The 120,747-nt window shown below is 37.2% G+C and overlaps 2 protein-coding genes across 2 annotated transcripts; one reads left to right on the top strand and one right to left on the bottom strand.

Moving 5' to 3' along the window:
- Positions 1-8,402: 8,402 nt before the first annotated feature.
- Positions 8,403-23,747, bottom strand: TCTN3 (tectonic family member 3). Its single transcript, XM_026115904.2, has 13 exons — positions 23,538-23,747; positions 22,787-22,908; positions 18,520-18,650; positions 18,080-18,188; positions 17,886-18,004; positions 17,000-17,035; positions 16,513-16,587; positions 16,288-16,413; positions 15,192-15,287; positions 14,852-14,949; positions 14,054-14,219; positions 13,127-13,264; positions 8,403-9,244 (listed from the first exon to the last, which is right to left on the bottom strand). Exons 1-13 carry the CDS (start codon positions 23,657-23,659, stop codon positions 9,023-9,025), a joined length of 1,560 nt encoding a protein of 519 aa, XP_025971689.2. The 5' UTR covers positions 23,660-23,747; the 3' UTR covers positions 8,403-9,022.
- A 3,984-nt stretch (positions 23,748-27,731) lies between these two features.
- Positions 27,732-109,459, top strand: CFAP46 (cilia and flagella associated protein 46). Its single transcript, XM_064514466.1, has 61 exons — positions 27,732-27,958; positions 28,496-28,620; positions 29,631-29,762; positions 32,339-32,403; positions 32,924-33,088; positions 36,544-36,667; positions 38,382-38,476; positions 39,348-39,455; positions 40,483-40,582; positions 42,839-42,937; positions 44,279-44,469; positions 46,413-46,641; positions 47,885-48,005; positions 50,630-50,753; positions 51,752-51,882; positions 54,077-54,219; positions 54,777-54,910; positions 56,374-56,586; positions 57,906-58,113; positions 58,438-58,587; positions 59,325-59,432; positions 60,677-60,858; positions 63,044-63,175; positions 64,959-65,124; positions 66,734-66,818; positions 66,942-67,080; positions 67,659-67,842; positions 69,520-69,679; positions 71,546-71,769; positions 72,358-72,483; positions 72,730-72,783; positions 72,861-73,028; positions 73,378-73,526; positions 74,799-74,897; positions 75,104-75,233; positions 76,109-76,255; positions 77,722-77,922; positions 79,553-79,659; positions 80,469-80,651; positions 81,044-81,292; positions 81,409-81,544; positions 82,410-82,598; positions 84,067-84,255; positions 84,952-85,086; positions 86,075-86,254; positions 87,238-87,405; positions 89,443-89,540; positions 90,233-90,312; positions 90,742-90,893; positions 91,906-92,027; positions 92,439-92,521; positions 93,579-93,743; positions 95,863-95,939; positions 96,579-96,639; positions 96,739-96,774; positions 98,384-98,486; positions 99,685-99,797; positions 103,385-103,466; positions 105,338-105,474; positions 106,040-106,126; positions 107,466-109,459. The coding sequence occupies exons 1-61, from the start codon at positions 27,910-27,912 to the stop codon at positions 107,600-107,602; spliced, it is 8,229 nt and encodes a 2,742-aa protein (XP_064370536.1). The 5' UTR covers positions 27,732-27,909; the 3' UTR covers positions 107,603-109,459.
- Positions 109,460-120,747: the final 11,288 nt, after the last annotated feature.

Raw genomic sequence — 120,747 nt, 5'->3', positions numbered from 1 at the left:
CTATAAACCTATGGAGTTAAGCAGTGATTAAAGTGGCACAAACAAATAAAGCGGTGGCTCATTTACTTTGTCACTGAAGAAAACAGAAGCACACTCCAGCAGCTTTTAGAAATCTTTAAGATGTCTCCTTTAGCTTTCCCTTGGCATTTAATGTGTTTTCTTACGTAGCAGAAGGGGAGAGCGATCTCAGGATATTATTTTGCATTCTCAGTATGTCTGTTCACCAGAAACAAAAATATAGATCTGTGATGAAAGCAAGAGATGGTACTCCAGGGATTCTTTCAGAATGCAAGGATAAAAACACTCACTGGTATTCATTCCCAGCATACAACAGCCTGACAGCCCCACAGAGAAATCTTAATTAAGAGCTAGGAGTGCAGCCTAATTCACATAGCTACTGACAATGCACTTTATTAACTTTTTGTAACTCTGCTCCTGTTTTGTAGTGCAAAATTGCATCTTTCATTTTGACAGCATAAAAATAGACTTACTGCCTCAAAACAGGATGCATTAGACAGAGGGTGCAGATAGGATGCTGACAGCAGAGGAATAGCACAACTTTGTCTCAGCTCTTTGACATGGATTATATACAGAATGCCAGTCAATGCCTATGGAGAGAAAGACCATCCTAATACGCCTTTCCAGCACTCCAGCAGATCAGTTTCTGCGGAGTTTCAGCTGGGGCTTCACCAAAAACAGACCAGACAAAATACCCCCTTTTGTATATCTGACATACAAATCTCCTAATTACTGTATCTAACAATGAGTTTTGCCTTGTTTGTGGTAGCCTCATATTGTTGCCTGATGCACAGTTTATAATATCATGGAGCCCCCACATCTTTTCTTGTAGCACTGCAATAGGCAGCTATGACCCAAAGTTTATATTTGTACATTTGATTTTGATTTCCCAATTACCGTATTTTGCACTTCTTTAATTAAATAGCGATCTTGTTGAATTTGGACCATCACATTATGATAGCTTAGTAAGGATAATTTTCCAAACTTGCTTATGAAACTGTCACGTGAGATAGTAAGAGAAGCTCTGCTGAAGTGACAAATTGCTATATTGCTTAACCTCTGTGAATCTATTGCGTATCTTTAGGTGAGGCATCGACAGGTGGAGGAGAGGCTTGTGGGATTCCTGTTATGGTAGGTGGACTAAAAAGGCTTTGGAAGTCTGTACAGAACTTTGGAGAAATGGGAGGATTTTAACTGGGAAGTTTGAACACCGTCACTAAAATTTGCTTAATGAGACATCTAAAATTCTAAATTTAGAAATTCTGTAAGACACAATGACATACACAAAAGTAAGCCTCTTTTACACAAGGTAAGTTGTTGGTGTGGTTAATTCAGACTCTGGACATAACTGCTAAGCACTACAGGGATTTCCACTCTAAACAGGAGACAAGCTTGCAGCAAGGGAAGGCATCCTTATGCTAGTTTCATCTCAGCCAGTTTAGTTTATCATAGCAGCTAGATATGATAGTACAGACTTCAGCTAATGTAGCTACCCCGGAGAGTCTCCAGGATTCTCGATGGGTTTTTGCACTCTCAGACCGCATGCCACATCTACTGCTGTTACCAAAGCCAGGGTGACAGCTAGTTGGGAACAGGAAGGCGTACTTCCCACGTTCGCACCTACCGATGCGTCCACATTTGCTTCAGCTTTATTAGAGTTACTGCCCTTGCTGCACCACTGGCAGCTGTGCTGCCGGTCAGATCGACATCGGTGTGACAGTAACGTGGATTTGGAACAGGTGATCCCCAGATCCATCCACTGGTGATGAGTACAGAAACCTAGCCAGGATGACTGAATCAGCTCTTAGCTACACCTTGCCTTGTAATCCTGCTGTTTTAATACTTTCTACAGTTACGTATTTTTGTAATGACTTTACCAGAAACGGTGAAAGTTTGACTGAATAGAGCATGTCGATCACAGCTGTACCAACCCCATGAGATTTCACAAACTCCATGCATTTTCCCAGTGAGGACAGCAAAATCTTTTTTATTGCCTTTTAGTGGGCTGCATCTCAAATCATTCTTGTGATCCAGACAAGCTACTTTAGCATCTGTCCCAATCTCACCCTCTGTTTTTATTTCCTATGGCAAAGAGACAAGAAGAAAGATTCAGCTGATTCTAGAGTGAATGTGCTACAGCAGAAATACTGGGTCAACTACCTTTTGCCTTTCATGCTGGTTCATTTTGTTAGACACCAAGGTAGGTTTCAAGGAGTTATGACCTTATGAGCCTTATGTGACGCTGGGCAGAAGAGCTAGGCCATATCGTTATATCATTCTGACTTGTTGACAGACTCATTTCATATCATACTGCAAACAATTGTGAAGCTGTAAATCTCCCACCCCTGATTTGGACTTTGAGACTCATTCTGTAGTGACCCTCCTGTTGTGGGTTTGTCTCATTAAACATGCTTGGTGCTGTGCCTCCTGCCCCAAGATGAGGAGTTATTCTGAAGCCAGGGTGGCAGGGCCATAACAGCTGCTGAGACACTTGAGGTGAAAACGTCACGCTGGAAAATCTTTGTTAAGTGAAGAGGTTTATAAAAGGAGATGGAGGCAGGTGAAGTTCTGGTGCAGGTGTGGCAGTGATGGGGCAGGGCGCGATGAGGCCATTGCCTGGTATGCGACATGGCACATGCTGTGCTGGAGGCTGCTGTGGTCAAGGCCTCAGTGCCCTGACACCTGCCTCTTGCTAGGAAAGCCATCCACATTGACAGACCTCGCCAGGTACGTGGGAGGACTTACCTACCCTGCCCTCAGGGGTCTGGAGAACTTGCTGCAGTCTGCCGACTGTGCTCAGCACAGATGTATCCCCGTGTGCACAGGGCGATCACAACGATGGCTGACTGTTTTTAAAGCATTTCTTGAATCTGTCCTGAATGCAGTGTTCCCCATATGCAAGTGAAAAGCAACCGAAGGCTTTGCTCTGGCCTCCATGGGGCAAATTACAGTGACACACTACCTCTTGCTGCCATGAATGTGGTTGTCTTGAAATTTGGCGTGCCTTCGTAAGATAGTGGGTGGTGCAAGTTGCTCAACTTTGGTGTTAACAGGGCAGTTTCAAGGTTATGCCCCCCTGACATAGCAGCATGTTGTGAAATGCACAGGTTCTTAGGACCCAGGGATCATACTACTATCTCAACTCTACCACAGCTTTATCTGTTGTCATTGAGCACTCTTGCCCCTTTGGGAAAGAAATAGTGAAAAGGGTATTGGAAAAAGTGTTTTAGAAAATAGGATGTGCCAAATATGTATGTGTTAAAGCTACTGAAATATGCAAGTGCAAGAGAAAGAAGTGAGAATATTTGCAGCCACAGCATATGCACTGCAGCTGATACGCGTTGGTCTGTGAGCCACCACACGCTACGCCACGCATGGCACAAGCGGATCTTGGTAGCAGAAACTTCTGAGAATGTTCTGCTGATGTATTGATTCTACATACTCTGAGATAAACATACTTGTTTTACATTTGGGGAAATGACTGCAGAAAAGGCTCTGGCTTGTGAAATATATTTCAGGTGCTTCCAAGTGTTTATGACTGATAAGAGATGTTATTTCTCTTCTGGCAGGAGATTATTATAGCAGACTCCTGGCAGTGATCAGTAAAATAGCAGTGATTAACTAGAGAGAAGATAAATAGCAATTAGAAAGACAATCACATTTTATGAATGTGAACCAAAGTTTAAGATCAAGGCATTCCTCATACATAACCTCCAACCATTGACGGCTTGTGACTGTTCCGTTCTTACCTCCCTTTGGTGCAAAGTGACACCATGTGGGTTCAGAGTGGTGAGAAGAATATGGGACTCAGTGATTTTCACTGCCAAGTTATGCCAGCTGTGAGCGTGCAAGGATGGTGGAAAAAACAGCAGCAGAGTAGTGGGAATTAAAAATGAGAGGTTTCCCTTAAGCAAAAAGAGCAGACATTAATCTGGAGAAAAGGGCAGAGAGGAACCTCATGAGGTTCAACAGAGGGAGGTGCAAAGCCCTGCCCCTGGGGAGGATTAACCCCTTGCACCAGCACAGGCTGGAGGACAACCAGCTCAAGAGCAGCTTTGCCAGAAACGACTTGGGGGTGCTGGCGGACAAGCTGAACGTGCACCAGCAACGCGCCTTCATGGCAAAGGTAACCGCAGTATCCTGGGCTGCGTTAGAAAGAGCGTTGCAGGCAGGTCGAGGGAGGTGATCATTTGCCTCTACTCAGCACTGGCGAGGGCGGATCTGGAGTGCTGGTTCCAGTGCCGGGCTCCCCAGCATGGGAGAGACATGGACCTACTGGAGTTAGTCCAGGGAAGGACCACAAAGATGGTTAGGGGAGTGCAGCATCTCTCGTACGAGGAGACCTGGGACTGTTCAGCCTGAAGAAGAGAAGGGAACTTATCAATGCTTATTAATACCTGATGGGAGGGTGTAATGAGGACAGGGCCAGACTCTCCTCAGCCGTGCTCAGTGACATGCTGAGAGGCAATGGGCACAAACTGAAGCACAGGAAATTCCACTTGAATACAAGAAGACATTTCTTTACTGTGAGGGTGGTTGTACACTGGAACAGGTTGCCCAGAGAGGTTGTGGAGTCTCCATCCTTGGAGATATTCAAAACCCGAGTGGACACGGTCCTGGGCAACGTTTTAGCTGACCCTGCCTGAGGAGGGGGGCTGGACCAGGTGATTGCCAGAGGTCCCTTCCAGCCTCAACTCTTCTGTGAGTCTGTGATCGGAGGGGAGGAGGAATGGGAGAGGGGAGGCATTTGTAGAGTGGCAGGGCAGATGGGAGGTAGAAAAGGGGACAGAATTAAGAGTTTATAGAACCGGGGAGAGAAGGGACAAGTCTTTGTCACGTACTCACGTTTGTAACTCCACTCTCCGGTTCCTTCGTTTTCTAGTTGGTAACTATACCCCACATAGCTCCCTTCTCCTACCATTATCTCCCCAGGGCAGCTAAAAGAAAGAGCGAGCTGTGGAGGGGGATCACAGCAGCAGCAATATATGTATCAGTAATGCATATGGAAGAGTGATCAAGGAGATGAGTAGCTGTCAGAAATGCAGCTAAACAAAGACTTTGATCTGCCAGGAAAACAGACCTTCTAAATAAGGACGAAGCAGCAGATGTTATATACCTTGACTTTATATCATTCCTGGCACACTCTTGCTACCATCCTCCTAAGTCCAGGGAAAGACAGCCTATAAGGTGTACAGAAAACTGTTCTGAGGTAACAACTGTCAGTGGTTCTCTGTAGCAATTTGTTTGAAAATATTCCACGTTTTCACCGATGTGTAGATAATTGAATAGTGAATGAAAGCAGATAACTGCAGCCTGGAAGCAGCATGCAGCTGTGGAAGGATATGTTTAGAATTTAAAGTGATCTTAAACTGGAGAAATGTTTTCATAAGAATAGGAAGCAAAATGTAGAGATGCAAAGCGTTGCTCTTGGGTAGGAATAGCGAGCTGTACAAACAGCAGGGAGAGGGAATAGCTAGTTAACTGTGAAGTGGATTATAAACTGAGAACTGGAGAGCATCCAGCCCAACCCCCTCGCTCCAGCAGGGTCACCTAGAGCAGGTTGCTCAGCACCATGTCCAGACCACTTTTAAATACCTCCAAGGACGGAGACTCCACGACCTCTCTGCAGAGCCTGTTCCAGCGCTCCGTCACCCTCACAGGAAAGAGGTTTTTCCCTCATGTTCAGACGGTTCCTGTGTTTCAGTTTGTGCCCGTTGCCGCTCGTCCTATCACTGGGCACCACTGAGAAGAGTCTGGCCCCGTCCTCTTTACACCCTACCCTTCAGATATCTCTATGCGTTGATAAGATTCCCCCCCTCAGTCTTCTCTTCTCCAGGCTGCGGAGTCCCAGCTCTACCAGCCTTTCCCCATATGAGATGCTCCAGTCCTTTGACGCACTATCGTACTGCTGCAGAAGAGCAAACTCGATATTGGGGTGTGAGACTAGGACTGGCATACGTAAGACAGGAACAGCGCTCTGCTGTGCTTGGCCTACACAGGATCTCTGCTGAAGTATGAAGTCCAGTCCAGCCACTGCACTTTAAGCTCCAACAGGAGCAGGGATGGCAGAAGGTATAGAAGAAAATAGGATGACTGAGGAAAGACAGAAGGAAAGGTTTTTTTTTAAGCTTAAATATATACTCCTGTAAAACTAAATATAAAGATTAATCAACATATATATTTATAAATCTAACTATATATGTGTATATAAACACACTGAAGTGAGAGACACAGCAGTTTTTACATATCTAAAAACTTCTGCAAAGAGTAAGGGAATGAAATGTTGTTTACATCCAATGGATACAGCATAGGAAATAACCATCTTCTATTGCAACGAAGGACATTTAAGTTCAGACACTGGGGAAAAACATAAACAACATGACAGAGTAGACATGGACATAAATTGCCATGGGGAATTGTGGCAGACAGAACTTTTGCCTTAAACATTTCTTGGTACGTACGTAAGACGCGAACCTTGCTGAGACCATAACCCCAAACGAGCCATCTGTTCCCGGTGGAAACAGGACGGAGCTGCTGCGACCCCGAAATGGTCTCCCTGCGACCGCCCGGGACACAGTGAGCCTGCGCTGAACCAGACCACGATGGGGCAGAGACTTTGGGACCTTGACTGTAAATTATTGCCGCTTAGCACAACTTCCATAAAACTTGCTTAGCATGAGTAGCTAAATCTGCTGGAGCCTTAGGCTGCACTCCCAGTTCAGTGAGAAAGGGCCGCAGAGCTGGTGCAGGCTGCAGAGATAAGGGAGTTACCAGCAGTCTGCATTCCTGTGCCTCAGACTCCGAAAGGGAGGATGCCAAGGCTTTGAAGTGAGGCCTGCTTGGGCGCCGGGACCCTGGGAAACAGCCTCCTCTCGCTGCCGAAACAGGTCGGGCTCCCTCTTCAGAGGCACCCAGCTCAAGCTGTAATTACTGCACGCGCGTCATTACAATTTATTTCTTTATTTAATTTGCTTTGATTTGGCTCCGAACTTTTCCAAGACATCCAGGGTGAAGAGGACGCTGCTGGATCCATGGGTGGTGATATCTCTCTCTCTTCCCCCCCCACCTTTGATGAATGTTTATAAGATCTGTTCAAAACGTGCGGCACGGGACTTGTTTATCCAGTTAAAGTAATCGCCATCGAGTTATCATATTTAGCCACATGCTTTGTCTTTTGTATTAATAAATCATAAAACTAGTTGGCTGGTGTTGTTTCACCTTAATTCACTCCAAGAGCATCACGAACTTGGTCGTCGGTCCCAAGGGGAGCGAGGTCGTCCTAAATGACTCCTTTCGGGCCGTGACAGGAATTGTTTTGCTAAAATATTTGCAAAGGCACTACAGGTAGAATGAGAAGCCACTTATAACCAAAATAAAAACCTGTTGCTGTACTGGTACCACCAGCCGTATCTAACACCAGCACGCAGATGGGTCCGGCTTTGATGTGCTGCCCCAGAACCAGAAGCAACAGAATCAGCAACAGACACACTTGCACAGAATTCTGTCCAAGCTAAACCATATGCAGAATCAGAATTAATTTTCCAAAATTAAATATATGAAGTTACTCCCTGATTTGCATGCTTTATACTGTCCATGTTTCTGTTTTATCCAGGTTATTTCCTTTGATATCCTGATTAATTACAAGTTTTTCAGTTTATTTTTGCACAGTGCTGTTTAAGTTTGTAATGATGAAAGGCAACGGAGTTGTGCAAAGCACAGCGTAATTACAAAAGGAACCAAAACATTTTGTCAAAGGTAGGCCAGATTTCTCTGTTTTTCTAGCCTGCTACCAATTCTGCTGGAGCACTTGACATTAGCTGGGCAGATTTTTCCCTATTTGAAGAATTTAAAATCAGTAATAAATCCTTTTCTAAAAAGCATACTATAGTTCAGCCATTGCTTGCAGGAATGATTGAGCAAACTTCCCAGCCTATGGGATTCAGCAGGTCAGACCAGACAGTCAGAGTGATCACCTTCAACTTTAAAACAAATAAAATTACATTGTGGTCTCCGAAACTGAGTCACAGGTGAGTAAGGTATTGCAGTAAATTTTAGTCTCATAATACACCTATAAACTCCTTCTAAAATAACCGATTTTGCTCTTTAAGAGTGTTCACAACGCTCTCCAGTGTACCACCTAGAATTTCAATGACTATCAGTATCAGTTCAGTTCCAACCTAGAGCCATGGCAGAATGTTTCCTGGCTTGCAGAATACTAACCTAATTTGACTATATTCGGGCCTGCTTCCACAAGGAAAGATTAGAAAGGAAATTACCTTGACAAGGAACTGTAAAATTCAGTTATAATTCAGAGGATGGAGCACTTGCAAATTACTTAGCTTCATATAACACTATTGCTAATACAGTGATGAAAACAAGACAAGTTCAATTGAATATCTGTATTTGAAAAGGCATACAAAAGTAAGAGTCAAAAACTGACACAGACACATGGTTGCCATGTAACAAGGACAGTTCAGAGGTGACTGGCAAACATGTCTACTCACAAAATAACAATTCAGGCCCCCGGGAGACTTCACTAGAGAAATTATTCCATATTTTAAATGTTCACTTAGTTCCATATAGAAAAATGAGGTGCTTCTCTGATGGGAAGCTGAATAAACACAGCTCCAAAATCCTTGGATTGAACTTTGCTCCTCTCTCCATACTCCTTGGTTTAGAAAGCACTGTTAGTTTCCGGGAACACGGAATGATCGTTTTCACTTCCTCCTTCCTCTGTTCTTCATACATAAAACATTTGACAGACCCCAGCCCTCAAGAGTTTCACTGCAATGAGGTTTGCAGATTGTACACAAGGAGAATTAGGGGTGTGAGAGGCCGCATGACAGAAGCTAGTCATGTGGCTTAATCCAAGAACAGAAGGCACATAGATATCATAGGCACAGTATAAGAACCTGAGGAGAAAAGTCCATGATCTGGGTCATATTCTCAACATATTATTACACTTACAGACCTTTAAGTACATGCCCCATCTAACTGAATCTCTTCAGAAGCAGAAAATACTAGACAGTATTAGAATCAGCAAAAAACAGCCAACCAGATCACTTCTGTAACTTCTTTCTTCAGTCAGTGCTACCTTGAATGGAAAAAAGAAGTCAAATGGGAGTTTCCAATATGTCCTGGGCTGGCCACGTGGAGCTTCTGGCCATTCTGTCATGTCAGTGAAGGTAACAACAGTTGTCAAAGGCACCACGCTCATGCTTGGGAACTGTGATAAAAAGGAAAGCACAGAGAGTTTAGCATGCCTAACACAAAAGACACATCTTCTAGCTTAGCTCTCTAATGGCCACCCAAAATACCTAGTGTGTTCCATCAGCAGATGCTCATATCCTCTTCTGCATGTGGTTTTCATAAATCATTAATGGTACGGTGCAACATTTTAGTGGGGAAAAGGGAAACCCGATACCTTCATGGTACTGCCCTTCCCCATTTTTAAGAAGGAACACTGTGACACCTTTTACTAAAAGGCAACACAAGAGACTAAGGACTGTTTTTTGACCCTGTAGTGAGCATGGGTCTTCACAATATTCAAGTCAGGAAGATCAGGATGTGGATGGCTTTAGGTGTAGAAATGAATTGCTCCTCCCACCGTATTTCAAAACCTGTAAGAGCTGTGGACTCTATATCGCCGGGTAAAATGCAAATGGTGAGGACACCTTGAGGAATGCATTTTTTATAGGATAGGTAAACATCTCTCCCCTTCAAACATTTGCCAGTGGAGACCCGCTGTGGATGACCAGGAGGCAAGATGTGGGAGTTAACCATTCCAGCTACAACTTTTACTGGAATAGCTCCTCTTTCCCAAAATTGATACTTAGCAGGTACGGCCACGGCACAGGGCTCAGGAAAGATCAGCAGTTACTCTGCATTATGTCTTTCAGACCTCCAAAATGGAAATAGTCACTCAAGCTCTGCTGGAGTAAGCCTTCTAGTCAGGGGAATGGCATATCAGCCATTTGATTACACAAGCAGAAGCAATGCAAGCTTTATTTTTTATAACATTTGAGATGAGATCACCTGGCCCTTTCAATATGCAATTGCTGCCAGAAACAGACAGGACTGCCACAATGGTTTGATCAATAAAATAAAGCAGGGACCCAATGCATCTACAAATTTCTTTCGCACAGTTCAGGATATTGTTTCAGAAAGGAGACAAAGATTGGTAGATCATTTGGTAAAGAACAGGGGACTGGAATTCTGTTGAGGTCTCAGTACTTTTCTGCTTTAACAGAACGCTGTAAGGCACAGTTAACACATGCTCCTTGAATTCTGTGCAGTTTCGCAGCTGGCTTGGGCTGATCTAAAATCATGCTACTGCTGAAGGAGCAGCTCACTCCTGCTCCTTCTCTGCTTTGCATTGCTAACCTCACAAGAGGGAATCTACTTGCAGGATGCCTTCTTTTGCACCTCCACTGGCGTAAGGCAATATAAATCACCACCTCATTCACTTTCCTGAAAATGTGACAGCAATCAGGAAGATTGCCTTGGAGTAAAGTGGTGCAGGAAGCATTTGAAAAATCTCAAAGACAAAATTCATGAGTCTCAGGAGAAAAACACTGAGATTCCTGATGAATACAAGTTCTCTAATCAATGAGTAAATACATAGTAGACAGAATTGCCTTTGCCAGCAAGAAGCCTTAAAATGATTCTGGCTTTGTGTCTGGACCTTCAAACTCAGACTTAAAATCAGAGAAAGTAGGGGGAAAAAAACATCCCATACCGCAATCCCTCTTCCACAGCTGGGAGAAGGCATCAACGAGTAACTTCCAGCATCCTCCTGTGTAGCTCTACATCATTTAGGACTGTCTTGTATTTTCAGTAAGTCCGAATACAACTGTGATCAGATGTTGTGAATGAGTTAAAAAGAAAAAAAAATCTCTTTCCTGGGTTCTATGTATTCTAGTCAGTCACTAAGGCAACTCTCCAGTGATGTGGTACTAGCAATTTTTTCCTCTCTAAAGGAAAAGGTTTTCTCTAAAGAACAGAGTTTTCTGTGATAGAAAATCTGTAGGCAAAAATTAGCAAGTGACCTCATTTAAAAGTACAGCAAGATAAAAACAAGCATTGGTGACCTCACTGGTATGTTTACAAATGGCTGCAAATTCGACTGCTGAGTCTAGTACTCACTAGTACCTTTCTTCATAAAAGTATCCTGAAACTGACGTTATGTAAGTATTCGATTATGTCCTTAGATTAGAAATTATAGAAGCCTTTCCCCCTGTATTTTTGAGGAAGTTGTTCTTCAGTGTCTAGATGAAGAAAAGAAGCCAGTCTTCTTGTAAGCCCTTTCCCCTCTTTTTTCTTGGGGAGCAATTTTTAACATGGATCATTTCTGTGACATGGTTTACAGAGCAACTGCACAGATGCTTTCATCCGCATAAGCAAGGGGGAAGCAAACTGCACCATGAGGTTAGAAACAACAGGCCAGAACTTAATCTGCCTTTCACTACCAAAGATTTTGTGCGAGTTTCCTTGCACTTTTGTATCCAAGGTCCCTGTCATGTGTATCAGGAGATCCTAGCTGGCCCTGAAATCAGTCACAGCTAGAAACAAGTTCTCATCCATTGCTAGAGACACTTATGACAGATTTATATTCCAGCTCTCTGACTTTGGTATCTGCAGTTGAGATAGCACCTATAACAGTGAAGTTTCTTTTCCTGCTTTGTGTCTGTTTGAACTTGGATCCGGCCTCTGCTTCAGCCTCCTCTCACTTTCACACATCAGCGTTTGACACTGGCACTACTGCTGGCTTATAGTGACAAAAATCGTGTTCCCAAGATTGATACAAAAGTCATTTCTAAGACAGTTGATGCCATTGCCAAAAATGTCTTTACTGAAAACCGAAATTTATGGATTTCCACTAATGAAGTCAGTACTGATTTTAACGGTGTTTTCTTTTTCTTGCTGCCAGAAACTTGCTTTCTTATCATTTGCTTTGCAACATTCCTTCCAGCCCTAAAGTAATTAGCATCAGTTGCTCAAGCGGATGAAATCTGTCTCTCATGGTTCTTGCCTGGCTAATCCTTACCGAGGGATATGCACCCTGTGCTCTTGTGAGGAATGCAAGTCTCCCCTCAGACAGAAGCTATGTCGATGGAGCCATATAACAGCTCAGATTTAGAAGCTATCCTGGGGATAAGTTTGCTTCTGGGCAACACATGGTTTACAAGGGGAACATTTTACTATGTTCTTTTCACACACGTTGCAAGGAGGGAGGAAGAAGAGGTACCATGAGACATCCAACCAAGGAATACAAAATCTTGTTTGGACTGAGTCTGAAGTTCAAAGAGTAGCAGCAGATCAGATATGTCATATCTCACTGCCATGAGAGCACCACAGGAAGGTGTCAGCAGCTCCCTGTTGAAGCCCTTGAACAGAAGTAAGCTTGAAATACTTGTGCAGCCCAACAGATACTGCCATCTCAGAAATCCAGCCTCACATCAAAAACGGGATCCACTGACACTTGAAGAAGAGCACTCATTCTCCTTCACAGTCATCTTAGCTCCACCTTCCTGCTGACATCCTGTAAACTTTTCTTAGAAACCTGTTTTCGGGCTCACAGTCTTTCCCCCCAGTCCGTGAGCTCTACTGCCGTCAGCACTAGACTCTTCCCCAACTACCCACTGGTGATTTCAGAACCACTAGAGGAATAGTAATATCTTCTTGCACAGATTAGCAGCAGGCTATGGAGCCTGCAAAATATAAATGAAGTCAAATGCTGTTTCAAGGCTGTCAGAGACAAGAAGATAAACGTGCAGTTATTGAACTTTTGTAACTACGACTTCATATGGAGCATAATTAGGTGTTTAAAGTTTGAGCCCTTAAGCGGCAGAAGGTGTTCTGGGTTTGGAAAGAAGGTACCTTTTCCAGTTGTACAGCTGATTGAGGACAGTATTGGTAATACCATAAAACCACCTTCCTCTATGGAGCCATTAAATACAAACCCTTGCCACTGCAGCTAAACCTCTGGTAGAATTCAATATACCTCAACCCAATAATATCATGACCATTTGATCCCTTGCTTCTTAAATAACTTGTGAATCCCATTTAGCAGGCTCTGTGTATGAGAGAGGGGTTTTTAATTCCATACCTTTAGTGGCTGACACTGATAAAAGTACCGTGCACCCAGCATTTGAGCTTGTGGGTTGGACAGGAGGCCCTCCTTAGTCCACAATATCTGGATCTCCAGGGTCACAGGAACCATGCAACAGGAAGTGCAATTCACAGCCTGAAAACAAAATGGACCCCAAACATTTTAATATAATCTTTTAAAGGTGAAAAAGGACCCCTAAGGTCGTAAAGTGTAATGTTTTCAGTAGCACAGGTCACAGAATCTCAACCAGTCACTTCAGCACCAGCGCCATAACTTCTGGTCAGGTCTTTGTCTAGTTTTAGAGCTATATCCATCTTATCGTCATCTTATTTCTGAACAGAACTTGTCTTAGATCTCTCTCTTAGATTTTGTGTTTTGTTAAGCCTTCTCCGGATAGATTAATAATTATTAAAACAGAAATCTCATCCCTCACAAGCACCTGAATTGCAAGCTCTTAGGTAATATATAAATAACTGCAAAACATAGAAAATCACAAAGGATGATTCATTCAGGTAAGTCAACGGTTAAACAGATTCAAAGTAACATAATAATATAAGCATCAAAATAATGACAAGGAGAAAAGTAGCATTAGTTCCAAAACACTGTCAGAAAATTGGTAGTACAACGCTGAATTCAGTATTAAACTCTTTTTGCCCATTTAAATGCCTGGGACATGACTCAAGAAATATTAAATTTGTCAGTTCCTTGTTTATTTAGTAAAGGTGAACATCCTAATAATGTGAACCACAATAAGGCAGACTGTTTATGGGTATTAAGACTACTGAAAGTCATTGGGGATCATTACACAAAGAAAGTATGCCCAGATGAAGAAGCTGGTTCTTCTTCCTTGCCCACTCTCTCCAAAGTAATACAAGATAGGAAAAGGAAAAATATTCTCCATTGGTTTCTTTGCATCCATATTACCTGTACACTACAGTTCTGAATCAGAATGGTGGTCCACTCTTCCGCCCGACTTGAATGAGCACTGCCGACTATAGCAAGGTCCCCTGCTCTGTTCATCCCCTGAAGTGCCTTATATAACTTCTCCTGGATAGAATTACAGTCACTTTCTTCCAATATTTGGGATAGGCTGGAAATGAGACAATAACAGCTTTGACAAAGTGATTTCCAGGAGAGAGGAGACCAATCTCAAGAGAAAACTTCCCTTCTCAGTAACGACCATTTCAAGGTGTTTTCTGCTCTTGTAATGAGTCAACAGAATAATTATGGAAGTATTAGTACGGAATGGACTAAGTTCCAATCCTTTGCAATGAGAAGGGAGAAGATGAATGTGGCAGGATAGCAAAAAATGAGGAAAACTAACAGCTCCTTAACCATCTTATCACCCTGAGGGAGGGATAACTGTCCTGTCACCAACAAAAGAATGATCCAAATCATCAAAACCAAAAAAAATCACTTTTAAACATTCCATTATAATTCACTCCTCAAAATACAAACTTTAATCTTGCTCTGAAATGTCGCCAGACTGGAGCCTCAAAATTTCCCAGATCTTCACTATGTTCAAATTGTTCCACAGGTCTCCCATCCCTCTGATACTCAAGTCTTTTAAAAAGTATGTGAAAGATCTGTAGAATCCCACTGGTTACCTTGAGGAAGGACCTAGGCTCCACAGCAGTGAGTGAGATGCTATGGGAAAAAGTGGCGAGCGAGTCCACGCCTTCCAGATGTGTTAGGGAGGGTGAGTGCAGAGAGTGTTCTTACTTGAGCTTGCATCCTGTCCTCATATTTCTTCCAAACCGTACTTTATGCCTGAGGAACTGTGAGCAACTTCCATCACCCTGGCTCTGTAAAATGGTCATCTGACAGACTGCATGTCAAGAAGCCAAACAAAAGCATAAACAGACACCACAACTTGTATTTAACATTCCTCCTACTCCACACATTTCTCCTTAACCCTATCAGAGGACTACGATTCAGTCCTGACCAAAAGGCCTGCCAAATGCTGCAGTGTAATACTGATGTGCTCTCAATAGTCCAGAAAGTACAGTACCAGAAGTCAGTAAACCCAGTGACTAATAAAACCTGAAAGCAGAAAGGATACATGCTGCATGGCACCACCGTTTGCAATCAACAGTGGTGCTCCAACGATATAGCCAGGGTTTCCACTTCGAGGCAAGGTATGAGAAAGAGTCCTTGTCTACAGAGAGGCGAACAGGAGAACCAAGGCAGGAGAGAATGTTACAAGGAAAGAGGAAAACATTATCGCCAATCAGATCCATTCATCCTGTAAGAACAAATTCACATTCTCAGACAATGTAAACGTAACTCATTTTTGGAACAACTGAATATTATGCACTACCAAAGCCTCCATTATTTGTTTCCAAATCCTCCTGACTCAGCAAGTTCATCTTCAGTCCAGGAACCAGCAAACTAAATGCCACTGCCCTGAAATGTGGACACTACCAGAACAATTCTTGAGACATCAAATTCATACTGCTCAGCATTTCTCTCAAAGGAAGCGAACATGTCAGCCTGGGCAGTTCCACAGTCAGGGCAATGATCTGCAGAACAAACCCTGCCTTGACCCTGATTCTGGGTGGCAGATTCCACTGCTGAACTGTTCTCTGAAGAGAACCTCTGGGGATAACTTCATCCACAGTTCAGTTATCAGCCCCTTTATCCCACCCTGCATCTACGGGAGAAGGTTTGTATGAACTTCAACATACATTAGTATTTCCCAGATTTCCACCCTTACAAAGTAATTCTTATTCCCACTACAAGGGCAAAGTTAAATAAATATCTGGAATAACTATAGCAAATTTGTTCACAAACACTGAATATCTCGGGTATAGCACTTAGCTCCAACCTCGTCCTTCAGAAGACCATGCTGGTGACCCTGATCTTCTCATCCTCCCCACTGCCCCCACCCCCCCCCCCAAAAAATCAGGGCAGAACAGAATAGCCAGTTCCAAATTTCACAGTGCAAGCTTGCAATAAGCCTGAATCCCTCTACTTACATGGTTTACTTGAGACCAAAACAGTGCTCCCTCTTCCTTCCACTGCCAGTCCTGTTTCCCACGGTTCTGGTACTACCATACTACCGTGACGCTGCCCTAATCTTACCACATAGGATCTGTGTAGAACTAGGCCACAGATTACAAACTTGGTACAAGCCCAAGGAATATAGGGGCACTGACCCAGAAGTGCAAAGTGAAATGCTGCTGCAGAGAAGATCCTGAGTCCCCAGTGATGCTGGTGACTTTGAACTGGACAGACACGCTCTGAATCCCATGGGTGCTGTTGAATTCTATCTCATAGACCACCTGAAAGTCCAATACAAAGGGGAATCGGAGACAGTCAGGTAATAGGGCAATGACCTTAAGGTAGACCTGAGCTGCCCTAAAGAAAGAAGGAGCAGATACCTCAGAAACAACATTGTTACATGTGTTGTCTTTCATGTAGGGAGCTCCAGGGGGTGCGACTGGGGTGATCTTTACCTGGAGAAAGTAAAGCATACTAACAATTAGCAATTGTTTAAGAGGAGTGTGACTTTCTTACTCTTTTCCAATGTTTTTCCATCCAAATCAGATTTCACCTTCCCATTGTAGATGTGATCTGGGGACATATCACCCTGCCACAGACGCCCAATTTTTTCTGAAAGAGAACAACCTGCCCGTCTGACTCCAACCCTATCTATGCCCATTCATTTTAAAATACATCTTGCCTTATATCCCTAGGCTTTTTTTTCTAAAACCAACGTCACACTTTCTTCCAAAAATCTTGCTTCGGACACAGATCATTTCCATTCTCCCAAGTTCCCAACCCATAGACATTACTACAAATGCCTAAGATTCCAGATACACTTTATCTCAGAAGCAGAAATTATTTTCATTGGCAAAAGTAACTGACCTGCATGGACTGCACAATGGTGCCATTAATTGGAACCTGGTGAAAACAAACAAACAACAAGAAAAAAACAACAGATTTTCTGGGTTTGCATGTGCTCAAAGTCATAAAGCTATCATTAAGCAGAGCCTACAAATTATGTTGACAAAAATTACTTTGTTTATTCCGAATGTATGGAACTTGTAATCAATTTGTGATCTAGAACTCACAAACATACTTCAGAGAAAGCATCTGTAGAACTAGAGAAGACAACTTTTATTCTTGGCCCTGCTAATGACCTACTGTATGCAGATACTTCGAAATATCAGCATCTTTGGTCTGTTCCTGGAGCTCCCCCTTCTGGAATCAGGTAATTTCTTCAGCTTCCATTAAAGAAAAAGTAAGGCTTTTGCTTCAGTGTCAAAGCAAGCCCCGAAAACGAGAGTTAAATTCTATCACTGCATACTAATATGATAATGGACATTCAGAATGATTTTACAAAGAGCATATTGTGTCGGACAAACTCTTCTTCTTTCTCTAAGAACACCTATTGCTTGGCTGACAAAATAGAACAGATAAAAATACACTTAAACTTTGATAAACACTGTTTAAAATGTGAGAGTTCCATTTAAATTATTCAAATTATAAAATATCAATAAAGTACCTGTTAAATGCATTAAGAACTTGCTAATAACTGACATTTACTGGAAAGCATTTTGAAATGCAGGATTATCACCAAGCGCGGACATTTTTAACAGGATTGTCCGTAGGAAGTCCATAATAATCAGGAGATCAGGGGCACTTCGTAACAGACACCTTTAGCTTACAAATTAGCTGAAGTTGCAATGGAAAGCAATGCAAAGTCAAGCAAATGAGATGTCGAGCAAAAGGAAGAAAAAATGACATTCACCTTTAGCACTGTGAAGTCACGGTAGTAAGAGGCAGCATCCAGGGCAGGGTCAGTGATGCAGCTCTTGCTCAAGTTGACAAAAATCCGAGTACAGCTTGTGCTTTTACTGTCCAGGAAACCTGAGTTAAAAGATGACAACAGATATGAGAAAACAGGAGCAAACCACCCTAAGAAATTCTTCCTTCTTTACTAACCAGCAGGATTTCCATCAACACAAAGTCCACTGGCTCCCATCCTGACTGGCTGTCTAAGAGTGCTCAGTACAGATGACGAATCAAAGTAGGTCAGGATCGGATCACCGGCCTGAAAAAATAATTTGGAGAAATTACAGACAAAGTGACTCTGGAAAACTAAGGCTAAATGTAAGGTGAGGCATCAGGGCAGAGAGACAAATTTATACATCTCTTTTGTACAGAGCCAGTTTTGTCTTGAGGGCTGTCCAAAGTTTAAAATAAAATACAACTAATCAGAAACGTTTTTTGTGCAGCAAGGAAGGAAAAGAACAAAGTAACACTACGGACTACAAGGTAGAAAACTTACACATGAAGAATCTTTCAATACGTTCTCATGAGGCTTCACTACAAATAGCTGTAGCAAAGGTGCATTTTAAGGTTGCTATTGTATTTCAACTCACCCGGTAAAAAGCAGAGAGGGATGGCTGTGCTTGTGATAGCGTTAAGAATGAGTGTCTGCCATACTTTTCTGAGAACTTCAAAAAGTCAGATTCTTTGATATGCTGCGGCTGTTGGAAATAGTTCAGGTTTGCTGAAAAGAGAAAAAAATATCCACCAACATCAAGTTATTAGAAAAGATGCATCTAAGAAAAAGGAAATACTGTGCCAATATTTTTAAATGGGGCAACTTTGGCAATTATAAGCTCCGTAGTGCCTTATATTAATTAATCCTTAGTAACGCTGCTAAAAGACTAATATGAGCAATAAACAGGATGATCATGAGCACTAGCCTATACTGTTTCATGGGAAACGGATGTTAAACAAATGCAACCTTCTAAAAGCACTAAAACTGCTGAAGGCACCTATCTTAATGTATGATCTAATTTCTGTAAGACACTTGAGTTAGACTCCTATGACATTTTAATGACAAAACATTACCAGCATGTGAATTCAGTAAAAGCAACGTTAAGTGGATTCAAAATAATTAGGGTTGATAAACCTTAAAGTTAGTGTGAATAGCAAAAAGGCATACTAAAAAAACAGGGTTTCTATTGGTATCCCACAGTGATCGCTGCCTGGTCCAGTGGTACTTAATACTGTTATTAATGTTAAAAACTATTAAATTATTACTGCTAAAACACAAAATCATAAAATGGCAGATGATTAAGGACATACTATATAGACTCATCCTGATAAACTCCTTCGAACAATAAACATTTTAATATATCCAAATGCAACATCTTACACCTGCATTCAAGGATTACAGGTCGTACTGACAACAGGAGCAAGTAGCAATATCCTCAGCTATAGTAGTACCAGAAGGAATTTATGTATTCCAGTAGATTTAAAGAGAGAAGCAGAGCGAAGCAGAAAAGAAGAATTTAAGATGAAATACATCTCAACGTAATTCTGCTGTTAGGAAGGCAAAGCAGATCCTTGGAGGTACTTGCATAGAGTAGCAAGCAGAAGTAATAGCTTTCTTGTATCTTAATAAAGCATTAGTCAAACGGTCAACTAAATCTTTTAGGAAGCTAAAGTCCTAAGGACTATTAAATTCCTACAAGTTTCACAATAATAGACGTGTAGAAGAGTTTTCTTATTTTACACTTAGGGGTATAATCATTAGATGTAAGCAGATACAAAATTGAATACTGCTAGTTCTGCTACTCACAGAACCACTTGTTTTCTGTGGAATACAGTTCTTTATGCATCCTTCAATTATTAAAGCCTAACATTTGACAACACAGATCAACAATACTACAGCTAAACACTTTTTCAAACACTTCCATAATGCCAAATATACTTGAGAACTGAAGAAAAAAGCCTTACCCAGCAAAACTTATGATACTCAAACTGCTTAACTTCTAAGAGAAAAGACCGAAATTCGACCTTTTCACAGTGTAAAGTTGGCTCAAGAAGGCACACTAGCTACTGCAAGGCTATTTAAATTAGTAGAAAAAGGAAAAAAAAAAAACTGACAGCTGGTATTGAAGCCAGGCAAACATTAAAAAAGGCAGAGAAAAAATGGTCAGGCTAGTGGATAATGGTTCCTGTGACTTTAAAATGCACTCATATTAGTTCCTCCACTGATGTAGAAACAGAAGTAGCAGCAGTATTCTCTTAACACTTGCAAAGACTAAAGATAAAGTTGTTACCCTGAAGAGCTAGCATATAAAACAGGAAAGCCTTTAAAAGTACTTTATATATTTTGAAAATATCCAGTATTTCCAACTGTCACTGGGAAACGATCTCTTCCCTTGGTGAATTGTTAGTTGGATCAGCAAGACAGCCTTATTCAGCCAGCCACATAATCATCAGAGCTGACAGCAGGGACAGGGTGGGAGTGAACTGTTAGGGATGTGCTGAGCAGTCAAACTGTCCCTTTTGGTGTCAATACAGCCTAAAATCATCTTAAGATAAATGTGAAACTCCACCCTTAGCATAAGAGTGTGAAAAGGCAGTACTTGGAAAAATGGCAAAATGAAGAAATGGGCCACAGATGGCACAAAGGAAAGAGAAGATTCGATGTGATGAGCTAGCAAGGTTGGAGGAACAGCAGAGTTGTGAATAGCTGCCAGACAGAGAACAACAGCATGTGAAAGCAGAAAAATAAAGCAAATGAAGGATGATAAGGGTCACAAAATGGGCAAGGCAGATGACTGGATGGAGCAAAGGATGTTTTACACTTCAGGAGAGACAGCTGAAGTAGAGAGCTGTTGCCAAGAGAGAATGAGGATAGTCATGGAGAGAGCCATCAGTGACAACAGAAAAAGAAAAGACTTCATCTTAAAAGTATCAAAGAGAGGAATTACTAAGACTTGAACATTAGCCTGGTATCTGCTCGCAATGGTTTCAACGAGGTGCAGTGAATTTGGGCACTACCATCTATTTGTTATCCACTAAGATAACTGTAGTGATCCTAACTGGAAGACCATTGTACATCGAGGAGTTAGTGACCCCCACGACAGTTAAACCTAAGTAGGTGCAGGCCTGTGCTGTGCTGTGCTGTACGTATGGCTTGGCCTTCAGGCCTGTGCCATGCTGCATATATCTCTTGGCTGCAGGATAAACTTAGCCAGCTAATTGTAATGAAGGCACCTGTAGGCAGCTCCCACTTGGCACTGGTGATTACATGGCATGTCCTTGTCTTTATCTAAAAACACAGCACTAAATTCTCCTCTTTGCTTGACAGTAGAAACGATGAACAGAATAGTTTTCTTTTAATAAAATCCTATGAGAGCTCAAGAGACCAAAATACTTGGTAGTCTTTCCGTGGACAGGATCTACATGATGTGCTGCATCCTGATCAGAGGCCCATTTGATGCTGCACAACTTGGGGCTTCCAGGATCTGAAGGGATATAAGATTATCTATACTGATCCTCTTTTTCCTGATAGTGTTAAATCCAAGAAATGGCATTTTAAGTGATGCTTTACGGAGACTGAGAGCCTTTCTTACTGGCATCACAATGAACCAGCACCTCCTGGTGCAAAACAATAATTCTTTAGTTTCAGAGTCTGGTCCCATTTGCCGTCTTCTGGGAGGTCCTCTGGAGCAAGCTTGATCATATTTCTGGCAATGGCAGCTCATGTCACCATCCATGTCAGAAAGGCTTCTCCCACAGTCAACTGATGGGAGCATATCTGTATGCTTCCTTGGGGGAGGACCAAAGAGGAGCAGGCTGCTTCTGCCAGAAAACTTAATCATCCCTCAGCTGATCCCAGGCAGAATCATTCCCAGACATTCTTCTGACAAGCAGCACGGGAAAGAAAAGGCTGAGAACAGTGAATTCAGTTGTTCCTGGATGTACTACACCTGATGTACATGTGCAATCAAATGTTTAGGGCTTGTTTGGTAGGCCTAATCATGTGACAGGTAAAGGCCCAAATATTAAAAAAGTGCATGTCCAAATGGCCAGAAGAATCTGGTGCCCTTGATCTGGACAGACGATCCTTCCTTTGGGAAGAGGAGTGGAAGAGATTACAGATCCAGAATCCTTCTAATCCCATTTTTAATGATACTGAGTGGCATGAGAAAGGGATAAAATTTAGCTACTTGCAAGATACACACTGGAACAGCACTGATGGCACTGTCAGCAGCCATATGGCCCTCATCAAAACTCTTTGAGACCTACTGAAAATTGGAACGGGGAAAATTCTATCACTATTGCCTGTCATACTACACACCTCTTGTTTCTTTGTTTTTCCCTGTATGCAACACATTCAGGTAACACCTGTGAAGGGCTGAGAGTAGTACCAGACAATAGGAAATTAAACCTGCTTTGAGCAGGAGCTGGACCAGATGACCTCCCAACCTAAATTATTCTATGATTTTATGATACGGTTTGGGAGTAGACGGGACTGTGAGTCAAAACTCCTAGACAAAAGATGCAGAAAACAAAACAGTAAGTGTTTAAACATGAGACCCCGATGAATCCCAATGAATGCCACAAAGTGGGTTGCTACTCTATGTGTAGTAAAATAAGTAAGGTATCTCAGATACAGAAGCAGTTGATAAAGGCTGATTTTTGTTTAGCCAGAGAGCTTAAACTGAGTGCAAAGATCTTTTTTTTTTGTTGGTCTTTGGTGGCAGGATCCTGATTCACTATGGTCTCTCAGGGACCACAGCAGCCCAAATAGTTAGTAAGTTATAACCTATACTTGTAAAAATAGATTCCCTAAGCAGAGGTGATCTATGAATTCAGTGCATGGAAAGCAAGGTAACTTACAGTCATCTGGCTGCACACAGAACAGCAGATCACGTCCACCCGGGGCAGTGATGATATCAGTAGGATAAGGGGTGTTAGCTCTGAATATGATCGATTTTTCCACACACACTTGACCGGCAGACCTGCATCCCCCCCGTCCCAAGAAGACTATTAAAGAGGCTGTTCTTGCATAATTTAATATTACCACAAACATGTGGTTTTATATTACCAAATGCCCGCAAAAGATTACAGTATTCCTTTTCATCTGCTAACATAAGTTACTGTACAATTGCATTGATAATCAATTACAGAAAGCCACTCTCTCCACTGCAGTCATTTTGTGGATACTATCTGTTTGTATATTTAGAAATCACTCTTAATTTCCTGGAACAAAAAGTAGGAAGGAAATTCAGTGCCTACATAGGACATCTCCTCTTGGTCCTCCCCACCTCGGCAATCCGCAAGGAGAGAGCTGCAAGTTTCACTCTCCACATAGCTGAGACTGCCTCCTCCCTGACAGCATCTCTCAGGCCACGGTCGCTTTACCGTCTCCCAGTCATATACTGAAGTTGTGTTTTATTTTCAAAACAGGGCTGCCTAGTTCCCACCCCCCAAAGCCCCACCCCAGACTAACCAAGCCCAGTTTCACCTAAGCCTTTAAAATATTCTGGCCCTCAGGAGCAAGCAGCCCCCGGGCTGAGAGGCCTCACAAGCGGCAGCGCCCGCCTCAGCCCCGCCGCCCCCCCCCGCGGCAACCCGCCCGCCCGCCCACCTGCTGCCGCCGGCGAGGCGGGCCGAGGCGGCGGCTCCGGGGTCGCGCAGGCGGGCGGGGCTGCCGGCGGCCACCCGCGCCAGGAGCAGGGCCAGCAGCAGCCGCCCCCGCGCCCCGCTCATGGCGTCGCCTTGTCGCTAAGGAACGCGGCCGCCGCCCCTCGGGCCCGGCCGGGCGGCGCATGCGCGGCAGCCCCGGCGCGGCGCGGCGCATGCGCAGCTGGAGCGGCCGTGCCGTGCGGCGCAGTGCGGCAGAGGCGCGCGGCTGTGAGGGTCCCGTCGCGCAGTTAAGGCGTGCGTCGTGTCGTACGGACGTCTCGTGGGAGGATTTTCTGTGTCATTGTGTATGTGCTGAGAATGACAGATGCCCTTCTGCTTGCCTTTGCGCTACAGAAGTTGAGTAAGTTACTTAGTTCGCTCTGTTTTACGATGCCTAGCAGTGCATCACCTGGCCAGCGGGCTGCGTCGAGAGAAACGTGCTTCATTTGTGCTAGACGTTTTATTACAAGCATTTCCATATAGCACTGTTAATTTTGATATCATGACAGTTCTTCTCACGCAAATGCCAGGATTTAATTAACATAATTACATAAGGCTAATGCCTGGCTGGGTTTAGCTTGTAAAATTACTTTTTTTTTAAATTGAAGATGTTTTTGGAGGTACTTTTAGGAGGTTCTTTTTCCTGTAATGTTTAGTTAAACTTTGAAACTCATTGCCACAGAATATCATAAATACCAAAAAATCTACATAGATTCAAGGACTGTTTAGACAAATTCATGGCAGAAAACCTATCAAAGATTTTTAAACACACAGGTAGTATAACTGGATCGGACGTTCAAGGTTGCTGGTCATGAGCTGTTGGAAGCCATGGGAGCATCCCAAGGAAATACCACAGCACGCTTTCCCTGTTCTAAACTCTCCACCTTCTGCTATTCATCTCTGTCAAAGGAAGGGTAACCGGCTGCAACTTTGGTCTGATCTGGTACGTTCTTAAAACGTTCAATAAATATTACATCTTCATCGGAAGCGGAGAGGGAGAAGAAATAGGGTAAGCCATCATTTGATTGGCAAGAAATAATGACAGCAGAGACAACAGATGCCCTGAGTCATCTAGTATCTCTTCATCATGTCCTGACTCCTCCTCTCCCTAAAATTTGTCCTGCCACTCCACAGTAGATATACTATTTCGGTGATTTGGTTAAGAGTGCTGTGTAGGAACCTACCATAAAAGTTTAAATCCAAACAGACTGATTTAAACTCTTCATCGGACAACTAAGAATGGAAATTAAATTAATGCAAGTTATCTGTTTGTGGTCAATTTGTAAACAAAAAGAATAAGATGCAATATATACTGCCTATAGATGATACTTCCACTTGGTCTAAGTAAGTCTCTCTGCTGCTTAGAAATGTTGTTTCTCCCCTTTGTTGCTCTTCCTTATATGCATTCATATCTTCATGTTAGTGTGCAGCCCAGGAATAAATAGAATTATGTGCATGTAGTGTCCGGGGAACCATACGTGAATTCTAGGATACTTCATGAGATGGAACTGCATTTGCAGCACAGATAGTGCAGTCGGCCTTAAGCTCCCTTGAGATACTTACTGTAGGGCAGAAAGAAAGAAGCAACAGGTGGGAAAATGCTATAGAAGACTCTTTACACATTAGGCTGTTATCTCTTATATGATGCAAAAATAAAAAATAGCCACTACAGAAAAACCCTGTGGAGAAAGGTTGTCTTGCAATGTATGAAATGAGATGTTTGAATGTGCAAACCAAAGAACAAAAGAGTCAGGGAGAAATTATAATGAGAAATTACAGCATATGGATGAAGCCAGTGGTTTGTTTGAAGTCTGTTCTCTGCCAATGTCAAGACTCCCATTGACTGTAGGAGGACTGGAGATGGGTGCATCATCCAGTACCTCGTCTCTTCAAAGAATGTCAAGGAATTTCTATAACAGGCACCCAGAATGTGAAATATTCTATCCTTTGATGAAGTTTCTTTTGACCTTCTATGGCTTTATGCAGGAGCCATTTTAATTGTGCCTGCTGGGTGCCCGGACACTGTCAGCCCTCAACAGCCCAGTTTTAATTGTGTTGGTTAGAACAACTACTGTAATCTTCTTGTTTGCGTAGGGATGACTAAAACATCGGTAAGGGCACATCAAGATCCTTTAGCAAGAGCTATCAACAGCCAAAAAGCAAAAGTAATCAGGAATTCTTTTTTTCTATCCATAACTTGTCTGGAGGTTCAAACTGTTCTTGGATAACAACTAGGAGGATAAATACCTTCATTTTCAGCTTTGATTACCAGTCGCTCTATATTGGCTTACACTTAAAAAAACCTCAGAAAGGTAAGCTAAGGTAAAATGTGGCCATCCTCCAGCTCTGTACTCCTTTTTATTTAACAGTTCTTTGATTTAATTCCCTTTCAGCTCATTTCCAAGTGAATTCAAGTAGCTGACTTTAACTTGCTCTTTTTTGTTATTTTAAGTTAGTGGTTGATCAGGTAGTTAAAGTGCATGTCCCTCCCTTTATAAATGGGGTGTGACGACCCTCCCCTCTGCTTTGAGAAAGCCTGAATGTGTTAACTTTTGCAAAGTACACCAATTACCTTGTGCTTTAGAAGAGTACAGGGCACTTGTGTTAGGTGGGAATTTTTCAGAAGGATGTCTTTATTTTACTTGATAGAATGTCAAATTAAATTTATCCTTCAATATGTTTTTTTACTACGCATAAGCCTAGACCTTTTGCTAGATGTGCACTTTCATAGGTAAAATAAACCAAAATGAATGTGTATTCTCTAATTTGGAACTGTATTATATTTCAGTTGCGTAGCCCTTTCAGTGTTAATGTAAGACATTAAATAAGGCAAACTTTCTTGACTCGGGAAAGCTAGGTATTAAAAGTACCAATCCTTCTTGCTGAATATGTATAGATTTGTGGAAGATTATTTAATGTATTTGCTTACTAAAGGCCTCAAGTTTTGCACTGTCCTTTCTTCAGCTATGTTAGTAATTTAGATTTCCTGAGCCATGTTAAATTACATAAACAAAATACATTTTTTCGGCAGATGTGTGCAGTTTGTACACTTGTATTCCATAAAACTAACTTGAAAGCAGACCTACGGGTTTGCTACAAATTTATTATTTTGATTTTTTAGCCTTAACAGGGAAGAAAAAACAGCTTTTTCACAGACCTAAAACTCCATTTGGATAGAAACCCCACTCCCATTATTCTTTATCAAGGTTTTCTGACACACAATGATATTCCCTGTGGTCCTGACTAATCACGGGAACAGGTGGAAAGGAAACCAGGATGATTATGCCTAGAAACTTGTGTGCTTTTTGTTGACGTTTTAGGAAAATGTACATACTTCTTAGAAGAATCTTTCTCTGATAAACTTGTTTTCAGCTCTATTCTATTTAAAACCTGGAATCCTAACACATTTGTTACTTTCCTTTCTGTATTTTCTTGGGCATTTTACTATTACGGAATTTATTAATAGATTTTATATTCACTGCATCACAACCCGTGTGACCATGTGGTACAGCTTGGATTACGTAGCAATCAGTAATTTTTAATTAAATTTTGGGATAATACAACCAGACTCCTGTCACAGATATTTCATGAGGATGAATACATGAAATTCTGAGACATTCATGCTCCAAAGGGGCCATTTTGGCTATTAGCTGTGTTTCAGAAACATTTGTTTTATTCCTATTAACATTCATACAAAGAAGACAATTTATTCATTTTGATGGGCTCTGTGGACAGGAGTAGCTGGGAGAACAGGTAGGGAATAGGAAGGAGCCTGCAGCCAAATTCTTTGCAGGTCCTCAAATAGATAGTGCGTATGGCTGTAACGTTTCCGAAGCTTCACACAGCGAAGGATCTCCTACTGCTCTAGCATGGACTGGATATGTGATTTATTTTGTAGCTGGGCCTCCTGCCTTGTACATTAGGACTGGTTGTACTTACCGCTTTTATCAGTTTTCACCCTCGTGGCCTCTCCCAATACCCCTCTTCCTTGCAGCTAAGATGGCCGCAGGGAACCCGCGACCACTCGTCAGCGGCGGGGCGCTCGCACCGCGCGCGCTGCCTCAGGACGCTGCAGCCCCCTCTGGGGGGGCCGGGGCCGCCGACGGGCGCGGGGCGGGGCAGGAGCGCGCCCGGGAGACGTGCGCGTTGTGCCGGCGTTGCCGGGAGACGCGCGGAGGCGCCCGAGCGCGGCCGCTCCCGGCCGGTCCCATCCGGTGCCGTCCGCTCCCTGCCGCCCCGGGCCGCCGGGGCAGGCGCGTCCCCGTCCCGGCCCGCTCTCTCGGCCGTTGGGGAAGCCTCTCCCGCAGCCGCTCCGCGGGCGCGGTGGGAGCGGCATGGACCTGGCGATCGGGGAGCGGCTGTTCGCAGCGGCGGCTCACCGAGGTAACGGGATGCCAGAGCCCCCCCCCCCCACAGCTGCTCTCTAAAAAAATCCAACTGCCTGAGCGTAATCCGCCTTGTTTCTAAATATGTACAAAAACGTTTTTTCTCTGAATCTTCAGGTGCGCTTCTTAGGTGCAAAAATATATAACTGCCGTACTAAAGTGTTTTTAACTTCGTCTGTTCTTTTTTCCAGTTGAGTTTATTGCAAATCACAGCCTTAAGGATCTACTCACGACTTGTACCAGTGTCAAGAGTCCTTTTGACTTGACTCTGAATCAGGCCTGAGAAATAATTAACGTTCTTGTTTGCTTACATTGGTGATTTAAAACTGCAAGAGACTCATTAATGCATCGTCTTACAGATATGATTAACTTTAAACAACATTTGTTTGGCTATTTTTTCCTGAATGTTCAATTCCTTTCCTTGAAAGAGAAAGAGCGTACCATATCGCTGATTGAAAATAATGCGATCAAACATCTTTCAGTCTACCTTGAAGCATGAATTACTTGTTACATTCTTTAGTCTTTTCTATTTCAGATGTTCAAGCTTTGGAGAATGCTTACGAGTTGATTAAATCAGCCAGTGTAGGAAAATCTGCGCTCAGTCCATCAGAGAACTTCAGCCCTGACTTGTATGTTTTATGTGCTGAACAGGCATTCCAGGTAGCTTTACTTTGTAATTTAGGCAGTTTAGTTGTAATAAAGACATTTATGTGACTTACAGTGAAATTACGGTGGTATAAGTCATTACTTAAGGATATTGCCAGAAGTACCTGGGAAAAATGTTACACTTCAGTTTTCTGTCTTTGCAGAGAAATTGTTTAAATGTGCTGCATTTTCAGTTAAATCTTCCCAAAGTCATCACTTCTTTAAAATCAGTCAGCAAACTGTGGCTTGTGAAGTTTGTAATTGGTACAAAATATGCAAGGAATACTATTGCAGCATTGAATAGCTTGCCGTGCCTTGTTTTCTTGTTAGGAAAAACTAGCATCAGCAATTTAGTTACGATAGATGAAATTTTTTTCATGAATGGTCCCTACTGTGCAAAAGCAAGGAAAGCTAACATTCTAATTATGCAAGTGTGTTGCTAATTGAGCTGACTTCTGTACAGTGTAATAGTGGTTTTTAATTTTAAAATATTTATTAACCTTCAATCCATGGATACAAGAGATTGGAATTCAAGCAGACTGAGCTTGAATAGCTTCAACTAATAACAGAACTTTTTATTTCCTAGCTGCAAGATACCCAAATTCTATCTGTTGTCTGGAAATTGAGGTGCAGAACTGACATCCGCACAAAATCTTGCAGGCTAATATCTGTTCTTGAAAAGAATTCTACTGAGAACTTTGCCTATATATTAACAATTCTGTTAACAGTTATAAAAAAGGGAAAGCTTTTTCTGTACTTTAAGGGATTCTATGACTGAATAACTCAGGAGTTAAATAAGCCATTTTGCTATATGTTTTGAATGAAAAAAGTCTAACTTTAGATTTTAATAAATGGTAATGGTTTTGTAGCAGATCTGGTATGCAGCTTTATGCTATACTGTCTGCATATGGATATGCTGTTATGTGTTATACTGTTTGAGCAGGCATGCATTTTTAAAAACTTACAGTTCCTGCCCAGTTATTTGCTGCATTTTTAAAATATTAAAATGCTTTTTTTGGTCTTAGCTGGGGTGTCTGGAAATGAGCAGTGACTGTCTACAGATGTATTTTAAAGGAAGATTTCCTGTAAACCAGTTTATTGGCAGAGCATACTTGTGCCAAGGCCAGTTGCACACTCCGCTTTCTACTGATAACTTGGTGAGGAATTATGAAGTTTACATTATATTAAAGTCCATTTTAAAAAATATTTCTTCTTGGGTATTTATGTATTGATTTCAGTCCTTTAAAATATACGAGTAGGAAAAGTCAAATGAAAGTATGTTAACGGGTACTTGGGAATAAACAAAACTATCAGTCCAGTCGGACTATGTTGCAAATACTTTGGGAAAAAATACATGGAAAATTTTTCAGAAGGCTGATTGTTTCAAAGTCAACCTTTTAACTTTTTATGTCAGTCTATTTTCAGACCGAATTTAGCTTTTTGACTAGAAAAACAACTACAGAATCTTTTATTTTAGATCACAGTAAATGTTTCACAGACTCAAAGGAAATGAAGGGCTAAAGCCCTCGGAGGCTTGAGACCTGAGTGAGGTTGTCCAGTCCATCTCTCTCTTCTGTGGCAGATTTCAGAGTGCCTCCAGCACTGACTAGTAGCCTTTCACTGTAGTACTTTGGTTTGTCTTTTGCTTTTTGAAATTAGAGATTAAGCTTTCTGGTGGGAACTCAGCAGATACTTCTGGTTCTCAAAGTTTCTGTGTGCTGATTTTCAGTGATACGATGTCCCTGTGTGAGGTAGTGGTTCTTACCTCCTCCTGGGGTTCAAATGTAGGGGGACCTGTTTTCTCTTGTCAGCAGTTCACTATTCCTGGTACAGTGGTCACTATGCTTGACAATTTGTTATTGATACCTGACCTAAAATGGCCTTACCAGATGCTTCTGTTGTTTGTATTTACAAATTTCCCTGACAGATATTCCTGTAGTTTCCTTGAATAATGTTTTAATTATCTTTTAAGTTAGAAACTTTTCCTTAATATCTTATCTGTACCTGTATTCACTTCTGTCTTCTGTGAATGCACGTGAAAAACAGCTGATCACTGGCCCCTGTATAACTTTGTACATATTTGAAAACTGTTGTCTTATCCCCAGGTAGCCTTTTATTTTTCTAAATGAAAAAGTCAAAACATGTTCTGTTCTTTCATGTTTTCTAATTCTCACCCAATTTGCTTTTTCCTTCTTGACTCTCGCTAAAATTTCTTAGGTGTTAAGAACCATGCCTGCATGTGCAATCCTGGCTTGGCTTTCTTGTGCTGTGTGTTGTAATGGGCTTGCAGGATACACTTTGTGTTGTAACTTCTCATCATGTGACACTAGAAACGTTCATTCTTTAGAGAACAAATAAATTTGCCTTTCCTTTTGTTTTCCATTCTGTGGGAATCCTTGTTAGTTGGCTAGCAGTCTTCTGTTCTTAGAGCCTAAGTCTGACTCTTCTGCTTTTACCTAATACCTCAAGCCTCCCAGTTTTCTCTTTGTCTAGCCAGGCCCCACTCACTGCTCTGTGGTCTTCTTATGCCAGTCCCTGAGTCCAGTAATTAGTTACTCTGTTTGGTCACACTATATAGAGCCCTTTGGCATCAGCCCCTTCTTGCCCATCCAGTTCCCCCTCTCTTTTTCCATTTCTACTGCATCTTTCTCTCAAACATTCACAAATCCCTTCCTTATGTTTCCAGATTCTAGTGTCTCCCAATCTCGTTCTTCCTCACCAAGTATTTTCATTCTCCAGCTCCTTTCTCATTAGCTGTCTGGGTATTTCTAGTGCTCCTCTTGTTACCTTCTCTTTTCGCCGTAGGCTTTTTTTACACCCCTTTATCTTCTTTGGTTCTCAGCCACCGTCTCTCTCAGTTACAGTCTTCTGTAATGCCCATGCTCCTTCCTGTCATCATTTCTGCTGTTAATATCCAATTCATTTTGCAGGTATCCCATCCTATTATCCAGCCTTTCAGGTGCTTCATTTCTGCTTTCTCCGCTTTCCCCCTGTCCTGCCTGATCACCTTCACACATGCCAAGTCTTTCTCTTGATGCTGACTGGCTGTGAGAGAGAAATCGTAGAGGAGGACCTCTTATCTCAGTAGAAAAAGGTTCAGTACAGCCTCTGCAATTACAACAGGGAAAGGCTTGGTCAGTCCAAGCATTAACCTGCTTACTGTGTATAGAAACATCAAGGAATTTGATAGCTAGAATCCAAGATGTCATTGAGAACATAGATGAATTGCAGAAGGCTTACAGCTCACCAAATCTGAGTGCTTTTTTCAGGGAAATGACAAAAGGAAAATGCCTGACACACCGTTCTCTTGCCAAATTCTTGTGAGCATGAGATGTTGGAACTTGTACAGAGAAAATAATACCTGAAGTTTTTTAACATGACAAACCAATTTTTTTTACTGGCTTTGCTCTTAGAAATATTTGAACTTTCTTTGCTGACCCTGCCCCCCCCCCCCAAAAAAAAAAAGTAGCTTTGCATTGTTGGACAATTTCAGTCCTAATGATTAAATTTTGGCAGAAATGAAAGAAACTGAAAGTATAGTCTTAAGCATTGAAATCAGGCAAACATAGTAGTAGGCAATGTTACCAGCCCTGATTAAGACCACAAGTTTTATTTGAGAATGGCTTGAAAATAAAAAACATGAGATATGAACATACTGAAATATAAAAATAATATAGTGGTGATTTATGAAGGTGATATAAAAATTGCCTAAACAATTTTTGTTCTACTTTAGGAAGAATTTGAGAAGTTTGTGATGTTTTTTTTGAAAGCAATAGACTTTGCAATGCATGATCCAAGGTAGGCCCTATTGATTGGATTTACTCTTTAAATCTGAGGAAATGTTACTGAGTTAAGTTTTCATAGTTGATTATGTCTCAGATTTTAACTGGGTAGTTTGGTGTGGGGGGGATTCTCTGTCCATTTTGTTACTGCACCTCTAACTGCTGTGCTGCAACAGTGTAAGAAGAATACTGGAATAGTATTGAAGAGACAGAATGAATCATCATGTTTAAGCCTGGCAGACATCTATATCTGAGCATTTCTTCTAATTTTCTACTTATGCTCTAGAGGAGGAGAGCACTGTGTTAGCTTATTTAAGTAGTTAGTTAATTACTGGATAAAGCGTAATCTTAAGAATGATACTGTTCTTTATTTTAGTACTTGTACTTGCAGTTCTGAGTCAGGGTTAGTTTTTATCTAAACACATGGGAGAAGTTCCAACTTTTGTTTCTTAGAAGTGTCTTAAAATAATTTTGTAGTTTTATTTTATGTTTATCAAAATTAATGAAATCCTAAATTCTTGAATTTTGTTTTTCAGATATTATTTTTTGATTTATAATGCCTCAGTCCTTTACTGGGAAGCTGTGAGACCATATCTTAAGCCTGGATTCCGTTATTGCCTTATTCCCAGCCTATCGCAGATTGTTAAAGCGTTAAACCAAACTGAAGAGCAAGACAGCGAATGGAGAGCAGAACTCATGATGTAAGTCTAATTGTATTTTTCTGTGGGTATTCTGCAGTCCTTTTGTGCATGTGGCTGCCACCTGAGGTAGTTTTCAATAATGTATTTTTCATTGCTAGCATTTTAAATAGACATTTATAGATTTTTTAATTCATAACTTTTAAAAGATATATAAATGTGCACATAGTATAAAAGGTTCTTCATTTTAATATTTACTTTGAGATTAAAACGTTAATGGCAGGGGCATTTAGGCTTCAAGTCCTATCTGAAGTATATTTTTTTCAATATTAAATTAAAGGCTGTTCCTACAAGTTTGAATAACCACTTGGCCTGATGTCTCAAAGCACATATGAAATAAGTCGTCTTTTAACTAGCCTTATTAAAAACAAGAGTCCAAAAGTTATGAGAAGGAGGAGTAACTTGCATAAACAAGGCTATTAAGATTTAAACCGACAGATTTTTGTTATTCAAGATTTAAGCTTCCAAATAAGGGTGGATTCAGAAAATATCTTTTTAGTATGATGCAAAAAACTTAAATTTGGAAGACTAATAATCCTTAGTCATGTAGTACTAGGGAAAAGATTAGCAACCTAGAGTCTAATAAAAATGCCTTATTTCCACATTTCCATCTATGTCATAGCTGAAATTTATGTCAGCCAATTTCATGTCATACATAAGAAATATCTAGGTTTTTCTGCATACCTCTTCTGTTCAGAAGCAAGTGCAATATAATTTACACTGGATTAAATAATTAATTCTAGTCATCACCTTTAGCAATTGATATTTAATGAAGAAAATTAATGAGTGAAGAGGTATATTGTAGTTATTTTCCTCGTTTCAAGGATGTTCTTCTTAAGCATGACTAAAAAGTCCTTACTGCTTGTGGAAGGAAATGGAAAATGGAACCTGATTAAATACTGTTTTAAAAGATGGATACAATTACAGAGTTTTTCAATAGACATGTTTTTTGTTACTTTCTACTATACATGCCGTATCTAAAGTGACTGCAGAAATTAATACCTTTTTGGTATATTACATTTAAATAAATTTTTCCATAGTGAGAATAGCATGTTAACATACTATACAGGACTGGTTTGGTTAAATAATTGTCAGTTTCTATTCCAAATATCCTTTTTTTTTTTGTTTGAGCTATGAATGTTCTCAATCTGGCTTCCCTTTGTGCATGGAACAGTGTGTATACGAAGACACCCACGCACTTACGTTTCAGGCAGCATCGGTAGAGTACATAGTAGAATTTAAATATTTTTATGTGTTAACTTGGTCACTTCAGCTAAAAAAAATGCGTGTTAAGATGTTATCTTTGAACTGAATGGAGGGTTTTAGCAAATAGGTTTGGAAACGATTTTCCTAAGAAGTGTAGGATCCTGGTTAAGAGACTACTTAACATTTGACTCTTGAAAATGTGAGAGCCTTTGGGAATGGAGGTTGATGGAACTGCTTGAGTTGCCAGTTCTGGGTTATAACAAAGCATATATGTGTCCTCAATGAAAGGTCTTTGATCGTTCTCCCATTTCAGTACAATATAGTCGATAGCTGTTCAGGGCAGTGTGTCATTTTTTTATAGAGTGGTTTACGTATTTTTAAGGCTGTTACTGATTTTATTTTTTGAGGGTGACTTGTATAAGTCATGTTTATGTCCAGATTATTTTATTAACTCATTTTAATAAATATAAATAAATTACTTAAGTGATTGATTTCTTGACTTAGCTTAGAAGGGAAGCTTACAGTGAAGCTACGCTAGGGAAATCCAGATCAATGATAAGTAAGATGTTTAATGATATATACTAGTATAATCTGCTCAATATCTATGACAGCTGTTCACTAAGAAGTATTGTATTATTATAAATTCAGACAAAAAGAACATGCTAAAGTGTTAAATTTGTTTAAATATAGCGGAAAGTTTACAAATCTGATATCTGCAGTCAGACCTTCTGGCAAGGTTTTACTTATTTTTGTACATTAAACTTTTCAAATGCAAATTTAAAGAGCAAATTTTAAAGTACCTAAACTAATATTACCTTCCTTGATTGCAATACATATTTCACTGAGATATACATTATAAGAACAAGAGCTATCTGTTAGATAATCTGAACTACTTGCTAATAAGGACAGGTGGTTCTGGGTTGAGCAGCACATGTAGGCTGAGATATTGACAGGTCTGTGGTCACTAAGAAAAAGCAATATCAGAAAGAAATCTGGTCAAAATGCAAACAGATTTATTGCATTTGCAGTATCTAATTTCAGTGAAAGAAATGACAAATCATATCCAAAACCTCAAAAAAAGGCAAGAAAAGCACTAGGAGCAAAAAAATGTTGGTTGAATAGAAAATCATTGGTAATTTGAATATTCTGAGACCTGGAATGCACGACAAAGTTTAAACAAGGGCAGTGATGTCTGTTTTCACAAGCTTTCCCAAAAATATGAGAAATGTTCAGTACCTAGGTGCTAGGTTGCTTCCAAAAGAACCTGACAGATGCTTTTTACTATAGATAAATGGTTTATATCTTAGGATCATAGGACAATTCCGGTGGCAACGGACCTCAGAAGATTGCTAATCTGACCTCCTGCTCAAAGCTGGGTGGGGCTCAGCTGTGGGGTCAGGTTCAGGACTTTATCCAGTCAGGTCCCAAAGCCACCAAGGATGGAGTCTGCACAGCCTTTTTGAGCTCCACTGCTTGACTGTCCTCACGGGGAAAAAGTTTTTACTTATATCCAGGCTGAACCTTTCCTGTTTCAATTTATGCCTGTTTCGTACTGCCATGCACCGCAGTAAAGAACCTGGTTACATCTCCTTTAGCTCCCTATAGGTACTGGGGGACTGCTATCGGGTCGGCCCAAAGGCCACCTCTTCCCGGGATGAACCAGCCCCGTTCCCGCAGCGCCTCCCCACAGGGCAAGTGCTCCAGCCCCTGGCACGTCTTGGTGGCCCTCCGCTGAGCTCGCTGCCATTTGTCCATGTCTTGCCTGCGCTGGGGGGCCCAGAACTGGGTGCAGGAGCCTGGATGTGGTCTAACAAGTGCTGAGGAGAGGGAGGTAATTGTTCCCCTTGATCTGCTGCCTGTGCCCCAGTTAGTGCTGCCCAGGATGCTGTTGGTCTTGGAGTGCAGCTCACTGAAATGTCTTTCTCTTATGACTTGAAATCATTAATTATTTTAATTCTAGGGGGCCTATTGCGAAGAGTGTTCACAAAAATCTCCTTTTCCAAGATGTTTTTTGTAATAAGTGGACACTAGCAGCCATATAGTCTTCTGGAATAAACAAAAGCATAGAAATTAGAGGATATCTCTGTTTTGAGAGTCAGTGCATCATAATAGTAATCACTTGTATAGCATTGAATTTAGGAGTGGAATATCGAATATATAGAATCTCTTTATAAAATATGAATGAGAACTTTTTTTAGGTAACATGAAAGCATTAGTAAATATTTAATACAAATATTTTATTTGATTTGCAGAAATTTACTTGAGTGCTTCCTTGATGCTTCAAAAATGAAAGAAGCAGAAGAATTTTCCTCTACTGCAGCAATCTTTATTAAAGAAAATGCTCCAGATAAATACTCGCAAATATTTTCTCTAATGGTAATGCTGTGAAATATATTAAAAAAAATTATCCTAAAGCCAGGAGCTTTGCTACATTTCAGAAGATCGTTATAATTATTACATATTTTGATTCCTCTATTCAAATGCTATAACTACCAAATGATACAGTAGATATGTTTATATTTGTACGGCTTTTATACTTTTGCTACTGTAAGCTAAAGAGCTCCCAACCGCAGTGCGAGGGTGCTCCATGTTATTTTTACTACCGTAACATATTATTATAGGGATGACTACTGATATCCCTAAAAATAATTCTGTTTGGGTATAGTTAACACAGTAGGTGTAACAGGTGTAACTTACCTGCCTTATGCCATTGGAAATATAAATGCCAGGCTTTATTTAGCTTCTGTTGCCTTTTCTCATGTGGAAAAATACTCAAATGGCCCAACTTGACCCCTATAAAGAGTTCTGGGAATCAGTGTGAGATACTAATTCACATCTCTTGCATACCCTTAATTTGGCAAAGAAGAAGGTGAGGATGAACATGATGAGCAGAAATAGGTGAATCCATAGTGTTAGATGAGATTTGGGAATTATATGCAGTCATGTTCCTTTTCCTTCCCTGCTTCACTATCTTGCTGCATTTCTCTACATTTCCAATTACTGTATTTCAAAATAGTATGTTTCAGATATGTGTCCTCTAACATTTGAATCAAGAGAACCAATGTAGGGCCTTCCAGAGGTGCAGTAATAATGAAGTGATAACATTTAGGCAAAGTCAGAATGACTTTTGTATTTTTTATAAGCACTGTTGAACTAAGCTACCTAATAATGGCCTTAAACAGAAAAATAAAGTACTTCTAAGATTGCATCTGGGCTATGTATCTCAGTAGGGCTACAGAAGTTTGATCTACCTCGTTGAGTGCCTTAGTAGCAGCATACTTAAGTTGTACAATAACTTATTGTTCCATTACAGTTTAAGTAACATCATGTTGGAAAAAAAGTATTTTGTAGACAATACACAGGGAAAAATCTAAGAAGAAGAATATTTCGGGAAGGATAAAGGAGAGGAAGAAGGGAAATCATGCAGGGAATGGACATATCTAAAAATAATTTTTAAACGGTATTTGGAATATATGGCTTCTCAGCTTTCCTCACAGTCCAGATGCAGTAAAAAGCAAAACAGTTGACTTGACTAGACTTACAGGAAAATCCTGAAGAGGGGCAATCATATGGCTGTCTTTGTTAGACCATGGAAGGTGATTATCGTGGCAGTCAATGCAAGTCAGAATAAAAGATGATCATGCATATGTTTAATATGTAACTGTACAGTTAGATTGATTTAACTACTGTTTATTATAATTGTTTATATTTTTGTTACATTTAATTTATAGTTACACCTAAATTTGAATAGGGCTTATTTCCTGCACCTGGATGAGATTATTTTGGAATGAGTGCTATCATAAAATGTTATTAAGGGTGCATTAGTTAGAATTTTAACTCAGATGTTAGTTCCACATTGAGATATCTGTTAATACTCTGATGCTCAGCATGTGAAAATTAGTATAGCTCTACTAGGTGATGTTCTTTGTGGGATATATGCAGAACAGCATGGGCTATCATAGTAGCTTCAGTGTTCTTAAAGTCCATGAAAAAGTCTGCAGTCAGCATACCTGCTTTATTTCATCCCTGTTGAGTGTCTGTCCTTTGTTGGTTTATTTAGTCAATTAATAATTTAATTATTGTTTTACAGGTACGTCACCAACTAATGGATATTTCCCAGGTAGAGAAGGAAATAGAAAATTCCATCCATTTGTCAATTATTTATAAAATGCAGATGATAAAATTGTAAGTATTAAAATCTATCCTTCCACTTCTATTTTGGTGCTTGATACTATAAATGTAGGGTCAGGTTCTGGTCTTTCTTATTTCAGTAGAAAAATCCACTACAAAGATTGTTACAGGAAAAGAAACCTAGAATGACAGGTTGATTAGTGGCTCTCAGTCCAATGTGGAAAACAGCCTCAGTTAAAAGGTGAAGTAGTTCTGTGGGAACATATGCAACAGGGTGTGAATTGTACCGAGATTCTAGACTAAAAGAATTTAAAGGAGATGGTGCGTTGTTGTGTCCATGAAATTACAGTTCAGTGCACAAGTCGTGCGTAAGAGAGTGAAGATGAAGTGTGGAAATCACACCTAAAGTATAATGAATTAGCCACAAGGATGTGAAGCCTAATCCTTTTTAAAAGTTATAAACTTAAAAGGCATGAAGTAATTATGCAAATTAGACTTCATAACAAAATTCTCCCTTTATTTTTTTCAGAGTCTCAATGCTTCCCCTTTCTAAAGCACTAATTCTGTTTTTGTAAAAGTGAAATAATTTATGTTGATATTAGAGGAAAGGAGTTTAGCACACCATTTTCCCTTCCCTTTTAACATAAAAATATTAAAATATACCACATGAAATATTAATTTTCATTCTGGAGTGTCCTTGCTTGATATCTTGCCATCACTGAGTGACTTATTCAGAATACTTAAGCAGGTATTGCTGACATGATTTTTTTTTATTTGATATTTTATAATCCAGATGTCCTGCTTAAAGGGTCTAAGAACCATCTGTTACAAACTTATGACTTTGCATCAAAAATCTGAAATGCTGTATTTAAAATATGAAATATTGTCTTGTGAAAAAATATGATCAATACCTAATGTATTGCAGGCAGTGGCACACAAATGACTTTCCAAATGACACCAGCACAAATCTGAATTCTGTATATGAACTTATGAAACAATATGATGTACCTCCAGCATCTGTTCTCAGTAAAAAGTGAGTTTCACTTGTCACCCCCCCCCGAAAGTTGAATTTGAACCTGCTTCTTCTCCTGTTGAAGTCAATGACAAAATTCCTGTTGACTTTGAAGAAAGTGGACTCATTAAAATAGTTTATATTGCATTAACGCTTGGGTGATATATAAAATGACAAAGGTCCTATTAGGCTGGATTAAAGAGCCACAGATTAAATATCTTGTTGCACGTAACTGTTTGTATAACACGATTAAATCTTTTCTTAACCTTTACTTGTTGATAAAACGAGATTTTAAAATGTCCTAGATTTTAGTTGGACAAGTGGCTTTCAGACCTTAGTTCAGTTTTTAGCTCTTCTTTGGGCCCTTCCCAGTTCTTCAGCATGATTTTGGAATCAGGAAAAAAATGAACTCTGTATTCTACTAGTTATATCAAAACTGTTTCATGTGGAAGTAATACTACATCTTTACCCAAGATCAGTCTTCTCTGACTGTATCCAGGTATCTCATTACTTCTCTTAGCCCAGACAATACGCTATGTTTATTTGGTTATTTACTGAGATTCTTAACATTTAGAACCCAGTCTCCTGCTGTGTGCGTGTTACATGTTCTTAGTCACTGAACAGCTGAGCATTGTACCTTACTGTATTGAGATGTGTGTCAGTTGACAGTGTTGTATTTACAGAATTATCAGCAATTTAACTTTCATTTGCTATTTCACTGTCTTTGTGCTGAATGCGTTTCATTCTTTATTTTGTTTTTTGTTCTTCAGAAACAATCTTTGCAAGACTGTGTTAAGGTCTGCTAATTATTTTCCAGAAAGCGGCTCATTTTTTGTAATTTTCATTTAGCCATCTTTAATCTTTTTACTGTGAGCTTTATTGATTGTGAGCATTGTGAATATTAAATCACGTACCCTCTGATATTCAGATGACTGCAAGGGTCCCAAATATATATAAACTGATAAAGTTACTTTCATATAGCATTTTTCTAATTCCATCAAAGAGCAATATCAGATTCATTTGAAGTGACATTTTTCTATTTTTGAAGGATTCCTTTGATTCTGGAATTGGCTCGTTTTTCTGTGAAAGCAAACTGCATCAAGCTTGCTTATGATTGTATGCTTGATTTGAAGAGAGCTGGGATTACTGTAAGTATCAATATTAGTATTGATTTTTTTACATCATAATTATACTTTAATAATAATACTGATGGTTCTGGGATCTACCGTCCATCTCTATAATGCTGATTGATTAATAATGGTTATTTGCATGAGTGATCTATTTGTAAACCTGAGAAAAGATGGTAAGAGGGTAGAGTATAAGCAGAGAAGAATAATTAGCAATAAAATAAGCTTTTGCAAATAAATGTTGAATGTATTTTTTAAAATGTCTTCTGTGAAATGCTTTGATTGGAATTAGCTCCCGAGTGAGAATTTAAATGTCGTCTGCGGCTTTTGAAGATTTAACTAGTCCACCCACTGAGATTGTAGTCAGTCACCAAGATGTAAGCTCTAAAAGCAATTAATGTTATATGCATTCACTTTGGTCTTTATGAATACAACATCAGCCTGGAGAAACAGCATGTGAATCCTGATTTTGATGAGAAGAAAACAGATCATTTTTCTGAACCATGATTAGGGGGCTGGTGGATGGAGCAGTTCAAAAAAGCTTGCCAGAAAATAGTCCCCAAGTCGTTACCTTTTCTCAAAAGTAGGAGTTACCACAGTTGATCCTTTACTGAAAGCAGAAATCCAGAGATGTTGTGCCACAAACTGCACTTCCTAATCTTTCATTTGTGTGGATCTATTCTGATAGTATTTGTTCCTACACATTTCCTTTTTTTGCTTCAGTAGGAATGATGCCTTTTCCAGCAAGTTATTATTTGATTTGTTATTTGCTAACATTTGATAGGTTTTAATCTTCTGTAATATTTATATTATAAAGATACTGTAAGCATATTCCTAGATAGAAATTTTGTGTGGTCTCTCCTATAAATGGTCTTTGCATGTGTTTGTCCTTGTTGATTCTTCACTGCAGCCAGATCTGAGCTTTGTTTTTTTTCTGTTCCTTCTCTGTTGAGAAGCAGAGCTATTCACCAGTGTATTCAGAGAATACATAATTTTTTTGGACATAATTATGAAAGAGTGCCTGCTGGTGTTGTGAGCCCTATGAGTAAGTTTTTACTTGCCTGAAACATGCATGTATGCAAATGTACTATAAGTGGCAAATACTGTCAAACATATCACTCCAACTTTTTATTATAATGATCCTACTTTCAGTTACTTCTAACTTTATAGATTTAACCTATCCTTGCTCAAATTTTCCATTCCAGATATCTACCTCAAGCTCATTTTTTTTCTGAAAAATTCTGCCAAATCTAAGGTTACACGCAATTCCATAGTATTAGGCTGGAAGATATTTTTAAATCCTCTAGCTCAAGGAATCACAAGGATTTAGTCTGGATATTTGTATAGACAGCAATAGCAAGTATCCCTTCCATGGCATCAGTAGAGGAGGTTTGCTTCTGTTTCAGCCTTCTCTTCTCCTTTGGAGGTAGTGAACAAAAATGACCATCCTGAGATTGCCAGGCGTTGTTTTGTCTGAGACTTCTTCATAGTAGAATGAGAGAAATCTCTATTAAGTTCCAGTTCTTTGCCTTTTGCCAAAGGCCAGCAGATTTTGGAGCCATAACATAAATTCTGTCTGTGTGTACATCCACAATATTTGTCTTTTTGTGATATTAGCAGTACTATATTCATTTAAATTTTACAAGATTTCATCTGTTTTCCAGTCATGGAGATGTTAAAATGACAAAGGTCTCACTGAGTGATTTGATGACGGTTCATAATGACTGATGAGTGGAGATGCTCTCTGGCTTTCGTTACTGCTCCATAGGAAGCCAATTGTAAAGTATCTGAGATAATACATTCATGTAATTTTTATGATTTAATAGCTAGAATTTTCCTGAAGTGTTAAAAATCCCACCTTTTTTTTCACTTTGAAGTTGCATGATCTGTCAAGATGATTCCTTTCTGACTCAACTAGTTCTTGTTTGTTCCAACCATATATCTCTTTAATGCCTCTATTAAGCAAGAATCTGCTGGAATGGAAATCAAATTAGAATACCATAGGGAAAATCAAGTGTACACTGGTTTTCTTATTGCAAAGCTAGCAATGGACAACTTTAAAAACTCCAATAAAGATATTTTGCTGCTTTGACTTAGTTAATATTCAAACATCGAATCCTAACCCTGTTTTACTTTTCCAGTTAATAAGCTAGTACTGTGGGATTTTCAGTAAGAAAGTAGGATGTTGTTTTAGTGTAACTGTTTGCAGAGTTTCAGTCTGTATCATGTTCCTTTTTATTTATTAAAAGTAGCATTTTGTACATTAATGCCTCATAGGATCCAGGGAGACTTATTGAAATGCAGTGCTTGGAATATGAATATGAAGTCCAGAAACTTGGCACTAAAATTATGACTTACACCAAAGGAGTTGTTGAGGTATGTTTTTTAACACTAATTAAGTTGCAGAGAAACATATAGGTTTTATTTTTTTCAAACATGGAAAATTGTACTGGATTTGTGTATCTTAATTCCATTTTGTTGCTCAGAAATTACTTTAAATTTTACATTCTTTCTAACTGGGCTGCCAAAAAGAACACTGAGAAAAACAAGCAGCAGTCATGTGTTCCTCCCTTAAGTGTTCAGTTTGATAGAAGAGGGTCATAAATGTGTTACTTCTCAAGAAAGAATTTGGTAGGATTGAGGCACACGAAGGCAATACTCTATTGTTTTCCTGTTCTGTATTTACTGAAGATGTGTTAATGCATATTATAGGTGATATCAAACAAATTCTTATTTCAGAGAAATGCAGGTTATTCCTGAGCAATTGTCACGTGGGGGAGGATTTTCTTAGACTTCGATAGTCAGATGACTCAGTTATGATTCAGAGTATCAAAATTAGGAGCCCAAATTGATGATGTTATGAATGAGGTTAGATGCCTTCATCTAGCCTCAGCCTTCATAGATGCCTTCAGCAAGCAATTTAGAACAGCTAATAGGGATACCCAAAGTTCCTAAAGTAGAAACTGTGAATATGCCACATGGAAATGAATAGTGTTAGTGCATAAAGTTACTCTTATCTATGAGTGTTCTTATTTTGTGATGCAGGAAGGCCAGTCACCTTTTGTGTTTTCCTATTTTGTATCTTTTGTATTTTCATATTTTCATGCATTCTTCAGATTGTGAAAGAGTACTAATACGCTTAGATAAAATATAGGACATTTAGTTATTTCTAAATGTTCCTATCATGATATATGCAGCTGTTTGTTGGTTTATTTATTGTGTGACCTCTATGAAGAATTTAATAATTAGTGTCTGTTAACACAAGTAAGGATTTGCTTTCAAATTTAATAGGAACATAGTTTAATTCACAGTATGTCAAAATCCATTCATAATATTTTTCCCCTCCTATGCTACATTTGTAGCTTAGTACCTAAAAGAGAGGCAACGCCCTCTCAATTTGTAAATAATTCACAATTTTCAATTTCTGTTTATCATAAAAAAGGGGAATACCTGACAGACTTCTGCCTGAAATATATAGTAGCAGCATGGAGTACCTAAAAGAAATATTCTGTAGTTATCAGTGTCTAAGACTTTAATCAAGCAAACAAACAAAAACATGAAATAGAACTACACTTGCCGTTTGGGGAAGTCTCTGGAATCTGCAGGCTGAGGGGTGGCTTTTTATTGAAAACAGCCTAAGATTAAAATTTGGAGGAACGTGTAAGAAGTCATATTTATTAAATGCAGTCTATGTTAAGTAATTTTTCCCTTGCATAGGCTCAGCTGAAGTTGATAAAAAATCTTGAATTAACCTTGCAACATGCAGTTCGATTGGGAGATCCCAATGTAATTCAGGTTGTTTGTGCTACCCAATGGAATCTGTGCTTACCGCTACTACAGCACAATTTGCATCAACGTGTGCGAAAGCCGTTGCTATCAGTTGCTGATGTCCTAGAAGAGATTGACAGGTAACTTTCTATGCTGCACATTTTTTTATTTGTTACTCTGAAAGCTGTAATGACTGGAAGAAAATACGGATCTTGATACTGGGCTAAGCCATTTAAACATGACATCAAACTCATTTAAAAGCCCAAGCTGTATGATATTAACTATCTTTGAAAATTTTCCAGTAGCTAGTAATAAGTTAATATGTGCATATTGTGTACATTTCCACATTCATCATTGGAAACTAGGTTCCTTTCAGACCGAATCTCACATTGTTTAATGGTGCATAGCAAATATTGTAGTTTAAGTTAAGAAGCAAAAAATACTGTATGTAATCAAAACTATGTGAGAAAATTACAGACCTGCAGTGTGAGTCAATATGCTGGAATATGGTCTAGATCCTGGTATTAACATGACTTTCACTGGATAAAAGCATACAATTAAAAATTGATTTTTGAAAAAGATCAGAGCTTCTGTATTATATATCAAAGGAGATGCTCCTTGCAAGGCAGCATTTTCTGTATCTTCTGTGATACCTGTTTTTAGTTGAAAATCCTACTGTATTAAGTAAATAATTTTTTTAGATATATTCATCATTATCTGAGACATTTCTTCTTACAGTGCCCCAGATTATGCTATACTTAACCTTAAGCACCTGAATAATGTCACCTTTTTCGTCAATTTGAGTGGAACTAGCGAGCCTAAGTATGTTCTTCTTAGTTAAATTTGGACCTATACTTAGGCTGTTGATTACTAAGAACAAAGATCATAACTTTTGTGGTAGAGCTGCTATTATAATAGACATAGTTTGTCATTTGAGCAGAACACAAGGTAGCTTCTGATAAAGGTATTTACAGAGTGATGAGAACTATATTTTCAGTGTTTTTAAAACATAATCTTTTAATTATAAAAAGAAGAAACAGAAACCTGAAGAAGCAGCTCTACACTATACTGTTATTGAGGCATTTCTTATACTTTACAGAGGAGGAATGCAATGGCAACATATGTGGCTTTGATATCAGTCACTTGTTGCTGTTAATTTGCCTGTCTCATCAAAGTCCTTTATTTCTCTTGTGGTTGTAAGAAGAATTGTAACTACCTTGGTCAGCAGCATAAGGGCAGTACTTGCTGCTCGGTCAAGTTAGCTCTGATATGGACATACTTGAGTTGTGTGACATGACGTTGGATACCCCAGAGGCCTTCAACTTTCCTGTGTTCTGTTCTTCGCAACATCGCTTTCATTTATCCGATTCCTGCTTTCTATCTGGAAATCAACTCGAGTAACACGTGCTGCTCCACAGCTGCCATGAGTAGCCTCCTGGGCAGGTCATAAATAGGGAGCACAGCATACCTGAGAGCAGAGAACGTACAGTCCTCATTGAAAACACGTTGGCTTCGTAGAGGTTTCAGCAAGGTCTGGGCAAAGACACGGCCTGCAGTGGGGTGAAGCACAGAGCCACGTTTTGAGACGTGCTGAGCTAGTACAGTCAGGACTAGATTTTCGGAACTACTTCGCTTCCACTTAAAAGCCATGAACAGAGAGTGAAATATAAAAAGTGGCCATTATCCAGTGCATTGTGCTCTCGCTGGGAATTAATAAATACTTTTGAAAATCTCATAACTCGATTCACATGCCTAAGTGGGAACTTCTGAATGGCAAGTGCGATACTGAAGGAGTTCTGCTAATAATACACAAAATCAGTCAGTTTATAAGATGCATTGCTCCCTCTTGCCTGTGTTTTCTTGTGCAGAGTTAACAGAAGAAAAATGCACTTAAATTCTCTTAGTCATTTCATTAAAAAGACGTGACAGTGAAATTGAAAGAGACAAGTCAGTTAAAAAGGGAATGTCTTTTTGCACGCAGGAGTCACTTTTAATTAGAGTCACACTTTCTGGTAATTTTTAGGTTTAGAGAATTTTGTTTCGCCTCATTATAACAGATTACATTTAAATTCTTATTCCTTAGCATGTTGATTTTGTTACGTTGCCAAGTTCACATGGAAGTTGCTCGTATTGAAGAAGATGAAGATAGAATTGAGGCTGCCATAGAACATTTGCAGAAGGCCGTACATCTAGATAACAATGGGCAGTATCAAGAACATCTACGAGTGACTTTGAACCGTCTTCGTTTGTGCACTGTGCTGTATGAGACACCTGAGCGTCTAGAGGATCAGGCAGTAATGATGATTGAACAGGTAATCTTAAAAATAAACTCAGTAGCTGAAAGAGAGTTTGTTTATTAAAGTCTGGTAGAGGAAAGCTATTTAGTAGATACGCTTATTGGTGGAGCCAACATCAGTAAATTAACATTGTTTCGTTGTCCTTACAAGCCCCATGACTTCTGTCTGTGGTGGTCACACCACTTCACACTCTGAAGATTTAAAGGGTGGGATAGAGAATTTTTTCCAGTTATGTTCCAAGCTCATTTTTGCAAAAAATAAAAATGAACTTTTAATTTGCCACAACTTTCATCTGCAAAAAAGCAGCTCAAATATTTACGGTTTTGACTGTTCATATTGTGAACAGTTAAGATTTTGTTGCATGGGACAGTTTTTTTAATAATGATGGGAGCAGAGGCCAGAGAACTAAGTATCCTCACTGCTTTTGAGTAAATCAGCATTATGTCAAAATGTGAAAATGAAAGCACAAATGCTAAATAATATAATCTAAAGTCCCACTAAGAGTCATGGTCAGGAGTTATCGCATCTAATTCTGTTGTGGTGTCTCTGCACATGAGCAAAAGTCATAATGGCAAATGATTGTAAGTTGGCTAAGAGATTTCAGCTATATATCAATTTTGGGATATACACAGAAGTTAAGATGTATTCACTGAACCTAAAATTCAGTACTGGAAGGCTGCTGGTAAGATAGGTATGTTATCATTAGGACAAAGACATGTAAAAACTTTTGGTCTAGGTTTAAATTTCTTTTAATGCAAGCTTCACAAGGAACTTAATTAACATTTAATTATATTTAATAAAAACACTTAGACCTCCTGTAACTTCTGCCAGTTCTGGGTACCTAGAAATTTTAATGTTTCATAGTAATCCTCAGTTATTGCACCACAGATAAAGATACTTGGTTTCTAAATAAATATTTTTCTTTATTTAAAGAAGCATAACATAATGACAGGTTATACAGTGAAGAATATACTGTAAAGATCCGTAAGGAACATGAACAGTACTTAGTATTCAGTTACTTTTGAAGTATTCATGTCAAGAACAGCTTAAGTTCTATGGTCACTTTCAACAGCAACAATACTGCAGAATGATGTGTAAGATTCTCTAATTTTCTACAGCCAAAAAGTACCAAATTCTATGATCTGCATTCTAGTATGTTTAGTAAATAGGGTATATAAATAGCAATTTAATAAAAATGCAAATACTATTATAATAAATCTGAATGTACCTGTAACAGTTAGCTCTTTTCCTTACACAGGCTAAAAAAGGAAAGCAGAAGGATAATGTGAGGAAAAAGAGGTCCCTTCTGGTAAATGCAGGTCTTGCGCTAGCTCCTGATTCATTTCAGATAGTCCTGGATAGCGAAAATGAAGCTAAAGGTAATGTATGTTTGTGTGACTAAAGGCTATGACACTTGACTGTGACTGCTTTGCCTGGTCTTGGAGATGGATCGTAATAGCCAGTGGCAATGTAGAGAGAGTGTTACGATACTGGGAGGAGTGACAGTTCCAAATGCTGTGGCAAAGTTCCTATTGACTTCATTAGGGGGCTGAGATTTATACCATGATACATAATAAGAGGATATGCTTTTGTTTTCCCCTTTGAATTCAGCTGAGTTTTATAACACTTTGTGCTGTAGTTTTATTTTCTCTTTGTGCAACTCCTGAAGATGTTCTTACCCAATGTCATTGTTAAATGGTATTTTAGAAGTGTCACCTCATAATATTCTGTGCTAATTATATACCACACTGTATGTTCTTTATGTATTGTGATTGCCTTTCTATTCTAAGTTGTTTCTTGGTTATGGATTGTGCACAGAGATTTAGATAAGAATTCACACTGTCTCATACATGGATTATTTACATTCTTTATGCCACAAACAGCTAATTTTGTGGCTATAGAGCCTGTTACTGAAGAAGAGTCAATAGGGAACAGATTATCTGTATTGCTTGATTTTTTTTTTCCTTATCTTGGCAGTGTTAACTAAGTATGACTAGTTTGACCAACTTTCTGAGTATTTGCAGTGTGCTCCCAGTTTAGAGATTACGCTGAGGGAAAAGGAAAGCTACAGGAGGAGTCCTGTCGCTGTCAGAGCAGTCTGCTGGGGTGACAAAAGGCCATGCAGTTCTCTCATGCCCTCTATTCATTCAGGCCAAAATTTTTACCCCTTCATATTCCAATTTCAAACTTGATTAGCTAATAACTTAAAAGTACGTGTGTTTACATACAGAATGAGTAATTCCACTTCATGCAGTGCATGGAACTGTGTGAAAGTTATTTGGTTTAAAAACATTTCCACAGATTGCTTTAGATCACTAGTTCTGAACAAATAGGACATTAATTTGAGCTAGATAAAACTTTCCAGTTAACATGTAATGAACTTTCTATATAAATAAAAAGTAAGCTTTAAAAATAGCAAATACTATCTGCTGATAAAGTGCATTATATTTATTCAGTGAAGAGAATTAGAAGTGTACAGACATTTCTACTTGGTTTTAAATTTTGTTCGACAGCTGTAAAATTATATCCAAACTTCTTCAGAGTAAGCGTTACTACCTGCTAGCCTTCCAACGTAAGTAGTTAAAATGAGTGAGATCATTAAAAGATAATTATTACAATACCTTATATCTATTAGGTAAAACCTTTTGTAAAATTTTATTTTGAAAGATTTGTCAGCTGTTAAGGCTGTCAGACAAACAATAAGGTTTTTGCTTTTTCATGACATTTCAATTACAACCAACTTACTGAAGAAATGAAAAAATATATAAGCAGCTATATTATTAAAATATAGAACAGTGCATCAGATTTGTATTTTTTTTGTTTTAAGTTAATATTTTAATACATATGGTGTTCACATAAATGCATCAGCATTTCATTCTTTTTGATGTATATGCTTATTTTATTGAGAGTTGTACCCACGAATCCAGAAAATAATACCCTTTTTTTAACCCACAATTCTTTCCCCTACAGCCTTATGTGAAATTACTGTCACGTATTAATGCTAAACAGTTTCCGTCAGTGGATCTAGGTGTATAGTTACATAACACAACCCTATTATTAGCTGGATAATGTATTGCAAAGTACTTTAAACAAAAATAATAAGTAGTACCTTCCCCTTTTCGTTTTGAGTGAACATAGGTAATATAGATGAACCTGCTTACATATATTTTAATGTCAGAAATTCATATATTCCTGTATATTTACTGCTCTTACGTGGCAGATTATTTGAGATCAAATTAAGGCTTACTAAGTGTAGGTTATGTCAGGGACCATGGCTTAGATTCAAGTGAATGTCCAAACTCATCAGGTTTTCCACTCACATCAAGTTACTTGTATTCTAATACAGAGCATTTCCTTTTTGTCGTTATACTGCAAAAATAATCTTTCTTTGATGTGTCTGTATCATTGGAGCCCTTTTCTACCTCAGGGCCCAGCTCGTTCTTTCCTTGCATTTTTTTTCCATCCTGTTGGTTATTTCTCTGTTTAATATATTTGCCTAAGTAGTTATATCCTGTTGATTAAGCGTAACAAATGTCACTATTCTAGAATTAAAAACAAAATCTTTAAGACCTATGAAAAATGCATTTGCATGGATTAGTGTTCTTAAAATGCAGCAAGAACGTCAACTCTGATTGTTACTCAGTCAACCTTCTGTTCACTGGGACTTGATCAGAGCAATGCATGTCCTCCCAGAAAAGTGACACTTGAGATATTTTGGGGCCAAACAGCCATAAGTCGGTTTCTGCACATGACAGTTGCATCTAAAGATACAGAAAAAACAGAATAGAGACTGGCGTGGGTTATTTTAGTTTGTTCCTTTGTTTTTTGGGAAAGCTTGAATGACCAAAAAAAGGACTGGATTTCAAATGGTTCAGAAACCATTTATGAATCAAAATGCCTTCCCTCCATGTGTTTTTTCAGCTATAATATTTTAAAATTGCCTTAAATTCTTTCTTTCTTTCTTTCTTTCTTTCTTTCTTTCTTTCTTTCTTTCTTTCTTAAGTGTCCTCAGGTAAAAGTAGGAGTCAGATAAGTTACCTCAGTGCAAAAGCACAACATCATATTAAAAGTGTGGAGAAAGCTGATGGACATTTGAAGCGCTTAGGAAATGAAAATGACAAAGATAGGTAATAGAAAAGAAATATCTATTTCTTTTTTGTGTAGAAATGTGTAAACTAAATAAGTTGTCTTATTACAGCTTTTAAGTTACTTGGTCATAACTACTAAGAGGCTGAACACTTCAGTCAGACCTGGCAAAGCATTTAAGCATGCATTTAACTTTACATCTGAATGGTTCCATCAAATTCACATAGTAGGCATAATCGTATTCTTATTCTTTTTTCATCTCTCTCTCAAATGCCCACACAAACTCATCTATTCCACTGAAACAAACACACAGAAGAATTGGTGGATTAAAGCTGGAAGACTGAATAACTTGACGTGCAACTGAAACATTCCCTAAGTGTCTCTTTACAGCCTTCTACAACACTGCATGCTGTATCTTTTTTGATAACGGAACCATCTTTTTTTGTCCATATTAAGATCCAGAAAAGTTCATTTGTAGGAAAAATCTCAGTTTTCTTTTGAAGTATTTATTTTATTTTATCATTCTTTATGAAGAAGGCAGTGCTTCTCTTTTTGCTGCACTAAACATTTCTAGGACAATGTACTGAATTCTAAACTTGTTTTCAAGATGCATTTTGAAATTCTCTGTTTTTGACACTGGTTTTGAAATGGAGCATGTTTATTTTAGTTTAGTGTAATTTATTCTGTAAGATAGATAGGGCTGTACCACAGACAAGTTTTGAAATTTCAGTATAGTTATTATCCAACAAAAACATTTTTTCCCACTCTTCGTAAGCCAAAAGGATTTTTGATTTAAAATGAATAATTAATTGCTGTATTCCTTCTGTGTTTTAATGGAAAGCTAGACACCAGTTTACTTATGTTATCTTTGCTACTGATAAAAATGTCTTACATTTATGAACAGTGTGTAATAAATTTTATTAGATTTAAAATCTTGTTTATGTTAGCCATCATAATTGACATGTATTTTAATGGATCCTAAAATGTAGAGAATAATTCTGCTTATAAGATAGTTTTATGTATACTTTTTCTTTGATAGAATTAGACTTTGGGCTGATTTGGCAAAAGTTGCACGAAAACAAGGAGTGTGGGATGTCTGCCGCACAGCATGCAGATTTTGCCTCCTGTATGATGATATTTCGTTTAGGAAGGTAACAAAACCTAAAAAAAGTAAGTGATCAAATTATTTTGAATGTTCTAAAAGGAACTTTTTTCTCATTTATTAGGGTTACTTGAAGGAGTCATGCAAAGTATCATTATGGTGTTCCAACTGATAAAACACACATTGTTTTCAGAAAGTTTTTCTAAAGAAATTTAATTCTCAGAAGGCTGCTTTCGGAGTACATAAAAGTTTAGGAAGGAGATTTGGAATTTCCAGTTTTCATGATAACTCAATGGGAATGTTATCAGCTGATGCTGTGAGACCTAAGCTTTTGACCTGTGCTATCAAAAATACTTACATTTACAGATGATATTGAGGGGTTCAGGTAGGAAGATCTTAAGTTAGTGTGAAAAGAAGCAAAAGGATCTGACAGTACAGAAGTGACTATGCCATGAAATTGTAAGGAAGGTTTGTCATGAGGGATATGGAAGATAGCAGATACGGAAGAACTTCCATGAGAGGTCAGCTGTACACACAGGGTTTTGTTCTTCAGTTGTCCATATTCATATTTTGGGAGTTTATAATGTGTTACAGACACACATAATGAGTATTTTGCCACTGCAGTGTCTTCATCAAATGTAGTCTTCCTTCCTGGGCTTTGCACACAGAGTGAGGTAGGACATGCACCCTCACTTGCTCTCATCTGCCCAGGTGAGAAAAGAGATGATGTTGCCCTTGTGCTTATGTGAATCCTCAGTGAGTTATTTCCTACTTACCTTGTGTTGCCTTTTTTTTTTTTACTTCATTATCTTGTTTCCTCATTCATTTTTTTCTTTCCTTCCATTGCCACAGTTTCCTGAGGCTGTTGGTCCTCAGAGCATGTTGGCATACATGGAGAGCTCTTTCTACCTTCAGATCTAGAAATCAAAATTTTCAGTGGAAACCTTACTTTGCCTAAGAAGTGTTTCTACCAGCATTAAAGAAAAGTACCCATCTATGAAGTGTACCTACCTAGCTAAGAAATAGGTTAATTCCCTGCTGGTCCATATTACCCAGCTCTGTCATACTTAGTTACCTGATAAAGCTGAAGAAAAATGGATTACCTGTCATTTCTAATGAGACTCACCTGTTAAATTCTTTACTCTCTTTCCCTTACTAATGGTTCTTCCGAGATATCTGAGATCCTTTATACCTTGTTCTTTGAAGGTCTGCTACAGAACTACCACTCCTGTTAAGAGAGGGTTCTCAATTCAGGGAAGGAGCACTTTCAGATCATTAGCTGCTTGATAACTTTTGCACGTCTGTTGGAGGTTTCTTTCTTGGCAGTTGTTAACTCACCTCTAAGCATAGATGAAATCCTAGTAAATAGCTTTTTGTCTTTTTTTTTTTTTTTTGGCTAATGGCTATTTGAACCTATTCCACATTTTTTTTTTCTAGATTTTTTCCAAGTTCCACTTGAAGTAGGACATTAATTTACCCATTTTCTTCCACAGATTTCCCTTCTCCAAGGTGAAGGTGTCTTGCTCATGCTCTGGGTGTTCATAGAGCTTTATAATATCTATGTCAGTCTGAACTGGTTAAACAGGAGATCAAGGGATGCTTTTCACCTCTAATCAGTGGTCATTCAAATGGGTGAACAAAACCTGCTATGAGGGTGCTGAAGTTGGTTCATGTTTTCAGAGGTAGAACTTCCCTACAAGTCAGGCATCCACTATTGGCCAAAAATTTGGAGTAACCATCTGTGGCAGCTTTTGTATTTTTACTTACTGTTTCAATTAAAATAATCTTGCTCCTTTCTCTCTATTATTTAAACAAAGAAAAATAATTCTGCATTTCTCTTTATTGCTGTATATGTTGCCAGAAAGTCAACTCCATCCATGATTTAAGCACATAGAGATTTTAGCCTCTATCACTGCATGCTGTCCAGTGCTCTGCTTCCATCGAAAACTGAATTAGAGAATGTGGACTGTATTCATATTAATGCAAGTTTGTATGAACATTGTGACTGGAGCAAATTATTTGCTGCAAATATTGAAGTTTAAATACAGATAAAATCACAGTAACCAGTATGTTACTTGTGCAGAATGGGTTTTGACTGCAATATATTGCAGTGACTAAAAAAGACCTGAGTGAAGTAATTTAAAATCTGTATTCATTAACTCTTTATTGTGCATTTACAACCGTATAAAGATTTTTTAATTCTAAAATTAAGGTGATTTTTTTTGATTTGCCTACTAATAATAATGGAACTTTTTTTTTTAGCACAGAAAAAGAAAGCTAGTATAGTTGTGGATGACGATCAAGGTGGCAGCTTAACAGGGAAATCATTACTACCTGCTGAATGCTTCTCTTTTGAAAGAGATTTACTCAGAATATTAGCAGAAATAAGATTCATTAATGCAGAGGTAAATAAAGTGCACAGCTGTCATTCATATTTGTTACATGTAGTTGTAGCTTTATGCATAATTCTAAATATATTTATCTTAAGGCACTAGAATTTTGAATTGGGTTATTGATTATTTTTATATCTCCATGGGAACTAAAGGAGAAAAGAGTTTCATGAAGCAACTTCATAAAATTACTCCACGAAGCTAACTATATCCGTAGTTTCACTGTGAGTAGTGATAATAGTTTTTTATGAAGGATTTTACTGTAAATCTTTGACACCTGATGTTATACTTCTGTAGCCTAAAAGTTCCAGCAAGATAAAAGATTTTTTTTTTTCATATTATTTTTCCTAATGGGATAATTTATTTAATAAAATTAACTGTAAACAACTGGAAGGTTATGAGCTATTTTACATTATATTTCTCAAGGTAGGTTTCTGTATTCCCACACAAAATATGAAAAAACATTCTGTATTCTTTCCTTCTTTGGAGAGGTGCTGACACAAATACTAAGACACAGTCTATTTTTAGAGTGATAAACTGTGTAGAAAATAAATTTCTCTGTATCTTTCTAGGCAACTGTTCATTTATTAAGATCGCAAGGAATTGAACTGAACGATCATGCTGTACCTCCAGAAGATACAAGCCAACATCCTACAGGATATGTTGCATGTCTTCCTGAAAGTGATCCAGAATGGAAAACATACAGGTGTTTTTATTTATAATAACATCTAGGAATTTTAAAAGAGTGTTTTATAATCACACATAGATGATAGTTTCAAAAGTTACTTCTTTTTAGTAAAATTCATTGTCATCACATGGTCCATGTTTTAGGTAGGAATGGTGGTGGGAAAAGGAGGAGAATCTAAACAAAGATCTTTGGAAGTGGTTTTTCATTAGTTTACTTTTATATATATTAAAAAAAATGATATATATATATATTTTTTCCCTCAAAATATGTTTCTTAGTAGCTCCTGTAAGTGTAATGATGTCTGAGTACCTGAATAAACATGCAATGATTTAACAGGAATAAATAAGGGAGAGTAGACTATAGCAAGTTTCTTTTTTCTAGTCTCGTAGTGTTATTTGTTGCTGAAGAAGCGGGGGAGAGACTTTAAAAAATGATGTTTAAACTCCTTTCTGTCTATGTTCATACTAATATTTGCCTTATTGTTCTCGTGGTCATCATGTTGTAAAATAGCAGGATGTCAGCATTGTTTGCCTAAGCTGTGAAATACAGTTAACTGGACATTGTCTGTACATTATTGAAGATTAAGTAAAATTTCTCCCATCATCTGCTTGCAAATGTTGAGTAAACCAGGAAAAAGTATAAACTGGTCAGAACCAAGGGACAGGGAAGATGAGGATTCTGTTGCAAAACTGTTTTTTGAGCTTACCCAATTTACCTGTTGTGCCTGTCTCTCTTGAGAGAACAAATGGTTTTTGTCTTGAGAGACAAATGTTTTTGTCTATCACTACATATGACCTGTACAGTTGGTGACACAGTAATACTCTGCATCAGTTGGTGCATTTTGGTTTCACGACTAAACCACGGCCATTCGGTGTGGTCATTCAAGATTCTATTTTTAATAGTGTTTTTTCTAAATAATGGGTGCAGTATGTATATTGAAAATTGATGTATACATAAAAGAATGCTATTGCATAGGCTATAAAAAGATGTTATTCTATTAAAAATGAATGTAGTGTTTCAGAACATCTGGCAATGTCTTTGAGTGTAAGAAGACATGCATTTGTTGAGTGAAAAAGATAGCTCCTAAACACTGGAAAGGAATGCCTTACTTGTGTCTGTGTTCAGTTAAAACTCTGTCATAGATATTTAATGATTTCTAGCACTGATGTGTGGATTCATGCACACTTTATAAAATGTCCTGTGGATAAAGCATGAAATTTAGATTATTGCTACTACTTTTCTAAGCTAATAGTATTTGAGAGTCAGAGACTAATCATTTAATGTGGATAGTAATTCCTTTTCTGATTCATCTCCCCATCTAAGTAAAATATGTTAATAGGCAAAGACTTAATAAATGCAACTGCAAAATAATTCCAGAAAATATTTTTGTTATTGAGGTACTGCTGCATATCTAGCCTTCTGATACATCTATTCCAGTGTTGAAATTTTGGAATAATAGCTTTGTAATATTAATTTTATAGTTTATGGATCAACTACTTATCCCAGTATGCTATGGAAAATTTCCAACGTGCAGCTGAAATAGGAGAAGAGTTAAATGAAGCCTGGATTGTTCACAATGCTGTGGTGTACGTCTTAAACTACAATAAACATCTTATCACTGCAGGAAGACAGAGGGAGATTATTGAGTATCTGCAGACTCTTCTTAGAGCAATCAAGAATGTTGGACACAATGGGTAAATAGATAAGTTTGCTTATGAACATGCTCTTTTTTCTGGAGCAAAGATACTAATTCCAAAAATATTTTTACAAATATGGTAAATCACTCTGTACAGTTGAATGAATGTCTTTTATTAGAAGCAGGACTGATATATATGGAATATTTCAGAAGATAAACTCCATTTTGTGGTTTGAAAAACAAAATCTTAACCCCTTCTATACATCTTTCTTGCTGTTTGTTACAAACCATTTTGCTTTTAGACTGAGACTTTTTGATTTCTCTTTCCTGTGGAACAGCAACATGTGCATGTGAAATAGCGTTTTGTTGACCTAGTCAAAAAGAATCAGGAAAAATTTATTTCCCTGTGTCTGTTTGCAGGATAGCTTGATAAGTGTTTGCTTGCTGTGAGTTGCTTTGAAGTTGACTATACATTGTTCACTGTAAATATTTCTGAGTAAGTTAGTTACTACTGGTTCTGAAATCTAGAAGAAGGGTGAAAGAGAAGAAAATTACGAGATGATGCACTGTGATTGACCATGAAAATGAGACTACAGATTTCACAGTGGTTTAGAGAAATCCTGTTCTGCAGTAAATGCGATGGGAGAGTGACTGGTTGTTACAGAGGAGATGCTAAGGCCCAAGCTCCGAATGTGGGACAAAATCCCAGAACTTCTGGCACCAGACAGCGACTTCAGCAATAGGCAGACTGTGAGGAGCAGCAGCAAAAAATACTGTTTTAACAGTTTTGTAGAACAAAGCCTAGAGTGCAGCTTGTGCAAAGATGAAGGCTAATAATACATATTTATTAATTTTGTTTTTTATACTAGCGTGTAATAGAGTCAGCAGTAATCTCTCAGTCATTTTTTGGTTTGTGTTTCCTCAGAAGAAAATTGTGGTAATTCCAGTTCAGCAGTTGATTCTCATGGAAAGTAATACAGACAGTATTGTAAATAAAAAATGATTTCACATGCAGGGTTTGGTTTAGATTAATTTATTAGGAAATAGCCTTTACTTTCATGCATACTGACCCAGTAATAAAACCAAGATTTGAAATTTGCCTCTGTCTGACGTAGGTATGAACTTTTTTTTTCTTGTGAGGAAATAGAAGCTTCAGTTATAGGAAGACCTGAGAAGAATGTGATACAAAATATGAAAACTGTGCTTTTCTGTGTCTAACAATTTTAACTGCTTCTCCAGTGGGATAATTTTATTGTAACTTCTGTAATTTTGCTTTCCAAAAAGATCTAGATTTTAAAGCAATGCTGATGACTTTATTACTTCCTGTTATCTTGATGTGATGCAGTATGCACTTCTGATTTTTGTTTTCTTTTCCAGAAGTACTGTAATTTCACTGATGTTATGTAATGCTTTGGCTCGGGGCTTGATTCTTTGTTGGATTCCAAAACCAAAACTCGTTGAGAAGAAAAAGATAGATGCAGCAACAGACAGAAAGGCTGCGACAAAGGGACCTGAGAAAGCAAATTTCATCCAGTTCTTGTCAGTAGATCCCAGTGGACTTCCTGATGTCAAAGCAGCCTTAGAGGTACAGAGTCCTCACTGTTGCAGTCTCTTTTTGTCTGCAATCGTTTATTACACTGCATATATAGAAATTCTTGCAAATAAGCAAGCTACCTTCTTTTCTAGTTCCTGCCCCAGGTCCTCCCCAAATCCATGCTGAAGTTCCTCACCAATTGGAGCCAAAGTCTGGAACTTTTATTTGCCCTGCTGGTTGGCTTACAGAGATGTTGTTAAGCATAGAGATTCATTCACAGTAATGTTAATATAGCTCATGGACAACATACATTCCATACAAAAAGCTGTGCACATATATTCTGTGTTTCTCTCTTATTTTCTTCTTGGTCTTTAGATTTGTGAATTTGCCCTAAATTTGACAGGCAGAACGATGCCTGCTGAAACAGTACCTATTGCTGTACGACAACAGATCATTGCTACATGGGTGAAAGCAAAACAGTTACATCAGCAGCAGATTGGACTTAAACTTGTGACTGAGGAGGAGGTATTATTTCTCTGAAATCCTGTTTAACATTGAAACATCTCTGTGAAAAATTCTAATTAAATGCACAAATTTGTTTAATAATAAATTGAGTTATCAATGTGTATTTTCTACATAGATATGAATAGAATATGAAAATAAATGTTGGCAGTATTCCTACAAGTCACCAAATTTTCATGTCAGGCATAACAATGAGTCTGCATTTCTTAATTCTGCCTTCTGTTTTTAGTTACCCAGAATAATTATAGTGATATTTGTCATATGATGACTGTATAACAAAGCTGTTTTTGAATCGATACCTTTAAAATAATAAAATGGCTACATTAAAATACCTGATATAAACCAGCAATATTTCTATCAACATTTAATATGAATTCTCTTTCTATATATACAAATACGGAATTAGTAAGTTGAAAATTAATATTTTATTCCTAACTTTTTATTTTAAACATATCAAGTAAAACCAGAATCCCTCAGTGAAGTATGGAATTTATGCTTGTTGTATTGTTGCTATGCTTTTATATATTGAAAGTGTAGTAGCTCAAAGTTTCCCAATGCTAGTTTAAAAAAAAAAAACCCCAAATTTACCATGTAACAGCACAATAAAGAGAAGTAGACTTATTTAATGAAAACTGAGGTTTCCAAACATAGTTGCTATACCTTATCATCTCATTTAATGTCTGTAATAATTTTCTACTTGCAAAAAAATCTGTAAATGTGAAATTTCTCTTACCACTCAGAATAATGATGAAGCAGAAAATCCTATCACAAGAGTTCTTATTGGTCTAGAAATGTATTCGTGTAACGGCTTGGGTCTCATGGATTTTACTGTTCCTAGCTTGTCTCAGGTATTTAGTTTTATATTACTAACTCTTGAGTTTTAAGAAACTGCGTAGTATAAATGTGATTTTGGTCTCAATTTTGGATGGAGACAAAAATAATTAATTGTGAAACCTTTCTTACACCATTGCTTTATTTTAAACATTTTAAGATGTTTAATAGTTAGAGCAGGTGGAAGATTTTCTTAGAGTACTTGCTTTGGATCAGTCTTCCATTATTACTCATGCTGAACAGTGCCACACTTCTCCTGTGGCCCCACTGATTACCAGGCTTTTCAAGAGGAAGAGAGGTGGTGTATAAAAGGTTTGTACTGCGTATTTTGAAAGCAGTGAGTTGTGGCAGAATTCCTTTTGTAGTTTTACCTCTTTGTTTACCATATTTATCATTTATACTTCCTGCTATAAAGAGCTTTCTTAAAGGACTGAGATGTATTTCCCCATCAGTCAACTAGGGATCTTATGAAATTGTCTAAAACCCTTGTAGAAATCCTTCTCCTTAAAGACTAGGATCTGAGTCCGTATAAATCTTTAGGTATCTAATTTCAGTTGATCTATACATTTCTACCGAATGTTACGAGCTTGCCTTAGCTATTCGTTCAATGGCTTAGTTTTGGAGAGCAATACTGTAATACGCTCTTTGTGACCAATTCATTAACCATTTCCGTTATCTTCAGAAGGTGGTACTTTCTGACTGACACATATAAAGGCAAGCAAGACATTTAGGTATTGCAATGAAAGTATATGTCCTTAAAACACTGTTGTTACTGTAGAGCCAGTTCTGCCTCCCTTTCTCACCTTTGGCTTAACTACAAAGGGATTTGAATTGCAAAAATCTTACTCTACTCTGATTATCAGAAGAGGACTGAGGATATACAGTGATCGCTGACAGTGCTCGTCAAAAGGCACACACATTAGTAGCTGGATTTACACTGACAATCATAGTGTTTACCACAGGGTGAATCATGATTCTCTGTCCACTCCACATTTTATTATGCTTATCAGTGGCTGGTTTTCTACATTATTTTATTGTGTACTTGCTCCATGCTTGGGCAGGTTGGTATGGAAGTACAGCTATAAGTATTTATGCATGTATGTGGTATAGAAATAAATATATGTGGCAGGTTATTCACTTACTTTTGAAGACTTAAAGTAATCTGATTGTATATTGAGTAGGCTGGTGTGAAAAGAATAAATTTTGTACATAAAAATATCACAATAAAAGCATAATGAGATTTTTAAAATACTTTTTGCAGTTGGTGAAATTGGCTTTAGGTTGTAGCTGGTCAGATTCATTAGTGGAATTGCAGACACTGACACGACTTATGCATTTTGCATATGTATCACATGAATATGAAATAGTGATGACTTGTTCCCAGAGGATCTTGCAGTCAGCTGAGAACTTTTGCGACAATAGTGATGCTAAGAAATATGAAATGTAAGTATATTGAATTTTACGTGATAATATGGTATATTTGAACTAAGTTTTGAAGAATGAGTATATGGGGTAAATGCATCTGATTATGTAATCAAAAATGAAACAATTTTTTTAAAAAAGAAAAAAAACGTACAGTTAGAAGTGAAAGCCAAGTTTCCTTCTTTTGCCAACTCTGTCTTTAGCAGTTACTTAAGTACTTCAGGCTAGATTTTAACCCTGCAATATAGCCTGAGTAAAAGGCAGTGCAAAATCCAGATTGTGGCTCTGGTCTCAGTTCAGGAAGGTATGTGAATTTTGTGTTCCGTGTGAGTCTACAAGGCATATACGTGTGTTTGAGGGTCTTCTTGGAGAGCAATGCTTTTCTGAAATGGGGTCTCTGGCAGTCACAGTCTTCTCATACTTTTTTTTTCCCAAGCAAAAAGTAGCTTATTCTAGTGCTTTTACTAATGCAAATTGCTTCCAATGCTGCGTGGGCTCTAACATGCAAAAGGTGTACACCGTTCATGGAGGAAGCCAAGGCTGTGAGTGACAGTAGGTGATGGCAGCTACTTTTTTCCAAGTTGTGATCTCAAGTCTAGCCCCAAGTCATGGTGTTCACTATAAATTCTTACTGTCTTCTGCACTCATGCAGCAGAGCTCACAATTATTCTATATTGCCTATTTATGTAGGAGCAGTGGGAACATTTCTTAAAAAGCCCAGGGTCTTACTGAAATGTTAGTTAAAAGCTTTGCTCTCAAAAAAAAAAAAAAAAGTTTCAGTTATGAGAGGATCTGTTGGTGGAGTTCTGTATTCCAAAAATGGTTGTAGTCCTAGATCATTCTGCTTTTCATAAAAATTCCCCAAAATCTGAATGTCAGTTACTCAAAAATGGAATCAGCTCCATTTTTTTGAATGTAGGAAGATAGCAATAAATGTGTGGAACACTTTGAATATAATTTAGTATTTATTTTTCTGTGACCGTCCCTGAAAAAATTTCTGCTCTTTGTCAACTACAGTAGTTCCCTATGTGGGGAAAAAACATGTAAAACCAATTTTTCTCCTAAATAAGATATTTAAAGATGAAATGCATACTTTCAGAACATTGCTAGATATTCAGCAAGTATTTTCTCTATTTCTGCAATCTGCAAACTAGTGAATGATAACATGTTTGATTCTTTGATACAGGAATATAGTCATGGATTTTGGATGCTGTCTCCAGAGAAATGAAAGATAAACTTACTCAATCTTTTTATGGTAAAACAGACCTTAAGGACAAACAAGACTTACAAGTTTACTTTGAATTTTCTCGTTGTTAAACTGTGCTGTAGAACACTGGTGTCCTCTTGTGGTCACAAATCGTAACTGCATAATAGTTCTCACTAAAAGGTAGAAGCTAGGCCAACTAGAAATGCAAATTTAGTAAACATGAGTTCCCGTATGAACTTCTTTTTCTTCATAAATGTCTACAGTTCAGGTCTGTATATGGTTGCACGTTGCAACTAAGACATTAAAAAGTTTTGAAAATTGTATTACCTATAAAATCAGCCTTATCCAAAGATATCAGAATGGAATTTTATTTTATGGATTATCACTTTTCTGGTACTGACCATATATATACACACACATATATATACGCACGTGCGTGCGCGCACATACACACACACACACACCCACACACACCCCCACCATATACATACATATATTCTCCACTTCTAAATTTACTGCACAATGATTCCAGTCAATTTCTCCAAAGCCTTGTGCATATTTGTGCCAGGCATAAGAGAGGCCAAGTCCAAAATAAAATATCAAGAATTATATCTGATTTTCCATATTTCTATTTTTAAATGCTAGCCATGTATGTTGGGCTTTGGTTTAATACTTTGTTTGATGTACAATGGTGAATAATGGGGAGAAAAACCCAAATCTGTTTTCTCCCTTCACTAAGTGCAAATAGTTTAATTTTTCATCTGACTTCACAGTTATTTTCATCAGAGCTAAGAAGAAGACATTTTATTTCTGATATCTGTTCACATAATGTTTGATTTTTTCAGATATATTCTGATTTTAATAGAAAAGTAGGCGGAAGCACTTGCATATAAAAAAAGATGAGGACATCTATCTAGTAACAACTTGAAAGCATTGTTAATAGGAACTGGTGTGGTCTTGCTTTGTAAGACTAGTCTTCAATTATTTGCTTTTATTCAGGCCTGAAAACACAATGAGACTAGAAATGTTAAGTACTGCTGCTTGTATACAGGGGAAGAGTATAATGGCAGATTTGTCTGGAAAAAATCATCTGTGTATAACAGCATCAAAAGCCTTTGTTCAGAGTGCCAGGTATGTTTTATTTTGAGAAAGCAGACTAATGTAAAACAGACCTAATTCTTGATTTACAGATTTTGGGACCAGATCAGCATATTTTTCTCTCCCAAGACTGATAAAAATCAAAATAGTTGTAAGTCGAAATGCTTAACAAAGGTTTTGACAGGATTTTATGGTTTAGTAAAACTAACAAGTACCATGTCTTCCATGTACTTGGCATTTTAGTGCTGTCGGATTGTAGGATTATAGAATAACCCAAGTTGGAAGGGACCTCAGGAGGTCTGTAGTCCAACCTCCTGCTCAAAGCAGGGCCAGCTCAGGGCTTTATCCAGTCTGGTCTTGAAAACCTCTAAGGGTGGAGATTGCACGACCTCTCTGGGCAACCTGCTCCACTGCTCAACTGTCCTCGTGGCAAAAAGTTTCTCCTTACAGTCAGTCTGAACCTTTCCTGTTTCAGTTTATGCTGCTCTTTGCACTCCAGCAGGATCCCCAGCTCTGTTTCAGCAGAGCCGCTCCCCGGCCAGTCGGTCCTCAGGCTCTATTGTTGCAAGGCATCATATTAATACTGTGAAAGTTATTCAGTATCTGTGGAGGATATGTCATGAACCTAAAGTGGAAAGATTACTTTAAGTAATGAATAGGAAGGAGAAGGTGATACATGTGATAGTACGTGACTTTGGTATCAGTTCTTTTCCTTTTTGGAAAAAAAAAATCATTAGCAAGAGTAGGCAATTAGAACTCTTAAAAAAGGACAATGTGATGGCCGATGTGAGGCTGATAGCATTGTAGTATTTTGTCCTCTATTAATCATTAAAAGAGAGTGATGGAAGAAGTTCGAATACCAGTGTAACAGAACTCTAAGATGATGTCGTGTTGCAAACAGACAAATCTGTATTCTTTAATTTACATAGCATGGCAAGCATTTTTTCGGGAAAGACTAAGCATTTGCAGATAGCTCATCACATTCCAAAAGGGAGAAAAAGGTGATGAGCAAAAACTACACCATAGTAAGTCCAGCATTAAGATAAAATATATGCAAGCAGGCAGACTCTAAAAGTTTGCGAAAGTGTGTGAGAAAATGGCAAAGATTGCCAGATTCAAAAGCTAATTTTTTGAAGACAGTAATACTTTTCAATGGATGATTGTTTAGTACCAATCCATTAATTTGAGATAAATCTTAAAATTTTTGCTCACTCGTAAGAGGATGGTGTTATATTGTAGTCTGGAGAATATTAACTTTTATTAATTAAAAGTAACCTTTGCATGGAATATGTTCAAAACACTTAATTTGCATGCAACTAAAGGCATTTAGGGTATATTCTTATGTTACGGTGATACTTTGTACTATGCATTATGGATAGCATTTTAAGAATTACTTTTTTGTTTATTTTTTGTTCTTTTAATGTTTTATAATAAGAAACTAACATCATAGGAATCCAAACAGAGGAGATTATACCAGTGAAAAAATCTCAAGTAGATTTCTAGTAATTTTTATAATGAAGACTCATTAAGTAGTGTTGCATGGGAACACAGTAAAAATGTCACTATGATACCTGTTTATTGCTACTTCTGCTGGATATGTGAAGGTGTTCTCTATATAAAAATGGAAAATATATTTTACAGTAAGCTTGTATGCTCATCTCTTGTTGGTGAGATGTATATTGTCATATGGTGTATGGTGGGATGTCTTGATCAGGTGATCAGGTAAAGCACAAATTTTGTTTGTAACAGAAAAATCCTTATTTTGATTAGAGTGGGAGTTTTTCCTTTCCGTTAAATTGTACTTTCTTTTCTTCAGGTATGCAGGTGAAGCAGGAAATTATTCCCTTGTGATGTTTGCAGCTAGACAGTTTTGGAATACATGCTTACCTTTGATAGGTTCTCCATATGACAGAGAACAGTTTAAAGAACCCACTGAAGTAATTCTCAAGAACATAATTAAAGCAGAATCTAAAAATAAACAGGTAAGAATATCTAATAGCTATTATTAGCTGTGCTTGTGTTTAGTGACTGGTATTGATGGTAAAGAAAAACTTTGCTTTGCTTTGAAGCCATGGGTACCTTCTTCAAGATTATCTTTCCTGAGAGGGAAGAAAGACTCCAACACATAAAAGTTTTCTTACCTGCATTCACATAACACACACTCATGCATACAGGCAGTCACATGCTCTTTCTTCATTTTGTTGTTTTTCCGGTTAAGACCGCTGTCAGGCTTGCAGCTGTTTTCTTTGGTAAAAGTAAGTAAGTATCACGGACTTTTTATTCTGAAAGATTGGTAGTTCTTGTGAGTGAGAGTGTATAGTAACTTCAGATATTAGAAAAAAAATCCTTCCTATAAACAGGTTGTTTTGTATTTGATTATTTCAGGAATTAATGAATTCATTTTTACATACCGTAGTAATCACTGTAAGACTGTAAGAGACAGGAGCTGGTCTCCAGTGATCCTTGGTCAGGCTAAGTCTAAGGAGTTTTTAAATGCAGTTACATATTTGATGAACCATATACCAGAGGATAATTTTCAGTTTAGCACAGCCGGGCAATGGTTGCTCACTCCCTTGAGAGACCTGCCAGCCTAAAAACTCAAAATATGTAAAGCAAAACATATAAACAAATATTACAAAAGTTTTACCATTGCTATTACTAGCTTTCTTAAAACAAAATTACACATTAGCTGCTCTCTCAATTTGCTGCCACCAACATTGAGACTCTCCTCTACCCTTGGGGTAAAACTGAGATGATTTGTGTCTTCAGCGAAATAAATACCGATTTGACCAAATCTGCTAAGCCTTTGAGGGTGATAATGTAACAGTTACCCAGAAGTTGTAGCTCCAGCTCAGATAATTTATTAGCATGGTCCTTTATGTAGTCAATGGGCAGTATATCAGTAGAATGGTATATGGATCTACCTGTGAAACAAGACAGAGAGTTTATCTTTAAAGGTACAAAACTGTGCTATGGATGGAGGGATGGAAGGTTATTCTCTCCCTCACCTTTGGGTGAGAATTATGATGGTCAAAGTTTCACACGTAAAGCCAGCTAAGCAAAATGGGACATCAAGTCATATTTTAAAAGCCTTTCTAGTCTGAAAATACAAACTGTTGCTCCTTGTTGTCCAGAGAGTTTATGGAATCTCTGTCCCCGGAGATATTCAAACCCGGCTGGCCATGGTCCTGGACAGCCTGCTCCAGCTGACCCTGCATGAGCAGGGAGGTTGGACCAGACCATCTCCAGAGGTCCTGCCAGCCTTGGCTGTCCTCTAGTTCTGCGATACAGTACTTTACTATCTCATGTGATTCATCCAGTGTAGGAGTACTGGCTGAACATTACTGAGTCTGGTTATTGCTATGTTGGTTTTGTGCAAAATAACTCATTCTTGAGGAATGGTTGTAGTTTTCATCTCCTGCAGAAATAGCTGTTTAAGTAATAAGGTTAATAGTTCATATTCAGTTTAATGTTAATAGTACATATTACTACCTTATTAAATCTATTAATTAGTCTACAAAGAAAACAGAAGCACAACAATACTTAGAGATAACCAAAAGATAAAGGGAAGTTTTCTTTTTGTCTTTTTAGGAAAAGAAGGATACGCTGCCTTTGCATCAGTGGTTTACAAAGGATTTTCTAAGTAATGAATTATCACTTGGACACTTTCTCCCAGGCATGTTGTTCTTTATTTTGGCTCGATTATAAACACCTCCCTCCACCGCAGTGTTTTGTGATATGACTGTCCTTATTTTGAAGTATATTAATAAATCATTTATCATTTGAACACACTTCAAAGGTGCTGAGGAAGATCTGACACTGCGAACCTCTTTATATGGGTTATTATTCCACATACATGCTGATAAAGCTGATTGGGAGACAGCACTAAAAGTGCTAGATGAAGCCGTTCAGGTTTTGCCTCGGACTAGACACAGGCTGTAAGTTGGTTGACTCATTTTTATTAAAATAAGCATCCTGATTCTTGAGCAGTATAAAAGTCCAAGTTCCGTTTTAAGTATTTTTTTGTTTTGCATTGTTAAAATAATACCATGATTACCTTTTTGTCAGGCTGTCACTTCTAATATCTGAAAATACTGGTGTGTCTTTTCCATGAAAAGATGTATGTTGACATTGCTTCTTATGATTAAACTGCTCATAATATTTGTGAATTTCAGCTTTTAAACCTTCATATATAAGTACTATATAACTCTTCCAAGAAAATGGAATAGGGAAAATGGATTTCTTAGTAATAACAGAAATTTTAAATTTTACCGGCTGTAAATCCATTTATGTTAGAGGGAAACGAAACTGTCTGGGACACTGCTTATATAAATCTAGAGTGCTGTTTATATAAAGTCTTAGCCAAGTTCAAAGATTTATGCAGTAAGTTATGTCGCTTTATGAACTCTTACATCTCTGTCCTATACTGATGTGAACTAGTGTATCTATCCTACTCACAAAGTTACTGTGCAGGTATAGATGTGAGTAATTCATAATGTTTTTCTTCCTCTTCTAGCTTGATTTTTAAACATATGGTTATAGTGAAGGCAAGACTGGGATGTAATTTTATGATGGACATTCAGAAATTCAGAGATGAAAGTGAAGATTATTTGTCACTTATGTGGCACCATCTGGTAACAGTCTCCAGAAGTATTGTTGGACAATTAAACTGTTTTCAAAATGCAATTGATGCTTTACAGGTTTGTGTATTTTTATTACAGTTTTAAGGTTGAGAAAATGATGTTTCTAAGAGCAGTTCATGAGATGGTAAGTGTTGCGAAGTATATAATGAACCAGTTGGTAGGCCATTTATGTGCACGCTGTTTTAATGTGTGTTATTCATACGTTAATTTTCTTTTCACTTATTTTGACTTTGTTCCTTTAGATATAAATAAAAATCAGTAAGTTGAAAGCTGAGATATATGCATATAACAGAAACAATTGTGTTTTTTATGTAAATAAAAGGTGTTATATAATGGGTTACATTTCCTGAAGATAATTCTTTGTTAAACATCCACTGCAAATTTCACAATTTGAGACTTAATCCAACATCAACTAAAGTTAATGGAGTGCCTTCCATTTATTCTGTAGTCCTAAATAGTGGGGATGAGATTAGTGCTTACAAGCCACAGAAAATTTATAAGATGTGAAAACTTACACCATTCTTGTTTAGAAGCAGCATACTATGTACTAAAATAGATCAGTTATTTATCAGAAGCTGTAGAAAATTCATCCAGAGTCAGGCTTAACAAGTCATGGCAATGTGGCAAAAACCATACTCTGCTCTGTTTATTGCCACATTTTGTCCTCAGTTTTAGCCTGCTTTCCTAAGGTAGTAGGATTTAAATAAATGCTTTGTCTTTCCAAATCCCCCTACCCTACCCACCATCCCAATTTTTTTAGTTTTATTTATTATATTTGTTTAGCTTCAGTCAAATCAGGTTCTATTAGTTTAATTGAAATGGCAGCTAATTGTAAGAGACCTTTTCTGTAGACTCAGCAGTGAAGGCTGCTGTAGGAGCACAACTTTTATGAGAAATCAGAGGGAAAAAAGTACATATATAAATAAGGAAGATCAATTATGAATGCCATAATGACAGTGACGATTTGGTTATGTTTTATTAGACAACTACAGGATTACAGGAAATCAGCATTCATTATTTTTGCTGTTCATGAAACTACTTTTCTCCTGTTGTCGGATACTGTAAGCAGAGGGAAAAGTGATCTGTTCAGCTTCACTGGGCTTGCTCTTCAATGCTGTTGGGCCATTCATCATTTCCACAATTTAAGTTTATTTTTTCTTTTTAGTCTTCCCTTTTTTCACTGCTTAAGTATTTTTAGCATTGAAGGCACTGTCAGTGGAAAGGAGGAAAATGTTTTAATATACTGCCATGGTTTTTGTTTTTAAATTTTTATCTTCAGTCTGGAATTATACATAAACTTAGTACATACTTGCAATCATTTAGTTATGGAACCAAATGTTAGTAATTCTTTTAGTAATAGAAAGTATAAAAGTTTATTAATTAGCTAATCAAATGCTATATCTGATTGGCCGTAGGTTATTTTTTGTATCTTTGAAGTTGCTCTTCAGCTGGAAAACTGTGTGTATGATTTGAGTCTTGCTTTCCAGTAAAAGTTCAATTGAGTCCTGTCAAAGAAAAATGTCTGAGTAGCTAACTGTTGCAAGTTTTGATAAAGCAAAATGACTAACTATAGTGTTTTGTTACTTTCAGTTTAATACAGTTTTCTGATTATGTGATCCAATAGAACTGTTTCCTGTCAAATTGTTATTTGTTTCTGCTAGAACTATATTGAATATCATTTTGGTGCTTTACATCATCAAATCTAAACTAATCGTTGGACTATCACTTTTATAGAAAGAAGACAGTGAATGGCAGAAAGTTGATTATCTAATGGAATTTGCCGAATGGTTATATTGTAACCAGTTTCCTCTTGCTGATGTTATTAAACCTCTCCAGTGGGCAGTAGATATCTTGCTACATATGAAATTTTTTGTGCAACCGTCTCAAGAAGAAGGTGTGTAAATACATATATCCTTCAGAGGAATTTCTTAGTAACAAATGCAGGAGATGGTTTTATTTTACAGCTTAGCTGGCACAGATGAGGACCAGCACGGCAGTATGGCTGTACTTTGACATTCGTGATCATTCCTTCAAGGCTAGCTTAACTGTATCTGCAAAGTCAGTGTTGTGCCACAGACACCTACCCTCAGTCCCTTGCTCTAACCACGCAGATAAACTGTACCTCCCGTCCGACACTGGGGCTCCCTGGCTTGGCAGACACCAACAGAAGGCAGTGCTGAGCAGTTGGTTTCGGATGCAGCTGTATGGAGGGCCGAGCGTACTTTCACTTTCCATGCCAACGTTTGGGTACCTCTATTCATTGCCATTTCTTTGGCTTTATCTAGTATTTTAGGATGCATTTTTCAGGAATAACTTTCAAAGGCTTGTAAGATTTTAAACACCTACGTAACTCTGTAAAAACTGTTTGGTTACAGTGTCCTTTTTCTTTGTGTCCACCTACACTGCTATGGTCTCAGCGACCAGTTTTGATAGAATGCACCACTGTTTAATTGAAAAGAGTAATCTCTGAAAGTCTCTGAAAGAGTACTGTATTGTATGGCGTTAACCAACATCTGTTCTACTCATCTTATTTTCATGTAGATAGATTAAATGGATCAGAAAAATACTTGTGGTGTTTGCAATGAAAAAGAAAAATCGGTGATATCTCTAGTATAACTCACATAATTAAAGTATTAATATTCTGTTCATATTTCTGTGTGTTGCTTATTATTTTTACAGCCCCATGGCAATTTAAAGTTTTTATTTTTTCTTTAATGATATTTCCGTTCAGTTTCACATGGTTGATTATGCTTGCTAGACTCCTTATAGCACTTACGTTTGAAGAAATTTTGTACAAAACTTTCAATGAAAAGTGAAATAATACGACAAGAAAAGTTAGATCAAAATATGACATTATAAAATGAATCTGGCAAACTGTTCCTTTCCCTCAGTGGCTTATGTTGCACCAGTCATGCACAAAATTCACTGGGTTTGCTTGTTGCTTTTATAACTTCATCTGTGACTGTCATGGACTATTTGATTGGTGTCATGTCACTTCCCTGTGTTTTATGTTATAATGCAATAATTTGACATTGAAAGAGAACTGTGGCTTTATAGTACTTAAAACTGAAAATCCTCTGAATTACTTGTTTTTGAGCTGAACTTCAAGGAGAGTTGGAATGTATGTAAAGTATCTGAGTTCATTACTGAAAAATTACTAGAATTATATGGCACAAGAGAGGATTGTTCAAGTAGCAGAGTATCTTCTGTAGTTGCAGAGCCATCAGGACATCTCATTATAGATGCAGGGATGAGCTTGAGCTATATTTTAGACTTGTTTAAAATTAACCCAATGGATTATTGGGCATTTTTGGTTTGGAAGTGAACGGTGGCCGAATATACTTTTGCCACTGGCTAGGATACTGCTAGTTAGGACATGGACTTTGGTCAGTATTTGCTATAGAGACCACATCAGAATCAAGAGGACTTTTGACTTGACTGGGAACACTGCTTAAATGGCTGAAGATAAGTTAGAATGACTTTCTCACAGATTTATTATTAAGAAGATATAGTCAAGGTGTGCTTGCTGTGGACTTCATTTCTTTGTTAGACTTTTTTGATTTAATTTACGTAATTGTTACATTATTAATAATTGAAAACATGGTAAAAATAGCATTGTGTCACCAAAGGAAGAACATCTTCAGCAGGTGGATTTTCATTTTTCCATTTTTATAATGATGGTTTACATATTTGTTTCCACTTTAACTTTGAATGAACTTTTAAATACTGAGACTGTGAGCATATTGTTTTTTTTTAACAGAAAAAAATACTGTAATGAAATTATCACCTATAGAAAATCTGAAGATAGACATTGGAGGAAATGATATGATGCCCAGAATTGCTCTGGAAGATCTGAGTAATATTAAACAGCTGGAAGCTTTGTTTAGAGCACATACTTTAATGGCTATAATTTCTGGTCATAGTTCTCCTTTTCATCAGCAGCACTGTTTGATGGCATATGCTTGCATCATTCGTATCTGGCAGGTGAGAATATATGTTAAATGTGGCCAGCAGATTTTGAATTATCTTATGTAAGTACAGTGTCAGCTATTAATTTGATATTTTAACCATGTCCTGACTGTGCTGTTTCCAATTTAAAGGTATAGTTAATATTTTTTTCAGTTTTAAGTATCAAACAAGAAATTTGTTTATCTCAAGAAACTAGCACAGATCTTTCTACTTGTGTTCTTTTAACAGCCATTAAGATAAAAGCAGTGGCCCATTGTTTCTTTGGAGAATATTTGTATATTAACACTTTCATATTTTAATCTATTTATAACACCAGCAGATTTCCCTGGTGTCTCATTAGCCCTTTCATCATTATCACAGAAGTACAGTACTTTTGTTTGGTCATATCAGTTCAACTGCTTAAGTGCATTATTGTGATCTTCCTAACTGCTTGCACAAATAGTGGCATTATCTGTGTGTCTGTGGAATTTTAGTTTTGTGAAGAAAGATCTTAAGTAAACAGAGCTGTGTGACACTTCATAATAGCAGTGATAGTGACTTACATTGAATAATCATGATAATTAGCAATTTTCAGGGGAAAACTGGAATTATCTTATTGTCTAGGTTTCTCTGTCAGCATCGGGACCTATTCTAAAAGTAATAGCAAAGTCTTCCCAACTTGCCACTTCTCAGAATGTACAGTCAATAGCTGCTCCTAAGAAAGAAAAGGACAAAACGCAGGAGACACAAGTAAGAACCTTTTTCCTGTGTAATTAAAAAAAATTCTCTGTTTCTAAGAGATCCTGGATTCACGAGTTAAATAGTTGAGATGCTTTAGTGTGAAAACTCTAGTCTTCTGTGTAGGTTTTCTCTCTGTGTCTGTATATCGTGTCTTCATTCTTGTTCTCACAGACTTGACAGGTCATCAATTTACAGATGCTTTTTCTTTTTTCTCCTTTTGTTTGTTGCATTGGTCAAAATACTGCTGTTTTGCAGAACCCACAGTCTAAAGGTCAAAAAAAAGACAAAACGTCAAAGGATATTGAGCAGGTATTTTTTTATGTTAGTTTAATATTTAATATCAACAAAAATGTTGACTTGGGCCTTATGAATGTTTTTAACTGTAGGTTAAAGCTTCTGTTGTGAAAGAGAAGCCTAAAAGGAAAGAATCTATTGATAGCTTACCAGCAAATGTGGAAGAATGGGCTAGTTATGACTGTCCCAGTGAAATCAGAGAGGCATTCAAACAGAAAACAAATATTTACGGTATCAACGAGGATAATTTTCCAAAACCTGTAAGTATACTCCTCGAAGTTCTAACGTGGTTAGTATTTAGGAAACAGTAGCGGAGAACTATGTTGCATTTTAGTTTTTATGTCTGTGAGGTGAAAAGTATGTTCAGACAGCTATCGGAAATACATGCCATTTTGTTGTTAATACTTTGGAAGTGTTAGTCCATCCTCAGTATTCTGAAATGAATTTAACATAGAGAATAAAATTACTGGCTTATTGAAAGCTTGTTTAAGGCTTGTTTTGTTTTTTTAAAAAAAGTTTTGAACTGAAGATGTAATCAGTAATTTAAAATGTATTTTCTACAAAATGATGATGTTTATATTAATTGCATGAATAAAATATTTTTTTTAGACTTGCACTTTGTACTTTATGGACCTTTTAGCTGAAGAGCTACAGAAAATTTTTTGTCCCCACTTAACTCTTCCCATCCTTCAGCTGGCTGAAGTCATTGCTAATGAAGTTGTGGAATGTAGAAGTCTGTCTGATCTCTATCATCTTCGGTTTGTATCCTTTATGTATTTTAAATAAGAGAGGAACAGAATGGAGAGGACTTCCTGTTAATATTTCACTAAATAGTAAATGATACTTTTTGAGACTTACTGTTTTATATTTGTAATTTTTTAAAATTCATTAGTTCTCTATTATTCATTTTTATACATTTTAATAGAGAGTTTTGATTAATTTTTTTGTTTGTAGCATTAAAGCCAATAAGATTATCTATTATTAAACCTGATCTCCACTAGGAAAGATATGCAAGATTAGGAACTCAAGCCACTTTCATGTGAATTACTTTTTAACGTTTTAATGTCACCTATCTGAAAAAAGCAAAGTCCAAGCAAAATTCAGTAAATTCTTTTAAGTTATCAAAAGGCCAGACTCCCATCCTGCATCAAAAATATATTGAGTGTGTCTTCAACTTCAGAACCCAAATAAGCATCCCCAATTAGAGCAATCATTCTATTTTTAAGAGATTTACCTTTGTGAGTAAAATTCTATTTTTTTAAGCACGTTAAGCCCTGAATGTTTTGAATCAAAAATAGTGAATATGCATGCAAGTGCCTATGCATTCAGAGTTACTGCTATTTTAATTAAAATACTTTATTACACATTTTGGACATGTATTGCTTAATGTTTACTTAATAATTAATAGTTACTGCAGGCAGTAATTAATGATTGCTTAATTCCACATAGTTTGTGGAATGCCAAAGAATGTATTTTTAAACTTCTGAAACTTATCTTACAAAATCGAATAGATAAACATTCACGTATACAAATGGATATGTGTTTATCTGGATCACCAGTTGGTGACAGAGTTACTGTCTTAAAATAACAAAGGTGATTCAGTAACAGGGAATTTATTTGCGTCAAGCTTCGCTAGACAAATTTTTTGTTGACACCTCAAGATCTGGTTTTATTTCATTTTATTTATGGCTCTGACCTGTATTCTATAGATGAAGGGATAGAAATACGTGAATATATGATTCTTTGTTGAAGGCAGAAAAGCAGTTTAGCATGTATGTATGCCTATACATTTTTTTGCATGTTGTAGTCAGACCATATCACAAATATTTTCATACTTTTGCCTGTATTGAGGTCTAATATCAATTATTTAATTTTATTTAATTTTTTTATTTATTTATTTTAATGTTTGTTATTGCCAGTATTAATCAAGATAACAGAAGAAAGGACTAGGAAACTTTATAGTGTGTTTATATGAAGCAGCATTTGGAAGATTCTAATTATTTCTTAAATATTTCTTCTTCTTTTCTTAGAATTGCCCTGATATGTTCAGATATAAAACTGAGTGAGGCATCCTCATATCATGAGAAAGCTGTTGGAGAAACATTCATCAGTGCATTAGAACAAGCAATGTATGTATTTCTGCTTTTTTCCTACAATTGATAAGAGCTAACAGAAAAAAATACTAAAAAGCATAGTCTTTTAATACAAATGTGATGCACTGATTGTTTCATGTCTGTTTACAGAATGTATTGTAAAGCTGCATAATATATTAATATATCATGCTGAAATACTTCCAAAATATACTTCAATTTACTTTTTCTCTGTTAAAATTTAGGTGTAGGCAAGAGATTGCACTGAAAAAAGAAAAAAATGTGCATGCTAAGATGGAAGAAAGTAAAGCATTTTTGGAAAATGCTAAGCTGAATGGTAGTAAGGATGAGAATGCAATCACTTCAAAGGAAAAGGTTTTCATTTTTACTGCAGTTTCCTTATTAGATTAGTTTTTTTTCACTTTGGATTTTAATTTGTTTGCTAGTTTTTTTTAAAATCTTTTTATACTCCAGAAATACTTCAACTCACAAAAAATTATTAAAATGCTTACATCTTAAATTCTGCTGACAGATGTCAGCTGAGTGTGAGCTGGATTTGCCTGGCATATCACCCATGTATTGTTGAAAAGCAGGGATATAATCTGTATTCGTACAAGGTCAAGCAAGTGGAATTGGGACTGTTTTCTCTTCTTCCACTGTTTGTTACATCACTGCATACTGTTTTGATTCCTGTCATGCATTGTTTTAAAGGCATGCAAGTATTTGAGTTTCGTCTTTTCCGTTCCCTAAGAAGATAAAAAATTGCCTTATTGATATTAAAGCTGAACTCCAATTTCATGCCTTTTAGGGCAGTTCTGTCCTTGTTTTCATCGTATCGTCTTGCTCTATTTGTACTTTCTTCCATTCTTCTGCATATCCAATATGTTTTTCTTATTACTAAACCCTTTTGAATCACCTCTTTTAGCTCTCACAAATTGTTCTTCTCCTTCTCTGTTTTAGTTCTTACCAGGACTCAGCTTCTTCCATACAATACCAGATCTGAAGTTAATCTGCCTCCAAATTAATTGTACCACTGTATATTTGTTACTTGAATGCCTTTTGGATTTTATGAAATCCAAATCTCACAATAAACCTGTTTGTCCTGTGGTTTAACTTTAAATTCCTAAATTAGAAAATAGAGCTGGATTGTAGGATATATAAAGGATAGTGTAGGATAATTGATATCAATTTCTAGTCAATCTAGTTTTGTTTTCAAATTTATGGAAGGGTAATACTTGATTACTTTTCAGATTTTGGAGTTAAATGCGGTAACAGGAAAAGGACTGAGTGGACTTTCTTTCCCTTACTTATGGATAGAAAAAGCTGAAGTACTAATTCAGCTAGGCTTGTATCAGCCAGCAAGACTGCTGCTTTCAGAGGCCCTCACTGCAACTCAGGTACAACAGAAATAAAAAAGTAAAAGAAAAATTAGTAAAATATCTGTAGAAAAAGTGTTCATTTTGATGCAGTCATTTCTCATAATCAAGTGGCAAAAATTTTATGTAACTGTTGGGAATTTTTATTTTTTTAATCAGAACTAGAAATGTTGTTAAGCCGAGGGGACACTGTAGTTAAGCTAAAAGAAACTAACCAGAACATCCTCATTGCTAATTAAAATTAAAGTAAAAAATTTATGCCTTTTTGGTATGAACGTATATAACCCTCATAAATTTAAATATATAGAATTTAACTCCAACTTTATGGTAATAGTCCAGAAATTATTTCAACCTTTGAAGTAGTGTCAGCATCTCTGGATACTTTGCAGTAACCTTCAGAAGACCTGCGACTGTCCAAACCTTGTTTGTGTGGGTGGTTTAGGGACATTCAAGACTTGTTCATAAGAGAGAGGTAGCATTTAGCCCCATCGTCTCAACGAGTTGATCTTTGGAAAGTCTAATTATACTACTTTGAACTTGGTTATGGTTTTACTGCTAACTGTGTTTTTAGCAACAGCCACTTACGCTGAAATTATGACTTAGAATTCTGGCAGAGCTGATATATAGTGTCCATATGTTCCACCAAGCTATTTCGCATCTCAATATTATGAAGGATTGACGTTAAAGATATCTTCCTATATCTACTGTTCTCCATTACAGCATTCTTCTTGGTTTTGCAGGTTACTGGAATCTAGCATAATTATTGCAATAAATCCTTTACTTTTTTAAAGATACAATTATTAAGTCATTATGCCACCTCATAACTTTGCTCACATATGTGAAAACTGTTAATGTATTTTTAACACGAATAATTTATTTCACTTATTAAAGCATAAATTTAGTATTGCTCATTGAGAAAAGTTCAGAAGACTTTGGGGAGGACAACATATTTTGTAGATACATCATTATTACTAGTATCCTGTATTTATCTCTCTATACTAGTATGCTATCTATACTATACTGTACAGTATATTGTATCTAGTATCTGGTATACTGCTAGTGTATACTTTATAACCAGCATTAAGTGGTATCATAAATTCTTTGGAGCTCTGCTATATCTAGATCCGAGTTCACTAAGTTTATTTTCATCACCACATTTCTTCTTCATCAGATACAAATGAAAGCAAATATATATAAATACAAAATAATAGCAGAAAAATTGCTTGTTTGACTAGTGGAGTAGATGATTTGGGAACATAAAGAAAAGTAAAGTATATTTGAAGTTTCGAAAGTTCTTGATATGAAGTGGCCACTTCCTGTGTTTTTTCAAAACGCAAGGAGGTATAACGTAAGTAGTGAGTAACAAATTCTGCAGATGAATGAGGAAACTACCATTCACTTCTTGTTTCCATGCTTATTCATAAATTTGATCTAAAATATGAATAGGAATAGAATAAACATGAGTAGCAGTAATGGATCTTTCCTAGGAACTGGGGGCTCTATATGATGTGTCAAGGTGTTTCTACTTATTTGCTGTATTGGCTAACCTGGAAAAAAACCACGGACAAGCTAAAGCACTCCTTGAGAAAGCACAGCTTCTAGGAGGAAATGAACAATTTTGGTACAACAGCACCCTTAGTCTCATAGAGGCAATTCTAGAGGAAGAGGAGGAAGGAAAACAGAGCATGGTAAGGAAGTAGTATTCTTCACTTTTCTGTAGTGGTGCGTAGCTTTCAGTGATGAGAAATATTATCTCCTTTACGTTTCAGTAAAAACAAGAATATGTGTATTGTGCATTTAGTGTTGTTTTCTGTTATGCATGCAAAAAATATTAGCTACAGATTCCAAACAGATGTAGACCAGTAAGAATGAGACTTTACCCACAGACATTTTTGTGCTAAGTTGTGTGTCCTTCTATTGAAATAACAGCAGTTGTAATCTTGTATGTAAGTAAATCTCGGTGATCTGATTCTCTTCACTGGAATGCTTTTATTACCTGTAGACAGACAATTCTGTTAACATTGACGTGTATTTATTTTCCATTTTTGATAAAGATTATCTCTTTCAATATTATTTTAGTATGTGCTTCCTTTTCAAATACTTATTTTTAGACCCTGAAAGATACTATGGTGATTGTATTACTATATTATACTTACTAGAAACCTTTTCCTATTTAATCCTTATCATTAAAATATCCATTTACTATTTAACCCTCAGCTTCCATGGATTTCAGTGCTAAGATAACGCTGTTGTGCCTGTGATGTTCTGTCCTTTACTGATAATCTGTGTGAGTCTGTCCTGTATAAAGAGGTTATTTTGTTTTGGGGCAAACTCACAGTAATTAAAAGGCAGAAATACTTAGTTACCAGTGAGAGTATTTACTGAGGTTTTTTGCATTATAGCTATTAGTGAAGGTTTTTTTCAGTGCTTCCAACCAATATCACTGCAGTAGCAAAATTTTTAATTATAGATAAATCTGTAGGTGACATTTTGAGCATCATCTAAGGGACTTTTTCATTCAAAACTATCGGTCAGGGACTTCTTTACATCGGTGGGTGGCAAAGCTATGATAGTGTAAGGTTTAATTGTGGATATTAATATGCTAGTCTGTGCAAATAAGGACACAAAATTTTGTCCCTAAGAGGATGCCTGTGAAATATCATAGAATCAAACAATTGTTTAGGTTAGTGGTCATCTGGTCCATCCTAGTCAAAGCAGGACCAATTTTGAAATTAAATATCTGACCTCAGTGATGGGTCAAGTTGTTCAGGGTCATATGTTCTTATGTTTCGAGTATCTCTGAGAATGGAAATTCCACAAACTTTCTGGGCTGGTGTTCCAATGCTGGCCACCCTCATGGTAAAAATTTTTTTCATACTACCTGTTTGGACTTTCCCTTGTTCCATGTTGGGTCTGTTGACCCTCATTCTTTGCTGTGTACCTCCATGAAGAGTCTGGCTCCATCTTCTCTTTACCTTCTTTTTAGAGAAATAAATTGCCCCTCTTAGCCTTGGCTTCTTCAGGCTGAACAGGCCCAACTTTCTTATCCTTTCCTTGTGCATTTGTGCTCCATCCCCTTAATCATATCAAGATACCTAATTACCATTGTATCTCATACTGTCTTAAAAAATCAGATTTTATGTAGAAATACATAACATGTATGAAAATTTATGAAATACAGTTGTTAATAATCAGTCATCTTGGAGAATATTAGGGAAAGGTGTTGAGCATTTTCTGCAGAAAATATAAGCTTTCTAAATTAATGTTTAATATTATACATAGATATTGAAAATAACAGGAAAATTATGATATCTACAGGCTTGTGGGATTTTGGAACACACTGTAAATGTACTCAGATCTACTTTACTGAAGAGACCTAACAGAGAATCTGAATTGCGTTTTATAATTGCATCCCTTGAAGCCAGGTAACTGTCTTTTTATTACAGTATATCAAGCCTCCAATGTGCAGCTACACTGAAGCTATATAATGATTTCACTATTCACCTTCATTTGAGTATGGTGTATTCTGTGTATTCTCAAATGCTTTTTTTCCCAAGTGATTTCTACTTACTCTGTTATTCTTTAATTTAAGTTTCCTTTCTGATTTTTTCATTCTTGTGTGTAACCCTGTTAACAGTTAGGTTAGTAAGGTAGCTCACATACCAGGTGCAGAGGTCCCTGTTTGAGCTCAGATATTTCCACAGTGCTACTGCAATTTGCAGCATTGGCCTGCTATTTCCTCACCATGATCAAAGTGTTCATATGGTGAATCTAAACAATGAGTTTGACACTGAAATCCAAAGACTTTGTTTTATATTTTGAACCGAGTAGCTCAAGAAGACGTACACAGACAGCTTAAAATGCATAGATAGCGAGAAAATTACAACATTCATACTTCCTTCTCTTTCCAAAAATCTGAAACTTTTGTATTAGACAGGAAAGACTAATAGTCTTCTCAATTCAGCTATATTTAGAAGACTGATCAGGCCTAGAAACTCTGGAAAATTAGATAAATGTAACAACTGGTGCCTCAGTTCCAATCTGAAAAAATAATATTTGATATTCTTCAGGACCTACTATAATTTGTAGATTGCAAATTTAAAGAATCAGGAGATTTCTTCCAGATTTATTGTAATTTATATAGTAAAAAAAAGAGGGCAGAGAGAAATCTATCCATTTTCAAACACAAACGGTGCTTTCTGACTGAGATCTTTTACTTAATTTTTGTTTCTAGGAAAACACTCATTCAGATACATTTTGCCCAAGGTTATATGATTACTAATGCTGAGTCTTCTCAGTTACCACATATGCTACAGGAGCCTTATAATAGACTAATTCAAATTGGGAAAGACTTCTTTTGTTACGGATATAAAAACTGCAGCGCTGAGATCTTGCTAGAATGTGCAAATGTTCACAGGTAAGGTTACACCACAGGTAAGGTTACACCTCTGATGAGAAATTTCATTTAAGTTGAATTAATCCACCAAGTATATTATTTACACTTTTTAATCTAATGAAAGATGGAAAAAGTAATGTTGACAGTTTTGTATCCTGCTGGTTACATTTGTGTTCTGAGTCTGGATATTTTCCATATTCAGAAAAATACTGTAGAATTAAGAATTTTTTCCACTGAAGGCAGAGTTAATCTTACTTGGTACTAGTGACATGTACTGTCTTCGAGATCAGAGCAAAGTGTCGAAGTCGCTAAGCTAGCTTTTTGTCTTCCCACCTGTAAAGGCATTCTGGCAGCCAGACCATTCATCCTCAAGTATTTACGGACTTTTACAATTCTTAATGTTGAAATGGTTCTCTAGAAATTGCTATAATGGCAAAAATACAAAACATGGTATGCTTTGCCTCCCAGCTGTTTCCAGAGTGTCCTCTTCCAGAGACTGAGCCATGTTACATACCCCACTATTCTGGCGTTTTGTTCCTGGCGATTACCTGCTCTGGAGCAGTATCTGGCTTTGTCGTTGGTGTGTCCTGGAGTCCTTCTGTACTGCAACAGTGCGAAGTGGAATTAACCAGTTTCAAGAACAAGACCTTGAAAAGCAATGTGTACATACTTGTTCGTTTTTGAGCCCTTAAATTAAATTTGCACATGTATTTGTTATCTAGCATATATATTAAATATTGTTGGTATCATTAAAATTATGGTTCTCTGCTTTTTTCAGGATGATTGCTAAGCAGGCAAGAAATGAAGAAGAAAAGCATAGTCACTATCTAGATGCTTATAACTTAGCTCGGAGGGCAGTTTCTGAAGCAGAAGAAGTGTTTCATAATGTTTCTAGCTTATTTGCAGTTAATGAGGTATGTCTGTATATTTTTTGCTATTAAGAGAAAAAAAAATCTAATTCAGTTTTACTATTCATATGTTTTTAGGCAGTTCTTGGAGGCCCCAAATGAGATTATCCTCCTATAGTGATAGGCATTGTACAAATACAGGAGGAAACATTCCATTCATGAAGAATATACAGTTTAAATAGGGAAAGAAGGCAAACAGAAATGACAGGATGTGTTTAGTTTATGTCAATTTTATTTAATTCTAAATTTATTTAATTCTAAAATTTATGTAAAAGCTACAAAGGAAGAAGTCTAAACTTGGAGCTACTTCAGTGAATTTCTTTTCTAAATACTTCACAAGTTTAAAATTCTGCACAATAAAGTGCATATTCCTCAAGAGAAAAAATCATTACACAGAATATTGCATTTAAAAAAAAAAAAGCCTATCTTCTAAATACTCAGTGCATTTTGGGTAATGAAAACGCTTATACTCTACCCTCTAGCTTTTTTTCTCGTTTGCATTTTCGAAGAGTAAATATTTCTGAGCTTGAAAAGACTGCTGCCAAAAGCAGTAATATTAAAATTCCATTTTTATGTACACATTCACAGCTCCTTTGGATTTACATATTTTTACCAAGGATGTAAAACATGAAAAGCAAAACCTGGCTGTTGTTCTTTCATGCAGTTACTCTCATTGCTTTGTAATATATTTGACATTGAAGTCTATCTTCTAAGTTATTTAATTATGTTTATAGCAATATCAGTGACCTATTGAGGTGTTGCTGTTCAAACTTTTGCTTCTTTAGTTAAATACAACAGTGTAACTTTTTAGCAGGTAAATTTGCAAAAAAACTTGAAGTTAGAATTCTACTTTCCTTTTTTTGTATTTCAGACTACAAATATTAGTATCCCGTTAATGAGACAGCTGGCTAACAGGAAGCTAAAACTTGTGGAAATTCTTCTGGATATTTTTCATCTTGTTATTACTGAAAAAAAGCTCAAAAAAGTAGGAGAGACATCATTCCATGAAGTTGTGGAGGCATTCATCAGAGTAAAAACTGAAGATGATTCAACAGAACAGGTAAGACAATATATTTCTTCCTATGATTTACATATAAAAGGTATAGTGGAATAGGGTTGCTTTCCCTAGCAGACCCCTTTCCACGAGTGAGGAAAGGAGTCCCAAGGCCATTCATTTAACTCTGCAGCAAAGAAGGTTCAAGTCTGTGTTTTTGTCTTGGGGTGTTTTTTGTGCTCAGAAAGATTTTGTCTCCCAAATGTGCAGGCATAAAAACCAGTCACAGGAACAAGAGTTGCAGGGAAATGACTTGAGGTTTCATAACTGACTGGGGTTTTTTGCATTACTCTTTTTCACTTGCGCATAGGTACACATCTTTTTAACGGTTAAAAAAAAGAAAAAAGTTGATTTTAAAAACTGTTTACCAACCAAGGGGTTGAATTAGAGCTAAGAAATGGCCCACTAGATCAGGCCAGTGATTATTGCACCCTATTCTGTCCCGGATGATGAAAATAGGAACTGCTATTACAGGAAAGCACATTAACCCCATCACTCCCTGCGGTCCACTCACCTTACTCCTCCCCAGTACCGAAAGTCATTTACTCAGGGATGTTACCATGTGCTTTCTGGCCTATTAACTGCTTCTGAACCTGCTGTCCATTAATTTATCTAACTCTTTTTTGAACCCGCTCATGTTATCTGCCTCCATCATCACACAGTGGCGATGGCAAAGCTACACTACGTGTAGTTGACTGCTTTGTAAAGAAGTACTTTCTCCTATCTCTTTTAGAATGATCTCCCACTAATTTCACAGTAAGGGCTCTCCTAGTTCTAATATTGTTGCATTTGGTGAATAACAGTTCTGCATTCACGTTATCCTCTGCCTTCATGATATTACACACCTCAGACATCTCCCCTCAGCCTTCTCCTCCCCAAATTCTCCATTGCTTTACATTTGTAGATTGGTATTATATGTTTTCCTAAAAGATTAACTCAGACAAAGCTTAATATAGGAGTCACTTGGTGAAATTCTGTGCCTGTTATTGTGCAGGTCAGATCAGATTATCGTAGCATTTCTCCTGGTTGTAAAATGTGTTTGTAAAATCCATGCAGAATCTGAACTATTTGATTTAAACAGGCAAAATAAAAGTACATAAGGAAGGATTTCCTTTCACAGATAATTTTTAGTAAAGCTTCAAAATAAAAACAATTTGGTAACTGAATTTTGAATGACCTAGGGGGTACCTGATTCCAAGGGTACAAGAGTAAAGTAGAGAAATAATGGTTAGCTTTCGTATCTAAAGCAAATGCCTATATTTGTATTTGTGAATCATTGATTAATTTGTGTGTCTCTTAGAGACAGCTGTTTTGTAGTTGAAAGTGTAATCAGACTTAACAAATATGTGTGTATATGTGCATATATGTATTGTATGCAAAATAATATGTAATATGTTTCTGTGTGTATGCGTGCGTGTGTGTGGATGTGTGTGCATATGTATAAGCATATAAACATATCTATATATTTTACCAGGACTGGAAGCGTATGGAGCACACCATAGGTCATATTACGCTGGCTCAGTTAGCACACATACAGAATCTTTGCAAAGGCTGTCCTGACATCAAATCCAAATGCCTATATCTCACTGGAAGAACTCTTCATTTACATGCTGTTAACATGGATCCCCTACACTCAGAGATTTACTGGAAGCCAAATGTTATGGTATGCATTCTTTTCCATATTTAAATTATTTCCTCTGTGTAAAGTTTATCTATGACAATATTTTTCTGTATATGCTCTTACAATACTACTCTTCTTTTCAGGCTAGGTTTTACAAATTGCATGGAAGTTGTAATAAAAATATATCCTGAAACAAGTAATTTCAGGATATATTTTGGCCATGTCTCGGATAATCATGATTGATCACTTCTTGATTTTTCCCTGAAATTTGATAGTTCCAGTATTTGTAGAAGACAGATTAAAAAATTCTCTGAATGCTTTAAATGGCTAGGTAGACTGGACTCTGAATCCGTGCAAACAAAAAGTAATGACTTGTATTTGAAAAGCAAATCTTGTATTGTGCAAAGAACACCATGTAAGAAAGGGAAAGCTCAGTCTTTACAAATTCAGTATGAGTTAAATTGTTCATAAGAAATGAACTCAGGAACAAACACCTGAAAATAAAAATCTCAGAGATTATATTGGGGGCCTTCTTAGCTTGTATTAGTCATGTTATCATGATAACATACTAAGAAATTTTGTTACTGCTAAATCACTCACCACAAGGGATTCATATAGTGAGGTGACTTCTTCTAAGGTAGATGAGCTTCATCTTTACCTGGACTCTCACAAAAGACATGAAGCCACCCACACTTAATGGAATGATTTAACTATTCTTTTTTCTGTTATGATGAGTAGGAAGAAGCTAAATTGGACACCACAAAACCTTGCCTGACTTCAGCAGAATGCAGTGAAAGGGAAATGACAAGCAGCTGTTTACCAGTTAATAAATGTCAACATGATAAATATAGGGGGAAAACACAGGAATTAAAGGTATTAAGCGTATTTGCTTGTATAATAATTTGAGTGCATCCTTTTTATGGAATAATAGTCACCTTACCTTGCTCTGTTTGAACAGATGGTGGAAATGCTTGTAGTTTATAAATGTGACCTTAGGAAAAAAAAAAACGCCCCCAAATCACCTTTCCATCTCTATTCTGCTATGTATCTCCCTCCTGCCTGTCAGTACATGCTGTGGGACATCTTTCCTATGGAGCTTTTTCTCTTTCTAGATTCCCACTGACCCAGCATGTAGCAGCCAGGGCAAAACGGACAGGCAGCTTTCTCTCTGCTGCACAGACATGCCTTTCTAAGGAAACACAGTATTTTGTGAATGAAGAACAAACAATTTAAAGAGATACCTTTTATCACAAAACGTCTATAAAATTCTTACTAAATTTAACCAATTTAACCTGTATTACATGCTGAGCTAAGCTCTGTTACAAATACTACAGCTCAAAGCATGCTAGGATTTGGGGTGTACAGTTTGTGTTGCTGATTAATAATGTGTTGCTGATTAATAATGTTTTTATGGGGCGTAATCAGTAACTACCCATGTTAAGAAATTTGTGTTTTATTCATATTAAATACAATTTGCTGTCAGCAGAAACAACTGTACTGAGAGTTGACTGAAAATTCAGTCAATGCTGTGTTCTGAACAGCTCACACTGGCTGGAGTTTAAGCACTGTTCCACTAAGTACATGTTTTATATTGGAGAAAATATCTCTGTTAACAATTCTTAAAACATTTATTTTTTAATATTATATAATAAATGGTGATGTCTGCAGAATAATTTATTTGTATATTTACATACTTTACATACATACATTAAGTAAATGCCTCAAAATGGAGAAAAAGCATTAAAACTTGTCACCAAAAAAGTATTTACCTTTTCTAAAACACTCGTAATCTGTATACATATAGCAAATATTTAATATTAATACACATTTTAATATAAACCCTTTTATTTTTATTATCTAGAAGAGATATAGATTGTCTCGGAATTATCTTTCTCAATCCAGTGAAGTTTTACTACAGTGCATGGGTATTGCGTTCCGCCATAACATTATTGATGTATTGGCTTCTGCTAGTTTTGAAATGGTTGAATGCTTCGGGCAGTTTGATCCAGTTTCAACAAGCCAGTTTTTGGCCCTTCATCAGGTAATGCAGCTAATGAATTATGCATCTTTCTAGTAAAAAAGAGTGCTTTAAGTTATATATGCAAAAATGTCTATTCATATTGCCTGATAACTGATCATTATTTCACTGTATAAGAAACAGCTGGTATTATTGGTAATTAAATATTTATATAATAATAAAATATGTTTACATTATTTGTTTATTATTGCAAAAAAGCCATATTTTTATGATTTGCTCTCATACTTGATTGTGAACAGGCAGAGTAGAAGGCATTAGGAGGCACCATAACCACAAATAGCCATGTCTTTTATTGAGCAAAAAATTCTGCTAATTCAATTACTGTTGTGTCCAAAAAGGTTCAGGGGAAAAAAAAAGTTAAAATATCACTTGATGTCAATCCTAAACCTTCCTTTGGAATTTTTGATTAGGTCAACCAAATTGCTTTTTTTTTTAACGTGACAGCTGCTTTAATAGAAAAAAAAAAAGGTGGTTTAGCTCTTCAAGTGAGCATTTATTTAAAGGACACTTAAGAAAAATGTAATGATCAGCTCTTCAGATGGGATTGGTAGGTTTGCTGGAAGAAAAGGATATAAAGTCTTACACTTCAGAGTGCGCTTTGTGGGAAATCTATTAAAATGGGTGCTATGACAGCTAGTATAATAAAAGGCCAGTATTGCCCTTGCAGAAGCACAGAAACACAGAAAAGATGTAGCTTACTTGGAAGGCTGAGTTCAGAACATGGCGCTTGCCTTTCCACTCAGAACTTTGAGGACTGAGTGCAGGAACATACATACAAGAAGGGAAGACAAAGAAGTCAGTTCTAGCTACTAATTTTTAAGAAATTGTCATAAGTTATTGCCAAACTTTTTACTTATGTTTTCGCTGGTTCATTTCACCTTCTAACCAACAGACTGTTTCTTTAACATATGTATATCAGATATACATATACATATATATATATATATTTCAGTGCGGAGAAATAAACTAATATAAAAATTTTACAGAGCTGTTCAGCATCCATGATGATGAGGAATATCCTTCTAACAGCTACTTCTAACACCAGCAGCTCTCAGCTGGCAGCGTTATTGCATCTTCAGAATCACTTGAAGCAAAACAGAAATACAAGTGATCTTCTAAAAAATGTGGAACAGCAACTGACTGCTATTTCAAGGGTAACTTTTTTGAGTAGTGCTACTTATGAGGGGTTTATATATATGTTATGCAGAAACACACATGTACAGACATATATACATGAGCTCTATATAGTTACAGTTATTCCTGAAATTATTTGATAATATTTTGTCTGATTACTTTGGACTCTGTTAAATGTTTTTGTTTTCTTAATTTGAAACATGGTATTGACTTGGTTGACATGGTCAAGAACTGAAATACCGTCTTAGTGTGGCACATACTATCCTATGGTTTTGCTTATAATACGCTATGTGTGTGGCAAAAGTGATGTAATTTAAATTAGAAGCAAGGTATAAGGATGAATTTCAGGCTTGTCCTGTAGCTACTATTTTGATGTAGATAGATACTGGAGTTGTGCCCGTCTGCATGCACAATGCACTGAAATCATTGTACACTGACTCATCCAGTCCAGCTGAAGGTAGCATTGCAAAGGACTCTTGCAGCAGAGACTCCTGTCACCATCCCTTTTGAGATACCTTGTTCCCCATGTGAGTGTTACCCTATGGAAAGGTCCCAATAAATTAGGTTTTTTTTTTTTAACAAACTGTTCATGAGTTTTTGGACATCATCTGAACTGTGATATTGTGAAATGGATATTTAAAGAAACCAGCCAGTAAAAGTATAATTCATGATGCATAGTTCTGGAGCAAATCATGATTAAACTTTTCTGGGAGAGAAATATTCTGTCTTTGGGTCTAAACTGGCTGAAAACTGTGTATTCTTCAAATGTCTGAGATATAAAAGTGGATACCAAAACTAACCTTGGAAGACCCTACGTCAAAAACCTAGTTAAAGTTAAAAACTGCTAGGAAGTTAGCTAGAAAGGATTAGCTGCTGGAGATTTATGCACGTCCGGGAGAATTTACAAAATGTGGCAAGCAGAGATACGATAAGGCATGAGAAGAATTCATGTTTGTAGGCTATTTATTTTGGCTGTTTTCTATATGTTCTGTATTATTTAGCAGAGGGAGTAGGATAGTATTTGGTTTAGAAGACACTGTTTTTGAGTTGCTATAATCATCTAAAAGGTAGCAGATACCCAAGCTGACAAGATTTAGCAACACCAACTGTGTCTGCCGCAGTAGCTCAGGAAAGAAAGGTGTCAATCAAGACATCTGTTTGTATCTGCACTGTTAAACCGCATGACTTCAGGCAGCGTGGGATGCCAGAAACCAAAGTGGTCACTGAAGCAGTGCTCTCTGAGGGTACATTACTGTTTTTTAAAGTACAGTGGTGGTTTTTAGTTCAGATCAAGAGTGCACTTTCGAAGTGAAGCTCCCAGTTGTTCTCACTCACTGTGCTTTGGTTTGCGCCGTGGAGCAGTGAGTGCGTGAGCTGGATTCCTTCTAGGCAAAAACTAAAGTGGATGCCTGATGCACTGCAGCCACAGATGGGCCTTTAGTCCAGGGGACCAGTCTAGAGGTACTCTGAAGTAAAAATCGTTGCAAAGCGTGTAGTAGGCAGTTGCGCTCCAGCTGCTCTCCACCACTCAATGATGCAGATGTAGTACTTTCTCTCTTAGGACCAGTATTTCACCTGGAGACTGGATTCGGGGTTTAGTCACATCACTTGGGTTTTTTGGTTTTGTTTTCTCAAAAATAGTTATATATTCTTTAGCAGTAGGTATAATATTTTATATAGTTCCTTTTGGTGAGGTCGCTGTTCTTAATGAAATTGTGAAGGACTTCTATGAACATGGATGTTAGGTTGAGTTACTCTGCTCCCTCCTTTGCTAATATTCTGCTTAGTATTTGATAACATTTTAACATCATAGGTAGTGTAGCAGCCAAAAAGGTCATGTTTTTATCAAGAGTGAACTAAGTTAATTACAGCTATTTGTAATTTGTTTAGGATAATATTTCTAATCTTTCCTGCACTGCACAAAAACATGTTCTCTGAGTGTTATTTTTCAAATATCAGCACCTTCTTTTCTAGAATTATCAATTTTCTGCTGAAAGAATTGAGATAGTGGTTTATAAACTGTATGAAAGTAATGTTACTTTTGAATTATTGTACAGGCATGGAGAAATCTCTGTATTCCTGTTGAACATTTTAACATCATGAATGAATTGCCACCTAATTTTTACATAGTTATTCTCCAGCATTCAGAAGACAGGTATAAAATTTCATTATTTCAGCTTATCATTTTGTTTGGTACCAATGTCATCTTTCTATACCAGTGAATAAACACTATATTGATTGTTTATTACCTTTTGCTTGTAATTTTGCTGGATTTGAATTTTAGGATAGTGAACAAGTTAAAAAAATCTGCCTGCAGCTCAAGCCTTTACTTATAACTATTTCTGTGCTTTTGATTTCTGTAATTATCTCTCCATTCTCTGGAGCAGAAAACTTTAAAGATTTTGGGCCCTTTTTTTGATCTCTTAAATTCTGTTTATAGTTTCCAGTTCTCATTCTTTATGCCCTTGCAGAGGTTAGGAGGAGTTGCCTTTAGGTTTATAGAGCCACAAATGATCTGGTTATTGCAGCCCTACTTAGTGATCACTCATAAAGTCAGATGTAGTAACTGACTGTGTGCCCTCAGCAATTGCGAAAAGTCTTAAACATTTATCATGGAAAAGCGAACAAAAATACCATTTACTGGATATACAGCAACAAAAGAATTCCTTCTGTCTCTCATTTTGTTCCCATTAGATTTTGCAGGTTTGGCACCCCAAGCTGGGGATAAATAATGCATCTTGAGGCTATATTTGAGCATGTTAAATTATCAGCAACTGATAAAATTGCTCCATAGGAATAAGACTAAATAGCCACATAATCTACTCACCATTTTTCTGCTTTCCATAGATCAAACTTGTACAGTTCATTGATTGAGAAACCAAAAACAAGTACTGCACAACAAAAAGGAAAACACACTCAGCCAATGGGTAAGTGCCTGTTATGTTTAGGAATAAAAATAATTGCCCTGGTATTATTAGAAGACTCATATGTTTCACTGTTGCTTTCAGTACAAATTTTAAATAATTGTTGTAACTCTTATTAATACCAGAGGAAGGTAAATACCTGCATTGCGTAATCAGATGCCATGTATATAGTCACAATTTACAGAATTTATGGTGATATTTGAAGGCTAAAGTTGTTATAGATAAATAATGCTCAAGAGATTTTTTTCATTGTATATTTCTGTATAGATTTTGTGCTAAATTTATGTAAACCGTTATTTTGGTTTTCAAGGAATACCAAGGAATATTGTTTTAGATCTTGAGTGTGTCTCTGCAACCATTTTTTCCAGTAGAAATATGATGATTTATTTAAAAATAAAATGTCTTAAAGTGGTGCTTACCTCCTTTTAATAGTGCAAGCTAAAGTGTCTCGATTTCCCGTGAATCCTGATATGTTTCGTATTTTGTTGGAAAAAGTGCGTCTTTACAAACAGCAAAAGATGAATAGTCTCTTTAAACAGACTGTCATTCAAAACTTGCAAGAGAGTGTCTCCAAAATAGATGAGGTAACAGATTTGATTATCTTATATTTAAAATAGGATGAAAAACATGTACTAAAAACTCTCAGAAACACTCTGTATATATAAATTTTCAGTTTATTCTAGACGTAATATCTCTGGGCTTCATAATTAATAAATCCTGTCTGTGCTCTGCTTAAAAATTTAATCTTACTATATTATTCTGTTATTATTTCACTATATCATTCAAAAGCTTTGAAGTGTTCGTAGTTTACTGTAGTGGAGAGTTGATAAAATTGAGTCCAATTTACTCAAAAGTGAAGTACTGTGCCTCTAAAGATTTGCATTTTTCACATTGGCTTTCATACCCTTAATTCTACGTATAGAAAAAGATATTACAGGAAAGCCCCAGGTGTCCCAAGAAAACAACTGTGATCATAGAACCCAACCCTTAAATCAAAATAAGCTAGTCTTAGCCAGAGAATTATTATCAGTTTCCAACATAGGACAGTTTCTTTCCAGAGCACACAGTATCTCCCTTACTGTAACTGCTTGTTTGAATGCAGTAGATCCAACTTTGTTACTCTCAGAATTTTGCTACAAGGACATATCTCATTGGAATGTCAAGATTTTATCTGTGGCTTTGAACACTCTTAAATTCTAGATGATGAAAGTTTTCTCTTCCTACAAGAGGCTTCAGTTCTGTAAAGACTTTGTTTTTACAGCCAGCGGACAGCTTATTGTGCAGTGTAAAGGCAGAGTGGAAAAGCCTGTGACGTTTGCATAAAACTTTAGCTGCGAGATCACAGAAAGTTTTCTACACGTTCAGGGTGTAAGTCTGTGTCCCATAGCATTCTCATTTACCTTAATTTTGGCTCCATTAGAGTATACGAAGGTGTTCACACTTAGGTTTTTTGAAAGTGATTTGATATATTTGTATTTTCCATTTTATGGTGTTTAAATTAATTTGATATAGCCTTGATTTAATATATTACACCTTCAGTCCTTGTTAAATACCATTTTGTAAGTATTCTGTTTTTTATTGCAATTTGTATGATAGTGTCCCACAGAAAAAATAGATGAGAATGGACAGGATTTTACATCAGATTTCTCTGAAATAGTAGAAGTTATGGAAGACTATCTGAAACCAGTGCTGTCACAGTTTGATTTTCCTGACACTAGGTAAGACATTTAGAATTGCTTTATTATCATTTGTGAAAATAAAATTGTGACCCAGACCCTACCAATACAGGAATGATTTTAGCAAGAACAGAACCTATGGAATGGACTTTTTACTTCTTTCAAGATAGTATATGCATGACTAGGATTGAACTGTATAAAATGCTAATGTCCATCTCTAACAAGCATTTTCCTCCAGCTCAAGTCATACCGTATTGATCTGAGGGTGAAACATTATAATTAAACTATTTAAGGATGGGATTTTCAAGGGCTAGGAACTCCAAAGGGAGTATGTTCTTTGTGTTAAATTTCATTGAGATTGCACCACCTTTTTCTTTGTGCCTTCTGTGAAAACCTTTACTTGTGTATATATATTAATGCTGGTAGTATTTTCAATGTTATTCGTTTTCCCAGAGAACAGAGTGCATCAAGTTCAGCAGCTGAATCAGGAAAAATAAAAGTAAAAGATAAGGATACCAAACACACAGGCATACAAGGTATGTGCTTTCTTGAGTATAATACATGGATATAATATATGTAAGGATATATAGCTCCATGTATGAGCAGATACCAAAATGCTGATCTTCATTATAGTTTCAGTTTTTTGGAAGCTAGGGAAGGCAAAAAGAGTTTGCTGACGGTTTTATATGGATTCATTTTCTATACCTGGTCTAGTATTTTAGTATACTTCCAAAGAGATTCTGTATATGCTGGAAGGACCTATGCTTCTGCATGCATCCACAGTCTTCCAAATTACACAGGCTTCAGACAGCCAAAGAAAATAGCTTTATTACAAACCAGTCTTTTCAGGAGAAAGGCCAATAGAAAGAGAACTTTCTTCAGTCTGTTGATCTCTTTCTATTTTATAATTTCTTCCTTTTTACTCTGTGCACTTTCACAATACTTGTGGACTCTCACAGGGTTTTTTGCCTCATGGTGGGGAGTAATGACGTTTGCCAATTAAAAATCACTAAAAAGAATGCACATTTGCAGTTGCTTTTTTATGTAAGAGTTTCCTTCTACAACCTGGCAGCTGGCTTCTTCCGTCATTCTGGAAAGACTTTGGATAACTTGTCTTTCGTGTATTTGTTGTTTCTCTGTACCAAGTGGGAAAACGTTGGCATAATGATATTCAGTGCTTCTTTCTAAATAACAGAAACAAAGTTTCCTACGGAATGATATAGTCAGCACTGGATAAGAGCTCTTTTAAAACTCTTATTTTTTAGCCAAACATAGTTAGAACAGTTCTACATTTCCAAACATCATTTCCTTGTGTACATAGCATACACATGACTTTGGTCTGGGATGGTGTGGCTATTAATAGGGGGATGTTTTTCCCTCTGAAGAATTAGCTCTCACAAATGCATATGCTTGTAAGTTTGACAAGGTCTTAGGGGGAGTTATATCAGAAGAAATATAATTGTATAATGCTCTTCATCCACAGTAAAACGGATTTCAGGCATCATGCAGTAGAAGAAAGTTTTTACAACTAACTTCAATTATTGGTATACATACTGAGAAATACTAATTCTCAGTCTTGTTATATTTCTTCAGGTACACCTATGGAGTTAGGGTTGTGTGTGGTATTATTGGCAGATACATTATTTATGGAATTGCCTTTGGAAGCATTGAGTATCTTTCGAGAAGAAGGTGTATGTTCTGTATCCAGAGATTTTTCTCTCCAGATTCTGTACAATCGAGTACATGTAGAAGAATCAGGTACTATTTGATAAACGTTCTTTGCATTAGTATGGTGAAGCAGTAAACAAGATACTTCAAATGTGAAGAATATGAATGGTATAATATATTTTATGGGAACACTGCCATATACAGTGTGTTCCTAGTATTTTGCCTGGGATACATAGTATAAGTAGACATATATTAGTAACGTACGGTAATACGAGTAGTAGTAATGTATTATATAGTATGTATTATATAGTAGTCTATTATACTTGCAGTGCTATCTGTACTATGAAAGAATAAGTAAAGTTCAGTGGATTCTAAGATGGCTTTTGAGTTTCAAAAAAACAAGGAATTTACACTTACATTAATGTATGACTTTGCTCAAAATATCAAATGTTGACAGACTTGTAAAGCACTGAGCCAGTTCCTCTGTGCATAGCTAAGATTACCTTAAGGGCTCAGGTCAATTCAGCAATCCTTGCACTACACATGAGCAAAACTTGTGATCAGAAAATCTGAGAGATATGTGAAGGGGAATTCTGTTTCACATGTTTCACGGATTAATTATGATGAAACTAACAGTCCAAAGGTTTCCATCTGCAAGAGTCATTTGTGTGGAGTTCAGATACGTAAGATTTCCAGTGCCATGGCTTTCTCTGTCGCAGACTATTCTGGCTCTGGTGGGGAACTGCTAACAGAACTAGGGAAGGCTATTCCAGTGGTTCATTAGAGCATTTTCTGTTTATCTCTCTGTCCAACCAGTGATGAACATCTTCAGGCTGACCTAGATCCCACAGCCTTTAGGGACTGCTTTCGTAACTGCCAACTCCTGCAGTAAAGTGTGCTCTTCCATGCAATGTATATCAGTTGTGATGAGCATTGCCTCAATGAAAGTAAAACTTGGTATCTAAAGGATATCTAGGATATCTAAAGGTATATAAAGGAGATTCTGTGTGATTGTGGTAAATTACGTGGTTCTAATAGAAAAGCATGGGTTCAGTGACTTGAGGGGGAGGTGCCTATATAATCTCTTCAGTGAAATGAGTTTGTTAAATGAGGTAGTTGGGCAGATTTTTAATTGGTTTGAATAACTTTTCCTGATGGCATCTTAAAGATCAATTCTAAAAATGAGCGAGAAGTGCAGCCACTAAGCAGTTTTTCTGTAGAGATCAAAGACAAATGTATCTTTATTTATCTATTACTGAACTTATAAAAATCTGAAGTCATATTAGTCATAGTCATAAAAAGATAAAAATGCATTTAAAGTCAAATTAAATTACTAAAACTAGTGACTCTAAGCAAACAATCGGATTAGAAAATTTCTCTCTGTGCCACGAAAGTATTCTGTTATGCAGAGGTTCCTATATTATGTTCATATTTGTAATATTTAGCACCTTCAGTATAACCTGTCCTGTGTCTGTCTATTCCAAACCTCCTTTCCGCAGAGAAGAAATTGTGGATAATCTGTGTTTTAAAATATTTTTAATCTACATACATTTTCAAAGTGAAGCTTATTATGGTTGCGTAATTGTAGAAGCAAATAAAAGAGAGGAAGCGTAGCTGTAAAGTCTCTGTTTATGCATTTAGGAAAGCAGCCACGGAAGGAGAAGAGAAGCAGTAGCTGAATGAGTATTAATGCATACCTGAAATTTCCCCCAACTTCCTGTGCACTCCAGTGATAACTGACACCTGTACTTTGGGCAATAACCATGTGTATAGTGAGAAATAAGCCAGTTTCTTGTTTGAAATCTCTTAATAAAAAAAAAAAGACTCCAATGTGAGACACTTTTTTCTGGTGATCTCTGCATATTTCACAGAAGCTCTGGTTATTCCAGTAACATCAACAATGAATAGATACCCTAATAGGGTTAGGAAGTGCTCCACTAATTACCGTTCAGCTCTACCCTCCTAAATGTCATAAAGCATGTGCGTGTCTAAGGGATAATGTCTCTTGCTTCGTATTTACTTTTAAGCCATTATTTTTAGACAAGAGGGTTTGGGGAATATGCTTGCATTGCTGTTACGTGAAATGAATTTTTGTTTCTCTAGCTTAATCTGTCATTATTACACCCTCACAAACACAAGTAATCTTTCAAGAAATTTTTGTTTTCCAGATCTGCGTATTTTTTAAAAAGTGTTCTTTTCAATTCTACAGAGATTGAAGTAAAGAAACATGTTGAGGTGCTTAAAGAACCAAAACCAAAAGCTGATCAGAAAAAGAATGTCAAAATGGTAAGCTCTCCCAATTCTTTAAATAAACTCCATAGAATTTCTTATTCTGTAAAAAAATATTATTATAGAACTATAGCAGTTTCTGTACATTTTTTTGTGTAGGTTTTCTTGATAGGCATTCATGAAAAGAACTAAGGGTGACTTACATAGGAGGTCATTATTTATGTTAGAAGTCTGAAGTTGAATAAATATTACATAATGCCGTAAGAATCTTGTTTCTTACTGATTTTGCAATAACTACGGAGTTGTTGTTTGTTTGAAAATCATACTCTTTGTGTAAATGCAGCATATTTAACAATGCACTGAGGGAGGTGCTTAAAGTTAGTAGAACTATCTCCCCCTAACAATATGGTACATAGTATGTAGTATATAACCATACTTTTTATAAATAAATCTTTTATATATGTATATGCACATTTCTGTGTCTGCGTGTATATGTGTATATATATATGTGATATATAATGCATTTTAGCTTATGCTTTTAATTTCAGTTGGCAATTGAATATCATGCTGCTTTCAATCTCACCTTCAAAACTTCAGGATATCTTTTTGTTAGTTTTTGTACCCAAAGGATATAATACTGGTATATCTACCTAAGACTTCTGCTTGTAAAAGAAAATATGTGTTTTTTAATTGTAGGCACCCATTAATCGTGTTTTACCCTCTAATTGCCTGTCTGTTGATACCCATAATTTTAAATGTATCCTTTCCCAAGCTATTAGCTAAGTGTACCAGTTAAGATAAACTTTCCTTGTTTTCATTGTTTTCCTTTCATTGTTCACACTTAACTGTGTATCAGATATTGTGGATCCCTATAATGAAGGAAGAGAAGCAGGTAATATATATTAGTATTTGCTCCACAAACTGCCTACTCAATTCAGAAATTTGTGTAACAGAAAATGAAGTCATGGCATTGAACTGTTGACAAAAAAACGTAGCTTTTCATCAGAATGGTATTGCGTAGTCATCAGTCAAATGGTGCTTCAGTGAAACAATAAAACCAGGTTCCGGAAGGAAAATTTGTCTTATCATTTCTTTCATATCACTAAATATCGAACAAATAATTGCTTGAGTGATCCTTCTTATTATATTATCCAATTGAAAACATAAGCTTTCTTTCAAGAACTTGTTATCGTGTTGTTTTTTAATTATGCAAATATATACCATAAAGATACAATATCAGTAGTGCAGGGAAGGATATAGGTTATTTGAAAGGATATGATGCTTTGTATAATCTTTGCTATAGAAGAAATCTGCATGAAAGCTATGAACAGGCTTGGAACAAATTGTGCTGAATGTGAATGGATTGGGAAAGGGACTCACCACACCTATACAGCATATCTCAAGCTAATGATTTAAATGTAGCATGTTTTATATAGTATACTTAAATATAAATATACAATTTAAATATTAATATAACTATACAATTAATATTTACAAATATAAATTGTACTTATATATACATAAAACATGTGTAACAAGTAAAACCTTTGCATGTTATCTTACACTCTGAGAGGTGAAGGGTACTAAGACAGACCCAGACACTAGTGTAAGGATATTTGTAATGGTTGTCATTTTCTTGTAGAGTGTATTTACCAAAGCCATAAGCATTTACTGTATTAATTCAGTCTGACACAAAATATTTTAATAATACAATTTTACCTCCCTTTTTCTCCAGCTATGCGCAACAGTTTAATGGAGTCACGTTTGTTAATAAACTTACATACATATGGAATGCCAAAAATGATTTAACAGAGGTCTTTAATTGAGACACTTAATAAACGTAATCTCAACACAGAGGAAACTACTGAACAATCAGTAGCATAATGGCATGCATCTCCATATGTTTGCAGTTTCAGTTTCACAGCAGATCAAAATATAATGCTGTGTACAATGTACTCAACATCTGAACTTGAGTGTATCTTTAATTTACAGTATTATGAAAATGTAATCAAAAAGGAGAGAATGAATTACCATTAAATATGCAGTGTATTTGAAGAATGTAGATCAATGTGGAGTCTCCTTTTCTGAAATGATTTAAACTGAGGGTTCTGGAAAATGATTTATTTTCTCTATCTACTTAAGTCCTCTGAGTCTCTGGAACAGAGCTGCATGAGCAATACTGGTGTTTTCAACTCTTGACACTTTTCTCAGGGTATCTAGAGTTTATTCTTTGTGCTTCTTCAGTCTTTAAGCAGTCTATTCAATTATCCTTCTCAGTTGCAAAATGTACCTTTCCAGTGGCAGCCAGTACCTGGTTGGGGAAAATGTCACAATTGCTACAGTTTTAAAAACTAGACTTCCCTGTCATAAAAATTAAGATCTAGTGATGGCTTAAAAAAAGGCTGAATACTGTATTGTCATTTTTAAATGTTTGAAATTAAGACCATGCATCATATTTTATAGTATGTGAAGTTCATAATGATGAAATTCTAATGTTACAGAAGCTGTAAGTCCCTCACAAAAAGTAAAGGAAATCCTAGAAAAATACCATGACCCATTTACATTACGGTGGGAAGGAGTTATTGGTAGCACACATGTTCCAAGGTTTGTAATATTTCATCTTCTTTCATGTTTTTTCTATGTTTCTTTTTTATAATGGTGCTGCTTCACAGAGGCTTCAGTCAAAAAACAGGGTGGCATTTTGCTAAGAGCTAGTGAACACATAGCTGACCGTTGTCTTTGTTTCAAAAGTGTCTGCAGATTTGTAGACAGAATATTTTAAGGATCTGGAATACAGGGCCATAAAGTGATATAGCCAAATTGGTTGCATCAGAGTTGCTGTATATGTAGCTATTCTGATTTTGACAAAATGTCTTCTGGTGCAGTCCTTGGTGATTGTAATAAGCATGTATAAGCATAAATGTATTCTCTAGCTGTGCAAAAATATATTTTTGTAGCTGGTTTTAAAACCAAGTATTAAAAACCGTAGCATCTCCATGCACATTGCATTAACTGTGAGATTTGAGCACAGATTTCAGAAACAAAGTACTGAAGATGCATCTCGCAGTTTACAATTTCAAATAGCTGATGGTGAAATTCATGTAATTTTATGCAGTTTATTCCCTTTGCTCTCTATAGAAGTAGTTTAATTTTACAGTTGTGGAAATACAAGCCTAGAACGTATCTCAAGGATTCAAGCAGCTTAAGTCCTATAAGTGAGGCAGCACAATCATCCCTGGACCTTTCTTTATAACTGTTAGTTTAATCAGTGCTTTAAAACCTTCTCTACTAAGATTAAATACATAGTGATGTAGGTGTTCTAGTGTTTCTCACAACAATTACAAAGGTATAGCTGTTGCCAGATTGCAGTTTTTGCTGCCAGCTAAGATGAATATTTGCACCTTTTCTCAAAACCTAATTTCTTCATACCCTGGAGTGTGCGTACATGAATACTCCCTTTGAATGTTAGACTAAATACTGTTATTTCAAAGCTATACAAATGCATACTTCAATGAGTTGGGTTTTTTTTGAGAATCTGGTAGTTATCTAAAAAATACAGTCTGTCAGTTGCTTGGTATGAGATGTTGCTAAATTAGGTATACCCCTTTATTAAACTAATTATGAGGCAATAGTTCGTATGAGTTGCTACTCTTTCCATAGAATTCTGTGGTTTTGTTTGTCTCCTGGCTTTGTATGCTTGCTTTTGTAATATTTCTGGAGTAACTAAAGTGTTTGCTATGGATGTTTTCTGAAACATATTCTTGTAAAATATTACCACAAAAATAACTTCCTTTCTTTGCAGCCAGGCTGAATGGGAGCAGCTGCTGACTAACTGCAGTGCGTTTCTATTCTATGGGATGGAGAGATTCTTGTCTCATACTTTACTCAACAGACTGGTTGCTATGAACATCCCAAGTGAGATAAGCAAACTCCAAAATATTTTTTAATTAGACCACTTTTTTTTTCCAGGAATCACAAAATTGTATTTATTTCATGCTGTATCACTGTGAAGCTTTGAAGTTAGCAATGAAGGGCTTTTTCACGGTTGAGGATTTTAATTGAAAAAAGTTTGCATTTAATTTATTCTGTTGCACAGCTTTATTCCTCACAAATGGTTTAATTCCTTCTCCGCTTCCAAATGGTGGAATTTCAAATCACAGCAGTACTTCTGAAGTTCCAGAAGTTGAGCCATCATCTGATGATCTTTCCACTAACTCCTCTCCCTTTCTCTTGAACCGAGTATTCGGTAACGAAGTGTTTTTTACTGTTGAGAACAACCTGGGCCGCACCACTTCTCCAAATCCCATCTGCCCCCATGCAGGCAAAGCAGAACGATCCTGAATACTGGATTAATACGGAATGATTTTCCCTGTATTAGGGAGCCTTTGTAGACTCTGAGAAGGTGAATTTTTTCTGCCTCTTCGCAGCTAATTGATCTTTCTGGTGTTACGGCACGAGGCTCAGACTCAAGACTGGTATTTAGGATTGCCAGTCTTCCTCTGTCCTCCTGTTCCCCTTGCACATCCTGAAGAAGCTGAACTTCAGAGCTGAGCTGAAGCTGTCAGAGCAGCTAAACTGTTAGCTTCCTTCCAGTTTGTGTTGAGAGTGTGAAATTGGGGACAGTACAGGCCAGATTGTGAAGTCATACAGCAGGCATCTTCTTCAGGAAGCTTTGATTTTCAAAGTGATTTAAACATTTGTATGTCTAAATATTACTGAAAATAAAGAAAAAGTATCTTCTTGTATGCTTTAGTCACTTTTGAAAATGAGACTTCAGTGTCTACAGACCAGATATTTACAAGTCTAGCCACTTTTGGAACGTTCCTGAGCACCTTGGCAGCCCTGACCCTGTGCCCCGCACTTAAAATATGTCAGGATTAATTCTCCATTGCATCTTACTGCCTTTAATGGAGAATAAACTAGTTTTAAATGTATTGATGTATTACTGAAAGGATCGTTCTGTTTTCTGACCACCTGTTCAACTTTTAGTTGTTAGCCAATACCGTTATTGTTACCTTGCAGACAGACCGAATCTGTTGTAGAGTCAATCGTCATGTTAAAAAATGCTTTAATTACTGAATATGATCTGTGTCTGCAAGTACATCGTAGTTCGCTATCACTAAAAGATGCGCTTTTTCTACAAATGAATGTTTTACAATTACTCTGGTTATCCACAGTTAACAGTTTTCTGAAGGGATATGAGTAATTACTAAGAATGGTTGTTCACTTTTTAGAGTGGTTGCAGTTTGCTGTGTCTGTAAGGCTAGAGGAGTAAATAAAGCAAGCTAGGGCCCGTTCGGTGTCTGTGCAGGCGAGTGCTGCAGCGCGGTTCAGGTCTGTGCTTTGCCTCTTGCTCTTCCGACCTTGGCTCACGGCCAGACAGCTGAGCGCTCTTCCCTGCCTGATCGCCTCATCCATCCTGCCCTTTGGGAACCGCTCGTGGCCCCTGATAGTCCTTGAACCATGTCCCAGAAAACCTGGGCAGTGCTGCTTGGGCTGGGGTAAAACCATGGCAGGGAATATGCCAAGAATTAAACGGTATGAATGACTTCATGCCAAAGCCCTGACTCTGTTTAGTTCACTAATACAGATACAGCCTAATATAATGCAAATGCATAGAGAATACTATTTGCAAGTGACTTTTCTAGTTGTTCTGTGATTTGACAGCGAAAGCTACCTGGCAGCGTTTGGAAAAATCATATTTGGTTATTAGAGTACTGTCATGATCTTCCAGAATGATATAAATAGCATATAAAATGTTTTAAATATGTAATCTGATATTCTCTAGCAAACATCAGACATTTCATTTTATATAAAAATACATGGAAGCCTTTTTGATAAAAGCAGTTTTGCAGGCTTGGATCCCACCCTTCATTAAACTTGCTAGTACTTAGTCCTGAAAATAATTCCATTGATACCGTTCCTCCCCAGCTCAGTAAGGCAAAAGTCTGTAATGCTTTCTTTGTTTCTGGAATGGTCTGTGCTAAAACCTCTCCACTAAAACTATTGCTGTACCTAAGCGGTTCATTTAGCTTAGCTAAGCTAAATGAACGACAGCTAAGGAAAGAAGACATTAGATAGTTGAAATTTGAATTGTCTGATGAAGTTAAATTTTGTTGTATTTTCTTATGATACTTACTGTGGAATACTTAAGAAACTGGGTGGTGTGATCTCTGAGTCATTAGCAATTCTCTTTTCAAATGCCCGGAGGGCAGGTGACATTCCAGAGTGCTTGAAAAAGACAAACATACTTCTTGTCTTTAAAAAGTGAGTATGAAGGAGAGCCAGGGACCATAATTTCACCAGAAATTCATAAGAAATCAAATAACGTCATCAGGACCGGTCATAAACAAACTGCATTGAACTAGCCTCATTTCCTTCCATGGCGTGGTAATAAGCCTTATGAATGCCCCATGTGAGACTCTGTCAGGCTCTACCATGTGAAATTCCTGTAGGCAAAGTGGGGAAATATCCAATGTTGTTGAATTTGCTATTGACTGGGAGCAAAAATGGTTGGAGAAGAGTGCTCAGAGGGTGTAGTTTTCCGTGGCATGCAGTCTAACTGGAAGACTGGGTCAGGCTTGGTTCTGGAGGGCTCTGCCCTGGATCCAATATTGTTATATATTTTTGTTGGTCATTTGGATGGTGAAATAGAGGATATCTTTGCTGAATCTGGAAATGAGACCAGCCTGAGAAAGAGGTGGTTCAAGAAGTCCAGAAATGCAGGATTAGAATTCAAATTAACCTTGCTTTATAGGAATAAGTAACAGGATGTAATTCTGTAAAGGCTATGGGGTGGTGTTACACTTAAGTAGAAATAATCAGCTAATCATTAACAAGTGAATGACTGCCTAAGGGGCAGTTTTCCAGAACAGAATCAGGAGGTGGATCAAGTATCTTAAAGGCTGTCAAAAGGGAAAGTTAGTTAACTATTCTCATCTGCTCGGGATAGGAGTATAAGTAGCAGGTTTAAGCTGCAGCAAACCAGCTACTTGGGAAGGCTTTCTAAGTCTAAGAATATTCCAAGTTATTTCACTGGAGTCCTTTAAGGAAAAGATCTTTAAGGAATGTTTTGGATGTACCGTGGTCGTACCTTGAAGAAGGGAGGTAAGGTTGATAACTTTTCCATTCTTCCACCTTACAAGATTCTATGATTATAGAATGGAATCATATCAATTACTAGCTGTAATTAGATGGTACATGGACCTTATTATTCATTATATTAAGGTGGCATAGGCAAAACCTGCTAAACACTATGGAAAGTATAGCAGATTTACGTCAGATAATGTTAAGATGATGTTAGTAGGGTTCTCTTCCTTAATATTTGACAGACAGTTTTGACTGAAAAATATAAATTTAATATTAGCTGTTTACACTGTAAACTTTGACTTAGACTTTGAGGAAGTCATTGACTTAAGAAAGGTCTGTTTTACTTAAATTTATTATGTTAGACACTATTATTAGTGCAGATACTCTTAGTATAACAGATTCTTTTTTTCTAGAATGCCATTTGATGATACTTTTAGATCTGGTGCAATCAAAGCAGAGTTACCAGCGAGTAAGAAACTCTGATATCCACAAAAGGTAGGATAAAATTTCCTCTTGTAAAATCTGTAGTAAGGCAGATTATTTTTATTTCAAAGCAAAGTAAAAAATTTAAGTTAGGAATATTCTCATTTACTTCTGCAAGTAGAAAGGTTCAGAACCACATCTAAGTGCGGAGTTAGCCTCTTTATCTTCTCCTTCCATTCGTTATATAGGGGCTAAATAGGATCAAAGGTGTGTGGTATGGCAACAATGGAGAAAATATGACACAAAATGTTAGCTATGTGACCCTTACCTGCCAATTCTGAGCTCAAGAGCCTGCAAAGATTCCGGTTAAATATATAAAGATCTTTAAAAAATATATAAATATGTGCATCTAAATGTATAAAGACCTTTACCAGATGAACTGTTAAGTGTCCTTCTAGAGTTTCGTGCACTCAGTAGTTTAAGTCAGCTAGTTTTTTATGTAAATAATTTTGGCATGCTAAATGACCTTTTCAGACTCTTTTATGTTATTAATCAGGGCTTTTAGATTTGAAAGCATCTCAGTATTTTCCTTGCTTTTAAGTTGACGAGTGGCAAGGCTTGTATACTTCTGTTGTATGTCCATTATGACTTCTTGACGGATTACAGCACTTTACAGATAACTTTAAGATATTAAAAGCAAGAAGGATAGTTTTAGTGTCCTGATGTTAATCATGAGTTACTTAGTACATGGTGAATTTTCAGGTAGCCAAATTATACTCTTAACAGAGAGCAAATCAAAAGGTAGGTACTTTTATTCACATCATTATTGCGACAGGCATATTATGGCAGCCAACTCATGCTTGTATCTACTCCTCAGGTCTGCAGAAATCCCTGTGACTTTTCTGACTATTCATTCCATGAATAAGAAATGTAAAAAACCTCTTCCTAAAAATTATAGCTAATAAGCAAGAAGTCTCTCAAGTTCAATGAATGCAATGATATAAGTTACAATGAATTGTATGCAAGATATAAACACCTGTGTACATATATACACAGGTTTTTGACTGTTTAAAAATGTCCTGGTGTTTTTATTATTAATATCCTCTTTCCCCTCCTGAAAACAGTCACTTCCTAAAACCAAACAAATGAGTTTTCCAACTCTGTGCTTTTGAAGTCTCACTTTAAAGGACAGCATCCTCCAAAGAGATCATAGAAAACTTCAGTTACCGTCTTCTGCTAAAGTTACCATGAAAAGCAGAGATTGACAAAAGCAAGATTCAACTTCTAATTTACTGCAGTTTTGACCCTACAGAGTTTCACTTCCTTCTCATCACTAAAACAATAATACCAGAATTCTTATTTAAACATTCAGCAGAAGAAATTTCAATCCCACTTGAGAAGTGATGTGGTTTTAAGCATCCGAAATTACTGCCATGGTCATTCTAACCCAAACATGCCAAAGAGCAAACTTGGACTTCATGTGATGTTTTCTTTATCCCTTCAGGAACTTAAACAGAACGAAATAGGTCTTTTCAACTTTTTCCTACCTTTGTCCCAGCATTTTCACAGTATTATAAAAGGTATTCTGCAGTATTTTGTAACAGTTAATGTGTTTATTCCTCCACTGCCGTTTGTTAAGATGTCCACAACAGTACTATCACAGGGGGCAATCCACTGGGCATGCAAAGATGTAGAGGGAAAGTTACCATAATTATTTGTATTAAATACAAGGTGCTGTATGAAATACTAAAAATTATTGTATGCTTAGCATACAAGAAAAATGAAATCTGGCATTTTTCTTTGTATGGTAAAAGTTTTATAAAATTCCTTTTCCCCTTCTATTAAGAAGCATCATATATTAAATTACTTTTTTTGATATATTTATACACAGCATTTTATGTACTTTCTTATTTTATTAATCTCTTACTTCTGATTTTCTTTAGGTGTCCACATATTGCATTGGAGAGACCAGCAGAGACAGCAGTGCTTCTAAGCCTTACTGGTGTTCATTCTATAATAGCCAACCAGTGGTACACTACTCTGCAAGAGAATGGAGAAAGGCTAGAAATTTTGTCTGAGAGTACGTATTTGTGTTCTTCTTTATTTGCATATGGACTTCTTCAGACGTTTGTATGTATGTGCTCATGTGGTGTGTGCATCTGTTCTTTCCTCTTTCTGTGAATAAGTTTTTGCTTTTTTTTTTTTTTTTTTTTTTTTTTTTTTTACCACAACTTGCCTGGAGTCCTAGTCTCCTTGGACTAGTCTTCTAGGCCTGCTCTACTTGGCCTCCAAAGAGGTGCACAGTGTGCAGGAGCTACCATGTGGTGCTGACAGTTTGGTCTTTCAAACAGAAGAATAACCTGTTAGGAAGTGAAATGAGTTTAAGTGGAGGATGGATTTGTGGTCCTGTGGTAAGATCAAGATTTCTATGTTGAGGAGCAGTGTCCTGGGACTTGACAGTCTGCAGCTGCAGAAGTTAAAACCCACCCAGAAGATAACTGATACCTTCAGAGATAAAAAAAATTAAATTTCTGGTAATATCCTTTAAGTTTTAAATGTGAAAACATCAGGCTGTATGCTTTGTATTTTCTTGTTTTTCAAAACTTTCATTAACAACTCATAGAAACTACTGTATTTCTTTCCAGATTTGTTAAGAATTGGGAAGACAACTGGGCAGACAGTCCGTATTCTTCAAAAGAGTAAGATCTACAGGAAAAGTGATTCAGTTAAAAGTAAGAATTAAGAAACTTTGTACAAAAGCCTGGCATTGCATGTTAACAGAATTAAAACCTGGTAGTTTAATCTGTAAATCCATAATTTTATGTATTCCTTTCTTTTGTTACGTGTAAAAGCAACAGAGTACTGTGGAATGAATTATTAATGTATACCTTGACTGAAATAACGATCTGAGAAAGCATGCTTTTCTGTTTAAATTAAAATGCAGAAGTAGCATACTTTGAATGAAGACAATTTAAACCATTTTAGATAAACATTTGAAAGATATGACATAGAATTATACTGCTACAGTAGCCTTACATGGTATCACACTATTAACTGAGAGTTAACTATGTATCATTATAGGAATTTTAGAAACTTCTTAAAATTCTTACATGCAGTTGCACTTATGAGGAAACAGTACAGACAAACAAGATAATCAGTATGAATTCATATCTCAAATCATTTGAATCTGGACCTTACATAAATAAATAAATAAATGAAGGACCTTAATATGTCCTTGCTACCTTGTCACTGATCTGTATTAAAATGCACAAGTATATCTTAGTCCTGCTTTCCCTCTTAAGTATCTATTATGATTGGTTGATTCTGCTGAAGACCAATGGGTAGTCTGCAGGTGTAAGTGAAATCTTTAAGAATTCTTACAAGACTTAAAAGTGTGAAGACCACCGATAATTTTACAGTTGGAGTAAGTATATTTTAAAAATGTATAATTTCTTTCTGGAAACTTGGTCACAGCTGACCAAAAGTTAAAATGTTCACTCTGCTAGACTGTTACAAAATGAAGTAGGGTGACTGAAAAGTTAGGTCAACAGCGTGACATGCACAATATAAATTTATTTTTGCAGTGCATAGGAGATTAGTCCTACAGGTATAAGTTATAGAATACAAAAAGATAAGTTGAACCTGCAGTCATTAGACAGTCCACGCTGTAAAGCACATGTGCAAAATTCTGCCTGCCATCTTGTTGGAGAGGGCATAAGGATTTTTGAGTTGTATTGGCTGTTGCACATAAAACATCTTTTAATTTACTGCATATAAAATTTTACAGATATTTTTCACTGTATTGGACTCAGCTCTTAAGAGTAAATAAAACAAATTCTAGGGATTATAACTTACACTGTCGTAGAATTAAAGAGGGGAGCAATTCAGATTGTAAACATTGCCTAGTTCTTTCTGTTTTTTCAGAAAATCTTTCTTGGATGTAGCAGCAATTATTTATATTTTAAAGTGAGGAAGGTTATTAAGCTAAGAAGTGATAAAATACTGCACTTCAAAGCTTTCTCATGTTCAGGCATATTTGGAAATACCAATATTTAAAAATTATTTTTCTAGTGGAAGAGGATTCTCACAATTCTCCTGCAGAGAAAGCAGAAGAACAGACCAGTCCTACTCCTTCAGATCTTCCTGCAATTCATCCGTCGGTTTTTAATTGTGTGTTATATGGTTTACCCAATGTAATTATTACATAATTTGTGTCAGACTTCTCATAATAGGAACACTACTGCAGTTTGCATGGTGCATGCCTTGCCTTGAAGGTATCCCAAATACTTTTATGTAAAGCCTAAGGAAAGGTCAGCTTAAGAAAATGTACGTTTTGCTGTTTGACTGATTTCTGTTTTGGATATAAGCTGTTTCATATTAAAATAATTGCATTAAACATCAAAGTTGCCTTTAGATATTTCAGTTAGTTACTGCTCTGTGCTTTTCTAAACTCAGTGAAACCTTTAAAAGAGTAATTTAGATTTCTATTTAACTTGCCTCCAGTATTGCCTTTTTGGACAAATGTAAGCTACTACAAAAGATTTCTGAGTTTGAATATCTGGAATTAGACATTAAATTCCATTGAAACAAACATTGCAAAAAACATTTTTCTTGGTGAGCACTACAGGTCTTAAAGGAGATTAAGCTAGTATTTTTGGGCATTGATACCTAAATGGGTTTGAGATGTATCATTGTCAGTACTTGCATTTGGAAATATTTTTCCTTGATGTATTTTGTTTTTTAAATAGAAGATTTATCAGGTACATAGCTGAAAGATTTACTAAGGCACCTTATTCTGAATTAATTGATTTTTAACTTAGTGTATAGCAGTAGTTGAAGTTTAATTAAAAAAAAAGTAACATTAAATAGCAATGTTTAATAAGTTTTGCTTAATTCATGAAACGCATATGGAAATGAATAACATAAAAGCATCTTTTATGAAGGTATACTAAACTATTCCAAAATCCTAGATGTAATTTTTGTATGTGTAGATTTAGTTTCATGCTCTGTTAGTTGCCACTGGGTGTTTTAAAATACATATTTTATAACTTTATTTGTAGTGATAACGGCTGAAATAAACGTAAAATAATTTAGCATTTAGTGAAAATACAAAGCTTGGATCATCACTGCAACTAAAAAAATTTTAAGTCTTTTTTTTTTCCCTCCAGTAAGATGGTAATGTCTGTTTCCTGTGATAAATTTTTTTGTTCTTCATAGAGCATTAAAATGACACTAAAAAGATACTGTTCTTGGCTAGCTGCTGTGCTATAGTTAAATAGAACCTGATAGAGTTATGGGGATATATAGAACATAATTATAAAATCATGACATGCAAAATACTTGCAAATACTCCTTGCTTTCACTGTTTAATTAGATAACCTTGCATGAGCCACAGCTTCTCTGTCAAACTGTCTTCCTTAACACGCGTACTGTTTATTTCACCTTTAAGTACTTTTCTTTCTATTTAATATGGAACATACAGTGTATGTTTTGTGTGGCTTGTATCTGGGCATTTGGTAACAATACTAATTAAAGAAAGCAGAGACAGTGGACTATACTTCACCTGTCTAGTCTGAAAATTAAGGATTCATTATAAGCTGTTTTCAGATCTTATGAACTTCCTGTGTTTCACAAGATATTGCTATGAATCACAGTCCCCAAACTTTTGCATTTTAGTTACTCATTTGTTTGCTTATTCATTTATTTATTTGTTTTTAGTTCTTTCCAGGTGCTGTTTCATTGCATTTGCCAGCACTCACTTAGTCAAATTCCCATGCCTAGCATTTGGCAACCTCAAGTATTTGAGTTTGAAGAAGCAGTTTGTCTTGGTGAAGCAAGTGTCCATACTTGGTGTCCAGTATAGCAGCTGTCCACTATTTTCTTACTGATTTTCCACATCATTCTCCAACACATCCTTTGTTACAAGATTGTATTTCCCTGCTGTTAATGGTACTTTTGACCTGCAGTGCTGTCTTTCTAATACTTTCTTTTTTTTCTGTAATGTAAAAGACTTTGGGAAAAGTGCTGCATTCAATAAGAATCATGAAGCCTTGTCTGCTTTGCTACATGAGTTTTAATGAACTTGTATTAACTTCCACATTCTTGAAATAGCAAATTTCATACCAAGTAAAGTCCAGAAAAGTTTCAGCACTTCAGAAATGACAGTGTTGTTCTTTGAAAATAATCCAGGATAAAAGCTTTAAGATTGCAAAGGTTAGAAAAAACTCTCATATCCAGATACAGTGGGCTCATTCAATAGTTTACTACTGTAGTTTTATTTATGAAACTCATGGAAATAACTTAATATTCGAAAGTGTTTTTCTCAAAAAATGTTCCCATTTATGTTTGATACTTTGGCCCTAACTACATTGCAGCAACCTCTGTCAGAAAGATGAATGAGTATGACCAAAAATTCCTTTATGGTCTGACAGCACCACTTTATCAGAAAGCATTGATAAAGAATGATGGCCTTATCCAGGCGACTTCAGATCTGTAAGCTTTACTTGTTGGGAGTAAGGTACTGGAAACACGAATCAGAGGCACTGTAGGAAAACATCTACAAATGTACAATGAATGCAGGTTAAGCGTAGTAAAAGTGGATGGCATGCATAATATGCACAATATCTGATTGGCATTTCTGAGGCATTAAAAAAATAATTGTCTTAGTGCCATGGAGTGTAGTCATAATATTCGATGAAATTTGGTTAGGAGAATATTTTCTGTATCACTGTGCTAAATACCTCTCAGTAAAATCATCAATGGTAGCAGGACTATGTGAATAGGTAATAAACTGTTTGGACTTTAGGTAACAGTGGATATTCATGCAGTGACGTAAGATATCATTGCCTCAGGAATTAGTACTGGAAATGATTTCTTCTTTTCCATTATACGTTTGTAGCAATGTGCAGTGACATGATTAAATTTCCTGATGGTACAAAAAATGGAGTCACTGCAGGAAAAGATATATAGTAGAAATTGGAATGATTTTAAGAGAAAAAGACCATAGACAAATTAATATTTTATATTTCTTCGTAAATTTACAAAGGCAATTTAACAAAGGAGGAGAAGAAACTGCATCTTACATAGAGGAAGGATTCAGCAGCTCAGCTGACGAAATTTTAAGAGTTTGGAATGCTTCTGTATTAAAGACAGTAATTATGAATGGAGGTAAGCAAAAAAGGTTGAAAAGGAACGCTGGTGAAAATGTCTGTTCCAGATTCTGATTTGAATAAGCACCTAAAAGCTTAATATTTTCTGATATTCTTCAGCTTGTGATTAAAAGTTTAAGCAGAAGGGTTCTGTGAGGACAAAAGGAGTTTTAGTTACAAAACATAAAAAGAACTCACTTGCACTTAATGTTAAATGTACTGTAATATGCCTAAAGAATTTCAGTGTTTAAGAAGCTAAATAAGTCCTAAACTTACTTATTTGCCACACATAAGAATGTTTCCTGCAATCCAGAAGCTTTTGCAGAGTCATAATTGTGTCTTCACCTGTGAATTCTTAGGTGAGTCTAGGGTTAGGGGAGAGAGCGAGAATGAAAGAGAAGAATAGGCTCTCTGATATTTTCCCTGATCATTGAATGAAATCCCCGTCAGGTTTCAAACAGCCTGTGCAAAGGTCTGGGTAAACGTGATCTCTGTTTGAGCCAGAGATCAGGATTATAAAAAAAAAAAAAAGATTTGTGAGAGCATCAGAGTGGGAATGGGAAGCTTTGTCCCCACGGAGGGGACCAACATGTGGTGGCAGTGAAAGCCAAAGAAACCTTTTAAGTGTGCAGTCTGGAAGGGGCAGAAAAAGATACCTTTATTTTGTAGTGGCTTAATATATGAGACCCCCCCCCCCCCCCCCGGAGGCTGCTTGGTTTCAAATGATTTGGAGAACTAAACTGTAGCGTAGTCATACAAGGTGCCATACTTTCATAGTTTCGTTCTTTACCATTGAATATGAAATGAATGGGCCAAGATTTCCAAATACAGATAAAAAAATGAAATGTAGATTGTTGATTTCATATCGCATATGATACTGCATAGAAGGAAAACTCCCTGATAACTCCAATGGAAATAGTCATGCTGAAATGCTGATGTGATTAAGTTAAACCAGTCACTGAGGACACACAAATAGCATGATCAAAAAGGCAAGTTCTAGTATTAACTTTGTGGTATAAATAATTTTTATAAAAATACTTTTCTGTTTTTTTGAAGGCTTATTGTTTGGAGTTCAAGAGAATGCACTCCAATTATTTGACTGTGAATCTTTAATTTTTAAAATATCATATATTGTTCAGTGACTGAAAGGGGAAAAAAAAATCCCAGTAACTAATGACCAAGGAATAAATTGTAGCAGAAAAAGCTTAGGACATATGAGCTTTCTACTAGAAAGGCATTGGCACAAGCCCAAACAACAAGAATAAAAGCTTCTGAAAATATTTCATCTACATGGCACCACATCTTTCCCCTATGCTGTATCCATTCATACAAGAAATATTAAACAGTTAGTGCTATTCCATGTATCAACGGCTTTAAAATAACTTTCTGAATTATGTCCCACCAACATAACAAATCATGTTATCAATTAGCTTTTATAACAGAAATGACATTTCGTAATATATTTGAGCATGAAAAGAATTGGTCAGCTAAAATTTATGTAATCTAAAAAATGTGAGGAGAAAAAAATCATGTTGAATTTATTGATAATATTACAGGACAAGAATATAATTTGAGTAGTCGGTAGCTGTCCAAGAAAAGTGACAAAAGTGTGTAGTTCTAAATGGTCTGCGGGGAAGAACTGCAGCAAGTTAGCTAGAAAATGATAAAAAAAAAAAAAAAAGAGAAGCTCTGTCATCAGTCCCTCGTGTGACTGCTCTAAAATTAAACTGCCATAAGTAATGAATCACAGGTTCCTCATCACGCTGCTCTCTCCAGAGCGAGCGTAGCTGGCGCTCGGTGACTCGTCTCCCCACCTCTCAAAGGGGTGAGCAGAGCGGATGCCACAGCTCAGCAGCTGATGCCTGGGGGTGTCTGTAGCCAGGGACATGAGACTCGGTTTGAGGTTCCTGTAAGGATACGTTCCCGTGATTAGTTAAGCCCATTTGTCTGTGTGCGAGCACTAATTCCATGCCTTTGCAGCCTGCGAAGCCTGCTGACCCTTGCTTTGGCGCTCCGTCTGACCTGGAAGCTGTCCAGAGCCGGGTGTCGGGGCAGAGCCAGCCACCCTCGCTGGGTGCGAAACCCTTCCTCTGCGTGGCACGGAGGAAAGATGGCTCGACGGCTGTACAGCAGCAAGGCAGAGCTTTTTAACGTACCTCTCAGGAATTAAGTCATGTCTCCACCTGAGACGTTTGCATGTGGAGGCAGTCACAGAGAGTTACTACTACCATACATTTGTATGGATTTTAAGGATGTGATCAAGCTAAAACTGAAAGCATGTTTATGTGCCCTGAAATATTTATCAGACTGCGGAAGACATTACTCATCTAAAAAGCAGGTACAGTGTTTCTTTGACAGTGAGAGCAGAACATGGGTGGGCTACATGAACATACTAGATGGCATTTTTAAAAGCAATAGGCACAAAAGTCTTCATTGAAGCAAAAGAGAGGGGGAAAAAAATAACTTGCTGCTAAAGTAGAGGGTTGTCTAAGACTTAAGGCTCAAGGACTAATTTTAGATCGTTTGACTGCTTTTTCTTACTACTTTTACTAAAATGCAGTACAATAAGCTAACATGCTGCAGAGTAAAATATCAGCTATAATATTGCCTAAAATCTGAATCTCACCATACAGAATAAAAAAGAGGCATTAAAATGAACACTTTTGTCACAGTAGTACATCTAGCATGGATGTGTGGTGTCTCCTTCCAGTGTAAAGAGAACATATGTGTACTGTGCAGGTGCTAAGTTCAAACATGTAGTCGAAGCCAACAACATAAATAGTCCTCTGAGAAGTAAAGGCCTCCACCTTAGGTGAAGAAAATACAAGAAATGAAGAGGGAAATAAGCTTTGATGATAATTTTTAAGCCTTAGTGTTTTGTGTCATCATCTGCAAATGTCATTAATAGAAATTACATTCGTTTGGTTCTGAAAAATTTTGTACGTAATGTCCTCTCTTCCCACTTAGCTTTTCAGTTTGGTGACATTGCCTATTAATATGGGAAACATTTAGGAAGATAGTTCTTTATCACTGAATTATTAGTGTGATTTATTTTTCCTATATATCTTATAATACTTCTGCCTGACACATGATGGCAGAAGAGGGCAAAAACCTGCAAGATGAAACTGAAATTGAGATCACAACTGAGCTCTAGGAATGCGTTCTCCTGTATAACTGAACGTTTCTGTCCTATTTCTTTACTTAATGTTCTTGTACTTGACATTTGCCATTTGAAATTGTTAGGAAATCCTAGAAGTCAACAAAGATGAACAGCATTTCCAGAAATCTCCAGCAGTGCTGTACTATTAACTGGCAGTTACAATGCATCATTCAAGCTTGTTGGTTCTTTCTAAGTATGAACATATGTTTATGATATTCAGTATTCTCACTTAACCTTTTCCATGACTTAATTTTTTAAAGGAAGTAAAGTTACCATCACAAGATGAATTTCTTATCAGAGTGGATGGTTCAAATTTCCATTTTATGGGATGACTTTACCCAGTGACAATTCAAGAGTTGACGTAACAGCTTTTCCAGGCTACAGGTGCCCTGAGATAATCAAGAATAACAACACTGAAGTAATCTGTCAGGCCTGTTATATTCTAAAGTTCTTTATTTATCTGTTTTTAACTTTACACAAATGTGTTAATTGTGAAGGAGGTCCATAGCAGCTATGCTGCAGGGAGAGAGGGTTGTGGCAAAAAAAAAAAAAAAAAAAAAAAAAAAAAAAAATTCAAAAGTGCAACTTGTAGTTTTCTTGGATAATCCTAGGCCTTATTGACTGCATTATGAAAATATTCTAATTTTATGAGCATTTTATTATCTGACTGGGTATCAGATCATGCACATTAATTAAATCACAGTGGCAGTGTCCACACTGCTATCTCTGCTTTCTTTTTCTCTTCAGTGCCAAGACTGTAACAGAGACAGGTCACTGCTCACAATTTCTTTTCTGACGGAGATCACAGTCTCTGGATTAGCACAAAGGCGGCATTATCACCATCATCCATCGTGAGGGAACATTGGTTTCTTGCTATAGGCCAGAAGTGGTCCTTTTTACCACTGTCACCCTTCACTTTGAACACTGCTATGGAGGCACACCAGCGCAGGGCGAACCTAGCTGGAGAAGGTGGCGAGGGAGTTACAGTTAGAGCTGTAATCTGCAGCATCCTGGAACGGGAAAGGAACATGGGAAAGAAGAGGTTTGTGGGGAAAACATTTAATCTGTTCAGAGCAGACATCTTGACCTTCATTGTAGTATTAATGAGCTTGTCTGACGAAGTTCTCAGCATTCTTGGAGCAGCCAGAACAGACCGTTCTACTGGCACAAAAAGTAGTTATTAATTACTTGTCAGTGCATTGTCAGAGAATTAACTAAGAGCTTCTGCTAGAAGAAAGGGATGAGTTCCCCAAAATATTTGCAGTTCTGCCATGTTCTCAGTTTTTTTTTTCCTGGACTTGTTCCTCTTGAAGTAGCTTAAGGACCAAAAGACAAGTGATCATGAATTATGCTACAAATGAGGTACACAGATGGCTGTCTGTAATCATTTGGTTAATCCTAATAGCGAGGTAGCAGATAAATTGCAGATAGCAATAGGCAGGATACTGACATCATGGTATTTAACAGCAAAAAGATTATTCCAGTATAGGTTCACTGTGTCAGAACCACATTGTGACAAAGATCTGACACTAACAATCCAAGTTGTAAGAAATACCTAAACATACCGCCTTCAGCATTAACCACTAATTAATAAAAAGCTAGAGCAAAATGTCTTGGCTGTTGCAGGAGCTCTCAGCTACCCGATCAGTGATATCCTCACAAGGAAAAAGAAAAGGAATGACTGGGATTAGGAGGAGTTTGGAGAGAACAGTGCCACCTTTCCGACACTGACAGAGTTAGCCCACCAAGCACAGTAACACTTCTCGAATTGCTGGCCCTGAACAGCCTTCATTGCTGCCCGAGACATTGCTGTGAATTGATTTTTCAAGAAACAAAGTCTAGGTTCGGTTTTTCCCAGCCATGGTAGTGCCCTGCTGTGGGTGATCATTATCCTCCTCTGATCACTGTGGGAGCAGCACCTCAGTGGCTCCTAAAGCTGGTTAGGTTATAGGGTTCCTCGCCTGGTTTCGTTCGTCTGAGCCCCTCCAGGCCTTCGTGTGTGTGGTGATTAGCCTTAATCACATAAAGTAGCATCACGCATAAATATGTCCATGCACCGGTGCATGATCTCGCCTGCGCTGCTGCTCAGGAGTAAGCACTTGCTTGAATGTATGTCGATAAAGATTTGATGGGGCAGGGTGGGAGCAGACGTCTTCAGCTGAGGAAAACATACTGTGGAGATACCCTGTCCTTGCGTTTTGCCTGGTCTGCTACTACCCTGGTGAGATGTGCTCCTTGGGGAGGTCAAACCTGTGCAGGGGAGCTCTGGCTATATGTTTGTCTTTCGCTTCACCCACGATATAGCACATAGTGACGTTTGTATGGGTGTTTTTTTTTTCTTTTCTTTTTTCCTGCAGTAGAGATCATTTGTATTTGCCCTGAATGACGTTGACTTTTATTCCACCTGAAAATACCTATTTAGCATTTTTTGGTTATTAGTATTGCAAGTACTGACAGTAGAAACCTAAATGGTATGTCTATTGAAATAAATTTGCAGCAGAGTCCTACAAGCCTTTCTGCTTCTTCATCAGTATGATTCAAGGGACATGGCCTACCTCTATACTCAATCAAACAGGGCTGTGTTGGCCAATATAATCTAATTGTTTGACATTTTTACAGCAATTCATTGAGACTAAAGAGAGATGACTACATTAATATCTTGATGCAGCTGGATAACAACCGAGCTGAAAGTGATGTGCCAAATTACTGAAAAGCTCTTAAATTCTCTTACAGGTTTTAACTCTTTGTGGCAAAGAAAGGGAAGGAGGCTTCAATATAAATGTAATAAAGGCAAAGAAGAGTACAAATTATAATACAAAGTATGATAAACATTATCATAAATTTTTTAAGAATCATCTCTTCACTCATCATTTACAAATTATATTTGTCAATAATTGAGATGAGAATTAGTGTTGATCTTCGTGGCTCTGTTTTTCTTGGATAATCATTTTCACTGAGGTCAAAATAAGCCAGAAAAGGTTTTAGCTGATGAGTACGAGTATTATTCCACTCGTCAGACTATGGACACACTTGTCCATGCTGCACGCCTCCGTGGGGACCTTCAGCCTGCAGTAGTGGTGGGGAATAGCACAGAACCTCGGAGCAGTGTGAACGGTGGGCTTGCGTTGGCTCAGACCACCACCCTGTCTCCCTGAAGGGTCCCACTGAGACCGTCTGCCTTTCTTAGGTGTATGTGTTATGAGAAAAGGTCTCCTCTCAGTTGGGTCGTGACCCTGCAGGTAAGAACAAGCTGGAGAGGAAAAACAGAAGTGTCTTTTTGGGGTTATTTCGGTCAGGAAACAAAGAGAAAGCGGGAGCTAATATCACAGATAAAGCTGGAAACACAGAAAAACATGCTCCTCAGCCCTTGATCACTGGTTGCCTTTTTTGCTTTCAAAGCTGTTGGCGATAAAGCCTGAGGTGGACAGCCGAGTGGACAAGGTCTGATTACCTGAAAGTGGAACCTGACACATGAGCAAAGGCATTTTTACCAAAACTCGGTGTAAATGTATTTGCAGGAGCAACCCGATTATCATAAGAGGCGAATGGCTGAATTAGATCTCCAGTTCCCTGCTCCAGAGGGGTGCTGGGGTGATGCTGGGCGTGTGGCACTTCTGGCAGAGCTGGTCCCTAAGGGGAATCCCTGCCCCCCTCCGTGGCCTTTCCCTTTGGTCAGGTGTCACCTCCTCCTCCTCTGCGCAGAGACGTGATTTTAGGATATACAAAAATTCAGGTATTAACATATTTGTGCCTTCAAAAAAGCAGTAGTGAAGCCCTGTGAAATCTGTATTGTCTGTTGCCAGAGTTAAAAACATAATTTTTTAAAGGGCACCGAAACCTTCTTCGCTGTTAGTGGGAAGGGTGAGTCGTCATTTTAAACTCTACTCTTCCAAACAGCTCTAGATTCAAGGCTGTGGAAAATACCTTGGATAGCCCTCTTTTAAACCTCAGCATTGTATCATCTCAGTGAAAATGTTTCTGACAGTGTTACTTGTCTTGAAGTGCTAAGTGCCCATTTTCACCTCACAAATTAAAAGTTAAAGTTACTCAGACTGACTGAGATGGTTGATTTTGAAAGCCCCCCCCCCCCGCCTTTTTTTCCCCTGCCCTCCCCTATGCCAAAATTCATCCAGGAACTTACTTCTATTTCTCAACATAAAGCCTTGAAAACACATTTTTCACAAGAAAGTGCTGGCATGACTCTAAGTAGAGAGTAGCTCTTACAGCAAGCATATTTTATATATTAATTTCCAAAAAATAAAAGTACTATTTCCATTGTAAAAAAGTAAAATGATGGATTACTGCTGACTTTCTCTAAGCAAAAACACAAAGTAATTATCCCCTGATGCCATGGAAGATTTATAGGAAGGTCAGTGAGTTTGTCTAGGTTGCATCATTAAAATGTAATAACATCACAAAATAGACAAAGGTTGTAGTGTTAGGGTGCTGTTTTTGCAAAGCACAGATAATGCTATAATACTTTTTCTTTTTTTAGAGGGAAAAAAAAAAAAAAAAAAGGGCGAGTAATTTCCAGGACCACTGTTGGTGGCAAGGAAAAAAAGCTCAAGGACATGAGAGGCTGTTTATTAGCCAGCAGTCAAGGGTGAACGCATTGACTTTGGCAGCATTCACTTGTGCCTGTCATGAAATCTTACGATCTTTAACCCCCACCTCCATTGCATAACTTACTTTTTGCATAAAGTAAAATGATCACGCCATGTTCTTGCCATGTAATGCCATTAATCAAAGGTGTCTCTTCAGTCAAGTCTCTTAAAAAGAAAGAAAGAAAGAAAGAGCACCTCCTTTTTTTGGCTTGTAATTCTAAAATTTGGTTACTGTGTTAAATTGAAAGATTTAACAACTAGCTGCTAGGAAGTCTGTGGCACTTTGAGTCAGGACAAATATTTAGGTGGACTAATACCAATGTGTCAAGATATTAACATGTTTTAAAAAGTACTCTCTGACTGGCAGGCAGAAAAAAGCGTCCTTCCGCTGAAATGCATTACTAGCTTTTTTATGAGGCAATTTTAATATGAAACCTCCCACCGATCCTATTATTACTTGCTTGTTTCAAAGATGGGAACTGCTTGTAGATACAGTGTCCCACTGGAGACAGGGAGTGTTAGTGCTCAGGGACTGGTGAGTAGCTATGCAAGACCTTTTTTATTTTTTTCTTACGTGCAGAAAGTAAGAAGAAATGTCTTATTCAAGAAAATGGCTTACCCATAATTATTGGAATACTCATATTAATAAAGCAAACAAGGTCTGGCCCTAAGCAGAAAATACTTTGAGGAGCAGAGTTACGGATGGTGAGAAATACTGCTGACACCCTGTGTTTTATCAAAATGATTGATTAGTGGTTGTTTGGCATGGGCTTTGCCTGATGGAAAGAAAACATTTGTGATGCCTCTGTGGTCCTATTAAGACTAATTAATTCCATCTCCAAATGAAATGAAGACTAATTAGATGCTAATATTAATTTCCTGTTTGTCTAGAAGCACTAATTTTCATATCACCCTGTTGCAGCCTACATTTTTATGTTTGTGCTTGCTGCGTGTCAGGATATTTTCCTAACAGGGTGGCAAGATGATATAAGACAACCATAAATGTAATCTATTAACATGTCTTAGAGGCCTGGTGTAAGAGGAGTACACCTCGGATGTTAACAGTGGTAGCTGGGCCACGAGATGGGTGTAGAACCAGACCTGGACTGTTTCTGCCTGAGTTCTGACCACAGGACAGGTTTCGATGATGAGCCTCTGTGTGTCAGATAGATCCTGCCCAGGCATTTTTCAGTATATCTAATTACATGAAGAACACCTCTGCTGAAAATAAACTAGTGCTATACTCAGGCTAATGCCACTGCTCCCAACAGTCAGTGAACGGAAGGACGCTTGCTTATCTCCATTTCTCTTGTGTGCTTCCTTCACCTCCTGAATTTCTCCGGGGTCTGTGCTTCCTTTGCTTGACAACGCAAAGCCCAGCTCTCCAGATTACATTTACGCCTTGTTTTAAATATGTTTTTTGGTCATACTGATTGCGTCCAATGTCTTGATATCCATCCCTGTTTTTTCTCAAAACACAACTCTTGAACCAGTCTCTCAAGACATCAGATGTTCTTCCTTGTCTCATTGTCCTCTAAGTTCAATCTACCTTTTCCTGCGTAATTTAAGCAGTTGGAGACATTCAAACCCACCGGGACGTGGTCCTGGGAGCACAACCTGCTCCGCCTGCCCTGCTTGAGCAGGGCTGGGACCAGACCGTCTCCAGAGGTCCTGCCGGCCTCGGCCCTTCTGCGGGTCTGTGATCATCAACGACAAGACTGTTTCCTGTGACCTGGGGAACCATCTCTGTTCAGCTTTGGCATAAATATTCTGGCCATGTCTGCAATTATTATTATTATTATTATTTCTAATCTCTTTTCTTCCTTTGGCCTCTGCTACTAAGTCCCCCCATCTCATGTAACCATACTCTGCATCTTAAGGTAGCCGTACCTCCTTGACACCCGCAGTGACCTTCTGCAGGGTACGTGGACGTTTCTTGTCTTCACAGTCAAGATCCTCTGCAGTTCTGTCCTAACTCTTCCTCACTCATCGTTACTCCCACTGACTGCTTTACCCCCTTTAACGCACAATTAATGGGCTTCTTCACAATTAATCTATCTTCTTCCATGCCCCTCCTGATACAGCGAATGCTTCTCTGTATTTGAGTTGACTCTGACGCTTGTGACCACTGTTTATTTCCTGTATGTCTAAATCCTTTAATAAATGCCACACCTTTAATACAGGATCTGAATAACAGCAGAACAGTTGAGCGCAAACAGTGAGAAAGCTGATTGAAACTCCCCTTCATTTTTGAAACTAGCACCTTAACTAAGATCGCTCTGCACACTAATGTCAGCTGGAGAACAGGGACGATCTGAAGCCAGTAAGAATGTATAAGAAAACAGTTTGCCCCCCCCCCGCCCCATATTTTCTCATTTTCTTCCAACTTTAGTAATCTTTAGTAATGTTCTGTGCCAGAAATGTGAGCGTTGGCCTAAAAC

Source organism: Dromaius novaehollandiae, chromosome 6 (genome assembly GCF_036370855.1).
Source record: "Dromaius novaehollandiae isolate bDroNov1 chromosome 6, bDroNov1.hap1, whole genome shotgun sequence".
NCBI classification, from domain to species: Eukaryota; Metazoa; Chordata; class Aves; order Casuariiformes; family Dromaiidae; genus Dromaius; species Dromaius novaehollandiae.
Note: the sequence above shows the minus strand (reverse complement) of the source record. Positions and strands in the feature narration are given on the sequence as shown.

Excerpts from the sequence above, each read along its gene's own strand:
- CFAP46 (XM_064514466.1), top strand. The coding sequence starts at position 27,910 with ATGGACCTGGCGATCGGGGAGCGGCTGTTCGCAGCGGCGGCTCACCGA. Across the intron at positions 81,545-82,409 it reads GCTTATTTGCAGTTAATGAG|ACTACAAATATTAGTATCCC; the intron begins GTATGTCTGTAT and ends TTTGTATTTCAG. Across the intron at positions 82,599-84,066 it reads AAGATGATTCAACAGAACAG|GACTGGAAGCGTATGGAGCA; the intron begins GTAAGACAATAT and ends ATATTTTACCAG.
- TCTN3 (XM_026115904.2), bottom strand. The coding sequence starts at position 23,659 with ATGAGCGGGGCGCGGGGGCGGCTGCTGCTGGCCCTGCTCCTGGCGCGG. Across the intron at positions 13,265-14,053 it reads TTCAGAACTGTAGTGTACAG|GCTGTGAATTGCACTTCCTG; the intron begins GTAATATGGATG and ends TTTTGTTTTCAG. Across the intron at positions 9,245-13,126 it reads ATCAGTGTCAGCCACTAAAG|TTCCCAAGCATGAGCGTGGT; the intron begins GTATGGAATTAA and ends TTTTTATCACAG.